Raw genomic sequence first — 144179 nt, forward strand, 5'->3', positions numbered from 1 at the left:
GAATCCCACAAGTACTTTTTGCGAGATCATTTACCCATTTTGTTAGAAGTGCCGTTACTTGTAAGAGGCAACATGTCATTACGCACCCTAATCGCTGGATCGGACGTGTAGGACCTTAAAATTGGCCAGCTCGCAGTCCTGATATGAATCATCTAGACTTCTATGTATGGGGTCATCTGAATGCTCTTGTTTATGAAACTGCTGTACTAGATGTGGATGACTTGAGGAATTGAATAATTGACAATTGCAATGTCAAAGGGAATACTCCACCTATTTTTTATGTAATGACAAATCAAGGACAAATCAATTGCAATCGTGTATTTTATCAGAAGTTGGACATTTTGCTCATTCACTTCAAAGTCGACATTGTGTATTATTTGCTTCTGGTTTTTATATTATATTGTCCATGGATAGTTTTCAAAAGTGTTTTTTTCTTGAAAACGAAGCTTGAAAACGACGAAAAACTTATTTTTATTTGGATAACCTAAACAACTCACAATAACAAGTCAACGACGTACTTTTTTTCCCAATATTGTTGGCTGTGGTACCTGCTGAGACTCCACTGGACCTAATAATTTCAATCTAGTTCGGGGTAAATAAGCATCTCATTACTTCAGATAACTGTAGAGAATTTCAACCAAATCAGTATAAGGATATTTATGATCAGTTAACTAGTTTAGTGATCCTATAATTTTTCAGAAAAAAGGTCGGTTGGGTAACAGGATCAATTTTTTCTTAAAAAAAAAAAATTGTTTCCTTTCCGACGTTTCAAATTCAATTGAATTCTTCTTCAGAGCTCAAAAAGTAGTTTTTCCGTATTGATAATATTACTATTTGTTGTCTGATGGTTTTTAAAATAGTACTATTCGAGCTTTGAAGAAGAATTTAATTAAATTCGAAACGTCGAAACGAAAAAACAATTGTTTTTTAAGAGAAAATTGACCCTGTTACCCAACCAACCTTTTTTCAGATATTAATGAGATTTTATGAATACCATTTTATTTTTTTAACTTCCACGCCCTGTATCTCAGAAACGAAGCAACTCCGGACATATGTTCATGAAAACTTTTTTCTTAAAACGGTCCAACAAATCACTCTATGAAGTTTTGTACCGCAGTTGAGAAATGTCCTGTATATTACTTCTATTTTTATGGAGAATTCATTCGGAACTTGTTAGCGATCGGACGGAAATTTCAGAGTGGATGTGTAAATAAAAACCAGAGCTGAAACACACCAGCGCTGTTTCGACCCGCCATAGGTATCATCAGTGGTGCTAGGCTGCACCACAAATGCATTACTATACTCAACTGTCCTTGAAGAACCAGCCTCAATAAGTAAGGCCGATGTACTTTCCTTATGAAAACGACATCTATGTGGTCTACAGAGAGCTCAATCTATCAAAGATTAACGAGGCTCCCCAAAGTGGGTAATTGAGGATTGAATTCTCTGTCTATCCCATAGATGGAAAGGAAGTTGCCTTCGCCCTTACTGACTGTGTAGTTTCCAAAATTGTTCCAGTACAGATGCAGAAGGCAAGTACATTTTTTCAAGATTAGGATTTTCTTTCTCATCAGTGCATTTATGGATAATTAAAGAAGATAGTTGCCGTTCTTTCTAAGATCTTGACAGAAAGTTCTACAATAAGATTAAAAAAAAATGATCAATATTGTTAAAATTTTGTAGGCGTGTAGCAATTGATAGAAAATGTAATACATTATTTCATCAAGTCCGCAGAAATGGTTTCTTCCTCGTAATCTAATGGAAAACATTCATTAGTTCGCTATTTGCACCGTAGATAGATTATTTACCTAATTGAATTCACCATAGTCGTCAGCGACATAGGGATAGTCCAAAATCAACATTATGCACAAAATCAATATCACCTTATCTGATCGAGAATAGCACGTAGATTGAATCCAGAAGCATCAAAATAGACTTACGTTTTTTGTGATTCCAGTTAGGTTAAAGGGTTTAAAATTAGAAAATGTCGGAACAACCAAATAGCCTGATAAATGGTCCTTCAACTGATTATAGTAAGGATATGGTAAGAAAATATTAAAATTGTAGATTCGGGTAATTTGAGTAGAGATTTGGACAGCACATTAGTATGTATTAACATTTTAGCTTATCACTCATCACATCGATCATACAACTGCTCGCTCTACAGGAGCATTTGTTAAAAAAATTTGTATCAATATTTTTGGTTATATTATTAAGAAGCACCCAAATGTCTCATTACGCAATTTTCATCATTGAATTATTACGTTCATTGAAATATGATCCTGTAGTTGTAACACTATATTTTCATGAATTCATCATCAACATTTGGTTGGCAGAATCGAGCCCTTGACTTCAAATAAAAAGTCTTGATGATGGAGTATGTGACGTAAAACATCGACATGGTCCAGTTATCTTGGTCAGAGTTAGGTTAGTATCTCATATTTTGAGATACCCAGCTATAAACCTGTATTTTGACATCCTAAACGTTGTCTCAAAACCCACATATGCAAGGGTGTCAAAGGTCATAAAAATCGATTTTTTTGCACATTTTTTTCAAATATATTGTTTGCGACGGGTTTTTCGCTATTTGTAACCGTTTCTTAAAATAAAAAAAAATAAGGGACAAACTTCAATCACATTTTAATTATATTTTTAAAAAGGAAAAAAACGTTTTTAAAAACATTTGAGAAACTGCTGAATTTGTATCAAGTTGCAGTAGAATTTGAAAAAGAAAATTGTTCGGTTCAAATATTATTTGAGAATGGAATTCAAATCTTGTTGGCGGTCTATAATGGTCCAAAATCAATAGACAGTATCGATCATCTTTTTTATACACAATAAGTCAGTCTAAGAAACTGAATAAACCTGTGCAGTTATCAAATATTCCACCAACAAGTGCAGCAGCTCACCAACATTCCAATTATGTTCATCATTAAGTTTAAACTTGGTTGGGGAATGATTTGAAGCCCTAGGAATAGGGTTGAAAAATGCCTAACGAATTCCTGGAACCTATCGCGACAATTTTAGCTTCTGCTTGTTTCAATGCTTTACCATATGAGAGCGATGTCAATGAAATTATGAAGACCTAGAGACAAATGTCATTGAAGTCGATAGAGAAGAGGACTTTGAAATACCACACCGGTCGGAAGACGACGATGAAGATAATTAAAATTATAAGTTGTATTTCTTGTAATTATTTTTATTATATTATTTTAAATTTCACAATCATAAATGAATGGAATATTTTTTAATGAAAATATTATTGACAACTTTTTTTATTATTCTTTTAAGAAGTTAATGGTAATAAGTTAATGGTAATAAGAATTACATTCTAATTAAAATATGATTAAGAATTTTCACTTTGATGAAATGAATGGAAACACTTTTGTCTAATTTCCACTAGTTATTTTGTTTTTACGACCGGTTTCGGGTTTTATCCCATTATCAAGTATCACCCGAAGACGATTGTGGATACTAACAATCGAAACGTCGTGAAGTAACTTGCTTTGGAATCTTTCAATTTTCATTTCTTGTTAATAATTCTTTAAGTTTTCAGTTCTTGTTAATAGTTCAATTTTCTTGTTTTTTTTGGTTGTTGCTTGTATGTTATTTCACTGTAAAAACCTTAAAAACTGCCAGTTTTTAAGGTTTTCTCCACAAAGTAATAAGTTGAGATGGTTCCGAATCCAGGTGTAGTTCTAGCTACACCTTCCAAATAATTGACTGTTTGAGGCTTAGGCTACATTATTGCAATTTTAATAAGAACATTTATTATTTTTGAAAATAATATGTAACCTATGTTACTCCCTGATAATGTTGCTTTCTATAGTTTTTGAGTTCATCCAATACAAACAAACAAATCTTTCCTCTGTATATTTTTATTTCAGATAAAGAAACCAGATGAGAGGAAATTATTCACATACAGGGTGTTTCAAATTCAATTCTCACCATTGGGATCTCGGAAATTAAGAGAGATACGAAGAATTGGGGCAAATTCGTGCATTTACCTAACTAACAATATTCCGTTGAGAAAGTTCTGAAATTCCGAGTATATCCGGAGATATCCGAAAAAACCAGAAATTTCGGAAAATGTTTTTTCTGGCTGTATTTTCCTAAGGATTCGAAAATAAATTGCACTTCCACATTGCCACTTTGTCCTTACTACATAATAGTGCTTTCAGATTTGCTATCCGACGTGTCGTCTTCCAACCACCATCATCAACTTTATTTTTTCTTATAGGCGCTACATTGGATTCTGTCTGTTTTGAATAGACCCAGATTTTACCTTTTCTATGATATATCATAAGTTATCATTTTTTTTATCATTCATAATAATTAATTGAAAAAAATTTAATATTATCTTAATAGGTTTTGACTTTGATGTTTCTAAACTTGACTTTCAATTACACTCAATGACATTTTGTTATTGTACAAGTCATTGTTTGGTGAAAAATGGCTTTCACAAATGAAGAAAAAAGAGATATGATCCAAATTTATTACAAATACGATAGACATAGTGTTATGACATCGGAAATGTATTTAAACTTGTATCCCGAAAGACGAAAACTACATCGAACTATGTTCTAGTTATTGGATCAAAATTTCACCAAAATTTCTGTTTTTTCCGAATATCTCCGGATATACTCGGAATTTCAAAACTTTCTCAACGGCTTATTCTTAGTCAGGTAAATGCGGAACTTTGCCCCAATTTAACCATCTACGTATCCCTCATAGTTTCCGAGATCCCAATGGTGAGGATCGAATTTAAAACACCCTGTATGTTTGTATATTAACAACTGAGAACCTTCAGATTTTCCTGAAAATGATAGGCAACCTTATATCACATTTTTAAGAAACTTCCATAAGAGTAGCTATCGAATTGAATAAATGGAAATAACTGAACAGGAATCGGCCAGTTCATAATGTTTTGTTCATTAACTTCAAAATATGTAACAATACATTATTTGGAAATTTGATTCTATTGCGATCTAATATATGAGTATGAGGTAGTATGAGGTTTGAGGTAAAAAAAAATTCCTTAAAATTTCAAGTTAAACCATTTGAAAAATAAATACTAATTCGACTGTCTCTCAGATTTTTATCCTTTTGTATGTTTTTTCACAACTTGCATAAAATTATAAGAACATGAATCAATACTCTTTTTTCGTTCATATAGTTCACGACATTTTTTATGTTAATGCCATCCTATTTGAAGAGAAAGTGGATCGTTTTATCCATTAATTTTGCAATTGGAACTATTCGAGCCAGGCACTGTCACCAAAACAAAATTCCTCCCTTTACTGTTCCCGTTTTTTACGAACATCGTAAGATTCCAGCATGCATTTTTACGTTTATGCGAGAATCGATCGGATTCAATCTGATAAATCTGTAGTGTGGTTGTGCGAGGTACTGACATGATGTACGTGTTCAATAAACCCTGCGATAGAATTCGTCAGACATTTGATGAACATAAAGTATTTTTTCTCAATAAGGTGACTTGAGAATCAGCATTTGAAACAGACTGATCATTTGTATTATTGAAATGTGCATGCCACATCGGTTTTTATATCAAAATCAAAACTTACAAAATGATTAAGGCTTTCGCGGCAAAGGTTTTCATTGTAACTATTATCCGGGTTCAAGGGCCGTAGATTTTTCGAATGTTTTTGAATTTTTTTCCTTGAAAACACGAAACTCGTTACCCCCGACCAGGGATACCATAGCCGACTGGTATGATAGCCAATAGAAATCCACAAACACACAACACATCGTCCAACCTGTCCTTTCCAGGAAGGTGGACAGGTCTCTGGGAGACATCTCCGGCGGCCAAGACTCGCCGAACACACACTCTTTTATTGGCGATAACTCCGGACACTCGCATAGGACATGCCTGACAGTTTCATCTTCCTGTTCACACATCCTGCATAAAGGTGTGTCCACTAGCCCCATATTGTGGAGGTATTTCCTTAGTTGACAGTGGCCAGTCAGAAATCCTACTGTTAAGCGTATATTTTTCCTGGTCATCACCAGATATTTCTTCGGCGCCAGCTTCCCAGGGTCGCCAAGGGTGATCCTTGATTTCATCCCATCTCTTTAGGCATTGAGCATGGGTGTGCGTTTGGCTGGTTCCGCAATTGTCGAAATCATCAGGCCGTAGGTGCCACTGGGTCCTAAAATTCTTAGTCCAGCCGCTTCCTTGGCTAAAAAATCGGCAATGCCATTACTTTTACTCCTGCCATGCCCCACAATCCACCTCAGGATAATGTTATTATCTACCGAGGCTTTGGCTAAATCTTGGTGGCACTCTAGTACTAGCTTTGAGGTAACACGTTGTCTGTTCAAGGCTGATAGGGGTTATCTGTTATCAGTGCAGATTGTTATGTTTTTGCCAGAAATTCCTTTCCTGGTTATTTTTTTATGTGGCAATTGAGTTACCAGTCAGTTCTATTTGAACCACGTTGGTATTTTTCCCGTTCCCCACTCAATCCTTAGGCTTAGTGATGTGGAGTACACTCCACATCCTGAGCCTTCTGAGCATCTGAATCTGTGTTCTGTTTTATTTGTATTTTGTAGGGTTTATTAAACACAAATCTGGGTTCAATTGCATCCCTGGTTGCCTGCAGCAGAGGTTGCGCAGTAAGCGCTTCTCGCCATAGGCTCAGCCTCAATTGACCCATTCCTACTTCGAGGTTTACACCAGCCGTGCGCAATCGTAACATGACCATCAACGCAACCTCCTTAACGTACAAGTCCAGAGGGGCAGACCACAAACACACAGATAATTTCAACAGAAAGGAAGAAGCTGTGATCCTCAATCAAATGTGAAATTTCATTTCAGAAGTTCAAGAAGAGCACAGCATGACGGCAAGTAGAAAAGGGTCAACGAACGTAATTGACAGATACCAGACTACCTGAATCAACATAAACACGCTGTACCTAAGCCAGGTACAAGTATTAGCACGTAAGTCTACCTGAGCAGTCTCCATGAATACGAGTTACGCAGCCGTAATATCCAGTGATCGGAGATATTAACTCAGGATGTATAAACCTCTGAGGAAGTTAGCCACTCGCGCCAGCGAAATGTCAGGAAAAAATCCAAAAATCCACGGCCTTCAAACTCGGAAAGTAGTTAAACTGAAAATCAAAACTGAAAGTATCAATGAACATTTTCAATCCTCAAAATAGAAGCTTGTGTTGCCAGCAACGTCATTCAAAACTGACCAAATATCGGTAAATGATGAACCCAAAGACTATTTTTTAACACAATCAAAGAAAAAGCAACAGAGAAGAAAAAAAACAAAGATAACTTCTTTCAAAGTATGAACAGCCACCTTGTCATTGGGAGTGAAGTTCCAGAAGATAGAGTACTCAATTTGAATCATCCGGACTCTTCGATTTTGGAACTAATTGATGTATTCTGTATTCTGGTAGTAATTCACGAGTGGGGTATAACTGTCTCAAAGATTTCTGACAGAGGCAAATGGTCTTTTTAGTGAACCGTAGTGGAGAATTCAACTGTAAGCCTCAATTTTTTATTGATATTGATAGATGATGGAGTGACGAATCAAATTCTACTAAAGATAGAATTTTCAACCAAAGAAATAGGTATTTTTTGAATTGATTCCAATCGTCATGCGGCAAAAGAAATGGATTTTCCACTAAAATGCTGTATGTTGCCTATAGGGGAATATGGGAATTCGTGGTTTCAGCAGGACGGTGATAACGCTCATGCTACCCACGAAATTTTCAGTAATTTTCACGAAATGGTTGATAAAATCGTTGGTTTGGATGTTTGAGGCCATGGAATCGGCCACCGAGATCACCCGATCTCACGTCGTTTGACTATTTTCGTGGGGTGTTTCAACAGAGTCTACAGTTCTTCAATTCCCTTGAAAGTATAACTGCAACGATGAATAGTACGGTATATTGAAGATTTGGATCCCCATGAAATTCAAAAAGCAACCACGTTTCGCGTACAAAAGCACCGCATTTACTGTGAAAATGTGATATTTTGAAAGTCATCAAATTGTCATAAACTTGATATTTCCACGGGTATCTATAGTCAAATTCTTTCAAAAATATTTTTCTAAAAATGAGGCTTTATTGAGAACACGTCATCTTGCCACTTGCCACTTGCATACATAACTGAAATAATATTAATTTTAGCACGCCCTATCTGATATAGAGGCGATTTTTCCATATAAATTACAAACTTTGAGTTTGCCTGAAGCACAGACAAAATATAATTTTTTTTGTGGACGTAAGTTCAATTAGGGCTATGTTTTGAACGATATTCAATAAAAATTGATTTTTATCTCGAAAAACGATAGAAATAGGTATAGATCATTATTGACAGAAAAAAAATTATAATAAATTGGCGATTCTAAATAGTTGTTAATATATTTTATTTTATATTTCATTACTTTCACCTGATCCTGTGTCAAATCTTGTGAGTTAAATTTGACCAACTTCGCATTGTCCGATTGAGCCTGAATTAGGTTCTCGTAACACTACCTAAATGCCCTCAATATGGCGGGCGTTTCAAAAGTAACTTAACGTAACCACAAAAATTTCTCTGTTCTGAGTATGACGTTGAAGAGCTTGAGCGAAACACAATAAGCAAGATGAAATCATTGTTAATCTAAAATGGTGGTCGCATGAAAATGGAGATTTACAATCTCTATAGTAAATCCTACATTGGTATCAAATGAGAGGATAGGTAAATAAAACATAATGAGTTAAGTAACGTCATCTAAATCCACATGGCGGACATTACAAGATTGCGATTTATCATTTCCACAGTAACCCATGGGGGTATAGTACCAAATTAAAAGGCTTGATAGGCGTGAAATAAAATCATTCTAAAACCAATATGGCGGATCTCCCGAGATGACGGTCTAGTTATTTTTACGCATTTCAATGATAAGGGTATCAAAAGGAAGGATTCACTGAAAATAATACGGAAAATGGAATGTCTCTAAAGATGGTGGAGTATGTTTTTCATGCACCCCAATTATATGGATATCAAATGAAAGGGTTCAAGGGGAAAATTCAGTATGGCGAATAGCAAGTTGATCGTTATACTGAGAATATAAGAGCAAAGGTTAGGGATAGTTTGATGTTGCTCGAACAAATATTGTAGAGATCATACATGCAGCAATGACGCACTAAATGAAACAGACTAAGAAAATTGTCCAGAAATATGAAAGAATAAATTGATATTGAAAAACATTTGTGAAAGCAGGCTTTCACCCATAGGTTCTAACAAATAAACTTTGAATTTTAAACAAACACATCAATGTATTTATTACATTACAGAATGTAAATGATATAAAAACATGTCGCGAAATTTATTTTTGTAATGCAACAAGAATACTATATGTAAGTTTTATTGGCATAAGTATGTTTTATTTATTAAAATATTTAAATTTCGTGACAAGGATTTTTATCATATCATTTTGATATTGATTGTAATTTGAATGTATTGTTTTCTGAATAGGAAAATGACTATATAAAAATGAATACGAGAAAAGCACATTCTTCATTGATCTAGTATAGTTGCTGACTTTTGCATTAACTTTTTACGATGAATATATTTGTCACTAAAATACTGTCAAGCACTAAAGAGAATGTCGATTTGCTCATTTTTTTTTAAATTCCAGTGAATTTTTTTTTATGTCCAGATCATCTGATCAAACAATGTTTTGATGATAGAATAAAAAAACTAACTTGCCATATCAGAATACTTTGATGACATTTCAATGAATCGACCCTTTCTATTTATTTTCGCAAGAAACTGTTTTAAGAATATTGCCTGACATTACCGTAGAGAGGGGCACTATTTTATTGTAGTCACTTCTTTTTACATTGATTTATACCTTGAAATATATCAGTTCATAGTAAATTCGATTGACACGTCTCCTATTGTGTACATACTACGATTGAGATAGAATTTGACAAGTTTAGGCATAATACTCTCCCTGAATATTTGTAGATACTGTTTCCCTTTCAAATTATTATCAATAAAAAGTGGTTCAATTACCATACGATCAATCATTTCCGCCTAACAAATTCATCTCTCCGATAACTGCAGAAAATGAGTGTTACTCTATCGAACAGAAATATATTGTTCGTTTCATACACATGACATATTTTTTTGTTTCATTTCAATCAACCTTCAAACACAACAATAGACTAACTCAAAATTACCTACCATATAATATAAACTATCGATAACGACTTCGGAAAGTCATTCGTACCATCCAATAAAGCGAATAAAATATGTATAGAACTGCACAAATATCGTGCAATTGCTTCGAATTGATTTTCATAGCTAACTCAACCCCTATCTGAAACGTGAAAGTTCAATAAGTGAGTTTGGACAAAAGAAAAAGCACGAAACCGAATCCTCAAATGAATGCAAATCTTCAAATTAGCCGCGATTGTAGTTAATTTTTTCAAGGGTTATATCCCGAGTGCGCCAAGTTTGATCGGTTAAAAGTGTGCAAATCCATCATTTTCGAAATTTCGCGAAACAAACGATTTGAGGGTAAAATAATTTGATAAGATACCGAAGCCATTTGTAGACGAATTTTATCTTAAACTATTATACACGATAGCATTTCTTTGAAAAGTAAGAGTACGGCTCTGCCGAACTCTAAAAACCTGATTTGCCCCCCCCCCCCAGCGAGACAGGCACAAAGTATATGCTCTGCTGTTTCATCATTTTCCAAACAGAGGCGACACACACACTGTCTTCCGACAGTCCGAGTCTCTGCATATGATAATTCAAATGACAGTGACCTGTGAGAAGGCCTGTTAGACATCGTAGTTCATACCTAGTGTAGTCCAACAACTGTTTGGTATCAAGCTTCGAAGGGTGAATGAACGCCTTGGAGTGAGCCAATTCTGGAAGATTCTGCCAGAAGTCCATAAATTTGCTTGCCATCCAGGTGTTCCATGTTTGTTTGGCAAAGCCTGAAGCGATGCCAATGGCAGGATCTGACCCGATGAAGCTGCTTGCAGCACCCTCCTTCGCAAGGGAGTCAGCAGCCTCACTGCCTTCCAGGCCAGTATGGCCAGTATGAGGTTGGATTCTTCCAATCTCTCCGCACACAATTCAATAGCGTAAATTTCCGTTTGAAATACAGTCACATAGGTTTCCTAGGCAGGTAGATATATCTGCCCTGGGTCTGCGACTAAAAACACCTGCACGAAAACTGAAAGGTGTTTTTGACCCATCTGTGAATCAACAACTATCTGCTCCTAATATTTTCTTCTCCCAGAGGATCCAGTCCTCTCTACTCGGAAACAGTACTTTATAAGGCAGTTCGTAGTTGACAGTTGGAGGCATAAAGTCAGAGGTGATTTTTAGAATGCTGTGACTTCCAATGTCAACTAACAGTATGCTCCATAAATTGATTTGTGCTATTGGCAATGTGCACAAGCCTGTACGCAGTCCATCTAGCCTTTCTCTCCAGAAAAATGTGGAGAGGAGGTAGATCTAGAAGGATCTCTATGGCCGCTGACGGTGTGGTACTGATAGCACTACTGATGATCAGACAAACCTGTCTCTGTAAGCCAGAGAGCTTCGCCTGGGTCGTTTTCAGTAAAGTCCTCGACCACCAGACAATTGCACAATAAGTGATCATTAGTCCGACAATCATCACATAAATCCAATGGATTTGTTTGGGACCTAAACCCCAAGATTCACCACAAATCCTTCTATATGTCCATAGGGACAGTCTGGCTTTGTGTAAAACTTTTTCCAAGTGAGCGTTCCAAGTGAGTTTTTTTCAAAGACAATGTTAAGATATTTCGCCTTCGTTTCAATTTTCTCCTCCTGGTGAAGGTCATTATCACAGTTTTGCTGGGATTGACAGACATCTGCTCTCTCAGGCATCAACTGTGAACAACGTCCAACGTGCTTTGGTGGATATTACAAGCTAACCTTCTCGACGTGAACCTTGCCAAGATGAGAAAGTCATCTGTAAAAGCTTGCAGATCTACTTTTCATCTGTCGTGAGCATCAAGCAGACTATCCGTCAGGAGTGACCACAGAAAGGAAGATAGTACACCACCTTGAGGGCAGCCCCTGGTGACCCTGAACCTAATGGCCTCACCTTGAAAAGTCGTAGTTGCAGTTCTGTTTACCAGCATGGCATAGATCCAGCCGGTTATGGTCGATTCTATACCTTTCCTAGCTAGAGACGATCCTATAGATTTAGGTAGTGCATTGTCAAATGCTCCTTCAATATCGAGAAATACAAAAACCACAATCTCCTTGTTGTCAAGGGATTGGGAGATTTTCTCTACAAGGTTGTTTAATGCTAAATCTGTCGATTTGCCGGTTTGATAAGCATACTGGTGCTTATTCAGGGTGGATGCATGCAATGCCACCCTCCCTCCAAATTTTCTGTGAAATATGTGAACACCCAATCAGTTCATTTCAATGGTCGAACTGGTCTAGTGCATTTAATCGAAATGATTATCACAAGATCTCGAAATTTTATTGATAAATTTCCATTTTTCAACAAAACTTCGTTTAGCTAAACCATGAAATGAACCATCATGATAAAAACACGAATCTGTAAGGCGAATGGTTTGTATCTGTTGCTGGTTGGTCAATTGGCATTGCTGAAAATAACTAAGTTGGCGTTTCAATGAATATTTATCTAAAAAAATGTTTAGATCAGGTGGTATTCGTAAAGATTATTTCCAGAGGTATTCTCAGCTGAATGCGTCTTATAAGAACAATATATGATTTTACGGTTTTTTTTTATATATATAACCTTCCACAATCTGAAAAATCAACAAAGCTAAATCAATAAAGAATCTACTGAAGATGTAATAAAAGGCAAGCTGAAAAGTTTACCCCGAAAAGTTACTGCGTAATACAAACCACTGAGTCCAATTCATGAATTTTGTCTAAAAATTGAAAAAAATATTGAATATTCGTACTTAGCTCTCTTTAGTAAACGACGGTACGTCAAAACAAAGAAAGTTATCACAATTTGAGAAGAAAGTGGTATAGTAAACTTCTGGTTCTGAAAACGAAAAAGAGTTTTCCGAAACGTCGACTACTTAAAAAGCTAAGTATGAATGTTAATTTTTTTCAATTGATTTTTTTCCAATTTGTAGGCAAAATTCATAATTACAAGTTACTGACGAATTGGACTTTTCAGTGGTTTGTACTACGCAGTAACTCTTTGGGTTGAACTTTTCAGTTTGCCCTTTATTACACTTCAGTAGATTCTCTATTGATTTTTTATATTGTGGAAGGTTATATACTTAAAAACCGTAAAAAGTACTGAGTCCTACACAAAAAAGTATTTAAAGGAATAATCAAATATCAATTCTGAAATTAAATTTTATTACCTGAATAACGAGAAATTTCTTTGAAAGTTTTGAAACTTTCTTATATATTCCTACTGAAGTCGAGTGGCAACAGGTGTTGTTCATACTTGAATGCATGAGTATATCCATCAATTAATTCAGTATACTTTCCATTGATAAATCATTAATGTGGTGAACCACAGAATGAACCTTGAGTTACATCAAATATTACTATTCCCTTACAAAACATATGAATGCCAAACAATAATAAACACAGCGACAAATAAATACAGTGATCATCTAAAAAATCAATTGGAAAACTTTTTTGCCAAATTTAGTTACATCGCCAATATTGTTTTCAGTGAAATTGCCGTTTTCTTGTTTTTATTAGAGATTATTCAGTCGCCAAAGTTATTACAGCTTGTCAAATGTAGGAATTTCTAAATTTTGATATGATCCCATCCACCAGATTCACGTTCGTTAGAGAATGGTGAGTATAAGGAAGAGAAAGAAATAAAGTTTTTGGCTTTCTTTCCCAAAAACTAATCACTTCTAAAAATATAACCACTTTAATTCAAAGAAAGAAATAATTATCAAGTATCTTCCTAGATATGACAAGATATAGGAACATGTTCCATTGTTTGTCTTATTTTCATTATATTATTCCAAAGAAGACAGTAGTTTGAAAGTTTTTTAAGCACACTCACTTCTTCGAAATGTTTAAGAATTTGATTTTGCAAAAACTGATATAACTAAAAGTGACTGGAAATTGTAAATTATTTTGATCACACTGAAATCTAAATATTTAGTTGCATTCCATTTGACACGCTATGTACATCTAAGAAGAGGTGCAACATGCATTTCAAAAGTTTTAGTACAGCAGCACCAGTACATAGATTCGTCTTCCAACATATCTTTCCTCTGATGATATTTTTTCTTATTAGCAGTTATTGTATCTAATAACCCACTAATATCTACTCCTACGCAGCCAAAACTACAAAACGGAAACGGTCCCCAATCGTTACCTCCACAATACGAAGGCCCTCCTATTAATCCGCAAAGGCCTCTAACCAGAGTTGACAGCAGAAGCAATTTCCAATTCCGTCCTCCTTTTCCCAATCAACCAGGGACTCCAATCAGGCCAGGACCAGGGCAAGTTCGTCAGTCTTTACCACCAGGTTCACAGCAATTTCTACAAAGGAACCCTAACGCAGTGCCTATACAACGACTACAGGGATCAATTCAAGGTCCGCAAGGAATTTCACAAGGGCCAGCTCCTGGTTTTCAAGGCATTTCTCAGGGACCACCTGGTCAACCATTTCCAGCAAACCAACAAAGAGCCGGCTTCAGACCTCAGACTCCTTTCCCAAGACAGGCATTTCCTAATCAAAGACCTCCAGGCATATTTCAACAGAGATCAGTTCCCAGTTTTGGGAATTTGAGACCCCAAATTCAGGAGGAATTAGGTAGAAGTCAAACTCTGGATACTTCAGAGACTGATCATTCTAATATACCTAATGACAACAAAATCAACAGCAATGATTATATTAAAGCACCCTCCATAGCTGCTATGAACAACAGAAGCTTCAGCTTGAGCTCGAACCCTCCTGAACCAACCGGAGAGACTAGAGAGGAAGCTAGACGTAGATCTGTGAGCAGCGTAGATAGTATGGGAGAGGGAAGACCGGGTTCAAGGCCATTGTCTAGACAGAGTTCCGTTTCTGGCTCCAACGAGAATTTGGATAAGAAGCCGGATAATGAAATTCCATCTAGACCAGAGTCAAGGTCGACCTCCAGAATGAATAAGATTATTGAAGATGAGGATCTGTCCACCAATTCGTTAACGGAAATTTCCCAGAAAAGTCCGGATCTGAGCAATATAAGTCCGAGTACAAGCAATTCTCCATCTCAGCCAACCGTTAGCAAGACTCCGGACAGCGCAGGAAATCAACCTGTAGCCAGAGAACCTCTGGAAAATGGCACCAAGGATGGGCCAAGTGGGACCGGAAAATACTTGGATTTGGGAAAACCGCCGAAGCCAAAATCTCCAGCGAGATCAGGTTATTATAGTTCCAGAACCAAAAATACGATGAATGAACTGAAAAGGTCTTAACTTCTTTTCTTTTGTTTCAGAAGGCGATAACGACAGTGGTGTGGATGAATCTACTCAAGGAAACGTGAGTATTATTTTTTTCATTCAAATAGCAAATAATCATGTAGGTTTGAATACTTAAACATTTTTTTTTTAAAGAGGAATCACCCAACAGATGTTCTTTATCACGAAACAAATATATTTGATCCCGTGCAGCTCTTCTTTCTGCTTACTAATATAAAATGCTTCAAATCAAAACATAAACACCCGAGGATAGAACACGAATACAACACCCGAACAAAACAACTTAACTTCAAAATGCCGTTCATGAACAAAGTTGTAGGACAAAAAACCTACAGCTACCTTAGCCTCAAATTTTTTAATTCACTACCCAATCAAATAAAAAGTTCAGAAAACCAAAATGAATTTAAGAAACGATTAAATGACTACATTACCAGTTTGTCCCGTACAGAGATACATAAAATAGTGTATTCCTAATATTTCTCACAGTCACACACAAACTGGAAACAGTTTATGTGACTTCCTCTTTTATTGACTTAACTTTTTTACTATGACTATATTTTATATTGTACCTGAAGTTAATAAATAATAATAATAATAATAATTGTGTGGGCATTTCTGAGATTTTTACGGATAAAGTCATCACAGACAACAGCACAGATCCAATTGGAAATTCGGTTTTGTTCAATTAATTGAGAGAATAGAGTTATCAATTCATGATCAGTGAACTGTGTTTATCACTACCATTCATAACCAGATATATTGACTTTAGGGCCTCTTTTACCACAGTAACAGTTCGACCTCTGCCTGCGTCAATATTATTAGCTGTTTGTTCAATTTATTTTGCAATTTTCATTAACTTGAAGAACTGAATTTGATCAACAAGTTCGTATCTCTCAGAACTAATTCTGTTTCGATACATTCTATGCGTGCAGAATATTCCGTTTGATGTTATATTCAGGCTTGTTTGCAATAAACGAGTTTCGTCTTGTATGAACTCAGTGTCGATTATATCTACAAACCTTACCAAAAATTCGTAGCTAGAATAGTTTTCTAAACTTGGAATGTCTGAAGTGAATTGAATGAATAATGGAATAGTTTTTGTGGATCTTCGGTATCCACTATGGTCATTAGTCTCGTGGCCTTAGAAGGTTATGTTATTAACTCCCCTAGGGAGCTTCTTGGCTTTTCGCATTCCCATTTGATGCACTTTCAACACTATTCATTATTTTTTTAATAACCCCCCCCTTGGCATCAAACCGGAGTTTATTTTGGCACAGAATTTTTGAATCAATCCAGTTACTACGTTTTATATTGATATTTTAGATGTAATTATGAATATTAGAATTATATTGTATATTTTTTCATTGAGTGTAGCTAAAAGGACTGTTATATCGGTTGGAAACGAAACATTCGAGGAAAGTAAATTATTTAAGAAATCCGTCAGTTACAGTTCAAAGTTGAGACATGTGAATATAATGTGATTCATATCCTCTAAAGAAAAATTGTCGCATGAGCATAATGCATTCAAATCAATGTCTATTTTTACCAGATGTGCTGGGAACTTACCATGGTTCATTTTCATTCGTGTGATGGTAGTGGCGTAAAATCTTAAAAAGTTGAAGTTGTCTATGTGGGGGATACTTTTAAGGATAGTGGGGTGGATTCATGAATGATTTTTTGATTTAGAAGAGAATTCTTTCCAGAGTCTCCCCCAATTTAGTCGTATTTCATATCTAAATTCTGAAATTATAATAATAATAATAACAAATCGTCTTTATTCATCTTTGGACACATATGTAAAGAAATAACAATAATAGGTATTCGACAAAGATAAAGTGGCGAAGTGTCACCCGTGTGTGTTTTTAACTTAACCATGGAAATACAATATTAATTTACAATTTTCTTAATTATCTTAGCTATAACATCTACGATGAGTATAATTCTATTACATTGTAGAATAATTTTGCTGTCTGAGATCTATCAAATTAAAAAGTACCTTAAATTCATAAAGTGATTGACTGGTCATTATCCGTTCTGTAGATGCAGAGTACGACATTTGTTAATCATATTGAGCTGATAATAGGGATTTCAACTTTTTTTGAAGTTCATCAGAGTATATGTACTGTAATCATGCGGAAGTTGATTATAGAACTTACAGGCGTTCTACGTGAAAGATCGCTGAAAAATGGAGGTTTTATGTTTGTACATTGTACATTATATCTTGCGGGGAACTATCTCAGTTATCAATTCTAGAGAGGTGGCTTCTTTCGCTACCACATCTACTTTTTTATTTCCGGCAATACCCGAGTGACCTTTGATCCAAATGAAAACAAGGTCAATTTCATTACTGAAAAAGTACTCTAAACTTTTCATAATTTCAAAAATAAGTGAATTTGTATTGATATGTCTTTTGTAGTTAGTAAGGGAGAGGACAGATTTGGAATCCGATAAAATGACTGAACCAGCTTCGCCATTATGTTTAACCCTCAAAAGAGCTTGAAGTATAGCTCTGTAAATCGAAGTATTACTGGGAAGAAGGAATTGAGAAATAATATTTTTGTTTTGTATATAGAATGCACTTCCACTGCCATGATTACTTTTAGACCCACCACTGTATATTGTGTTAGAAGATTCAATTGTTCCCAGTACCGATTTTATTAGAGCTTCATTGAGTTGAGAATTCTCTGAGAAGTTGTGGAATATGACCGTTGGTTTGAACATCAACATAGGAAATTCCAGCTGAAACTGAAACAATATGTTTTGAGAGATAATGTCATTTTTCCTCTCTGATAAAATGTATGGATCAAATGTACGACCTGTAGAACAATAATGAAGTCCTGGGATCTGCCCCCAATCGATTTCTACAAACACATTTGAGAATGTTTATGCCTTTTTCACATTTGGTTTGAACATAGTTGATATGCTTCTGCCATGTTTAAAAAAATCTGTTTAAAATCTGTTTTTCCGTTAACCAGATGTCGCACCCCTACGAACGACAACCCTCAGAGCAAGAGAGAAACCATGTTCGATTAACCAATTTTTGAAGCAATACATTATGTATTTAAGGTCGACTACACATTTGGAATACGTCTCACGAAATGTATAAATACAGATATCATCCGCATATTGAATACATTTTATGGGATGATCGAAGACTTTGTGCAAGTTTGCTGTGTAGATAATAAATAAGATAGAACTCAATACGGCTCCTTGAGGAAGTCCTTGGTTGACAATCCTGGGTTATGATCTTCAATATAAACATTCCTGTTTCTAAATAGTTCAACAATATTGGCTGAAGTGTTCGCATTAAGCCTAAAATTACTGAGTTTTGACTCGAGTATGTTCAAAACAACTGATTCATATGCCCCCTTCAGATCCAAAAACAATCCTGCTAAATAATGATTAACTGAAAAAACACACTGTATGTCTGAAATAATTTGGGTACATGCCTCAATAGTATCTTTGGCCCTGCGAATTCCGTACTGAGATTTAGGAAGTACGGAATTATTTTCAAAGAACTATTCTAATCTCGACTTTACAATTCCTTCATGTTTTCACAAGACACCAAAGAAGCGAAATCGGTCGATACGACGAGGGGTCATCAGGATATTTTTTAGGTTTCAGAATGAATATAACTATCACGTCTTTGAGTGCTTGGGGTAGTTTACCTTGTTGCCACCGTTGATTATATATTTGAATTAGCAGATATTCAGATTTTTCTATTAAGTTCCTAGTCATGTGAAACTGTCTTTATCAGGTGCGGTGTTGCAAGTATTTTCGAGTGCTATATCTAATTCGGATGAAGTTAATTTAGAGGATGTGTAGATTTCTCTTTCTATAGTATGTAAGATATTGTTATTGGGTTCAGGGTTGACAAAAAGAGGGCTGAATAATCAAATAATTTTTCTATCAGGTCAGGGAATAACGGTTTCATTTGAAAATTTATATTCATTGGGAATACTTTTGACAAATTTCCAAATGTGCGATATAGGTGTATTTTCATTAATATTATTCAAAAACTTTCTCCAGCTATGTTTAGCTTTTTCTTTAAAACTTAATTTAATCTTTGCCTCCAACTTTTTATATGCAATAAAATTTTCTAAATTAGAAATTTGTTTGAAATTTCTCTAAGCCACCTCTCTACTTTTAACTGTTTAAAAAAATCTGTTTAAAATCTGTTTTTCCGTTAATCAGCTGTCGCCCCCATACGAACGTCAACTCTCAGAAGTTGAGAAACTTGTGCGAGCTGAGGACTAACGAGGTCTTACCTTTTAACGTCTGATTCCTCTACTTTTAACTAACTCGGAACATTGTGTCCCACCAAATGGGGGAAAACTTTGAAGGTATGAAAGGCTTTTTTCTTGGTATGGAAGTATCCGCAGCGGAAGTGACGCCCTCAATGAATTGTGAAAATGATATTCAGGTGATTATTTGGTATTTATGTTTAATATGTTGTTGGAGATGTTAAAGTGAGGTCGACTGTCGAAATGTGAGAGTTCGGAACGGAGACACGATTAGGAGAGCCATCGTTAAAAACAATTAGATTTTGGTTGTTTATAGCTTCGACTAGGTTTATTCCTTTTCTTTCATTGTCATTGGTTCCCCAAAGAGTGTGATAACAGTTGAAGTCACCGCAAACTAATACCGGAGATTGAAATTGGTCCAAAAGTTTTTCCCAGTCTGATGTAGTTATGCAGTTATGGTATTATTATTGGGTGCTTTATATAAAGAAATAACACATATATTTGATGGGATTAATTGAACTGCACAAACTTCGATTTCTTTTTTTATAATTTTCTGTCATTTGAATATTTTTGTAAGTTATATCATTGGCCACGAAAATGGCAACACCGCCATATCCGTCGACTCTATTTTTTGATATGAGATTATAACATTTAATTAAATTATTTCTGTTATATAGTTATCTCTTAACTATGTGATTATAATCAAGTATTGTAGAATTTATTAATTTTTATCAACTCCACTTGACAGGACATGTATCTAAATTTGACAGGTCACTGAACACGGAACACATATACAGGGATATTCAAATTCGTTTCTGTACATGGGTAAACGATAAGAGATAGAGTGTCGGTTAAATTGTGGCAAAGTTGCGTATTTTAGAGACCTATTCAATGATGTAAAAAAATCGAATATAGCTCTTTTGGTTCTGGAGATATACAGGAAAAACCAAAAAATCCCAAATTATTTTTTTGCCTATATCTTCTTTATTCGCAGACATATTGAAAATCTGTCCACATTTTGCTATTGTCACTTGATGTGAGCTATCAGAATATGTCCATGAATCTTTTATAAAGGGTGTTCCCTGACTTGGGCCAACAACCCCATCTTTGAATTTTTAAATACGGACCTGTATTTTTGTTGTAGTTTTTGTATCGTCGACGTTCACTTCATACTTAGAAATCAAATTCAATTGCATATTTCGGGATGGTTCGGTAATATTTGATTATAATTGTAGGTATTATTCCCTTTTAACTTACGGCCCTGGAAATTGGTTGACTGAGTTGAATAAGAACACAATATCAACTTTCACGTCTCCCTGTGTACAGTAGAGTTTTTCGAGATTTTTTTTTTCATTTTTAGGTACCTATTCATATTTTTTCCATTGCTATGAGCGTTTTCTACAATGAACTTCGCATAAGAAAACCTTTTAAAATTATCTGAAACATATCTACCTCAAAAATATATTATGTGTTTCAATAAGCAGAGAAAGAAATGATAGCAATAATAACATCCGAAATAAACTATAATTGTAATGAAAATTGAAATGAAGTAATTCATATACAGAAAACAATTAATGGCGTAATAAATGTTCGAATTGGAGTCCTTCCATTTCGAAACATTTTTGAACTCGGTTTTTCATATTATTTATTGTCCTCAATACACTTATTTGCTGCATTGTTGCGAAATCATTCAAAATCCTCAATCTCGAGTCTTCAACATTTTCTATCTCTCTGCCAACATAAATCCTATTTTTCAATGTCCCCCATAGAAAATAGTCCAAAATAGTAAGATCTGGTGATCTTGCAGGTCATCCATTGGTCCATTATTTGTCTCTAAATGGAAGGATTCCAATTCGAACATTTATTGTGTCATAAATTTTTTGTGTATATTAATTACTTCATTTCAATTTCCATTACAATTATAGTGTTGGTTTTGGATGTTATTATTGCTATCATCATCTATCATCTGCTCATCAAAACACATAGATATGTTCCAGATAATCATGAAAGGTTTTCTTATTTCCAGTGCCCAGAGCACTGGAAATACGAAAAATATTAATAGGTACCTAAAAAGGAAAAAAAAACTCTCCAAAAATTCTACGATACATAGGGAGACGTTAAAGTTGCTATTGTGTTTTTATTTAACTCAGTCAACCAATTTCCAGGGCCGTAATTTAAAAGGGAATAATTCATCCAATTATAATCAAATATTACCGAAACATCCCGAAATATAAAATGAAATTCAATTTCTCAGTATGATGTGAACGTCTACGATACGAAAACTACAACAAAAAATACAGATCCGTATTTAAAAATTCAAAGATGGGGGTGGCCCAAGTCAGATGACACCTTGTATAAAAGATTCATGGACATATTCTGATAGCCCACATAAAGTGCCAATATGTCGGCGAATAAAGAAGATATATGCAAAAAATAATTTGGGATTTTTTAGTTTTTCCTGTATATCTCCAGAACCAAAAGAGCTATATTCGATTTTTTTACATCATTGAATAGGTCTCTAAAATACGCAACTTTGCCACAATTCAACCGACACTCTATCTCTTATCGTTTACGAGATCCCAATGTACAGAAACGAATTTGAATAGCCCTGTAAATAACCTGCCCCCATTTAAGTGACAACTAAGTTTGAATAAAAATACTTTACAAGTAATTCACAAAAAGTCTTTAAACTTCACTGGCGTTTTTATGACCCGGCCTCTAGAAGTTACTTGTAAAAAATTGCTGATGGCTCAGATTCACTATCTCTCTCTCTTCAATTTACTGAATGCAAACTATCATCCGAATATGAGCTCACGAATTTATCTAGTTAACTGTTTCATCTTAATTTATCTCTTAGGAAATAAAAGGGTGCTATACAAAAGAATGTGTTTTATCGCGTATTTCATTGATGACGTATGTGTATTCTTTCGTTGACCCAACTACTTTAAAATAAGTGTTACACAAGTGGCATGTATTACTGGAGTTTCAACCCAACACCAAACCTCGAGGTGTTGAAAATAACGGTTTGGTGTTATGATGAAACTCCAATAATATTCATTACTACACCAAAGGTTACAGACAGTGCATCACAAGTACAAGTTACATAATTAAATATTTTCTAGGATAAATCAAGCAACAGCGAAAACAGATCACCACGAAAGAGTTCAAAATCCAGAACACCTTCGTCCACACCTGTGGCGAGGTCTTTGTCAAGAGGATCCAAATCGCCTAGTCTAAAAAGCCCAGATTCAAACGTTACTACTCCTGGGTCAGCCACTGAAAAAAAGAGTAAGTTTTCGTATTTGATAATTTTTGAATTTTTATTACAGGATTTTATTTGAATTGAAAGGGTTATATTTTTATGAGTGATCAATTTTTTGGGAAAGAAAGTTTTTGGCTTTCTACTACTCCATCTTGATACAAAAAAATGTGGTAATCTTCCAAAGAAAGGAAGGAAGCAATCAATTTAAAAAATTAACTCTATACAAAGCTCTGTAGATCATGTAAAGAAGTAACTCTCAGGCACAAACTGGAAGGAAAAATCCTTTCTAAACAGCTATTTTCATATAAACATTGAATTACACGAAAGAAAAAATACTTTCGAAACTACTACTGTTATATAAAGAATAAACTATATAAAAAAACTTTTTCCAATTCAATTTGTACACGTAATGGAATCGAGTCAGATATAATTCACAGGATATTCTTGAAGGTGAACAAATTCAAAAGTAATCATGTTACCAACAATTTATTTCAGGTTTCACGTTAATATTTGAACCCTAATATCATCTATTATATCATGAATATCAAGTAAGTCCACTGACTATATATGAAAAGTTTTCTCTCCTTATACGAGGAATTTGGCAAATTAGGGTTGATTGCTTCGTTAACAGGCAGATGGGGCGATGACAAATATATTGTTTGTCGTGTGTTCCAATAATTGAAAATCTATTATGGCAGTTGTAACGTCAACAGCATATGCAGGAATAACTTCAGTGAAGAATCCTGCACTGACACCTGTCGGATATCCAACGCCCTTCGTGGTATTAGCCAGAGGAGTAGTTGTTTTCTGATAGGTGTCAGTCTATCAACCTACAGTGTAGGAAGTTGAGACTGGCCTGAACGAATTGTTCTTTTAGATGATTTGATTAAAGTGGAGTCGAATTTTATCTTTCATTGTTTCAATGAAGTGAATAAAAGAACAATATCAGTGGTGTCAACCAACTTCTGAAGCTATGTCAATTGAAGTTGTTTGTGATAACTGGTACATTGAATCGATTTCATCAGCATCAACATATTCATTACGAATGGGGCATGTACAGTCCTGTCCATCAAATGAAGTAATTGTACCTGAAATGTTATTATAACAAAAATAAATGAAACGTTGATGAAACTTTACCACAAATATTTTATTATTGTATTTTTGGTAAATATTAAAATGGCCGTAACAACATGTTTACTGAGAAGAATTCGTGACTGGCTTTAATATAAATCGATTTATTTTGTGAGGTTGTAGTTGGATTTGTAGGGCTGTTACAAAGAAGACTCTTTGTTTCTGTCAAGCTTTTGGCAAATTTATTACCTTCGTCAGGACAACTGAAACAGATTACAATATATTTTTTCATAAAGATATAAATATGGAACACATTAACGAGAGAATAATAAAGAAACTTTGGAACAAAACGAACAGTGAAAACATCAATAAAAATTGGAATCAGTCAAACTTTAACAGTGTCTGAATACTAAATTATTCCACTCAAATTGTTGAGATCTGTTTTTTTGTCCATACAATATTCTTCGTTATTGATGTGGTGCATTTCTAAAAATGTTCTTTCAGTTAAATTTGTTCACCTATCTGAAATTTATAATAATAATAATAATAATCGTCTTTATTGTTTCCCAGCTGTAGTTACAAAACAAATATATAAATAAATTACATAGCTAGTTGCTGACACAAACAAAAGGCGAAGTTCAACTCAGTTAGCACAGGTGCTACTGAGTTTTTCTTCCACTCAACCTCAAAAAAATTCTACATAAGCTAAAACAAAAAGAAAATAATACATAAAAAAAATTGTGATTGTTCAAATATCAATTAGGATGCTGGAGAAGACGTCCATTACTGAGACTTATTCTGGTATCATAATGAAGAAAAATATATAGAGTTGGGCAGTTTATACTTGAAGTTGGCTTTCGAACAGGAGTTTGAATCTTTTCCGTAAAACAGAAAGTTCCGAATTTCTTATTTCTTTTGGTAACAGGTTGATCACTTGGCATATATTATAGATAAAAGATCGCTTGGAAAATTCAGTTTTAAAACTAGGTGGGGTAAGAGTACCTTTAAATCTGATGTTCAGATTCAGGAAAATCCTTTATCTTTGTGACAGTCCAACTCGTCTTTATTAGGTGTTTGCACTAAACGAATCACATAAGGGTGGAACTTGTTTTTCATTATATTTGTTGGACACTGGTGCGACTCACCCCCGTCATAATGGCTAACTGTCTTGTATTCAACGTAATATCCATCCATTGCCACCTGCCACTTTGAAAATTCAATAATGTCTACTCTTTCGGAAATTGAGTACACCATAGTTGATTAATTTAAGAGTTTCAACAATTTTGAAATACTTTACCCGCAAGTCACAAGACTACCTGGCTATCTAACCTGACCTCTCAAAATGTAAAGCAAAAACTCACAGTTGTGTACTCATTACAAAGAGGGACCCGCAAATCAGCAAAAACAGCGACTTCTTTTGATGGAATTCACTTGACTAATACAGTCTATGAATTAAAATTGAATAGATTTTTCCGTTTTCTGTTGACGGTTTGAAGCTCCTATATTTTCTAAAAGCATGTATCGATGTTTCAAAATAAAACATAGGGGTATAGGAAACGAAAATCTCTCTTTAATGAGGTATCCTCTTTCCATTTGAAAAATATTGCGGGATGACACCCCCATTTAAAAAAAATGCTTCGTTTTTACTTGAAAAGTTGTGCCATTCAGGAAGACCGATAATTCCTTGCGATACGTTTTTGATGGGGCACCCTGTATGACTATTCGAACGGCATGGGCGTTTGAAATCAAAAATTTTTAATTTTTCATTGTTCATTGTTATTCTAAATCTAAATATGTGTGACTAATACCAAATGCATTAATAGAAAATTCATTTTTCAGAAATTTCAATGAACAAAATTCAAGTGGGGTCGGCTCCTTCACCAAATCTGAAGGTAGTGAAATCTAAAATCGGTTCTCTGGAAAACGCTAGTTATAAACCTGGAGGAGGGAAAGTCAAAATCGAAAGTAAGAAGTTGGACTTCAAGTCTGCTGCGCCCAGGATAGAAGCTAAGAATGAAAAATATACCCCGAAAGGTGGAGAAAAGAAGGTGAGATAATATTTCTATTTCTAGTATGCTTCCAATTTCCGTGGGTACAAGGAAAGTTGAAGCAAAGGCACTAGAAAGTCCATCATAAAGTTAGCATCACCAGTGAGTGAAAAGTATTTTTCCATGAGTCATGAAACATTTTTCAGGAATATTTCTGAAGTTCCTAAATTACTGAAGATGAACACAAATCTATAATTTACAATAAGGAACTTTCATTCCGTATACTTGAAAATGAAACATGTTATTTCTCTTGGATATATTTTTGAAATTTGAATCAGATTCGGAATAGAGTTTATCATTGAAAACTGGTGAAGTGATATTTTCTTTTTGGTGGACATTGAACAAGCGCCTTCAACTGCACTTCATATTGATGAGTATCAACTTTCTGCACATAGATAGTACAGCAAAAATTGCAATGGAGCGCAAAATCGAAAATAGGCTCGTTGGAAAACACAACTCATAAACCGAAAGGCGGAGACAAAAAAATCGAAACTGTGAAACTAGATTTCAAGGGGAAAGCGAAGCCAAAAGTAGGGTCCAAAGACAATATCAAACACGTTCCAGGAGGGGGAGATATTAAGGTGAGTTATGATGAAAGGGACCTTTGGAAAAATGGGAACAGTTAGAGAAATATATCATAGGTTATTATTTGTGATTCAAATACTTAAGATAATTGATTTTCCTTGCTGTTCTCATAATATCAGAGGTGTTACTTATATTGCTGACTATCTCATTTTTACAATTCTACAACCGTTAGCCTGAAGATATTGTGGAGGATAAAGATATTGGTAATGAAAAATGCAATACTACTAATATCATTGAAGTGAGTATTGTAATGGAGTGTAATTACACCCCTACCACCAGTATTTATGTTATATTCGGTCACATCACTTTTCACCGAGTATATTTGATAACTGAAACTCACGTAAATGTAGACAATTGCACCAAACACATTTTGAAGATAGTCAATTAAGTTCTACAATATGTTTTGTTCTTCTCAATTCACGTTTTGAAAAATCTTTAGTATTCAGATTCAAAACAGAGCCAATGTTGTACGCTTCATCGTTACACCCCAAAGTGTAACCCAGTAGTGGGGATAATGGACAAAAATCATTGACCACTAATTATTTTCAAATGAACATTTTCATTCATTGATTTCAACTCAAAACAAGTAAACAATAATATAATAATATATACTATACAGCCGTATTGATATTTATTGTAATAATATTTGTAATTGATAATATTAGTAATAACAAAATCATAAATAATAATATAAATTCTAATTCTTATAGAATCAGATCAAATTGACTCAGCATTTGCCCAAAGATTGATTCTGTTTTCTCGGATTTATCCACATATTCCGGAATTTGAAATAAAAACAATTTGTATAATTTGATGGATCTGATATAAAAAATAAAAATCATTGGAATCGGCAAATTTTGGCAAATTTAATTGCCCTCTGTACATTGAGATAAACTTTATGATCTAAAAACATAGGAAGATGTTTTGGGAAGTTTTTTTGCTATATTCCGTCAAAATTTTGAACTTAAAAAAATATCAAAAACCAATGAAAAATAATACAGTTCAAATAATAAGAGAGCACTTACCCATAATCAAATTATATCAGATAAAAAGGAATAGTTTTGAGAAAATTTTTCCTTCGGGTCACTCAATAAAAACACCGTTGTATCTTCAACGAGAGAGTTTTGAACTGATGGTTGATATGATGAAACAGGTTTTGAAGACTTTGCCTTGTTTACAATACTTCTGATGTGTTTGTTGATCAAAATGAAAATAATATTTATTGGTTTTATACGATTCTACTTCCTTAAGTAGTTTCTCAAGGTAACTAGCGGATTTAAAATTAAATACGAGAAAATAAAAATTCAGGTTTTTGTCCATTGGACATTACAGTGTGCACCCGGTAGATTCACTATTGAAAAAAGTTTCAAAGTAAGAATGTATAAAATAAGCCATAAATTGGCGAGACTAGCTAATCGATGTAAAACATGGGTTTTTAGTTACACTGTTTGTTGACATATATGTATAACATTAAATAGTCATCATTCAAAATTTCAAAAACTGATTTAACACTTACCGATCTATTTGCTGTAAGATTTTCATTATAGGGGTGTTGAAAAAACCGTGATCTATCTTTCGCCATGCAAACCATGGCGAAAACCACCATATCCTCAAATATTTGGAAGGCTTTAACATATTGAGCGATCATCAATATGGCTTTCGTAAACAAAGATCAACAGGCAACCTTCTATCGTATGTCAATCATATTTAGAGTAACGCAATCGAGAAACATGGAGACTCAAGAGCTGTAGCGCTTGATATTTCTAAGGTCTGACCGTGTGTGACATGAGGTTTTGCTGGCCAAACTTCGAAGAACGTTCCCTGCAAGTGGCCGTCGAATATTTTTACAGTCAATGCTGCTGTTCTCCAGAGATCCATATTGTCTCCAATCCCCTTTTTATTGTATATCAACGACTTATTGGAAGAAAAAAAACAAGAATCCAATATATTGCTTTGGTGACGACAGCACACTTGTCTCGTCATCGACACCGGCAGCAAGAGGTTGCATATGTTAATGAGGATCTAGAAGTGAATTAGAATTGGGGAGAATGTAACCAGTTTCAATTCAATGCCACGAAAACTCAGGCAACGGTTTTCTCCAAAAAAGATAAATGTTTCCGAACCGGATATAATAATGTCAGGACAGACAATTCCGCCTTCTTCTTCGATAAGTTTGTTGGGGGTGGCATTTATAAAGCTCAGATCAGATCTCCTTTGGAGTATTGTTCTCATGTATGGATCTCCGCCCATAACATAGCTTAGCCTTCTCTTATGTAAAGAAAAGTATTCAATGTCGTATCGTTTTGCCTTTGCATTATAATCTGAAGTAGAATATGAAATATAAACATACCTTCGTCTTGCTTGCCGTTGAGATTTTCTTCGAGAAAATAAACATTTTTCATGTTTGGCAGTACGTTCTCTTTCACTTATTCGACCCATTGCTCTTTCAACAAGTCTCACTTATAATACTATCAAAACAAGAACTCAACAATTCAGTTTCCAAGGGATGCACCAGAATAATTGTTTGTAGGTACGTTAATGGTATTTATTCACAATTCACCTACCTAAATCATGTCTCCCAAGTAACATCAAAACCTAATCTACTAAATACGGAGAATGGAGGGAATTCCCTTACTGGCGTAGGAGGAAAGGATAGCAATAACCAATCGTGTCGTATCTTCACGATGATTGCGGTATGACGATTCTACAATGTAGCAAGTTGTGATCAATAGTTAAAGTACTATGTAGGTGGCAGCGCCAATCAGTCATCAATTTCGCGATCGTAGAATCGGTTTTTTGCAAAAACTAATGATTTCATAGAAGACATATTTTTTGTATGGATTCGGTGGTCCTATTCGGGAACTTCCTGATTTTTCCAATTTATCATGTCATATAACTTTTTCTTCAAAACTCATCATTACAAAAAATCACTGAAGTTTCCGAATTTACAAATATATGTAGAATCATTCAAAAAAAACAAAAAAAATTCAAGAAAAACTGAAGGCTTAAAACCGATTCCAGTTTTATCAAGGTAGTGTTGGCTCTTAAGCATGGCCTGAAGCTGCTGGATTGCATTCAGAAAATAGTCATTCGCCTGATTGGAGATATTTTTATAGATACTTTTACGGGAGGTGTTCAAATGACTTGGCACATTTGATTCCACCAAGAACGGTACATATCAGAAATACGCGACAGACTCTGACTGCTAATCCTTTTGGAAGTTCAACTCAGTACACCTCGAACTCCACTGTTTAGGGACTCTTCCATTTGGAGAACGGTGTTTATGTGAAATAAACTTCCTGAGAATGTTTTTACAAATGAATTTAATCTCCAGCGATTCAAATCCAACATTAATCGCTACTTTCGCACAGGCACCGCTTTTAGAGAGCGTTAAAGATTTTCCTGTAGTGCTTGTGTTTCGTCCTTAAAAAAATTACAATCGTATCAAGTTTACAATTTTTCATTTGCAATAATTGTTTCATTGGGTTGATGAATGCTTATTTGGAAAATTCATTAACGAATTTTGTATTGCTCGCACAAGTTTATCAACTTCAGCGAGTTGTCGTTCGTAACGGAAAAACAGATTTTAAACAGATAATATAGTAGGTTTGTAGTAGGTTTCAGTGCAAAGTAGCACAGGTCATTTTTTGTGTATTTTGTTACCCCTCCATAAACAGTTCAAGTAAAAAATTGTGAAGCAAAAACAAATGAAGATAAAACTTACAAATTAGAACAGCAGCAAAAGCATGATTTGGGGTATGATTAAAAATGTATTGAATAAACAACAACTTTTGGTATCCTAAATTACGTACTGATTTATCGGCCTGCTCGGGGCGATATAATTTCCTTTTCTATTCGCAGGCTTCAATTTATCTCACACCAGCGCAGTAGAATTAGTGACTGTTATCAATTTTCACAGTTTGTGAAAATTGATTTCAGAATAAAGTATTAATATTTCCATTCCCAGAAACTCAAGAATAGCGGCTCAGGTATATATTTTCTCTATTAAGAATTGCAGTTTTCAGAATGTGAAGTTACACTATCACAGTGTGATATTGAGGCGGGCGATACCGTTTTTATTTTGAATTTTGATTTACATAGATGAAGTATCGAGAGATTCATCTGACTATATACCACATGATGTTTAAAAATATATCACAAACGAATCAACTTTCATGAAAAGTGTGAGGTACTTATATATCAATTATTATGTTTTTGGGAAAGAAAGTTTTTGGCTTTCTACTACTTGATACAAAAATATATGGGAATCTTCCAAAGAAAGAAAGGAAGTAATCAATTTTTATGTTTTCGGGAAAGAAAGTTTTTGGCTTTCTACTACTCCATCTTGATACAAAAATATGTGGGAATCTTCCAAAGAAAGGAAGGAAGTAATCAATTTAAAAATAAGTAGAGACATGGATGTGTAGATCATGCAAAGAAGCAACTTTCAGACACAAACTGGAAGAAAGCCCTCCCGAAACAGCTACTTTCATATAAACATTGAATTACATGAAAGAAAAAAAATTCTTTCGAAACAAATACTTTCATATATGAACACTGAATTATACAGAAGATACTTTTCTCTACTCAGTTCACATTCCAAACATTCGTTATGGAATAAAATCAGATATCATTCACAGGAATTCTACTTTAAATGAATGGTAACAAATTGAGCAAAGCAAATTGCACTTACATGGAACAATGTCATCCTCACTGGTAGACATCGATGTTTCGCCGTAAGACACTTGCCTTAGGGCTCTTCAATACCAATCTGGATAACGATTTTCAATGTCAGAGAATAAGTTTGATCTCCTAGAAATATAACCCTTTCAATTCATCAATTATTATGTTATATCTATACATTTTGTATTGATATTTTCAGTTACTCACTTCCCTTTGATTTACTTGTTTTTCCCGTTTTCCCCATGATGTTTTCACATTATTCGATGTAACTCAATTAGGTACATTCTGCTTTCAGATTGAAACAAAGAAGATCGATTTGAAAGTTACGAGCAAAGTCGGTTCTTTAGACAACGTGAAGTATAAACCAGGTGGCGGCGATAAGAAAATTTTTGACGACAAAGAATATTTGAAGCAGATGTCTGCCATCTCTAGCGTAGAGCATTCTTTGTCTGGTTCACAGGTAAGCATCCAAACCGAATATCGATAGTTTATCTGTTGTTATAATTATGATTCTTGTTATTTGTTTCCAGGATGCGGAATACATTTACACTTATTACTGATCTTCATTTAATTCTAATTCTTAGCACAGGCTTCGTCTGATGCGAAAAAATCAACAGTAAGAAAAAATACAACACCGAAATATTGACACCACATGAACATCAAAGTAATCAATTTTGGTGTTGCAGATTTTCAACCATTGCTTTGCTCAATTAATCCTAATTAGTGGAGTTTTGTTCCTTCAATCAACTTCTAACGCCATTAGTGCCTAACAACAATTATAACTTGTTTTCTCTTAGTTTTGCCACCACATCTAATTGCATGTTTTGTAGGTATCATGAAAGCATGTTATTGATTAAACTTATCCTAATGTGCGTTCTGCACGTGAATTTTTGGGTCTTTCTTTAGATATGCTGAAACTTGTAAATTTATTCCAGTAAAATTCACACTTTCGCTAAAACTGATCGATAGTTGGTTGAAACGTAGTAGTAACAAATTCACAAAATGCTCTTTAGATAAATGGAATACTTCACTGGATTAAGGAGATAATAGTAAACTTTTCGAGTAAGTGACAAAAGTCTTCTGTAATATATTTCAGATATAAATTGTTTTCCCTACATATGAACTGTGAATATATTTCCATAACATTACTTGTGCTAGAAAATTATTTGGTTCAATTGAAAAGGTGTAAAAATTGTCCCTACTAGTAGTTATTTCAATAATAAAAAATTGGACAGTTGGGCTCAAACCCCTAAAATTTCATGGACCCTATACCACATTCAGTGTGTAGACTTCCAAACTGAGAAGCTACATTTTTCCTGCTGTTGGTAATCTACAGTTTGTTCTTGGGTTTCCGGATAATCTGCAGGTTGTACATAGCTTCTATAGCGTTTTTTTATATTTTAAAAAATATTTTTTTCGTTAAACAGCTGTCGACTTCTTACGAACAACAATCATACTTGCAATTTCTAACACGGGGTAGGTGATGCCCAGTGTAGGTTGATCGTCAGCTCGAATAATCGTTCCATAGAGCGGTCGATTTAATGCGTACAACGAACTATCCACCATCCCTACCATCTCTTGCTTGTGAGCTTCTACAATGGTTCATAATTTCCACGTTTTGGAATCTTTTAGCCTAATAGCCCATTTCAATACTTCCAAAGAGTAGAGTGAGATCGGAATGTTCTGATCTCTAAGGTTCGAATGTCCCAGGCATTCAGATTGTTATAGTGGACCTTAAGGTAGGGTTACTCTTTTCCCTCAGCGTCCAAGGATACCACACTTGAAGTATATTAATTACCCAAGACGCGTAAAAACCTTATGCATTTGCTACCGGCATGTTCAGCATATGCGGCCTAAATCTATATTCGTCGACATACTGCGGAGATTAAATGCATTCATAAAAACGTTCTCTGGGAGTTTATTCCACATAAACGCAGTACTCCAAATGAAGGATTTCTTAAACAGTGAAGTTCGAAGGGTACTGAGTTGGACCTAACAACGATGAGCAGCCACAGTCCGTCGCGTATTTCTAATATGTACCGCTTTTGATGGAATCGAATGTACCAATGCACTTGAACACTTTCCGTGAAAGTATCTATAGAAGAGAGACAAATCTCCAACCATTCTTTGATGTTCCAGACTGTCAAGGTTGCAAGTGACGTTCTTTCTGGATGGAATTCAGCAGATTCAGGGTATGCTTAGGGGAGGAGCACCATACATGAGAACCATACTCCAAAGAAGGTCTGATCTGAGCTTTATAAAGCATCAAAAGTTGCTGAAGTGTGTACAGTTTTCTGATTCGGAACAGTGTTCCAGCCTTTTGAGAACCAGCCTTAGTAATTCCAGCGACATTATTGTGCCAAGACATATTGGTGATGGAATATCGATTTTTTTAACTCCGCAGACTATATCCAGACCACTCTGTTGAAATGGTTGTTCTGATTATTGTAGTCCTCGATGACATAATGTCCTCTCTACTCTCGAATATGAAAGTAATTCAGAAATGTTGGCAGAACAAATGCAGAAGGTGCCATTCTTGGCTCTGGGTACAGATTCTTGAACACGATGATCACTTACCTTACGGTATAGGAAGTGATTTTTGGTTTAATAGGTAGAATTGGAACGTCTAGTGTGAAATGAATTTATTAAACACTTTTCCCACCCCATAATCATCAAAAGATGGTGTGGAAAACGCGCGTCGGGAGACAGCATTTTATTGCGGTGAGGAAAAAGTGTGTAAATAGTTTGTTTCAGTGATGCCGCCCGCCGAATGTGTCGCGAGCTTCAGGGATAAGGTCCGACCGACATAACCTTTTAAGGAAAAAATAATAGTATCGAATAACAAAGTTTCTGCTACGAATATGCTTGCCGTCCCAATCAACTCAACGTAAAGACCCTAGAAATGATGCATCCGTTCCACGGTTATACTTTTCTCGATATAACTGGATGGAGCCTGTAAAGTCATCAGGAGTAAGGATTTCCTTCTCTGCATGGTCCGCGACCATAAATGAGCGGAAATTGGAGCATTCAGTTATGAGGCAGCTGCCCAAGCAGACGATGAACTTGGGTTAGTTTTCGATACTGAACAAAGTGATCACAACTCTGTCAACGAGTTGAAAGCCATTCAGCGAAAGGCTCACACCAAAGCTGCAAATATAACCTCATTCCCACTGCCACACGAGGATTAAGCCGATGCATGGGATCTTCTTCGACAACACTGAAAACTTCCGCTCATCAAAGCAGCTGACTTTCGCTTTCCTCAGGTTGAGTAGGCTGAAGTCGGAAATCAGACCACTCTCTTGATTTTTCTTGATTATTGAGGGTGCTTGGTGGAATGATGACATCTCTACTATCTAATCTCAAGATCAAAACTACTTGTCGCATCAAGGCAGAAGTCTTGGCCGGACAAATGTAGAAGACCGTCCTTTTGGCTCTTGCGTCTACTCAGGGTACATGAATCTCACACTCAATAATCAGTCATCCCACGGTGTGGGGGGTGGTTATTGATTACACAACACAACAAAAAAATATTTTTTGAATGTTTCCTACACTAAATTAGTCAATTTCTACTAATTTTGGGGTGATAAAAACGAAAATAACAATGAAAAATTTTTATTAGCTCTGGTTTTTGAGATACACAGTACTTAATCTTAAAGAGTAGTTATACTATACGTGAAAAGTGAAAGTACATAAAACAATATTGTTATGTTTCTTTTAGAATATTTTAAGTACAAAATTAATAAAAAAAAACATTATTCTTAGTGTTTTGACAAATAAAAGAAGTTTGTACCAGCAAATTTCAATTAAGTCCATCCGATTCATTGTAAGACCGCTGTCGTTTAGCTTGTCTTTTATAAAACACTTCTGGAGCATCCCTACACACAGACCAGCAGTAGTCTGCAAGCATTGCTTCATTCCAACGGCCCTGATATCTCTGTTCCATTAAGGCAATGTCTTGATGGAATCTTTCTCCATGTTCGTCACTCACAGCTCCACAGTTTTGTGGGAAGAAATTAAGATGAGAGTGAAGAAAATGAATTTTTAAGGACATGTTGCATCCAAGTTGTTGGTAAGCTTGAAGAAGCTCTTTAACCAATGCTGTGAAGTTATCATCTCTTTTGTTACTTAAAAACCCATGTACAACCCCCTTAAAGGCTTCCCAGGCTGTTTTTTCATTTCCTGTTAAAATCATGTCAAAAGCAGGATCATTTACGATTTCACGGATTTGAGGCCCAATAAAGATGCCTTCCTTGACTTTAGCATCACTCAACCTGGGAAACTTTGCTCTCAAGTACTTAAAAGCTTGTCCTTCCTGGTCCATGGCCTTCACAAAGTTTTTCATTAGTCCCAACTTAATATGTAATGGGGGAAGGAGAACATCCTTAGGATCTACAAGAGGCTCGTAAACTACATTTTTCTCATTAGGGTTTAGGTCTCGTGTAGGCCAGTTCATTTTTTTATAGTGAGATTTTCTATCCCGACTGTCCCACAGACACAAAAAACAACAGTACTTGGTGAACCCTAATTGCATTCCTAGGAGTATAGCAATGACTTTCAGATCACCACAGATGTGCCACTTGTGTTGTTCATATTCGTATGATTGGAGAAGTGTTTTCATATTTAAATACGTTTCCTCCATGTGAACTGCATGACCTATAGGAATAGAGGGTAGCTGATTTCCATTATGCAGAAGTACAGCTTTTAAGCTTAGTTTTGAAGAGTCTATAAACAGTCTCCATTCAGATGGAGTGTGATCCAAATTCAAGCAGTCCATCAAACCATTAACATCAGAACAAACTACGAGGTTTTCTTTTTTCTCAAAAAAAGGAAGTAAATCTTTTTGACGCTGTCTGTACTGAGATATTTTCACATCATGTTTTAGAAGATTCCACTGTTGTAGTCTTTACCCTAACAGCTCAGCCTTTTCCTTAGACAAGCGAAGATCTCTTATAAGGTCACTCAACTCTGCTTGACTAATTCTGTGCGGATCACTAGACCTATCGCTTACCTCAAAATCAGGGTCATAGGATGTAGAAGAATGGGTTGCTCCTTCTAAACAGTCTTCATCACCTTCCTCTAAAATTTCATAGTTTTGGGGTGGAGAAGGGACTGGCAAATTGTCTGAGTGTGGTACAGGCCGAAGAGCAGATGGGAGATTAGGGTATTTAACCGTTCCTCTTTTCTTCATAGATAAACCTTGCTTAATGGGAGGAGTTAAGCAGAAATAACAGTCGTCTGTATGATTGGTAGGCTCACGCCAAACCATAGGTACTGCAAAAGCCATTGCCCGGTTTTTATTTTTCAGCCACTCTCGCAATATGACGGAACAAGAATTACAACATATATGAGGAGCCCATGATTTATCTTGGTCCCCAACTTTCACACCAAAATAATGTTCATAGGCTGTCTTAACGATAGGTGTCATTTTACGTTTCTGAGCCTTAAATGTTATTTCACCACATATATAGCAATAGCTATCGACAGAATTCACACACTTTCGAGGCATTTCAGATCAACAATTAAATTAATTTAAAAATCAACTTCACACGATAATTTCAATAGCAACCACGTGCGTACAATTGACAAACTCACATAGGTTATGTTTACTACTTAAGAACAGCTGATGAGAGGGGTGTTATGTAAACAAACATGTGTACCAACTGTTGGTGATGAAATATTTCATTTGTTGAAAACTCAATATACATATATATAATATAATGATACTATATCTTGAAAACAAGAGCTAATATATAATTTTTATGGTCACTTTCGGTTTTAACACGTGGAAATACATTAAAATCATCTAATTTCAACCCCGAAACAAAAACTTTGTTGTGTTGTGTTATTGATGCTGGCCTCCGTAGTATCGGATCTCAGAGATAAGGGCCCGACCTCTATTATAATATGAATAATAATGATAATAATTAAGGTCAAAACAAACTGCAAGGGTTTGGTACAGAATAAGAGATAAATCGCAGAGAAATCTTCGACTGAAGAATACTCCAAAAAAAACCTTCGTGTCACCAACCACTATTAGTCAGATGACTTCACTACTTTCGTTTTCTCAAATTGAAGAAAAATTAAAGACCAAGGTTCAAGATAAATTAAAACAAAAACAAAGGAAAGAGATAGAATACTAAAATTATAGGAAACCAGTATATGAAGCACAAAATATCTGAATATATAGAATACTAAAATTATAAGAAACCAGTATTTGAAGCAAAAATATCTGAATATATAAAATAACTGAAATTATTCCCCTGAATAAGTAATATCAAACAAAAACTATCAAAATTCCTGTTGTTCGGCTATTCGAGCAATAACGATTCATTTTCTCCAATGTTTATTTGCTTCAAAATTAGAATAATTACCCACTCGGTTCGATATTATATTTTATAATCTCTGCCTTACCGTACTTTTGTAACTCTACCAACTTCTGATCATGCCAAGAAATTAAATCACAAATACAATAAAGTAGAAGAATGTGGAAATGAAATATGAACACTCCTGGTATTCAATGAAGGCGTATGCACTTTTCCTCGTTAATAGAATAAATAAATTTTAAATCATGGTTCTCGTAGTGTTCTTGTTTTACCGTGCTGTCTAGTACTTCCCTTCGATATATTCAGTAATCATATATTCCGCTCATCCAATGTGTTATCAAAACGAACCAACAATAAAACGAACCAATAACAGAATACGAAAACAAGACTACTGTTTTCTGACGAACGCCGTTCCGTAACGACCCTTGTAAGTTAAGACGTCTTCGTCGTTAGCGTCGATTTCGTTGAACCTCATAAACCATTGTTGTCCCCCTAGAACCCACGACAAAAAAGCCTTATCCGCGGCCGATTCCATCCCCACAACTACTAGAAAACTAAGGAAAATAGCGGCCAAGGTTGAAATTATCTAAAGGAAAATTAGTGGTATCGAAACCTCCATGTTATCTCTTCATCTCGAACTCCTTTGATTTTATCTTTCATCTCAAATATTTCACTTTGTATTTGTTAGACTCTCTCCGTGTCGTCCTAATTATTTTCACACACTAAAACCGCTTTAATCTTCATTCTTCGCTACCAATATTTATTCTACCGCTATTTACCAATGTTACTTATGCATATGAGTTCTCTGCTTGTATATATAACTCAAAAATCAAAATACAACGTAATACTGCTCTTCTTCAGTACTTAAAAAGTCTGGATATGTTTATTTTAATAATATTGCTATTAGAAAACATTATTGATATCCATCCATTCATTGAATTTCACAAAATATGAAAATTGTGAGTTCTCAATCTTAAGCATAATTGACAGTACCGTAAATATAGTAAAAAGTCGTTGCATATATTTTTATCCATTATCTCATGTTTATTTCTCTTTCATCAGACTTCGCTTCCATCTCAACCGGAGAAAATTCCAACTGCTGATGAAAATTTGAACCAGGAACATTGAAATATTCATTAGTAAGGTTGACTTGTACTCGAAGGACTCGAAGGTTACCAGTTTTGAAAAACCAATCGTTGGAAATTCTTAATTATGTATACCTACGTAACCCTAAGAAAATTTACTAAAACTATCGCATGTCCAGTAAAGTAATAAAAAATGTAGCATGCACTTTGAAGTAACAGATCCTTGAAGTAAATCTGTAAAAGTAATGAGATAAACAGTAAATTCACTAACAACACTGTTGGCTTAGATTTTCATTTTGTTTTTCTTTTTGTTGTATTACAATGGATGTATAGACACATAAGAAAAAAGTAATACAATTTAGTTTTGGTGTTGTGATACCTAGACATATGACCAAAATAATTAAAAATATTTATACAACTATTTTACTTTATAAGTATACATTGACTTCAAGACGTATGATACCATTTGGGTGAAGCACCAAAGTTGTGATTCTTAGATACTCAGAAATGGATTTATTAGTAAATTTATTCTTCATGGGAAATTACCTAATTTTTTCTCTTGGTTGTATTTCTTCAATAAAGACAACCAATTTCACTCTTATCATAAAGTGACTTTTTTATTTTAAATACAAACTTATAATGATGAAATTGTTGAAACTTATGATAAAGGCATTCTTGTATTTGTCTTCAGTCGAATACATTTTGGATAGGAAGCATGCATATATGAAGTTTGCTGCAAGGAAGGCGTTGTTAAAATATATATTTCATTAGAAATATATATATTTCATTAGGATACGAACTGTTTCCATTTCTTAGTATCTCTGAACTCTTTATGTAATCACTTTTTGTGGAAGTTTCTTAAAGGATAAGTTTTCTGTTCACTCAGGCAGTAGTTGCCAGTGAATATTTCTTATTGGGTGATAATAATATCTATATCGTTATCACTATTTCACTTTTCATCACTTGTATTTTTTTAATGATAGAGGAACCTAACAAACTGAGTTCTCAATGGTATCTTTATACTATCTATTGTTTTTCAGATCATATCAGAGTTAATACTAAGTTTGATTATTATAATAAAAATTTGCATTTTATTGTAGTGGCTTTATTCACATTTACCACTCTATGCACTGTTATCACAGTACACCCTGACTCTAATAGTCAAGAGCTTATCACGTAAGTATACCAAACACTGTAAGGCAATATTTTTAGAGTATTTTAGATAGTTACAAACACTGCTGCTGGTTGAGAGAAAGAGGTTCACTAGTTCCAAAATTGTGCTAGTAGAAGTTCGAAGCTGAGTACAAACACACGTCACTTAATTAGGTAAGATATTCTTCAATTCAAGGAATAAATATATTCAGGACCATAGGACGCTACACAACGTAATAAACGAAAGAGTATTGATATGAAACTTCGAAGTGCACAGTTAAGTATGGCAATGTTTCATCTAAGTGAACTTTTACATCAATAGTCTTTCATATATTACGTTTCTTATGAATAATATATATTTCAATTCCATAAAAATGTTTCGAATGTAAAATGAATGGAAAAAAGTGATACCAAATTAAAAAATATTTTTCAATTTTGAAACTGAAAATTGATTGACAGGAATGAAGACTTCGATTTAACATAAATCGATTCAAATTTTTGATATTAAAGAAGATGCCACAATATCAGTCATAGCACAATTAAAAATTATTATAAATAAGGAAGATATATTGCGGAAAATACTTTTCGAAGTTATTTTCTCTTGCTGCAAAATAAGCATAAAATCTTTTAATAAGCTTATATCTGGTAGTTTCTATTGATGTAAAAAAATGAATGTATTGTCTGGATAATTCCTTTGAAAATTTTGTTCAACATCTAGGAGGTTTTGATCAGTGTTTTGTATCAAATATCTAATAATTGTTAGAATTTCTGGGCGATTTCTTTGGGATCAGAAAATTTTATATACCAAAAATTACAGTTTCAATTAATTATACCTATTCAATTCAAATCAACAAAATCATTTTAGAAAGATCCATGCAGACTTCTATACGGGATATCAAGACATAACTTCTAGAATATTAGAGATATCAAAATGATATTTGTTACTGATAAATGGTATGTTGAGGGAAAAGTTTTGCATATTTTTCAATTTCCTGTGACACTCACTTTCACAGTAAATAGCTCCGGTCTAGAGATGAGGAAGGCCTGGCGCCGCGAGGCCTTACTGCCGCTGAAAATTAAGTAAAAAGTTTTGGATGAATGAAAATAATACAATAATGCATGTGCCCGAAATAGTTGTCTGAGTACCTGCGCAGTTTGTTAAATTATTGATTAATTACAAAACCTACGAACGAGATAGGCGTGACTAAAATAATGCAAAACATTGTTTGATAGCGGTGGCGGGATCCCTCCGATTTCCAGTTAAGAATACTAAACAAATAATATGAGCAAGTAATATATTATTATTTTGTAATATGTGCTCATTTATAGTTCTATAATTGGTTGTTCATTATAAAAGCAATAAAAAAAACAAATTTCTTATACGAATTTATTTTCTGTGAGACCTAAATTATTGTGATTTTTCCAATGGTTAATTGATTAAAAAATTAAAGTGGAAGAGTTGAGATGGTCATAAATCATATTTTTTCTCATTTGAATTTTTCACACAGAGTATAAATATTATAAACTAGACTAAACCCTGGGAAATGTATAAAAATCACATAAATAATTTGAGAATAACTGGCGTGTTTTGAGAGATGAAATGACTTCATCAAAAATGCTCAAAACACATTTTGCACGATAATTTAAAAAAATGTTTTGCTCCAGGCCTTGCATTCGCTAAAGACGGCTCTGCTCCTGCATATTTCAACATTTTTTTTATTTCAGATACAATTTTGGATCGGAATGTGACAGTTGTAAAAGTTTTAACGCTTACATTTATTTCAGAATCACTTTTGATATTGCATCTAGGTGACCGTGATAAGTACCTCGGGACATGTTGGCAACATTTTATTCTGGTTTCTAACCGTTTTTCAAATGGCGATCTTTTTTTACAAACACTTTCCGAAATATTAATGTTTAGTCGAAACTAGGTTAGGTTAGGTCCAAAGTCAGTGGGTTTATTCGACCCTCCACCGCAACCCGCAAGGGTTCATTGTGGCTCACACTTATTCACACTCGGCCAAATAAACCCAACTTTTTAACGAAGCCTATAAGTTTGTCGAATCTAACAATAGGTACTAATTCATTTCTGAACTTTTCGGATAATTTATTTACTTATGTCAAGTGTGCTATGAATGACGATGATGCATAATATTTACAGTTATTTTCATTCTGAGCAGTCAGTAAAAGTATTTTAATTTGGGTTAACTTTTTTTTGGAAATAATGTATATTTCAAATGAAAAGTGAATGTTATTAAGTAGAAAGTCAAAAAAATTCAATCAATGCTGCTGAGTTGTATTTTGTTAGTTTTTTCAATTTAGTATGAAAATCCCTAAGGCGCTCTTAGAGCGGTGCCTGTGCGAAAGTAGCGATTCACGTTGGTTTTGAATCGCTGAAGATTAAATTCTTTTGGAAAAACGTTCTCATGGAAGTTCGAGGTGAACTGAGTTGAACCTCAAAACTATGAGCAGCCACAGTCCGTCGCGAATTTCTGATATGTACCGCTCTTTGTGGAATCAAATGTGCCAAGTCACTTGAACACTTCCCGTGAAAGTATCTATAGAAGAGAGACAGATCTCCAACCTTTCTTCGATGTTCCAGACTATCAAGGTTACAAGTGATATTGGCCTCTCAATCAGGCGGATGGCGTTTCTGGATGAATCCAGCAGCTTTAGGGTATGTTTGGGGGCGAAGCAGAAAGCGGAATTGTCTGACCTGACATTCGGTTCAGAGACATTTATCTTTTTGAAGAAAACCGATGCCTGTGTTTTTGTGGCATTGAATTAAACATGGTTATTTTCACCCCATTTTGAAATTACTTCTAGTTCCTCAATAAGATAAACAACCTCATGCTGCCAGTAAGATGTGCATCCTGGAATCCAAATGTAATGACGAGACAAGTGTGGTGTCGTCAGCAAAGCAATATATTGGATTCTTGGTTTTTTCCAATAAGTCGTTGATATACAATAAAAAGAGGGTTGAAGATAATATGGATCCCTGGAGAACACCAGCGTTGATGGTGAAATAATTCTAAATATATCCATCAACGGCCACTTGCAGGGAACGTACTTTCAGGATGCTGGAAAGTCATGCACAAAAATGATCAGACAAGCCATAGCATCGAAGTTTGCTCAGCCAATCCTCATGCCACACATGGTCAAAGGCCTTAGAAATATCAAGCGCAACAGCTCTTGAATCTCCATGTTTCTGGATTGTGTTATTCCAAATATGGGTGACATACGACAGAAGGTCGCCTGTTGATTATCGTTTCCGAAAGCCATATTGATGATCACTCAAAATGTTGGAGCCTTCCATATATTTGAGGATATGGTGGTTAACGACTTCCTCCATGATTTTTGATATCACTGATAGAAAATCGACTAGTCTATAGTTCTTTGAAAGATTTTTCTTGCCTTTTTTGGGAATAGGCTGAACGTGAGCAATCTTCCAACAATAAAGAAAAATCATTTTCTTATAAGACAGGTTGAAAAGTTTACAAAATACTGGTGCGAGTACATTTGCGCACTTTTCAAGTACGATGACGGACATTTCATCAGGACCAGACTCCTTGTTAATATTGAGCTGTTTCAAAATTCGCCTGACTAGACTCTGTCGAAAAGTAATTCCGTCATTGTGGATTCTAGTGTGGGAATAGTGGGTGGTGCCTTAACCAGAAAATCGTCTGTGGAGTGGGACGCAAATTGTTCAGCTAGTAGATTTGCTTTTTTCTATGGCTGTTATTGCAATTGAACCATCCGCTAGTGTTAGTGGTGGAATCATGGATTTTGTAAAGTTCTGATCAACAGCTTTAGCTACCGACCAGAAGTATCTTAACCCGTTGGGATTGGGAGTTTATCCCTAATTCTCTGATTGTAAAGTTCACTGCTTATTCCCAACATTTATCGGTAATCCACTCAACACTGACATGCGTTTGTGGTTAGAAGATACAAATGGTATAGATCCAGAAGACTAGCATATTTTCCATCACGGTCAAGAATCCTGGTTGGCTCATATTTATAATCTGAGTAAGTACACTGCTGATTGCAAAAGCCTCAGCTCCGTGACCTTGTTCATTGTTCATATTTGAAAATTTGAGCCATTCTATATTTTAGACATTGAAGTCACCGAATATGGAAATTTCGACACTGGAATGATTGATTTTCAGAAAGTTACTGCAAGTGTGTGCAAGTGAAAAGAATAGTTGCCTATATTATATATCGCCAATTGGTCGATAAACGCAACATATTAATTTGGTGATCTTCTGTGATATTATTTTAAACCACATAACATCAAAGTTTTGGTGTTTCAGCATTTCCTCTGGATGACATGACAGATCGCTTCTGATAAAAAGATATATTTCACAGTTATGTCTGAATCGGGAGTGGAAATTATAGCCGTGATATAGAAAATTGACAGGATTTGTTGAAGCACTAACTTTGTGACTCTAAAAAAAACTAAATAAGCGTCACATTCTGATCCAAAATTGTCTGGAAAATCCAAAAATGGAAAAATATATAGGGTTTTACTTTCAAAAATTGGAAACCGTAGTCCGGTGAATACGGAAGCATCTTGCAGTTTTCCAAAGAAAAATACATTTTCTATTCTGCTAAAAAATCCTAATGTTTCAATATATAATTTCATTTGTTTCTATCAATGAAATCAATAAACTTCAGAGTGTGTAGAAATCCCAACTATGCTAGTTAATATAAATTTGAAACGAAATATTTTTTCAGAGAAAAAAGGTCCAAATAAAGGAAGAAATTATTGAGACACCAGCGGCGACCTCGAATACTCCCAGAATATTGAACACTGTACAAGAAGAAGAAGTAACTTTTACTTCCGGCACATTTTCTCGAAGTGGGTCCCTGAGAAGAAAAAAAGCTGTTGAAAGTCCTCGACCAATGTGGAGATACTAATTCACCATTACATCAAATCAAAAATGATAACGTGAAAATGAAATGGAAAACAGTAAAGTTTTCACTTTCAATCTCAATCTCCGTTCGTCATCGAATGGTGTCAGAAAAAAATTACTCACGACTCTCCCACACAGATCTTTCCAAGAGAAGATTTTAGACGAATCATGTTTCCAGTAATTTTATTCAACACGTTGTTGATTAGAAATTATTTCAAAATACACTTGAAAAATGTAACACTGTTCAATTTATGTTTTTAAATTCTTTTTCATTTCCATGCCTCAATGCAGCTAATTCTGAGATATTGCATTTTTTCAACATTTAAAAACTCAGTTATTTTGATTAACCCCTTTTACTTTCCTCATTTTTCATGATATTTGGAATAGTACAATATTCTGGAGATTTTTGAAATATAACTTCAGTGAAAATCTCCCATATTTTGATATCTCCCTAATATAAGAAGGGGAGTAAGAAATTTGAATAGAATTTTTTTTTGATTGATGCAACTTATTTTCCTTTATTTTGAGTATTTCAATATTAAATTCTACAAAAAGGATTTGAAGCTTTATATCTTTTATTAATTATCTGCGAGCGCTTTCGACACTTGGTAGTACTGTCATCATCTGGCACTCCTCCAGAGGAGACAGATGATGACAGATGATGAATAGCCTGTCACTCAAACTCGACAGCTGGTCGTGCTATCATCATCTAGATAATGAATGTTACATTTAAACAATTGAAACATGTCAAATTGTAACATTCTTTTCGACACGGCCAACCTCACCAACAGTAAGTTGTGACCTTTCATATTAATTTTTATATTTCACTAGTTCGGACTTCCATTGTCTACTATATAAAATGATTTGAAATCCCTGAAACAAGTAAAAAAGAATAATTAAAAAAGAATAGTTGAAAATAACAATTATATTAAGCAACAATAAACCTGAAATGAAATGATGGTGAAATAACCTACCAGTAGAAATATAATAATTGAATAAATAAAAATTAAAGAAATGAAAAAAGAAAATAATAAAATAAAAAAGTGTAGAGATTCCAAGTCACGTTAGTTCACGACGTTTCGATTGTTGGTATCTACAATCGTCTTCGGGTGATGACTGGACTGATTCCTCCGAGAGATGACTATTTTATAGGTCGTTGAAATACTTTCACTTTCTCTACTTTCCATTTCAACGACCTATAAAATAGTCATCTCTCGGAGGAATCAGTCCAGTCATCACCCGAAGACGATTGTAGATACCAACAATCGAAACGTCGTGAACTAACGTGACTTGGAATCTCTATACTTTTTAATTTTATTATTTTCTTTTTTCATTTCTTTAATTTTTATTTATTCAATTATTATATTTCTACTGGTAGGTTATTTCACTATCACTTCATTTCAGGTTTATTGTTGCTTAATATAATTGTTATTTTCAACTATTCTTTTTTAATTATTCTTTTTTACTTGTTTCAGGGATTTCAAATCATTTTATATAGTAGACAATGGAAGTCCGAACTAGTGAAATTCATCACGAAACATTGTCAATCACCTTCAAACAAATTTTTTTATTGTATCACCATCATACAAATTTTGTAGCTTTTCCTTGAAGATGATAATAAATGGTATCGAAATATTGGAATAACTTGTGTTATAAGAGTACACTTCCGTTCTGCTGATCATCCAAAGATATTTTACAAGTTTTGTTCTTAACTAGTCAGCAAAGACTGTCAGGGATATTTCAGGCAGGGGGTTATATTTTGAAATGTGTTTTGGGGCTGGTTGTCTCAACTTGACGAGGGCTGGTAGTCACATGTGACAACCAAAACCATATATGTGTGCTGCTTTTTTTGTTGGCTGTTTGAGCTTCTGCTACGTACAATTTTGTTTGTTTTAGAAAAATTCAGAAATGTCATGGCATCGTATGAGAAAGTCTGATCGACTAGTATTACAAACAGTGATACTACGTACTGTAAAAAAAGTGATTTTGGTATTAATTATTCCCGCACTCTGACAAGGTTTTGTCAAAAATTCACTGTCGAAGAAGTGTCGGCATATAGAAGAAAGAATAAGAAAGATACATATACTTATTGCTTCAAGTATTTACTTCGATTCGTCTCCTACGGGTATTCGAAAAAAAAACGTTACATTTACCAGATTACATTTGCCATACCAGGCTACCAGGTTACATTTACCATAATTGTGATTTCGAATATTCACTGAATTTTAGACTGACTAAATATAATTTCGCTAGGATGAGTATTTTCAGTTTACAAGCATTGCGGCCTGATGGATATTTTTGGTATTTTAGTTACCAAAAGGAAGTTATTTATTTGGAGCAAAAATGTTTTTTTTTCCTACAAATGAGACACTGTTTTCTCTTTTTGGATATAATTAATTAGTTAAATTATTCCATTTTCAAAGAAAATATTCATTTGAATGTTTTTTATACCCCTTAATTACCTATGTGACTACCTGCCCCAGACACTGTGACAACCATCCCCGGCCCGTGGTTGAAAGTCACACTTTTTTTCCATAAGAATTGTTATATTTCCTCTATGGATGATGTTGGAGAAAAAAAATATTTTTTTCAAATTAGTATAAAAACACTAGATGAAAAATATCATTTATAATTTATAAAACAGGATACTAAAAATGCAAAAGACAAAAAATGCTACTTTCAACCCCGGTCTCCTCTACACGCAATATGATTTTTTAGTATTTAGAAACGGAATTAAAAAAAAAAACTTCAATTTGAAAATGAGTGGGATGGAATAAATAAGCTTACTGAAAAAATTCCAAATATCATGAAGGAAGTTGATTCCTCATTGAAATATATTCCCTAACCCCCATTCATACACTACTGACTTCTTATTGATAACTATGCTCATAAAATTGACTTTATATTACCGATATCTACAGAAATGTTGATTTTCATTTCGACTTCCGTCAGTCACTCTGTTATCTCTGAAACTGAGGAGTTCTGCACATCGTCTTCATAAAATGTCACAAGGAATCACTTCCAGGCACGTTATTATTAGATGGTGCCTGGATCAACAATGAAGGATTGAATATTAAAATTCATATCCAGCAAAATTTTCAAAACCTTTATATTCTCTGCACAGGAATATTCTGAAGAATTTGAACTAATTATCAGTTGAGAACTCTACCACATGTGAATTATTCGCACATTCAGTGAAATTCGAGAATAAGCATACATATTATAATATAATTTTTGGTATCAATTTTGAAACATCTACGTTGGTTTCTCTTGTTTTTACAAAATATTAGACCCCATGTAGAGGTTTAAAGGTTAGGTGGAAGACCAACTAGAACTTGGTAACACTTGGACAACATAAGTTAAATTTCACATTTTGTTTTTTATGAAATAGGAAGAAAAATATACAATGTATGCAAGATTAGGAGGACCAGCATGCAAAATTCGGAAACCTCAAGTCAGGTAAAATGGGAAAAGGTTGATCATTTTGAGATTATTTCAATGTTGCAGAATTAACTAATCAAACGATTATAGTGATATATCAGTGATGTTGTCGCCAAGAAGGCAAACTTATACTGAGTGATTTTTTTACTGGTTTATATAAAAAATAAAATTGGTTATGATTTCTTGGCGACGAAACGTCAAATTAAATATCTATGAACGTCAACCTGTACATATTGAAAAGTGGCAATGAGAAAGTGTCCATTGGTTTCTAATATTATCTTAAATAAAGTCAAAATTTCCTAAATTCATTCAGAAAAGCTCTATATTAGGACAATTTTCCTTATTCAATTGACTTTGTATCTTTCACGGTTTCCTGATTTTCTTATACTGGTCCTCCTCCACTTTTGTCAAGGTGGTTGAGTTATTACTGAACAACTCTAAACACAAAATAGAGAGTTCTCAAGCCTGAAATTTTTGTCAACTGTACTTTGAGAGGTAGAATGGGAACCTTTGACGTAAAATGCACACACCAGAACAACGCGCGTTTCGCTAAGTGATTCAGCATCATCAGAAAGTATAGACTAAGTATTTGTATCTCTGTAGATCGAGAGACCTGATGTGGAAAAAGTGTTCTCTTCAGATTAACTATACTTCTTTTCTTACTTTCCCTTCTGTCATAAAATCTGAATAATATCAATTAATCCTTTGATTTGTGAACTTGTCAAAATCTAAGACCAAAAGTTTCCTATCCTTACATTCATCGACAAGTCAAAAACAATACAGTGGTAATCATCATCAACTTATCCCTATGGGATACAATATTCACCAATACATATTTTATAAAAACACTATATATATGCTGCTACACCTATTAAGTCACCTACTGAATCATTCAAATAACTGAAGGCATCAATAGAGAAATTCTAACATGTTGTAGTGAAAAAATATTTACAATACTTAGTATAAAAAATATATACAATGTATTTTGCACTATATTTCGTTAATTAAATATAAAATATTGTATTTGTTTCATTCAAAACAGATAGCTTCTGATGTAGCCAAAACAATAATATTATTCTCAATGTGTATTTCAAGAAAAACTCCTATTACCTTTTATTATTATACGTTTAGTAGATTCACAGCAACAGACTAACTTTAGCACTGACCCCACTCAAAAACTTTTAAATAATTTTCTGACGTGTAATCATCTTTCAAATGTGCCATTTCAGCTGACATGCCTCTTGTCATCCGTTTGAAATCAAAGAATGTCACTAACAGGAAAGAAGCATTCCAAATATTGTTTGAATCTTATTTGAGGAGATCCGCGAGTTATTCCTGGCATTTATGGGTGTTCACTTCCCCGGAATCAAAAAATGTTTCAAAGTCAATTAAATAAGAAGAGACAATTACTAAATTTGCCCAGAAATGTTACTGCGTTTGAATAAAAATATCGTCCGGTTTTATCCAACTTATCGGTAATACTTATTATAAAATTTGCCTTTATACAATGTTTTATGTATACTTACAAAATATATAATAAAAACTGTTAACAAAAAGTTGGATACATTCTCACGTGAATTTTTATTCCAACGCATGTATGTGTAAATTTAGTAATTTTTCTTTTCGTCTGATCAATTTCAAAAAGTTTTTTTATCCCAAAGGAGTGAAAAAACAGAAATGCTAGGAATAAGAAGCATCTCAATCTAGTTGGACCAATTGTGATACCATTGGAATGAAAATCCAGAGCATCCCAGCTGATGTTGAACAGCTTTTATAATTACCTGTGGAAGTGAAACAGGACTCCACTTCAATAACATGGGTAGGTCAGTAGAGAGCTGTCATCACGAAGCTAACTCAAATGAAGAATACTTACTCTGCAAGTAACAGGTAATGGCTGAAAATGTCCTAATTTTCCTTGAAGTAGCACCAATACTCTCAACTACTTTTCTAAGGTGAAATAAAAAAAAAATGCATTTCTTTTTATGGGTTTATGAAAGAGACTGACAAATTCATGTTAAGAAATCAATTAGTAACGAAGTAAACTAAACATTTGGAAAAATACATACACCAACGTTTAATGAGTTCTGTGATTAATTGAAGTGAACCACTGTCGTACAGAGAGTCTCCTTGTTCAATGTTCCTCACAATTAAGAACTCGCAAAATATAGCAGTTAGAAAATATGAAATGAAATATTTGGCAAAAGCTAATCTACAATCTCAGTCAAAAAAATTTTAAATGTAGCAAATCATTTTTATTCATTCAAACTTCTGAACTACCTTCAGCAGTCTCCAAAGATAATTCGAGCAAGTACTAATAATATGGAAGAATACCGGAATTCAGTATTAAATTTAATTCACTAAAGGCTTTCACAAATTCTTTAATATTTTCATTATATAACAGGCATATAGATATAGAATTCATGTTTCCATTACTTTCAGAAGTAGGATCTTTTTCACTTTGTTTCCACTAAACGTTTGATGAATTTTTTTAAGAAATGTAAAACAAACCTTATTTGATCTTCATATTGAAATTTTTCTTTGACAACTTTATGAAATATTCTGGATAACTCCAAAATTCTTTCCGCTACGGCATGCAAGAACCAAATGGCAAGAATAGAAAAAATGATCACCCTCTATATTGACTTACAAAATATTCCATTTCAGTAATACATTTTCTCAACTTATAAGAAGATAAAGAAAAACAAATGTATTGAAGTTATGTGAATTATGTATAAAGAATACTGTCTCTGAACAAACCTTCTTTTCTCTTCAATTTATTTTCAAATATTACTATAAAAAACCATAAACAACAATGGTATCACTCATTTAATGCACCATTGAGAGTAGGATCAAGAACTGAAAGAGCTGCTCCAATCAAATGAATAGATCCTGTTACTAAAATATCACAGTCATTATAACTAATTTCTAGAAATTCTACAGCTTTTGAGAAGCTAGGCTTAACACAGACAGTTTCCGATCTTTTTTCAAACAATTCCTCCAGGGTCAGCCACTTCAATCGATAAGCTTCGCAACGTTGCAATTGCTTGTCTTCTGGTAGCTTGAAGTCGGCTGTATCTTGAATAAATTAGTATCAAATATAAAAAAATAAAAGAGGGCGCCCATGCAGTTAGCTTAAATTAAATTTTGTTTTCGAATGATTAGTCGAGATGAACCTGCAATTATCATTATTAGTGATAGATATTGTAATGCTGCAGTTGTTGCGTATTCATGCCACTGGACGCAGCACTCTGAAGTGTTAGGCGAACTTAAATGAATAAACCAGAGGTTTGAATCACTGACGAAGTTACTGGAATGTTTATTCTGACTATAAATATGGGCACATCGAGTGAGATAAGTTCGTAGATTAGTACCAAGAGCCGTTCAAAACAAGCGATTAGTAAAAAAGTGAAATAAGTGCAACAATTGTAAAGTGAAGTTCATTAAATGAGATGGTTTAATTTGATTTAGCATACCACCCATTATCAAGAGCCCCCATAGACGTAACATAGGTCACAGTGCTGAAATAAGTAGAAGTACTGAAGAAGGGAAAGTGAAGGGGGTACAGTAAACACACCAGCAAATAATTACGAAATGACGGTGAAAGGTGTTATAATAGAGTTTTTGGCAAACATTCAGGTACGACCAAGCACCAAAAACTACAAGAACAGGTGAAAAAATTACCAAAAAAAAAGGGGGAACAGTCGACCAGGAAATTTTACAGAAAAGCAACAAGGCATCAAAAGAATAAAAGAACAAGAGACTATGTTAAAACAATTAGAACAAGAAAGCTCGCTATCCGGAAAGGCCCAGGCCCGTACCAAATCTCAAAACAGACACTGAAAGCTCTCCCAAGAATGGAATAGCGACGATGATGAACATTAACAACGCCATCGACTGCAACACTTCCCATATTCCCACCCCGACAATAATCAGACAATAAAACTTGACCCCTTCGATAAGCAAAGTAGTGGAACTTATCATCCTGAAACGATTTGGAACCCAGAACAGAAGTAAGCATCCTACTGGACTAGCAGTTTGGATTCAAGTTGAAAGTCCTGTCCTGAGGGTGGTCGACTATGCAATTAAAGGTTTCAACCTGGGTTTCACTGTAGAGATATTCATCAACATTTCCAAGGTGTTCAACAGGGTCTGGCACGACAGACTCGTGGCCAAAATGGCAGATGAGACTAATCAATTCTTTTCTGGCTGAATGTAGAGTAAGACCAAGAACTCTCCGCCAGGCGACTTCTTATACCTCTTCTCTGGGTACACGTCAGACGTGCCAAAGCCAAAAAACAACCTCAATAAGTTGTTTCTCTACACAGACGACACAGCTATCCTGACCAAATCTACCAGCCATGCGATACTCACAGGGTGTCTGCAAAAACAGGCGGACAGAATAGAGGAGTCGGCCAATCTCTGGAAGACTTACATAAACCTCGACAAGATTCAGCCAATACTAATCACCTGTAGGATGGCGCAAACTGAAGAACACGTCGAGTTCAATGGAAAGGACATTCTGTGGACAACAAACGAAGCAAGATATCTCCTACATATATGACGTCCAACTGATACATGACCCGCCCAAAAGATGCATCTGCCAAGATCTGGATCTTTACACCCAGTACGTGGAGGTCCTCCTGAAAAATCACGACGAGAACATCTTAGCAAATTTGAACTCACCCTAACCCTGAGTGATCTCCACGATGCATTGAACAGGGACGATCGCAGAATGTGGAATATGGACCTCCGATGAACTGTGAACAAGTCAGAAGAAAGATGGTGATCTGAAGCTGGTTGAGAGCTGGCTTGTTGTACGGTATAGCTGTCAGAGAATTCTAGGCTTGGTGAGATGGCCTTCGTGATAACCTATCAAATCACAAGTGGAAAATCCCTGATGAGGCAAAATTGTATCTATTGATTGTATCAGATCACACTTTGACGTCAATAGGACTCGAAAACGAGTACGAGAGGTACACTACCGGGTGAAGCCTATGAGTTTGTTGAAGAAACTATAAAACGAGGAGAAAGTTCATGATCTCATGAGGAAATGTCTACAGATTACCGCGGCGACTGAATGGAGAAGTTAGTAAAGCCACAGAAAGTAGAAGCTCAATAACTCCGCGAAGCCAACTACTAGTCTGCTACAATGGTAATGATTTTACAGCTGATTTTGACAGCATAAGACAGGCTACTTACTTGAGACGATGTTATATGAAGAAAATACAATGTTACAACAATATATTGTAGCGTCACATCATTATAATAAAAAAAGTAGTTGAATTTGGTTAAGCATACCCACAGAGACGTAATAATATTTTTGAAAACTGAGTTACCTGATCTATCATTTTCGCCTCCTACATTTGGTATGAAAATAACAGCATCAAATTCACATTTGCCCAACTCCTTGAAAAACATTTCCGGGTCACGTTCCCCAGTAATATTGAATATAAGACATTTCTTCACATTACGTATACTGGTGTGAGAATCAAACCAATCTCTACAAACACAAATACTGTCGAAAGTATGAGCGCCGTCCAGGTAAAATCTAAAATTATGAATTGGATGGTAGATTTTATATTGAAACATTATCGATTCTCGAGATAGATAGACTAGACATACCTAAAGCCTTTGAAATGTTTGATTTCATATCTCCCAGGCCATCGAGTTTCTTCTATGGATTGTTTTGCTAGTTCCAGTGAAAATTTTTTCTTCTTACTTTTCTCTGAAAAATTTCACAATTTATAGTACAAAACTAGTTCTGAGAAAAGCACTCATATTTTTAGGTGATTGTAATGTTACACTTATAAAACAAAACATGAAAAATCAACAAAAAATCAAAATTGACCAACCTCTACTCATAAAAGCTTCAGTTAACGCTAGAGCTAAGCTGGCATTTGTTCTCCGAACATGTGGGGGCATATATGAGTTATTCTCCAAATAACTGTTTTCTTCCACAATTTTAAAAGAGCACTAAAAATATATAGATTTTCAATTATCTGTTTTAATAAAAAAATATCAGTTTATTACTTTTCGTTCTAAACTTCGATCCTGAAATACTTGTAACACGTTTGGCGGCTGTTTAGTGGAGAAAGCCAGACATCCTTCTTTCATTATACCACTTTTATTCCATGCAATAGATTCCAAAGAATTTCCCAACAATGAAGTATGATCCATATCTAAAGGGGTGATACCCACAACAGCAGTATTTCTTTGACAAATGAAATATTTCTCAGTTTTTAAAAACCAAATAGTCAAGTCAAGTCAAATATGCTTTATTGTCCAAAGTATAAACTTGTTAACAAAGCGAATCATGTATAAATGAGTTTCATTATATTATAGTTAAACTATAATTGAAGGGCAAGATAAAATATGAAATATACTGTTTCAGAATTGGGATACATGGTGTCAGAATATATGGATTAACGGGGTCTCTCAGTCAAAAAATCAAAACTCTGCTCTACTTTGCCAAGGTTTCACTTCTAATGGGAAACTTCTTCAGGACCCATAATTTATTGAGTTGTGGATTTTTTTGCCATTGAATAACATTACAAATCATACTTACAGGAAAAATGAGTGAAAAAAAAATTAATTGAACATATAAATTGAAGAAAGAAAGGTAATATAAGATTTTTTTGATTTGACAAATGTCATACCTTCATATAAATGTAATTTTTCAATGGGCATGATGATTTGATAAACTTTGACTCTAAAGAGAGAATTGATTGATACAATTTTCATTATTATCATTATGTTTTTTGGTGTAGTTTCAGTAAGTTACTGTATATACTGCTGAGATTATCGATGTCAGTTTTCTTATTCATACAATCAGAAGACTCATTAATTTCAACCATTTCAAGAAAAAGGAAATTTTGAGATCTTGTGTTATTACTATTGATAAATTTTAAGAGCATTTTTGAATTTTTTATCATACATTCTGACCTAATATTCTTCATTTGATAGTTATCTTTGTACTCATGTTATGTATTTGGTTTTCAATTATTCGTCATGACAACTAGTGATATATTATATTATCCACTTTTCAAAAACTACATCTCACGATTTGATCTCCACAAACTTTGGTTTGTGGATATCAAATCGTTTGTAGAGATCAAATCGTGAGGTGTAGTTTTTGAAATTACTATGGATCTTCGTCAAGTAACGGCCGAATCAATCAGAAAATTATTCAATTTGCCTTTGAGATGTAAATTTTCTTCATGGCAATAAAGTATATATGATGATAACAAATATCACACATTTTCATCTTAAATAACAAGTTCACATATCACTGAATATCTGTCCAAAGGCAATTAAGTATGCAATACTACCAGGATTGAAAATTGTTAATTTATTTTTTCTAAAAAATCATGTATAATATATAGGAAGTCAATTCGAATGGCATAAAAACTAAATAGTTACAGTACGTCGGCAGCTTCTTTGTATGGCATGAGCGGCGTGGTATAATTACGAGGTCTAATCATGATTTTTATGTGGGGGGTTTTATATGGTATTAACTAGTAAATTTATCAGTCTTCCATTTAGCTGTTCGGATTGACTTCGTATAGATTGCTCGTATAACTATTATTTTAAATATTTAAATATATTGCTTGATTTATATATAAAAATTTAAATCGATCTTTGGTGTTAATTGATTGATAATAATGATCCAAAAGTTTTTGAACAGTTAATTAACCAATATGCATGTAAACACTACTAGTGTACCTACACATTTTCCAATATAAAATCGCATTAATTGTGCAAACAGTACCTGCTTTGCTCAGCACTGTTGAGAGGGTGTTTTTAGCAGTGAAGTATATCTTCAGCGACTTAGTTCCCAGTTGACAACTGAGCCATTGAAAAACTATTTTGAAAGTAAACTATTCAAGTTCCATGTAGTGAGTCAGATTTTGTTTTTATATATTATTTTGCAAGTCATAATTTCTAATGCATTTCAGAAATTGAAATGGCTGTTAGTAGTAGCTGATAACAATATTTTTCACTCACCACTACAGATTCAAAATACATAACTGAGATATTTGAGCAAATTTTCATTTCTGATTTAGAAAGTATTATTCAAAATTACTATTATTGTTAATCATATAAATTTCATTCAAAAATAATGATCAGAGTATAATCTTTTTCACTCATAAAAAAATGTTTGATAAAAATTTAATAATTTTCAGATGGAAATTTTGATTAGATTTGATTTCGTTTTTTAAATTTCAAATGACTTCAAACTCTGCTTTAGATGATACTAGTTATTTTCAAATATAATTTACCTTATGATATTTGTGCAATCATATTCCCCTCCGATACCAACTTCGATTATTGCAACGTCAACTTCATGTTCTAAAAATACATGGAATGCAAGAACAGCCAAAAATCGAAAATACAAGGGCATATCTGAAGAATCCACCTACAATTTGAGAAATTATAAAAAACTATAAAAAATATCAGTGTTAATACCACCCAGTACATAAAAATCCCAGATAATTAAAAGAAAATTCAAGACTGAACTTATTTTAATAAAGAATTAAATTTTGCAAACATACTTATGTATTATATTTTAGAAAATGTTCATGAAAAGATATATATATATATATATATATATATATATATATATATATATATATATATATATATATATATATATAGATATATATAATATTATAATTATTTTGAATTTCATCACAGGAGAAGTAAATTCAATAAATGTTTCTTTCATGAATTTTCTTCATTTGAGTTCTTACGTAAATTTGAAGAATTTTAAACTGAATCTATTGAAGTTATCTTTTCCACATAGTAGAACTGTGAAAATGATTTTCCCAACGAACATTTCATCCATCAATTTGGTCCAATTTGGTACATTTGGTACAAAACTCAAGAAAAACAAGTTTTGAAATTTCTACAAACTATTACACCTGTTATTTTAACAGAAATTCAAAATATCTGTGACGAAAGTATTATTGGAGAAAATAAGTTATTTGGAAGATATTACTAGAATACTATTTTTGTGAGGTTGAAGACTTGACTTCCTGCCTATGAAGTTCTTCATTGAAATGTTCTCACAAAAAAAGGTATAACTCTGGTACCTCCACCGATTGTGTGTGCAACTATGAAGCACTTTGATACAAGCTATCGTCACATTAGGCTTTCACTAATCAGTTAATAACTCTTTCATCAGTCTTTTCAACTTCTTAGCTATACTTTCTAAAATAAATACACAGAATTTTATAAACTCATCTTTGACAAAGTGTTCCCTGCAACCACACATAAATTTACTGATTGGTTTACCAATTCTGACTATAATTTTCCATCAATTTACTAATTTTGAATCTCGATGATACATTTTATAATACATAATTATCACTCTGGCTTCTGAAGAATAACTTGAGATGGAATATTTGAATGAAAGTGTTTCATAATTTATGCCTTTAGGCATAATATTTCTGTTGTTTCACATAATTGTTTTCGTTAAAGTGGGTGAACCTCCATGAAATGTTTATTCTCTTGGTTTAATAAAAGTACTTCTCTCTCTCTCTCTCTTTCTGAATATATGTGATGGAATCGACCGATACATGATGAAAATCCATAACGTATTCAAGAAACACTATATTATGAGAATTTCACTAAACGTGTTTCGCTATACAATAACTTCTTCAGGCTTATCTATACATCTATATATGTATAGCTATAGGAGAATATGTATTGACGTAATCCAGGCAAGGCCCTTGTTTAAATCCTCTTGCAACTAGTATCGCTTTTTTTTCCTTATAGTTCGCCGTTTGCCTTATATTTTTCTATTAAAACCATCCTTGTGTCTATAACTTTCCAAGTTTCATTTTTCAAGAGTGCTTTTATTTCAGTTTCTATTACATCCTTCCATTCCTTTGGCTTTTTTCCTTGTATTTCTTCATCAACAGTTGAGAGAAATTCATAATCATCACCCATGTAAATAATCATTGGTTCATGAAGGGGGTCTTTTAGATCTTAAAGGATGATTTGAAAATTGTTCACTGTTTGACATTCAGCGTTGAAGGTAAATTCACTTTTCTTCTATGGCGTATTACATCCATGATAGCGAAATTCAAATCTTGAATTATTTCCTTCCTTGATTTTTGTTTTTTGTTGTAACTTCCATTTTGTTTTGATGATCAACGGAATCTTGAATTTGAATAAAAAGCTCCTTCAGGATCCATTTTCATGTTTGAATGAGAATTTGATATGCTTCTAGTTTAGTTCTCCTCAATGATTTATACTCTGAGGTTTTCAGGTTTCGGTAGATTATCACAAGTTTCAATTGCTATTCTAAATGTCTCAAAACTTCGTGGAAGACTATATAACATCATGACGGTTTCTAAGTTCATTTAGTTTGTTACCGGTATCCATATAGATATTTGGATCTTGAACATTTCTGTTTTCCTTCAATTTAGATTATACTAATCATTTGAGAAAGGAAGCTCTACAGGCAGGACAGTAACTACTATAAATCCTTTCAAGTGTATCCCAAATGTCTTTGTAAGAATTACAATTTTTCACTTGATGAGGTTCACTAGGAGAGATGATTAATATCACTTTCTTCAATAAATCAACAAACACTGGTATGAAAATTCTGATATGAGATTTATTTTTCACAGCAAGAATCCATATCAAATGCATTATTATTCCATTTATACCACTAGGCTGATAATGTTTTAGACTATCAACTTTGTTAGAGTCGAGTAGAGTAGAGTACAATAATTTATTTGACCACTTTATATATGAATGGTAATAAAAATGTAGATGTCACTGTAGATATCAAACATAGAAATTAACTGAATTTATTCAAATTACAATATATACATCTTTTACAAATGAGAAAGTAAATATAAATAACAATTTTTTTTTCTACAACTACAACTTTGATGATGTGTATAAGTTAATACAGGGTTTAAATTGAAAGGGTATATTTTTAGGAGAGATAAATTTTTTGGGAAAGGTTTCTCTTTCTACTTCTCTATCTTGATTACTTCCTTCCTTTCTTTTGGAGATTCCCACATTTTTTGTATCAAGATGGAGTGGTAGAAAGCCAAAACCTTTCTTTCCACAAAAAAATTAATACAGGGTATTTCCAATATTTTTTCAATAGTGTCAATAAAAGTATATGTGGCACTGGCAATAATTTTTTCAAAACTGACATACTCATTTCAAATTTTATCGAATACTATGGCTCAGGGCATTGCTTGAAGAGTAAAACAGGTGTACGTCAACGCTACACCGAAAAATGTTACAGTAACCATTGGGATTAGAAGATCTTAAGATCAGTATATAGGCAAAAATAAATAAACAAATGCATTACTTATGCTTGTAAGCATGCATTTATACAAATTTATTTCAAGTTTTTTGTACCTAAATCAAATACAATAGTTCAATATTTCTTGACTGTACATTATAAAATACTTCAATTTGAATATTCACATAAAAAACACATAGTTGAAATTTTTTTTCATTTTTTTAAGACAAACTGTTTTTAATTTTATTTTACAGTGAATAAGTAATAAAATTCGAAATAGTCTAATATACTTTGGTAAGGTAATATGTGTTTGTATCTTTATCATTAGATCAAAAAAATGTATGAGCTCATTACCCCTTTCTATTGTTATGGTGCAAGCTCATTACCTTTTGCTTATCCAGTAAAGGATAGATTTTCCAAAAGTACTTGGCAAACATAGATTTTGAAATTGGTTTTCCATCAATTCTAATTCTTTCACGAACATCCAAAAGGTGTGGAGATGAAAAAAATCCTGTTTTATAGCCATGATTGCGAAGAATACTTTCACAGTAGGCACAAGTAGTTCCTTTGCCATTGGTTCCTGTAACATGGATGACTGACAGTTTATCTAGCTGCTCCAATGACACACCAGACCTACAAAAAAAGTGAGAAAGGCAAATGAAAATTTTCTAACAACTCTAAGTAGTATATTTGAAGAAAATAGTATCCCAAGCATAATTTAAAATTTTCAAGTGTTTTTTTTATTTAACCAAATTTTTTTTTTCAATCTGACTATGTAATTTTAAGGAATATTTTTTCTTCTATATAAATATCTGAAAGTGAGAGTGGTTAGTGATATAGAGCATGGAACATTTAACTTCACTGATAAAAGAAGATAGATAGAGCCATCCACCATATTATTTAGCAATTTTAGATGAAAACAATTCACCATAACTAGAATCTCTCGAGGACTAACGAGATCTTACCTTTTAACGTGTGATTCCTATCAACACTCAGTATATGAGATTTCACACAATACTTGCCCACTCCAATTGTCAATGAATATAAGAAACATAGAGCAACTTCATTGATTTCAGATTGTTGAAATTTTTACAATACCTATCTATAAATCCTGAGAGAAATTCAGACAACTTATCCTGAGAACCTCAAATAACTCAATTCAGTGAAATGTGGTCTACAAAGATCAGTTTACTATCGAATACTACACCAAAGCACCGTAATGCTCTAAAGTAACTCCTTAGTCTGTGTCTCATTACTTCACAATTCTTTATATTCAAATTTGATTCATTAGTGGCAGTAAGTTTTACTGTGACTGAAGTTCTGTACAGTTTGCATGTTATTTTTTCTTACATATAGTAAACATTCACACTCTGAATTTTCACACCAATCATAAGCATTTAACAATATAATACAAAGTGAATATTTCATTTCACTGAAAATGCTTTAACAATTTTCCTAAAGGTGAATTCAGTGTCAAATTGCAAGCCATAACTTTTTAGGTTGTAAGAATTCATATAAGAGAAGTATACATTGATGTATAAATATAAAAATAAACTACTAACCAGAATTGATTTTTTCTCTAGCTGAACTTCAATGTCTTAACTTGATATGGGAAAAAAATTCTGAGTAAAATTTGAATATATGCGTGATTTTTTCAGTTCTACAAATGAAACTCCATGAAATATTGAACTGATTTAATTGACAACTGTAAGAAGTTTCTTTGGAAAGTGAATTAGTCCTGGGACTGCTCAAACATTTTTCAGGACTTTTCAACCTGAAAAAACTTGTCTTCACTGACTTTCTCCAACCCAATATTTGAAAATTTAATAGTGGAAATGCTAGATTATGAGTCAGATTGTCTTGTATATGTGTGACAATAATTGAAATCAAATTGATTATTTTTTCAAATTACTCACCTTTTCAAAAATTTTGCAACTTCTTGGACTTTGGAAGCAATATTCGGTTTATTGGCCGCATTTTTAATATATTGAGCGTTTGTCTGCAAGCCATTCAGGGCTTTGATAGCACTCTACAAAAATATTGCAATTACTGAGCATTTAACAACATTCAAGTATGTACCTGATAATTTTCAGTATGTTCGACTTGCATACTTTCTATTGACTTTATTGTGTATGACAAAGCTCTTCTAATTACTGCAAAACGTGGTAACCTCATATCTATTATAACCTCGGATTTCAGAATTCTTAGAATTGTTATCTTATCCTATAATTAGGAAGCTGGATAGACTATTAAGACTTATACTTGTAATTGTTTATCTCTACATTTCCAAGGTCTTTCAAATTATTCATTTTCTTTAAACCGTTGAAAAAATATTGAAACCTTTTTATTGAGCAATTATTATTTGTACGACTATGACTTCTTGTTTTCTGACTGACTTTCTGCGAACAGAACATACCTTTCTGCGATTCCGCGGATCTTTGCGACTGTCATCTGCAATTTGCCAATATAACAACAATATACTAAATATAAGTTTCATTACCACAAAATAAAGCAATAAAAAATTCACCTAAACCAACAAAAATTCAAATTCGATAAAAAATCAATGAAGAAATTCCGTAACCGCAGCAAAATCTTTTCCCCAGGAAAACTTTATTTTGATAGAATCGTATCAATCTGCCTGTAGAACAGCAAATAAGGAACTCGCGTTCCCTGTCAAAAAGTACATGGTGTAGTCTTTGTCACAACCTATGTAATATACTGTGGCCTCAGGCCACTGGCCTGGGAAAGCAGCCCCCCATACCCCCTCCCGGGTTGAGTGCCCTGAAGTAGAAGCTTCCCCCCCAGTTAGTTAGCGAGGAGAACCTACTATCCCACTCCATCCAGCCCCACTCTCCGAGCGATCCTCAACTTACTGATGGGCACTTCAACAAGATTGACATCTGACCTCCTTTGGTCGAAAATTAGCCTTTCGGTGCTATTCCTAACTGAATTTTTGCATAGGGCCCCCAAAAACTAACCGGCGGCTATTGTTATTAATGTCGGGCGTTCCTCAGTGAATCTAAGGATAATTGAATCGCGATCGAGTTGCTCTGCAGTGAACTTGCTGAAAGAAAGTCTGATTAGTATGCTTACCGGAGTCGCCTGACGGCGACTCGTGGGGGGCGGTCGTAGATTCTGCTTTGTCGGCCTTGAGTGTTTGTTGCTTTCTCGGAATCTGGGGTCATCCATGTTCAACGCATCGTGTTGATTGCGTAGCGCTGGGTTGTTGTGCGATCTGATTGTATCGAACACGCTTTCTGCGTGTTCTCTCATATACACGTCCACATATTGCGTGTCCAGGTCTAAGTCTCTGTATATGTATCTATTGGGGATATAGTACGGTGCGTTTACGGTGGCCCTTACGCTCGCGTTCATAAACGACTGTATCTTCTTCCTGTATGTCTGCGCGCACTGACCCCAGGCAGTGCAGGCATACAGTATTATGGGCATAAGGGCGGTTTTGATCATTAACAACTTCACTTCCAACCCCATGTTGCTTCTGCGTCCAATTATCTGCCGTACATGAGACTGAAATGTTAATCTCCTGTCTAAGATGACCCCCAAGTATGTCGCTTTGTTGGTCCACGGAATATCTTGTCCGTTGAAGTTGACGTTGCCTTCCGGTTGTACAAACCTGCGAGTGAACAGTATCGCCTGACTTTTGTCAGGGTTTATACTGATCTTCCACAGGTTGGCCCACTCCTCTGATTATGTCTGCCTGTTGCTGCAAATATCTTGTAACATGCGCTTGGCTCGTGGATCTCGCCAGCAGGGCCGTGTCGTCTGCATAGAGCGCCAACTTGTTAAAGTTGTTCTCCGGCTTGGGCACGTCCGCTGTGTATACGGAGTAGAGGTGCGGCGAAAGGACTGCTCCTTGCAGGACCCCTGCTTCCAATAGTCGAATTATTGATAGTTCGTCTCCTACTCTGCATCGGCATCGCCTGTCAGCTAGAAAAGACTGAATTAATCTTACCATTGGTTTTGAATATCCGAAATCGCTCATTTTGGCCAGTAATCCTTGATGCCAAACTCTGTCGAACGCCTTGGAGACGTCTAAGAAGATTGCTCCGGTGTTGTGTCCTTTGCCGAGGTTGAAGCCTTCGGTCGCAAAGTCTACTACCCTCAGGACTTGCAGCTCTGTCGAGTGTTCTGATCCAAAACCGAATTGTTAATCCGAGAGGATTCCTAGCACTCTAGTTTGATCTTCGAGTCTCTTCAAGATGGCACGTTCCGCCACTTTGTTTGTGGAAGGTAGTAAGCTTATTGGCCTGTGATTGTCTGGGAACAGGTGGTTCTTCTTGGGCTTCGGGATGTGGATAACCGTTGCCTCTTTGAACTGGTACGGGAAAAGCTGCAATCTTAGTATAGCGTTTATTATGTTAGTTATGGCTGCTATACCCTTCCGCGGTAGTACTTTCAGCGCCCGGTTTGTTATGTTGTGCAGGCCTGGTGCTTTCCGAGTGTTAAGACGTCTTAGGATGTCTTTCACTTCCTCGGGAGATGGCGAGGCCAGGGGTTACGCGTTGTCCATGGGTCGTTTTAGTCTTCGTACCGTTCTTTCCACCTGTCTCTCTATTTCGTCTACTTCGTCCGTGAACGGGACGTCGTTTTCTCTGCACTGCCTTTCGAAGTTGTTCGCGAATGCTTCCGCCTTCTCCTGATCAGTGTAGACGATTCCTTGCTCGCCGTGTATTGGCGGGCATGACTGTCGAAGTCCTTTCCTGAGTACTTTCTGCATTCTCCATGCAGACTGGTCTTCAGTGTTTAGTTCTTCCAGACGAGTAGTCCATTGTCTTTCTCGGATTTCTTTCAATTCTTCTTTCAGTATCCTGTTGGCTCTTTGCATGCACCTTTTGTCCATAGGCGCGCGAGTCCTTTGGTACCGTCTTTTCAGGCGTCTTCTTATCCTGACCAGTTCCATCGTTTCTGGTGGGACCTGTTCTTGGAAGTTGAAGCGTGGGGCTAGGACTTCCCGTGCGCTTCTTTCCATTGTGTGGATGATCACCTGCTGCAGCTGTTCTGTGGCGTTCTCCAGATCCGTTGTTGTTTCGATGCGTGGTATCTCACCCATCGCATCGTGTATGGCGCGCTGGAATCTTATCCAATCGATGACTCGCTTTGTTGAGTTGTCTGTTTCCACTTCACCTCTTCCTATTGTGAATAGAATGGGGTTGAGGTTTGACGAACCTTCGTCTAGTACTTCCATCTCCGTAGTTTCGATGTTCTGCACCAGTGCGATGTCGAGAATGTCCGGGACTTGATCTTCTCGCGCGTAATATGTTGGGGTATTCGGTGCTACTACCGCGATATCCTCCAATTCTTCTTGGATTCTGCCTAGTTCTCTGCCTTTCTTATTTCCATACCTACAGTTCCAGTCTCGCGACTTTGCGTTGAAGTCGCCAATGGCAACTGTTGGGTGGTGGTCTGGGAACATTTCTGCCATGTCGGTTCTTTCTAGTCTTAAACCTTGCGGAGGCAGGTATACCGACGATATTCTCAGCTGCTCGTAGCTTCTCAGTTTGACTCCGACTGCTACTGCTTCTCCGTGTTGGACTTCTGGTTTTCTATATCGTTTTGTGTTAGATCTGTTTTTACTAGTAGCGCCGCCACCTCTGCGGCACGGCGCCCCCCTGGCCTCTCTGTCTTATATACGTTATATCCTGGGATTCGGTAGCTCTTTTTGCTCCTCAACCTTGTCTCCTGAAGTGCCATGACGTCTATGTCTAGACGCGATAGCAGCTCCAGTAGCTCGTTCCGCTTGTCTATGAAACTGTTTATGTTCCATGATCCTACTAATAGTCTTTCCGGGACTCGTGCTGGCATTACTGTTGTCCGGGAGCCTAAGACCGCTTGCGCGATCTTTTGCTGCTGTCGTGAGTTTGCTCAGCACTTTGAATAGCTCATTGCGCTGTCCGTTTCCTTTTTTGGCGGTGTCTTTTTATTGGCAGATGGCTGCTGTTGTTTGGGCCTCTGTCTGCTTCTCTGGGCCTGTTCCAGGCTGTTGTCCTCGGTTTCGGGAACATTTTACATCCCCTGTAGCTTGCTGGATGCGCTTCTAAGCAGTTAGCGCATTTTGCTGGTACCTCTTTTGGTTTTTTACATTTTCTACTCTCGTGGTTTTCAGCACATTTTACACAGCGTGCCGTTGAATGGCAGCATCTCTGTGCATGTCCAAATAATTGGCATTTGTGACATTGTTGTATCAGCCCCCTGATGTTTATCCTTTGGGGTTTTGCCCTCACTATGAGGTTCACTATGAGGTTCACGCAGTGCGTAGATCCGTTCTTCGCTTTTCGGTACTTTTACCAGGAAAAGCGTCGTCCTGGTGCGCCTGGATGTCATCCTGTAACATTCGATCACAGTGTATCCCTGTGCTTTTAGGTCGCTTGTGACGTCCTCCGCCGTCACGTTCTCGGGATCCCGCGAATCACTGCGTGTAGCGGGATCTCTTTTTTTATGGATATGTATGGAAGTCTAACTTCCTTTCTTCCATGTGACGAGTGACTTTACGCCACTCCTCCTCATTGTTCGCGTGGATGTAAATTCCATCTCTGGTCAACCTTGCCTTTTACTGTCGTGAACGACTATCGGTGGCGGCTTTGTCGGATCTTTCTCCGGGTTTGTCGCAACTTCTCTCTCTCTCTCTTGGGGTTGGTCCCACTTCTTTAGTGGCTTTCCCCTCTGAGTTGTTTGTCTATGTTACGTTGTCAGTTTCCATGTCCTCGCTAATCTGTTTTTCCGCCTCTTGTCTTGCCAATTTCTGGGCTTTCTCTTGGGCTTGTCTCTTCCTGGTTTTTTTGTTGGGTCTGGCTTTTTCTACCAGTAAGAACCCGTCTTCTTCTGAGTCGGAGTTCGATGCGCTATCGGGGCCACGTGGCCTCTTGGATTGTCGCGTTTCCTCCTTGTCTTGGTTTGTCCAGTTTTTTCTCGATCTTTGCGCCTGTTTGCGCCGTGGATGGTCCTGAATTCGTCCTTGTTCTCTGGACGAGTATTCCTTCTACATGATTTAACCTGTCATTCAGTTGCTTGACCAGGCTTGTTGGTTCGTCTTTTTGTTGACGAAGTCTGTGGTTCTCCTTTTCCAAATATTCCAGTTTTTTCTCATATTCCTCCATTATGGGGCCCTAAATGAAAAACCTAAAAGAGAGAATTTCACGAATTCTTTATTATGTGTGCTTTCGCACACAAAATAAAGCAGGCCACAGCATATTACCTGTATATACTGTGGCAGGGCCTCTGGCAGAAATTCCCACCAACTGGACCAACCTGCTGTTGGTTCGCCACCGCTCCCCACTCCTCCACTTGTATAAGGAGAGTGATTATAGAATAGCATAAGGCCCACGATTGGAGCCCAACAGAGCCTCGTGGAAGCAACCAATTACTTCCTTTGGTTAACTTGACGGAAATCATCAGAGCAACAAACCACTTGTGCAAGCTGATGGCGGGCCCTGAATCCCCCTGAAAAAGTGGAATGCGTTTGCTACGTTCGCGGGAGGTATCCATGAATATTTCTTCTAATTGGGATTCATCATAGTCGGCCCTGTATTCACGGACCGAATATCTTATTAGGCTCCACAAAACGGTCATCCTCCTGCCCCCCCTTATACCTGCCCCCTTTCTTTCCTAACCCTGCTCCCGTATGTGGGATAATCTGTTTAAAAAAAATCTGTTTTTCCGTTAATCAAAATGCTTTTGTATCAGTGATGCCAACTTGGGGGGTTTCCCCCTAAATTTAGGGGATATAATTTGAAAAAGGTGATTTTTTGGGGGGAAAGTTTTTTAGGGTATTTTTTAGGAAGAAAATGAATAACTGATATCGACACAAATAAAAAACAGGAAGCTGATGAGTTTTTCGAAATTATTAATGAATTGGGAATTAATTTGGTATAAGTATTCATTCTCATATATGTGTGTTCATTTGAAAAATTTTTTTTATTTATTAGTTGATGTTGTGTTTATGTACTCACATAAAAGCAATAAAAAAAATTACCATGTTTTAAAAATCTTATGTAACATTTTTCAATAACCTTTCTATTTGAAACTTCGTTATGATAAGAATATGAAGGTAAGTTAATCTATTAACTTATTAACTATTGCATGTTATAGCAACTTTGAATATTTCGCCTCGTTACCTCGTTCGCAGGCAGATGGGGCGACTTCAAACCTGTTGTTTGTTGTATGCTTCAGCTTACAGAGTATGATACTCTGACGGAATTCGATTTTCAATTATGGGAAATCATCGACTTTATGTTGATGATATACACTACCTTGCACTGACGAGTGGCCAAACAGCCCGAAACCGGTCTGCAAGTGTGTTCCAATAATTGAAAATCTATTGCAGCAGTTGTATCGCCAACAGCATATGCAGGAATAACTTCTGTGAAGAATCCTGCACTGACACCTGTCGGATATAATCCAACACTCTTCGTGGTATTAGCCAGGGGAGTAGTTGTTTTCTGATAGGTGTCAGTCCATTAACCTACTGTTTAGGGAGTTGAGACTGGTCTGAACGAATTGTTCTTAGATAATTTGGTTTGAATATTTAATTAGATTTTTCATTTACTAAAAAAATTTGGGGTATCTTGGTTTGAATTTAGGGGGTTTTAGAGGAAAAGATTTTTAGCAGTTGGCATCACTGTTTTGTATTGTAGAAATTGTAATAAATTTTTTGTTAATGTTATAATGAAAATAGACAGATAAAGACTTTTATTTCTGACCGGGATATTATAAGCTTATATCGTCATAGTTACGCTATCAATAAAGAGGGTCATAACTCCCTTGGGACATTATAGATTTTATAATTCCCTCTACCTTTCACAAGTAAAAATAAATAGAAATGAAAACTGAACCATATTTTATTTATTCACGTCATTACAAATAATAAATGTACAATTTTGAAATGTTCCCTGAAAATTACTTCCGCCACTGTAACTTCCACTTACATCTTTAGGAGATAAAACAGCAGACTTTTTCGGCTTATAACTCTTACTCTTCCGTTTCAAAAAAGCCTGTAGTTCATTGAATTTGGTGATATCTCGTTTCTCATGTATAGTCACCATCGATTTTAGCATTGACCATTTAGTCCATAAAGAATTCGGACTATACGTTTCTGACTGAAACGAATAAACACAATTACCACCAAATCTACCGAAAAACATAGAAAATTCCTTACCAGTTCTTGAAAATATGCCAGAAATACAGTTTCAGTGACATCTTTTGGCATAACATTTTTCCGTGTCAGCCAGTCCAGATATATCTTGTATTCTTTTTGGTATACGGCTTCACTTTTCGATGGAATTAATGATTCTCTTGCTTGTTCAGCTTTTTTCAAAATATCCTCCATTATATTTGGGGTACAAAACACGTTTTCACCGCAAACACAGCTTGATAACAAAGTTCTGTTTATAAACAAGTAACATAGCAACAACCTAGCAACAAGAAAACTCTACTATAATCAACGGTACCTGATTCAAATAATATACCGGGAAGGTAATGAATTGGTACACTTTTCCGTTTCAAAAATGAACAAAATTTTATTGAAATCGGTCAGAAATAAAATTATCTATGTACCACGGGAATTAATGAGCCTTAATAACCTCAGGCAATTGCTGTCCCTCGGGCCAGAGGCCCTCGGGACGCAAACTTTGCCATCGGTAATTAAGGCCCTCCTAATTCCCTTGATACATAAATAACTATTGTTTTCGATTTTTTGGTAAATTATGAAGTTGTAATAGATTCTGTTTCGGCGTAATAACGTAATAAACATATTATCTAATAGTGGATAGTAGAAATGGAAACTGCACATGCGCGAAAGTTCTGTGAGAAATGTTAAGGCGCGTACACATCTGGCGAACACATGTGGCCGAAGCCTTTCGACCGAATTCATTCGATAATTTCGGCGTTCGACGGAAAATTTGCTCTGCCGTCCACATTACGGCGAACGAATTCGTTTGCAGTCATTCGTTCAGTTTCGCAGGTATTGTTGGCGATTCGTGGCGCGAAAGTTATTTGTTTGATGTAAGTTATAAGAATGGCGTCTGATGAGGATATCATTATAGCCAGTGCGATGTATATTATTATTAGTGAGGCGGAGGCCGAAGCAGCGGAAGAACCCCCCAAAAAACGACGAAAACGGCGCTGGTGGACAACATCATTGTTCAAGAGCAGAAGTCGGTACAGAGGAATAGACTTAATTAATGATCTAAAAGCTGAAATGGAATACGGAATGTTTCAAAATTTTTGTAGAATGAATTTAACTGATTTTGAATGGTGATTACATGAAATCGGTCCAAAAATCTCGAAAGAAGATACAAAGTTCAGAGAAGCGATACCGCTGGCAGAAAGGTTAATGGTAACCATGCGATATTTAGCTACTGGTGACTCATATACAAGTTTGATGTATACCTTTAAAATTTCAAAGCAACTCATTTCAAGAATAATACCAGAAGTTTGCTCTGCTATAATTGAGGCTCTTAAAGAATATATAAAGGTAAGTGAAATAGTTATCTAAAATGCTTCAAGTATTTATTGGAAACGTCTCGAGTTTACATAAAAAACATCAAAAAGTGCCCTAAGTACTATCTGTAAATGAATGTATAAAGCGTGTAATGGACGTCTGCGAATTATCTGTTTGCTGCAGCGTCAGGTTTGATGGGCTCGCCAGAAAAACGGACTCATTTTCAGGAGAAAATGGGCCAATTGATGCTGAAGGTGATGCGAAAGGAGTACTGGTGCTTTGAGTGTCTGAAGAATATTGATTATATGGATTGGGTGTTGTGCTAGGCGTGATACTCGTATAAATTTGTTGATTGGGTTGAAGGAAATAATATTGTTTATGACCAATGGAACTGATTGGGGACACGTGATGCTCATAAAGACCTTTATCCGCCTTATACAGAATATCTCCAATTAGATGTTCCACCTCGCTTTGTGTATGAACGCTGTATTTTCTATGCTTCGCCGCCACATGCTCTCCAAAAATTGTGCTATCGTCTCTCGGTTTTCTACTTGCAATAGTTTCTTGTAATATTTGATATGCTTCCTGCCCTCTAGAGGTAGCTGTCCCACTGCTTGTCCCACGTTCCCCAGAAGACACAGGTAGTACTCGTTTGACTTTCTTGGGAGATTTAAAATCTGATTTTTTTTTGAGCGTTGTTCGTTCTGGTACTTCTGTTACTCTGGTACTCTTCCGTCTCTTCCTTCTCCTCCTCTTCTACTGGATGTTGACTCCTTGGTCGAACCATCTACTGGAAAGTTTTTGGTTTTAGAATTTTTTACACTATTGTTTTTGTTTTTATTTTTAGATGCCTACAACTGAAGAAGAATGACGATATATTGCGGAAAATTATGAAGCTCAATGGAATTTTCCTCACTGCCTTGGTGCCATAGATGGTAGACACTGCATACTACAGTGACTATTTTAATTATAAATCAAATTTTAGTATAGTTTTGTTGGGAGTTGCTGATCCAAACTATTGCTTTTTGTTTGCTGATGTTGGCTGCCAAGGCAGGATTTCTGATGGAGGTGTACTAAAAAACTCCATGTTCTGGAAAAAACTTCAAAACTATGAGCTTCATCTACCACCTGATGACATTCTACCTAATGGAAATGTGAAAGTTCCTTATGTATTTGTAGGAGATGATGCTTTTAGCCTTAGTGAGCATTTAATGTAAGGGTATCCAGTAGAACAGAAAAAAGGTTCTAAGAAACGTATTTTTAACTATAGACTCAGTAGAGCAAGGCGTATTGTTGAAAATGTTTTCGGCATCATGTCAGCTGTTTTTAGAGTTTTGAGAAAAGTGATGCTACTATCACCTGAAAAAGCAACTTTGGTAGTTTTAGCTTGCGTCTATTTACACAACTTCTTACGAAAGAGTAAACATTCCCGCAAGAATTACACACCACCAGGGACATTTGATGAGGAAAAAGATGGAAAGATCATTCCTGGACTCTGGAGGCAGGGAAACGAAAATAGAAATGCAGAGTCCTTTCTTCCAATACCTAAGATAGGACGAAAAAGTTCGGTAAATTGTGAAGCAATTAGAAATAAATTTGCTTCATATTTTATGTGCGAAGGTAGCGTGAGTTGGCAAAATACACATGCATAAATATTATTCGACGAATAATAATAAACTTCCATCTTATTACTGCCTAGACACTGCGGTCTTAAAAATGCCCTCCCTATTTTTTTTCCAATAATACCTAAGTATGGAGTTGAATTCTCATTTTTTCAAGTTTATATCTCATTTATGTTCAAACGAAGAAAAGGGAGATTTTTTTCGGTCGTACTGTATACAATACGTCATAATATTTGCATATGTAGGAATATTTCATTTCATAAAAGAATAAATATTTTGACTTACCTCAGTGTTTTTAGTTTCTTTTGGTATAAAATTACCCATCAAGAAAAGCATATCTTTGAAAGCGAACCAGCTAGATTTAAAAATTGTGTCGGTTCCTGAGCCAAACAAGAGTTGTCTTGTTTTTGTCTCTCACGTCGAAATGACGTTAATAATGATTCCATTTTCTTTTTAACCTCCCCTGTATCGCCTTTCATAATTTTGCTGATGTCGTTCCAGGCATCAAGTTTCTTTATTTTATTTTTGTAATCATTATGCACTGGATTCCATAAAACTTCCCGCTCTCGATATAAATAATCAATTTTAAACAAGCAGAATTAGTCCACTCCATTATCGCAAAATAGAAATGAAAGCAAAATCGCGACGACGTTCGACACTTGTATGAGAAGCGTACACACTAAACCCAGACGAAAGAATTCGTTCTTTAATTTTCTTTTGATGTACCGCCCGACGAGCGAACTCTCGCGAAGGCAAACGCATGCGTTGATTAGCGTTTGTTGGGGCGTACACACTTACCGAAGGCGTTCGGTCGAAAGGCTTCGGCCACATGTGTTCGCCAGATGTGTACGCGCCTTTAGATTAGGTTAGAATTATTGACCGATTGAGTATTGTCACAGTATGGGAAGTAATGATAAGTGTTTTTATAGGAACTATTTTTCCTCTATTTTGGGTTTGGCCACAATTAAAAATTCCTAAATAACAACACTGGTTAGAATGCTTCTTCGACTCCTTATATACAAAACATCAAAATAATAAATAGCAAATCTGAATTTTCTTTTTGTTTACAATGGAGGTGGAACCCCCTATAAAGCGATACCGAAAAGAGGAAGAGAACAGTGATTCAGACGATGAAAACTACGTTCCGTACGTGTCTGTAAAAGAAAGAAAAAGGCAACAATTGCTCAAACTAGGCAGACTCGGGCAGCTGAAAGAAGCTGAACTAGTAAAACCGAAATCATCCAGTGAAAACGAAACCAACGAAGATGACGAGGAAGACGAAATGTGGGGACGAAAAAACAATATCCCTCTTCTGGACCAACACACCGAACTGAGAAAGTTAGCTGAGGCAAAAAAAGTAAGCGCGGTAGAAAGGCAACTCAAGAAGGAGGAGGAAATCCTGGAAATAGTTGCTGAAAAAAAAGCTCTAATGGGGGTTTCTGAACTCGCGAAGGGCATTCAATATAGTGAACCCATCAAGACCAGCTGGCATCCCCCGCGATATATTCTCCAAATGCCTCTGAGCAGACATGAAAAGCTAAGAAGCGAGTTACGGATCCTCGTAGAAGGGGAAGACATCCCTCCTCCGATAAAAACATTCAAGGGGATGAAACTGCACGAAGGGTTGATTGCCGGTTTGAAGGAAAAACACATAAAAAACCCTACGCCTATACAGATTCAAGGAATTCCCACAGTGCTATCGGGACGTGACATGATAGGCATTGCCTTTACTGGATCAGGGAAGACGCTAGTGTTCGTCTTGCCCCTAATAATGTTCTGCCTAGAACAAGAGATAAAAATGCCTTTCATAAGAAATGAAGGCCCTTACGGACTCATAATTTGCCCTTCGAGAGAGTTAGCCAAGCAGACTTTCGATATCATACAGCACTTTTGCTTGAGCTTGCGTAAACACGGCATGTCAGAGATTAGGAGTTGTCTCGCGATTGGAGGGGTACCCGTAACGGAGTCCCTTGAAATAATCCAAAAGGGTATTCACATCATGGTAGCCACTCCCGGTAGGTTGATGGATATGCTGGAGAAAAAGATTGTGAAATTAACTGTCTGCAGATATTTGTGTATGGATGAAGCGGACCGAATGATTGATTTGGGTTTTGAGGAGGACGTTAGGACTATTTTTTCATACTTCAATGGCCAGAGACAAACTCTACTGTTCTCTGCGACTATGCCTAAAAAAATTCAAAATTTTGCTAGGTCAGCATTGGTGAAGCCAATAACTATCAACGTTGGGAGAGCCGGAGCTGCTTCTATGAACGTCATCCAGGAGGTGGAGTATGTTAAGCAGGAAGCCAAAATAGTGTACTTACTGGAATGTCTACAAAAAACTCCCCCACCTGTCCTGATTTTTGCTGAGAAAAAGCAGGATGTCGATGCTATACATGAATACCTGCTCCTCAAAGGTAGGTTTTTTACTGCTTTCGAGCCGTTCGAATTGTCCAACTCTGTTCAACTGAAATTTTGATATTTTTTCAAACTTCATAACTTTTAACACCATATTAATCCGATTGCATTTTTTTTCATTATATAGAATAATTTGATGACATGACTTAGAATATATTTTATTCTATTCACAAAACATGTAAATTTTACCAGCATTCAAATGGTATAAATTATTTTTTCATCAACCAGTTGGGTAAACTTCTTTTCAGTGTTTTTGAATTATGTTTCTATCAATTGGTCCAAAAGGTATAGATCATTTCTGGAAGCTGTAGCTTGAATTAACACTCATTACAAAAATAAAAGTTATCTTCCAGCATATTAGGTCTCAACAGATTGTTCTACAAAATCTTGCTGTTCATGGTGAATGAAACAAAATTCCTCAGAAAACAATTTCAAACTCTTATATGAGGCATGCCAAGAATTGAGTTTTCATGCCGAGTAAGGAGGAAAACAATACAAGATGTTAATCGCATTCGCAATGATATTTTCTATTAAAAATATCAATATAATCAGACTCTTGCATTAAAAGCTATATGAAGCTTTAATCAGAAGCAAAATTGTGGTTGTTCTAGTTTTTTACCCTCAGTGTATTCACATTCAGTTAATAAAAATGTACTTACCAGTTCACCAGTTTAAAAAATGCAATTAGGTATTCAAACTTTACCTACCCTGAAATTTCAAAATTTTCAACTACGGATAGCCTGTTCAAATATTCAAGAAACACTTAATTATGAGATTCACACTAAACAGTTTTACAAAAATGCAACACTTGTTTCACTATACAGTAGCCTTTTCGGGATAGTAAAGATACACCTGAAGAAGCTGTTTAGTGAAAATCTCACAATAAAATGTTTTTTGGATACTTTATGGATTTTCATCAAGTATCGGCTGATTCCATCACATAGTCTGTTTATTATAAGATCTTTAAATAACACCAACCTGGTAATACATTGTTTAAATTCACTTTACAGAATTCTCACCATAATTTGTGGAATGAAAGCCTAACTTGAACAAATAATTCTGCCCGAGATTTTTTGTGGTACATAGAAATTTATATACTCTAGTAAATCTGGGCAAGATATTTGTCCATTTATTAGTTTATGGAGAAAGCACAAGGCGGAATATAGACATCTTGTTTGCAATTTAAAGTTCAATTCCTGTAGGATATACCAGAAATCATAATTATACCACTGACACAAAATGTCCCAATGAACCTTTTTCCTGAGAATAGTACAGCGAACGTGTCACGAGAGGCAGCCTTTGTAGTAGGGACATACATAAACTATTCACATGTAAAACAGTGTTATTTACGTAATATTAATTTATTATTTAAAAATATAAATCTGATATAAAAAATTATTTTGTGCTAGTATAATGCCAACATAGCATTGCTGTTTTGCGTATTGTACGTCGGATAATCGATATCAGGAAGAAAACGTGTTTTTTATACCATTTATAAAACCTCATATTAATAAGGTTACATGTAAGAAATGGATACATACTTCGAGGAGAGTAGATTTAACAGTGCAAAAAATAAATAAACATCAATATGTATGCTCTTAACATGAAATGAATAGTAAATTTTTCATAGTTAATTATTTATCATTGATTAGAATGAGATATAACCTCAATCGTTTATTAAATCATATTCATTTATTATATTTAATTAAATTTATTTCATTACCATCTATATTTGATTCATATTTCACTCGGAAATAAATCTGAAATTCATAATTATTTTTAATTTCATTTATTACAGTTTGAATCTACCGCTACTATTTTACTAGAGTCTGTATACTAACCTGTCTATTAATTCACTTTTTTTTCAGTTACTTTTAAATTATGGCATGCAAGCCAACGTTTTAATGGTACAACATTGTTATCCTTTACAGTTGCAAATTTTAGTTTTGCTCCAGGAACATCTTGTCCTGTTAAAAACATTCTTTTTTATTTGTAATTTACCATATGTTTATATGAGAATTAGGCAGTGTTTGTCCCTACCGAACTACTAGCACTGCTAGTGAGTGATTTTTCGTATTTCAGGAAAAAGGTTCATTACGTCGAACCTTACGAAGCACTGTAAATGATATCATGATTATGTTATTTATGTTTTCTACAAATCTCAACTGCTCATCCAAATTAACTCCAAACCCTTTTATAGTTATCCATGATAATAATTATAGAATTTCCAAAATTGATTTTCTTTAAAATGTGTTTCGTTACACAATTACTGGTTTTACAGCTGTTGTGTATTTCACAGGATCATCATTTACATGACATGAGATGTTTATTGGTTCATGTCGGACAAAATTGTATGAAAAAAAAAAGAATTTTTTGTATTTTTTTATATAAAAAAACCGAATGGTGTGACATGACTCACCTCAAAAAGGGGGCTATCAACTTTTTTTTTCCAAATAGAAAGGGAGCTCTTGTACCCTCACTCGAAATGTATTTCAACTCTATACAATGACCTTCAATGTTTGCGAAGTTATTGGTGTATGAATTAGAGACTAAGAAAAATGATAACTTGTAACTTTGCAACCAAGAGAGCTTTAAAACAGCTCTGAAGTTAGTTTTCACAGGTTACACAAAGTTTGTAAAGTGTTTTTAGAATAAAATTGAACCAAAGTATTTGAGTATTTGACAAATAAGCTGCATATGGAATTTTGTGAATATGTCATCTATGCTTTATAGCCTACAGATAATTTTCTCACCATGGTCAACAGTTCTAGTTTTTTTGACAGTTAAGCATAATTTATTATTATAGGTGTGGAAGCCGTAGCTATCCACGGGGGAAAGGACCAGGAGGAGCGGTCACGATCCGTAGAAGCATTCCGAAGGCAAGAAAAGGATGTCCTCGTTGCAACAGATGTGGCCTCCAAAGGATTGGATTTTCCTGATATCCAGCATGTAATTAATTATGATATGCCTGACGATGTGGAAAATTATGTCCATCGAATAGGTCGTACTGGTAGGTCTGGCAATAAAGGATTGGCAACGACCTTTATAAACAAATCGAATGATGAATCTGTTCTACTGGATCTGAAGCACCTGCTGATGGAAGCCAAGCAGAAAGTGCCCGCATTTCTTGGAGAGCTTTGTTCGGAAAGCGAAAAGTATCTTGCGCTGGGAGGGGAACATGGTTGTAGTTATTGTGGTGGATTGGGACACAGGATTACGGATTGTCCTAAGTTGGAGGCGCTGCAGAATAAACAGGCATCAAATATTGGTAGAAGAGATTATTTGGCCAACACTGCGGCTGATTATTAGTTTTTTATTTAATAATGTATTTATTTCAATAAAATTGTACATAGTAAACGCTTTATTGATTTTTTAGTGTTGAAATTTAATTTCATTTAATTTAATTGATAGACAAAAATACAGAAAATAAGAATTAAAAATACTAACGAAGGGCCAGATATAAAGCCCATAATCTCCATCGCAACCCGCAAGGGTTTATTGTGGCTCACACCTATTCACACTCGGCCAAATGAACCCAGCTACTTAACGAAGCTGATTAGTTTGTATGGTGAGTGGTCTTTCAGGTCAGATGGTGAGAGTACGGCTCTGCCGTACTCTAAAGTCCTGATTCGGTTCCCAACGGGGCAGGCACAAAATATATGCTGTGTTAATGAGGTAGTCGTATAGTCAAGTTGCAAGATACCCACGACAACCTTCCCATATGAGGGTTTTTGCACGTCAGTTACACCTGACGATGCCTTAGATTCAGCCGTGCGGGGCTTTTTCGCCTCTGGGTTTTGGTGAATCATTATGAGCGAAAACGTTCGCTAACTTGCTCATGGGAGGGTTTGTTCCCCCACCTGAGACAGATTCTGCGTACGCCGCTCAAGAAATTGGTGCTCTTGAGGAGACGACTCAGTCGTTTCCTGGCTGCACCACCAAACCTTTTTTTTAAGGTTCAGTTGTTAGATCAGGAGTTGGAGAGATGAGAAGCTCGCTCCAGAACTGAATTTAGAGGAAGGTCAGTTGGAGTCGTAAACTCGACATCCATCTCCTCTGTAGACTCGCTCCTGAACTAAATTTACAGGGAGGTCAGTTGGAGTAGTAAACTCGACATCCATCTCCTCTATAGACTCGCTCCTTAACTAAATTTACAGGGAGGTCCATTGGAGTCGTAAACTCGACATCCATCTCCTCTATAGACTCAGTGTCAGAAAGAATTTTTAAGTTTACTCTGTCCATAAAAGTCCCACGAGTAGTTAGGGAAAGAAGGTCAATCACGGCAGAGACCCGCAATACCGTGACAAGGCGATGCTACGACGAGAGGGCGCCCGGTATCTCAAAGGTTCCGTAGAGACAGCTGATAGGCTCAGTGTCATTCTCTCGGCACGGATACTCACATCTTAGGATTAAGCCATCGTTGTGATGCCATTCAGTTAGGGAATAACAGAACCATCCGGGGGCTTGAGTAAACCATCCGATGGCTGGTTTACTCAACCCCCACATCCCAAGCCGATGCACTCACCGAAAACAGCATGCACAGTGTTTCAGGCAGCGAAAGATGAACAAGGACAGCCAACCCGCTAGCACAGTATACTTATATAATACATATATTATATATAAGTATACTGTGCCGCTAGTACATAAAGTAATCTTTGATTGACAAAACTAACTTGAAAATGGTGTAATGGCCTAAACTAGTAAACAAATATAAAACTATCGTGGAAAATTAACAAAAGTGTGTTTTTATATTGTATCCTCAGTGAACATAAAGTAAAGATTGTGTATAAAAGTAGCATTTAAGTGACTTAACACTTGTGTTACAAATTAATACTAATTAATATAAAATTACAGTTGTGTACAGAGAGTAAGGAAACAATTTAGTGGCAGTGTATCTATTGATGTTTTAGTAATATAAACTGTAGAAACATAATTATATGAAATATTTTATTTTTGATTGCATACATACACAAACTATGAAAGTATAATGTTCGAATATTTCTAAGATCTTCCTTAATATATAAGATCAGTGTGATATGATTTTTTTTCCTTCAAGATTATTTTCAGAATATTGTTCTGTATTATGTTCACTTTTTGCAAAGAACTCTTATACACTGCTTCCCACACCAGAATATCATAACGAAAAAGTGATTCAACTAGAGATTTGTAAATTAATATGAGTATATTTTTCGATAGAAACTTTCGTAGCTGATAAAATTTATATATTAGCTTCCTCACTTTTTTGTCAGATAATTAACATGATTGTTCCACTTTGAAAGTATTATCAATAATTATGCCGAAATACTTGATTTCCATGTTTCTAGAAACATGTGGATTCGTTTTCCGATGGCATTTCAGGTTAGCTTCCCAAATTTCTGCTACCGCAGTTGTCGGTTGATTGGTCAAACCACCAACACTGACATAAAAACTTGGCAAGTTGACTTGGGTGTCACACCAATAGGTGGTTCCATTTATGTTTCGCTTGCGTTTACGCAGCTATTTTTATCAAGTACTTTCTTGGTTTTTTCTCATTTTGTCTTCAATCGAGGACCGCCTGCCCGGTACTGACGATGCCCAATAGGCTGAAACAGCTGTATACCGGTGGCTCTTAAATTGAAATCAATATGGGAATGATCAAAGGGTACTTATCTATTTATTTTTTGATTTTCATGGAATTATTTTCCAGCAGCTTGACTGCATTAACCTTTCTAGATTTCATATATATATATATATATATATATATATATATATATATATATATATATATATATATATATATATATATATATATGACAGTACTACCAACTGTCGAAAGCGCTCGCAGATAATTAATAGAAGATATAAAGCTTCAAATCCTTTTTGTAAAATTTAATATTGAAATATATATTTGAATCCAAATTTGTACACATGCTGATAGATGTAACAAGAATCGTTGCCAAATGTAAACATCACCGCCTTTGTGAATGGAATGCCGAAGAGCTAACCGATTACATTTTTTTGTCGCTCTTGGAAATACCGAAACCACTGCAGATGTAAGTGAGATGACAGATCCGCATTATCGAACGCTTGCCGAGCGAGCGAAACGCGCCAAGTAAAGCTCAGATTTGTATTAAACGAACACACCTGCTCTTGACATTCGTAGATCGTAGCAAACTCGTAGGAGTTATTTACTTTTACTGGCGTGTTTATGTGTGAAACTGTCTTTGACAAATGAGAAATTGAATTGTGCTAGAAAACAAATTATATTTCAGGAATATAAAATAAAAATAGTAAATATTGCTTGGCAATTTTCAGCAATTGATGCGTTTGCGGAAAAAAACCTAAAGAAAATTTCATTGAACTGGTGGTCTTTAAAAAATGGCGATGTTTGAATCAATTTTTACCAGAAACAATTACAGAATATGAATATTTTCTCAATGAAGAAATGCGCCATGTGCTGTTCATGAAGTACCTTTATCCGAAAACCAGTGTCTAACATGGCTTTTGTCAACTATAATTCAACTACAGTAGACCCTAAAATTTCAGTGCACACTTGAAAATGTCCCGAGGTTATGGGAAATATCGCCGAGGTGGTGGATCTCACCCTAGTTTCCATTTTGATAGTTTATTCAAGGAAAATAGCAACAGACCTTCAGCTGCTCGATCTGCAGCAACTGTAGGGAAATGGGGAATAACCTCATTTACGTCCATTCGTACTTTGAACGGTTAGTGGATTTTACAGTGAAGTATATGTGTTCTGAACATTCCATTTCAGGTTTGTCCCGTTCTGAAAATGATTCTTCAGCTCCTGTGACTGATGCAGCTCCAAAACCAAAAAAATTTTTCAAAAGCCGAAACACTGACCCACCTGATTTGAGTCCATCATATTCCAGGTCTCCCCCAAGTTATACACCTCCTAAAAAATCCAAGATAACTTATGAGCCCAGTGATAGGACTACAAGAGCCTCTTCACCTCGTAAGTTTTTCTCGTCCAAAAGCACCACTTCAGAGAAGACTGTTCTAAGTTCAAATGTAAATAAGAGTAAGAATAATGAACCTCCAAAACCACCAATAGTATTAAGAATATGTAGAGGAAAATCACAGTTGTTAAATGATTCTGATGAATCTGAAAGTACACCTACACCTTCTAGCACACCTTCGACCTCAAATACAACCTCCCCCAGAGCTTTAAGAGATACTTCTAGGCCGTCAAATTGTAGAATCACGAGATCAGCCAGGCGTAGTATGCAGCAGGATCCAAGTAGCTCACCAGCTACTGCAGATACGCCTGCAGAATTTTCATTATTTACTAGCCCAAGAGAAGAAAGTAATTTATCGCCACAATATATTCCTGCTGAGAAATATGAGTTAGAGCGGAAGGCAATGTACGATAACTTATTGAGGCCGAGTTCTCCCAAAGATGAGAATATTGTGGAACCAAATTTAGAAATTAGTGAAAATATCATTTCCAAGGAACAATCTAGTGAGGAAATACCAAAAGAAGAGGTGAAAGAGGAAATGAAGATTGAAAGTAAACAGGAGGAAAGTGAAGAGAAGGAAGTGGACATGGAGATTGAGCCGATTCCAGCACCATCTGAAACCATTCCAGAAGATCCAGTTCCTGAAGAGGAAGAGGGAATAGAAGAGCAGGCAGATGAGGAAAATGAAGTAGAAGAGCCTAGCATGCCCAGTCCGCAAGTGGAACCTGAAAGAGAAACAGAACTTCCTCGAAACCCCACAATAGATGAAGAGTGGTCCACAGACACTGATTCCAATAGCACAACTCTCGAGTTAGAAGTGAAACAGATACTTCCCGATCCAAGTTACACTGTAAACCAAATATCGGAACATAAAGATGAAATTATGGATAAAATATTAGAAAAGCCTCCTGAGCAAGCCCCTCCTGTAAAACTGGTCATCTCTAAGAAAAAGGGAAGCATTTTCAAAAGTCGAACACTAGTTGATGACAGTGGAAGTAAGAAACGTAGAGCTTTATACAAGCATAAATGGACTGATGATAATAAGGATGATGCCAAGGAACCGAGTAAAGCTAATGAGGAGGGTGATACCTCGATAAATAAATCCCCAAATACGAATGATGACGGATTTGTTTTCAAAGATGATCCTTTAGAAAGAGTAACAAATGAAGTTGATGAGCAAGAAATAACAAGTGTTAAATGTAGCAAGTCTGATAAAGGGGTAAGCACTTTGGATTTATTAGTTTATAGTAGGATCAATTACAAGAAAGGCTATTGCAATATTCAGAAAAAAATAAATTTCTTATATATTTCTTTGTGATGACTTTCCGAGGTCTAGTATAGTAATACTGTGTATCAATCAATCAAAATATAGTTTACTGTCTTTAGATAATTTTCTTGACAAAATCTCAAAGTTACTAAAATGCAGGCTTTTATCACTAAAGCTTCTTATGTTATAAATCATAACATATCAATTGAAAAATTTAAATAAATTGGTATTTGGAATTCATTTTTTACATATTTGCACATTATTTACCTAGAAGATAATTTCAATTCATATTTGCCAACTCCTTTTTTTCAATTGAATAAATTCTATTTCAAATTTGAATATAAATGATTTGTTGATATTATTTGTGGATGACGCAATTACTGTTCTATTGATATTTGAATTGAACAATAAAATTAAAATTGTTCTGGTAACTTGCCAGAGTCCTTTTTATGTTTATAAATTTATGGAGAAATTCATACAATTCATTCCAGTTAAAATAAGCTACCTTAAATAAGTCAGGATGATTTTGAGACTATAAAAAATGTGTGAAACCCATCAACTTTGGTTTTCAGGGAGAATCATTTCCCTACGTAGAATTCAATTCTTTGTCAGCTCTTTGCTAACAATCATCATGTCAAAAATTTCAAATGGAAATAATAGTCCAGTGACATCCTAATTTAAAGGTTTTTCAATTATGTATGTAACATGTTTGACAATACAATGATAAACAATACAAACAAAAAATCTTCTAAGTTTTTACTCAATTCCAAACTTCTCAAGATTCATATAAGGAAATCTATATTAGACTTAATGCACACACATTTTATAATTATGACGGAACCCTACAGATATGATATTACGGGAATCAATAAATTATATTTTTATAATAGATTAAAACTTAAAATGGAGTAACCATATTGACTATCTAACAAATAAAGTGAGGAAGCTTATATATAAATTTTATCAACTACGAGATATCCTCTCTAAAAATCTCCTTTTATTAATTTACAAATCACTGGCCGAATCACTCTTTCGTTATGGTATTCTAGTATGGGGAGGAATGTACAAAAATGCTCTACAAAAACTAAATGTCATCCAAAATTATATATTAAAAATAATATATAGGAAAACAAAACGTTATCAGACAACACTACTTAATAATGAAGACGTTGGTGACATAAGATCTCTATATTTTCATAGCCTATGTATATATGCCTACAAATACAAGCAATATCAGAACCATCCTTCACATAACTATACAACCAGAAGTACTACAAACCATCACTTAAGAATTCCCAACTGCAACAAAAATATTGTTCATAGATGTTTAATATATACTTTACCTAAAGCATTCAACCTTCTTCCATCCAGTATAAAAGAAAAAAAAAATTTCAAGAAATTCAGTGTTCTATCAAAAAAATATATTTTTCATAATTATTACACCTTTCTAAAAATACTGAATAAATAAATTAATGCAACATTTACACTTATTTGCTGACATACGCTTATGAAGTTTTCATTATGTTTTAATATTATTCCTAAGCCATTTTGTTACAAGACTTATTTGAAATCCGCTATATAATAGAGTTGCACAATACAAGTGTTCAATCACTTAGGTGCCAAACTCAGTAATGTAATCAGAAATTAGTATAGCTAACCAAATCCTCGATTAACTTGCTGAACTATAAAATGTATAGTATATTTCCTAGTAAAAATGTATGGTATATATATATGTATGTATATATGTGTGTGTATATATATATATATATATATATATATATATATATATATATATATATATATATATATGTATATGTGTGTGTGTATATATATCATATCATATTTATCATATTTGTTGTATTGTTATCATTTTCAATTGTATAAATTGTATAAAAATTGTATATTGATTTTGAGAATCCTATTGTTACAGTGCTTTTGTATAATATGATTATATTAAATATTAAATATATTAAATATTAAATATACCAAGGCAACCTACAGCTGAAAAAAACTGCATTAGACCAATAATCATAGCTCTTGTATCTTTGAATGCAATTTTACTATCTGAGGAAATCAAATTAACTCAGAATTTGTTCCACTTTATCAAAAAAAGGAAAATCGTTTCTGTGTAGAGCCATCTGAAACTTCATAAAAAACTCGGTAAAAGTTGTTTCACAGCAAGAAATGGGAATCGCCTATGAGAATTTAAAAATCCAACCTAAACCTTTAGCATGTGAGCTACAAGAAATCAATTACATTACTTGTAGGGAAAAAGAAAGCAACTGTTTTTTATACCCACTACTATCATAAGAAACCCCAATGATGGGCCCTTAGAAACAACTTATAAAGCATCAAAGCCCAATTCAAATAGAATGACTATGAACATAAATTCGAAAGAAGTTTATAAAATGTTCTATATTAACATTCAGGGCTTTAGTAATAAGTTCGGTGAGTTAGAGCATTTCTTGTCAGAAACTGATATCGATCTTATCCTGATCACTGAGACGTGGGTTGATGAAACATATTTAAAAAGTGTTATAATTCCAAATTTTAGCCTCACATCATTTCATTTTTGAGGACACAGAGAGATGACTTGAATCTGAAATTGAAAAGTATAGACTTGTCTCATTTTTGCACAGAACAAACTGCTGAGTTTGCTGGATTTGAAATATTATCGCAAAAAACATTTATAATCAGCACATACAGATCACGCTTAGGGTAGGGAGTAAATACTTGTCTAAATGGACATGTGTCGGGATTAAAACTCAGATTACATTTAATCAAAGTGACAACAAAGTCAAGTTTGTAAAAATGTTATGTTAACCTATAATTTGACCGACAGGGTGGTTGAAGACACCAGGGTTACTCCCAACAGTATCAGAAGAATTGATATTTTCACCAATATTGATGAAGAATTCTCAGTTGAAGTAATCTAACCTCATCTGTTTGATTACTGAAGCATACTTTTTCTGTCAGATTTTCTGTTAATATCAATAAACATTATGCTTCCAAAAGAAGAAAATAAGAAACAAAACAAAGAAAAAAAAATCGAATTTTAAATTTAATGAAAAACTCACTATCAAAAATTCTAGTTATATCAAACAGAACTAAGAATGAAGTGGATATTGTACCAATTGTATTTGTACTTGTAGTTTCGTCCTACAAAGACGTCCTACAACTGATACAAGTTTATTGTATTAGTTAGTAAATGTCCTTGTAGGACGAAACTGCAGTAACCTTAGTTATAAATAAAAGTGGTATAAAAACATAGAAAGATTTGTTTCTCATTTTTCATGATGATGTCCTACAACGTAATGTAGGCTACATCTATCAATTTATTAAAATACATCTATATTATTGCATCTACATTACGTTATATAAATAAAACCTTTTGACTCTAAAAGGAACATATAAAATATTTCAAACCATTTTTTGGATTATAGAACACGTCCATAATATGAGTAAAAATTATTTTTTAATAAAAAGTCCTTATTTCATATTTGAACACATGGAGTAATAGCTGATTCTCTGGATACAGCCAGAAAGTGCGTTAAACAGGGTAATGAAATTGTAATGAGTACATTTTTTTGTGTTGATGTTTTAAATTTTGGAATTTCTAGCCTATTAACTCTTGTTTCATATTCATGTTGGTAAACTGTTAACTTTTCCATATGAACTTTTACAAAATTTCGTATTTCAGAATATATGAACCTCTGGCCTTTAATAAGTGTTTTCCTTCGAAAATATTATAACTTTCATCATAGTTAATGTTGAACAGATAGGACATGATTGTATGCCAAAGCAAAGTTTACGTTTACTAACTTTTTTTCATACAGACATGACTTTATTCGAAGAATTTTGAGCAAATATATTCAAGATGGGTGTCAACATTTAAGTTATTACAAAAAGAGAAATCTACGGGTATGGTTTTTCTCAAATTGAAGTTGATAAAAACAGGTTTTTCTTTATTGAGAATTAATCCATCTCATTGATAACTTCTTTGATTGACGACTTGTTTATTTTGTGGAAATTCATGTTCACTGAGTATACACTACAAAAAGCACACTTTTGTCTATTTTCCATGATATTTCTTTATTGTTGACTAGTCGGCTATTACATATAGCTATTACAATAGCTGAAACTAGTCAACAATAAAGAAATATCGTGGAAAATAGACAAAAGTTTATTTTTTGTAGTGTATCCTCATTGATAACTGTTGCAACTTCTTTTCAGAGTTCCCCAAGCAAATAATTCTTGCAGTACAACTTTTATGAAATACTGCGTTACATGTTACAATACTTTTTTCACTCCTTTTTTTTACAATATTTACAGAATATGTTTACCGTTATGTTGCTGCAAAATCGACCTTGGAATATTTAGATCATTATGAAATAAAACAATGAAATATATTTACAAATTGTCATTCATAGAACAAACAAATTATACAAACCCAAAAATTGACAGGACCATGATTCATTGTTTGAAACAAAAATACGTATTGTTATCCATTTGACAAATTATAAATATAAACATTCAGATATTTGTGAACACCATAACAGTTTCACAAGAAAATCAAACCCTTTAGAAATGTTTCAAATCAAAAGTAAAGTTGGTTAAAATTCATTATACCTACTGGATTTAAATATTTTACTGAAAGATTCTTTAAATAATTATTTTATTAAATCAATTGTAATCCTCTTTTATTTTCCCGATAATGTTTTATATTCCTAGGAAGCGTGTTGAAGGCTTACAGTGAATATTTTTATATTTAATCTGTTGAATCTTGTCAGTAAATCAACTACTAAAACTGTTTTCTGAAGATTAACATTGAATAAACTAACAACGTTAAGAGAATGTTGAACTTTGTTAGTATTCTAGTGCAGATTGTGTGAGGAAGGGTTTTGCAGACGAATTGAAATCATAAAAGAATCAACCGTATCAGAAATTTTGTAAATCCCTAAATTTTTGAATATTACATTTCCATCTCCAAATAAAGATATATATTGGAATGCTGAATACTAGTAACAAATACAATGTTTCTATTGCATATGCATGTGACATATTATTGTGAATCTGACCCTGACAATCAAGCAAGTACTAAACTTTTCACTCTGTATCACTTCCATAATTTATACAAGAAGAGATTGCTCAAAATTTAATGACTTTCAGAATGATAATAGTTCAGAAGAGTTTACAGTACTCTGTGAGGAATCGTACTGTTCAGTTCTATTATAAGAATTTTTGATACACCTAAATTATTTCTTTGCTCTTATTCACACCAACACTATCAAAAGTGATAAAGGATTCACATATCCACAATGCTATTAACTCTGTGTAACTTGATTTGACAAAACCAAACTTGATTTGACAAAACCATTTTGATGATTGATAAAAAGATTTTTGAAGTTTCATAACATATTTGTACCCCAGATGATCAAAGAATTTTTATCTTTTATTACTAAATTCTCGGGGTTGCCATGTTACTCAGAATATTAATTTAGCTTGATTGACTTTTTTAATTCAATTTCTTTTCTTTTTTTGGAAATACCAACATATTAGGACATCCTATATAGAATATCATATCTGATTATTGTGACATTGTTGTAGTCAAATATCATTATACAAGTCGTATAGATTTGAATATACCATTAGAAGAAAACACCTGGTATCAGAATAAGATGTACCAGGCGAAATGTAATCTCATATTATTTCTTGTATTTTTTAGTATTATACTGTTGTGAGGAATGTCAAAAAAGCACATCAAATTCAAGAAATTGGAGAATTTCAAGAATTTAATGACGATGTTGAATATATTCTTGATGCTTTGCAAAGTAGTAATCCTATCAGCACCAGGTGTTTATCTGCAATAACACTGGCTTCCAAGTGTATGGTTCCAGCATTCAGAATGCACGTGAGGGCACATGGTACCGTTGCCAAATTTTTTAAAGCATTACATGATGCCACCAAAGATCAGGTATGTGTAATTATGATAAGACAGTTTCATCCCTATATTGATTTCTATGCTTAATCGAATGTGGTTGACAATGTTTCTTGTTGAATGTTAAAACGCCCATTGCTTAAAACATATTTGAAATGAAGAGAAGGTAAATTAATGTCATTAAAAATTACTAAGATCAGGCTCGGCAACTAAAATGTTGCTAATTTCAAAATTGGTTTCAGTAGATATTTGAGCCCTATTTTATGATGAGTCACTTGTCATGATCTTCAACCTGCCACGTCCATGCCCCAGAAATGATAAAGGAGGTCGACATTGTTAATTAACAGAAGAGATAAAGGAGATCAACATCGTTAATTTACTAGCTTGTGACTATATTCTATACAGAAATTTATGCATCATCAAGAGATGATGAGTATGTGTAATTATGATGACTTAAAACTAGTCATCTCATGATGACACTAACTTGGTTAGCAAAACACGCATCAAGAGACAGCATTTTTGTTCTGGTGAGGGGAAAGTGTTCTCAATAGGGTCTGTATTGAACAAATATAAAAATATAAACAATAAGTATAAAATGTAAATGTATAAGAACGTCAATTTGAAAAGTGTAATCTGAAATATAATTGAATTAATACTATGTGCTTCAAAACTGGTATTTGAAATAGTATAATGTCAGTTATAACAAAAACTTTATAAAAATAATCAAAAAGGGAAAAAAAATTTAAAAATTCAAACCGAGCTATTTAACAAAGTTGTCTTGGGGTGAAATCCGGCCTATTCCCATGAGACCATTGTCAATTTTACTACCGCAGTCATTTAACTTCTCTTAGGTTTCAAATCTGTTGGTCTATTGCAAAGACAAACTTCAACAGATTAGAACAACATTGACTGCCTTTGCACTGGACTGGAAAATAAAATTTGGGTTTAACCATCAAATTTTATCATTTGAAAAGATAATATTTTCTAATATGTGTGATTGATGACTTGTTTACTTTATGTTAATTCATGATCACTTAAATGAAATGCATAAAAAACACTTTTGTCTAAATACCACTGTTAGATTTTATTTATAGGACCGGTTTCGGGTTTGACTCCATTATCAAGTATAAAACTGAAATCTTAAGTTTGAAATATCGTTTATATTAGACTTTCCAGGTATGCTGCAGAACAGTCTAATATAAACGATATTTCAGATTTCAGTTTTATACTTGATAACGGGGCCAAACCCGAAATCGGTCCTATAAATAAAATCTAACAGTGGTATTTAGACAAAAGTGTTTTTTATTCATTTAATTTCGGTGATAATAATTTCCCTCATTTTCAGAGTTTGGGCTTATGCACGGCTACAGTTATGTTTGTGCTAAGTCAGGATAGGCTAAATATGGATCTCGATAGGGACTGCTTGGAGTTAATGTTGAACCTTCTTGAATCTGATGTCAGTTACCAGCAGGCATTAGATGTATGTGGTTTGAGTTCAGCACAACTCGAGAAAAACAAACAGAAAGTTCGAGAGTTATGTGCGGAAATACAAAGTCAAGGACATGCTCTACACCTCAACCTGGAATCCATAACTGTGAGTTTAGAATTGATCATTTTTTTATAAAGTCAATTGAATACCAGTAATTTAACAATGAACTTTTTTTAGGTTGGTCAACTTGCCATGGAAACGTTACTAAGTTTAACTTCCAAAAGGGCTGGTGAATGGTTTAAGGAGGAACTGAGAGAACTTGGTGGGTTAGAACATATCATGAAAACAATCCACGAGTGTTGCCGACAAGTTTCTGATTACGTAGTTACTTGGACAGACACTCTTCTTGATAAACTGAGAAAAGTTGACAGGTGTTTGAGAGTCTTGGAAAATGTAATTTTGGGTATATGATTCTTGTTGCACATTCGTAATTGATATTTTTAATTTTCAGGTAACTCACAACAATGAAGAAAACCAAAACTATATTTTGAAATATAATGAGGGGGTCACATTGGACACCTTGGTAAATCTCTATAAACTTTGTGATGGTGAAATTCCACTGTATCCCATAACAGATATCACAGATAAAACCTCCACAGGTACTATAATAAGAGAAGCACTCTTGGTCACTTTGAAGGTTCTTATCAACCTTACACATCACTTCAATAAGCAATGTAAGTATTTTTTTCAACTTCTGTCTCAATCTTGAATAGATTTGTTGGCAGTTGAATCCTTTTTTAACATTCAATTTGAGTAAAGGACAGAGTAGACTCGGACAAACTGACAAATCAGCTGACATGCTCTCAACAAAGAAGGCACTCACATTATCTCATTCGAAAATACTTGATAAAACTCAAAATTAATATCCAAGAGTATATAGAGAGGCAATAGAAATTCAAAACCACAGGGATGATTTCATTAGAAAAGAAGAGGCAATGAACATTAATAAAATCTGGCTACCTGTCCTCAATGATACACAAACAAGGTTTAAAAAAATCTGTTTAAATTCTGTTTTTCCGTTAACCAGCTGTCGCACCCCTACGAACGACAACCCTCAAGTCGAAACTTGTGCGAGCTAAAGATTAACGAGGTCTTACCTTTTAACGTGTGATTCCTAACACGGGTTGGACGATAGCAAGTGAAAATTGATCGTTCAGACTAGGGTTTGAACCACTGACCAACACGGCAGTCAATTCGAGTGAGTGAATAAAGCACCCATGTCGAACCGCCTGGCTACCGGCCGACCGGTCAGCTAATTCAATTAAGAGAAACCAAGCCACGCCCTCCAATAGTAATATAAAACCAGATTCAAATACCTGCGTTTCTGCGTTGATCACTTCGACCATTACCACATCGTCTTTGATATTGTCTACCGCAGTAGTAGACGAAACATCAGGTATGTTTTAGATAACAAGTGTAACACTAATATAATGAATAACAAGGTTCTCAAAAGTATCTTCTCGGTACTAGGTCACGTACTTCTTGATTTTGTCAATACTTGTTAAATGGGCACTTTCGAGATCAACTCCCTGTGCCTAAAGTTAACAAAGCAAATGAATCCTTCAACTTTCGTCCCATAAACACTCTGCCTCCTTTAGAAAAGGTGTCAGAGTTAGCCACTTATAACCAAATTTGCACATATATTGAAGACAACAACCTTTTGATGGGGTATCAATCAGGTTTTAGATCGCAACACTCATGTGAAACTGCTCTTCAACTCACCTTGTATAAATGGAAACTGTCGATTGATGTAATAATAATAATAGATCCCACTCTGAATTTTGATTGCCATGTTAACCACATAGCAAAAAAAGTAGGAAAAAACATTTATTTGTTAAAAAATCTCAGACCAGTTGTGAAATAGAGTATCTGTTTAATGGCATTCCATGCTCTTATACAGTCTGTATGTACTTATGTCATATTAGTATGGGGACATTCTCCTCATGCTTCCAGAGTATTTGGCCTTCAGCGGAGAGCAGTGCGTGTTCTTACTAATTTAGAGTATTGTGCTGAAGTTAGAGATAAATTCATAGAATTGAAAATACTTACCATTCCATCGAGATATATATATATATATATATATATATATATATATATATATATATATATATATATATATATATATATATATATATATATATATATATATATATGAATGTATATTATATGTCCAAGACAATCTCAATTGGTATAAATCTCAGAGCAGCATACATAACCATAATACAAGAAAAAAATAAGACATAAGAATGAGTCTGAGGCTACAAAAATCTAGAAATGCTACATTATACTATGCTCCAGAATTTTATAATAAATTACCAGTACATATTAAAAATCTAGAGAGGAATAAACTAAAAATAGTTTTAAAAAATTACTTTAAGTACAGTAAGGCTTTTTATAATTTTGACGAGTATCTCAACACTACCATCATTATTGATATGGACTGACACTTGTACTTGTATTTTAGATAACAAAAGATTTTAACGTGTAAATTATATAAGTGTGTTTTATACATTGTAATTTTAATTTATTTAATTTATATTCATTTTGACTTGTGTAAAACTTTATGTTAAACAGCACCAATAAACTATTGTATTCTATTCTATTCTAAACAACGTCCTATCAAGCCAAAAAGCAATTGATATCGGGTCCCCCAAGGGAGTGTACTTGGCCCTGTATTATTCATACTCTATTTGAATGACATAAATGTTGTTAGTGACTGTCAATTCATCAACCTCTTTGCAGATAATACTCTCATTGCAACAAGCGACTCTGATATTCATAATGCTGTCGCAAAATTAATTTGACTCTTGAAAATGTGGAAAAGTTTTTGAACATAAACAAACCCAAACTGAATACCACTAAAACGAAAGCTATGATATTGACAACACAATATAAATATAACTAAATTGATATCAACTCCATTAATATTGAGATCTACGGCGAAACTATTGAAATTGTGGAAGAATTCAAATACCTGGGCTTCATTTTTGATAACACTTTGAACTTGAAAAACACTTCCAGTATATGTGTAATAAAATTTCTAAAAAAAGTTTTTCTTTACTAGGATTAGTAGATAACTAACATTTATCTATCTAATTTGACTGTTTGTAAAACAATAATCCTGCCACAGTTTGATTAGTGTGCTACTCTTATATCATTACTAGACGGTAATTCTATCTCTACTCTACAAAAATTACAAAACAGAGGAATGCGCTTGTTATTAAAATGCCATAAATATGCTCCTATATTATCTATGATTAATATTCTGAATTTGATGACGGTAAAAGATAGGTTACAATATTTTTCTATGATATTCATATTTAAAATACTCACTGGAAAAGCACCACATTACTTCAATGAATTCATTACATATAACCATCATATTCACAAATACGATACAAGAGGAAGAGATGACTTGGTTGTCCCACGAACTAACCTTGCAAGAACAATGAATTCTATATTTCACAGAGGACTCTTGGGCTATAACAAGCTTCCTAATGAAATTAAACAAAGTAACACCCTCCAACTCTTCAAACGCTCCTTATCTCAATATCTATGAGCACGATATTATTCCAATTGAGTTGTTCATCATTCTTCTCTCTATTAATCTCTTCATCATTTACTACTGCTATGTTTTACACACTATATTCTACTATATAGGTCTTATATATTTTAGTTTTTTTGTATTTTGTTTAATAACTGATATATTTGTATAATATTTATTTATATTAGGATATCTATTTCTAATAAATCTATTTCTATAAATCCTGCAGATCACGACCAAAAAACACGAAAGATAACTTTCACATAGAAACGTAGTATTTATTTTTTTGTAGTGTTACTTTTTCATTGATATTACTGTCAATAAAGTAAGGTGGGCAAATGCGTGGCATGCATTGCAAAGTTCAATTTCAACAGAACTAAAAATCAGTCGTTGATACTAGGATAATATTTATTTTTGCTCTGGATAGCGCTCTGAATTCTCTGTTTTCAGTTGTAAGGCTGTCATTTCTTAACCTCAAAGATTACAAGTCTGATTTACGAACTTGCCCCGTGTAACAAAATTGCTTTGAAAATACATGGCTTACTTTACAATAATAATATAATATAATAATAATAATATTCCTTTATTTTATCATTTGAATGCACAAAGCTTACATAAATGATTAAAAACGTCAATATTTTAGTTGCATCATTACATTGGGCAAGGACATGTCAACAATACAAATTTACATATACATGTATATATAAAAAAAAATCAATTATATAGTTTAAAAATAAAAAATTATTACCATAAAAAGAAATCGTCTATGGAATAACAACACTTACTAAGTAGGATCTTTTTCAGTCTTGATTTAAAAATATTACACTATTACATTACGTATATAATATATGAAATATAAAAAAAAAACAATTTCATTGATAAATCTGTGTTAGTTTTTCTAACAGTGTTTCTGTTGGGTGTTGATGTCGTCATCTTGCATGGGGTTTTTTGTCACAGCATACTTTATGCTCTAATGATTTCTACATTGTTGTTTTTTTCAGCAAACTTCTGAGTAAGTAACTGCAGTCTTACCTAAGAAACATTTTCAACCAATTCAAACAAATATTTAAGAAATTATTAATTTTTACAGCTATCGGCAGTCATTCAATTTGTTCTTCCATAGATATCAAATCTTTTAACACCTCTTTTAGATAATGGAAGTCCGAACTTGTAACATTAATCAAGAAACATTTTCAACCAATTCAAACAAATATTTAAGAAATTATTCATTTTTACAGCTATCGGCAGTCAGTTAATTGGTTCGAGGCCAGGAATAATAGAAACAAGTCTTCATTTGTTACTCCAAGTACCAAACTACATACCCGAACAGAAAAAGTTTGAATTGGGAGTACTGGTGAGTATGTTGATTTTCCAAAGAAAAATTATTTCAAAAAGTATGCATACATGAATAGTAATATTCTGTGAAAAATTATTAATTTGAAGGAAGAAAAATACAAATACCAATGTAAATTGTGTCGGAGATGTGTATATCATCCGATCTTTCTATCAAATGAATTATTATTAAATTCATCAATGTATTCGAAATAGATATTCATGGGAAACTCTACTCAATCTAATTGCACCTTATAACATGCCAGGAATTGCATGTTGAAAAATAACACCTTTAACAAACTAGGCAAAGTGTGCAGACTTGTTTTTGAATAACAAGAAATTGATAGCCGTACCAATAGCAATATCAGATATGCTGATGTTTGACTGCGTTGAGGTTTCACCATCTGAAGAGAAAGAAAAAGCTCTCATCGTTTTTCCAATTTCTCAGTTGTTTTTGCCGCTCTTTTGAACTCTAGAGGAAAGCGAACTGTATGCTAGATCTGTTTGAAAGGGTGAGAAAATGTTTTGAGGTTCGAGTATATTCGAAGTAGATAGTGGAGATAGCAAGTGGTTTCAATTGACTATCTGGTCGTGGCTGAACAGAAAGTATGTATAATCCACAACAAAGGGTTGGGAACTGATAATTTAACCATAAATTTGAGATTACTATTGAATGGGCTTAAATTTGAGCTATGTTGAATAATTCAAGATAAAAAAAACAATTTTATAAATAGTTATGAAAGCAGAGTGAAGTGAAAGTAGAATGAACAGTATACTTTCCTGAATCTACCGCATTTATATCTTGTAATAACTGGAGAACGTTAATAACTGGAAAGATTTACTGAGCTACAAGGAACAGACAAAATAGAAACTTTGGAATAGGTGGAGCATCAAACATATTCATGTACAGTCACGTGAGCAGGAATATACTATGAAATTTACATTACACCTACCTAAATGGTCACCTTCGTCTTCCAAGTTAATAATTGGACCATGAACCAACTATAGGGGGCAGGATCAGGAAATAGGTCAATGAGAAATGTAAAGATTTGAAAATAAATATGGGAACACATATGGAAGAACCTCAACATTCTTGCTTGAGGAAGCTATTGTATAGTGAGCAGTTATCTCAGGAAAATTATAGGCAACTCGCTGGACACAGTTCAGTTAGAGGACCCCTGAACAAAATAGGATTGTATAACGGAGACATTATCTGTGGTGAGACACTAGATCACATATTAGTGATTAATGGGCAATCCAAGTTATGTCTGAAGAAGATGACAAACATGCAACAAAGAAATTATACATAATAGAACATGAAAGAAGATTTTTGGAATGGGTGTCATAAAATTATGAAAAATGCAATATGCCTATAAAATTGTAGTATTTTTCGAAGACTTGAAAGAAGTGGATAGTTTGGCGGTTCCTAGATACTAAATAGTATAATATAATTTGAATATATTCGTTGATAATAACTAACGAGTTTTCTGTTTTTATTTGTAATGTCCCATTTTTAGGTACTGATGTTGCTGATAAATCTCATTCAAGATCAAGAAGCCAATAAAAAACTCTTAACAGAAGCTAAAGCACCCTCTAAACTTGAAAGCATATATTCTCGTAAGTTTTCAAAAGAGAAAATATTACTCTTATCAACATATTCTGTGATAATTTGTGTATTTTTTCGATGATTTTAGGAGAAGAGAGTGCTGTGGAGGCCTTAATTGCACAATTCTATCATTGGGAGGGATGTGCTAAGGTAGCCGAGAGTAAAACAAATGCTATCCTAGATGGTGAGAAGGATGGCGAAGATACTCCGACTCCTAAATCGAATGAAGAATTTATTGAAGAGACTGTTGCAAAGTGTAAGTATGTATTGAAATATGGATTACAAGTTGCCAAATGTACTCCAAAAATGTATGTTTTCATACATGAAATTGTTAAAGTTATGTACAGTGTCTGTTCAAAAAATAAGGTGCATTTTCATTTTTCTCAAAAAATATTCATTTATTCATCAATTTCTATTTTGTCCCCCTCAGATATAACAGACCTGTGCCAGCGTTTTTCCAATCCTCGAAGCAGTTCTGATATGTACTTTTTTATATGTCCTTGAGCTCTCAGCAATTTGGTTATCTCCACAATCGTCGCAAAACGCCGTCCTTTCATGGGTATCTTCAATTTTGGGAACCGGAAAAAGTCTTAGGGTGCCAAATCTGGTGATAACAGTGTCTGAGACATGATTACAGTGTTGTGTTTGGCCAAAAAATTATGAATAACTTTTTTCGAGATCATTTGCCCTAACACCAAACTGATATTTTTGCACTCGACGCGCGTTTCATCAACAAAGTTAGCATCCTCAGGAGAAGAAAATTGATACCTAGTCTAGTCTGGTTAGTCCTTATATACTAAAATTTATTACCTGAGGTTGTATACCTGAAGTGCAATATGGAATTTCTCGGTAATTAACTATCGGCAAGTTCTTAGAAATTATTCTCTTCGTAACAGAAGATTAAAAAGCGGGCTAAACGGGGTATACAACCTCAGGTAATAAATTTTAGTATATAAGGGCTGACTAGACTAGGTATCAATTTTCTTCTACTGAGGATGGTAACTTTGTTGGCGAAACGCGCGTCGAGTGCAAAAATATCAGTTTGGTGTTAGGGCAATTGATCTCGAAAAAAGTTATTCAACTTTCACACCAAAGGTTCCAATCTCATCGTTATTCAAAAAATTATGAACAAGCAATGAAGAGTGAGCAGGTGCATTATCGTGATGCAAATTTCGACACTTCTTGAGGGTGTTTTTCACAAACCATCTTAGGCAATCAGTTCCTTGGTAATTTATTATAGCTCTTGATTAAATTATCAATTCTCTCATAGTAATCCAAGTTGTCCAATATCACAACCTCATTGCCTCTCAAATTATCTGAAAGAGCAATTCGTTCAGACAAGTCTCTAATTAAATCTAAAGAAATGAACTTTAAACGTTCAAGCCAGTCTCGAATATAACTACACAGTAGGTTGAATGGACTGACGCCTATCAGAAAACAACTACTCCCCTGGCTAATACCACGAAGGGGATTGGATTATATCCGACAGGCGTCAGTGCAGGAATCTTCACAGAAAATTTCCTACATGTACAATTGGCAATACAACTGAAAGAGTTGACCTTCAATTTTGGAACGGCCACACTTGCAGACCGGTTTCGGGCTCATTAGCCACTCATCAGTGCAAGATAGTGGCTATCATCGACCTAAAGTCAACTATATTCTATAATTGAAAATCGGAATTCTTTCAGAGTATTTCATTCCTCTTCCTAAGTTGGAGCGAAACAACAAAATGTCACTCCATCTAGTGGACGAGGTACTAACCAACCGCATATCCGTAATTTGCCCGATTCCTCTGAATAAGGAGGAAAAACTTTCTTATTAGTCAGTGGGCTATGCTTGAAGACTGGCAGTAAACAAATCTAAAGAAATGAACTTTAAACTTTCAAGCCAGTCTCGAATATACCTACACAGTAGGTTGAATGGATTGACGCCTATCAGAAAACAACTACTCCCCTGGCTAATACCACGAAGTGTGTTGGATTATATCCGACAGGCGTTAGTGCAGGAAATTTTCTGTGAAGAAGTGAGAATTGAAAACAAAAAATATAACTATAAGCTGGGTGGAATATGTTGATAACTGAGTTAATCTTATTTGTAAACTTTCAACACCTTGTAGAGAAAAAATTGTACATTTTTCAAGGTTGGACACTTTTGATCAGCTTGATTTGAACTTCATCATACCAAAAATTCAGCAAATCGATTAAAGGATGAATTATAAAAAACAATCCTTTTCGCAATTTTTGTCATCATCTAGTGTTTGTCTCATACTGTAAATAAATTTTGTTCAAGAAGTATGTTTAATGGTTCGTGGTTAAGTTTCCCTAAAGCTCGAAGTAGAAGAAAAATATACAAAATGTCACCAGAAAAACTTTTAAATATGGGATGGATATAATTTTATTATCAAATAAAGTCTTACTGACGTATTTGAATTCTATTTATTTGACAACTGTAATCAACATCTTCTTTCTACTAACAAACTTGATTTAACTAAAAATATTATCAGACATCACATAAAATAAATAAAAAATCTATATACAAAGGGAATGATAAAAACATACATTTTAAATCCAACATTCTCCCCCATTTTGAAATTAAAATAAAAAACAAAAGAGAAATTTCAAAATTACATTATAAATTTCACTCGAAACCATAACGATGCGGAGCTCTGACTTTTCGCCCCCTTCTTGTGACTATCTCTTTAGTTTTCTCTTTGATGCCTTGCTCTTCTGTTATGTAGTCCTCATCAGTTTCACCTTTGACTGCATTCATTTTCTTTTCAATTTGAAGAAAATTGTTAATGTCCTCTTCCGTCGTCACTTCTAAAGGATGTAAATGCTGAAACGGTCGAATAAGTTCCCACTGTTCACTTTTATTTTCGCTACCCTGGGTACGTCATCTTTTCCACGATAAATTTCCAATACTTTTCCTATAGGCCAGTTTATTCGCTTTACATTGTCGCTGCTGACAAGAACAACATCTCCAATTTTTAAACTACCTATTTTCCTTTTACCAGTTTGTACGAGTTCCGCTAGATACTCCTTTCTGAATCGGCTTCGGAGTCCATCTCTTATCTTTTGCAGGTATCTATGACGTTTCACTAAATGATGTCTGTCTATGATATCAAAATCTGGAGTTTCACTGGTAGATATATCCGAAATAAACATAGAAGGGCTGAGCGGTTTTAAATTATCTTCTTCCGAAATATAAGTTAAAGGCCTTGCATTAATTATGGCTTCACAATCGCATAAAGTCGTCATCAATTCTTCATAAGTTAAAGTTGCTTTCCCTAAGTTTCTACGAAGTAATTCCTTAATTACTCTGACCATACGTTCCCACCAACCGCCCCACCAAGCGGCTGTTGGAGGATTCTGACGCCATTTGATTTTTCTAACTGTAGAGTAGTCCATAACTTCATTCCAGTCTATCTTCTTCAAGTAGTTTTTTGCTCCAATAAAATTTGTTCCGTTGTCAGAATATATAACTGAAACTCTTCCTCTTCTCGCTATAAATCGCCTCAGTGATGATAAAAATGCGTCTGTTGATAAAGATTTCACCAGTTCCAGATGCACTGCTCGATATACTGCACAGGTAAACAGTACGATCCAGGACTTCTCTCCCCCTTTCAAGTACAATGGTCCAGCTAAATCTACTCCCGTTATCTCAAAAGCGAACACATTGTTTATCCTATCTTTCAGTAGTGGCGCAAAAGGCGTATTTATGCATTTACTTCTGAATCGTTTGCACTGAACATTTTTCTATCACTTCTTTAACAAATTTTCTTCCTTTCAGTATCCAAAATCTTTCACGAAGTATTCCAAGAAGTGTTTGAGTCCCTGAGTGAAGATGTATTTTATGTTGTTCCTCGATCAATTTTCTAACAATATCATGTTTATATGGTAAAACAACAGGATACTTGAAATCATTACTATCATCACCCAGTATAAGTTTAGTTTGTACACGTATAATATTGTTTTTGTCTATCATCAAATGAAGATTTCCAATCGACTTTTTATCCAAACCAAAACTTTCTCTCTGTATAAGTTTTAAAATACGAAGTTCTGCCATTTCCTTTTCATCGAAAGTTAATTCACAGGTTCTTAGTTGATTTTTCTTTGAACAGTTATTATAAAATCTCAAAATATAACCCATCATTCTCACAATTTTCGTATATTTGGAGAAGTATCCGAAATATCTGGAAAAATCTTCATTTTGTGCGAAGTTAACAGAATTCGTTTTTCTCTGTTCAATATTCATATCCTCCGTTGAACAAATTATTTCTGTATGGGGCCAATTTTCTGGACTCTGTTTTTTAACCACTGAGGACCTTCCCACCACTTTAATTTAATCAGTATATTCGCAGTGCATCCTCGTGATGCAATATCTGCCGGATTTAGGTCCCCTGGTACATGATACCAATCATCAATACTACTGCACGAATTTATTTCTTTCACGCGATTCCCCACAAATGTATTCCAGGACCCTTTGGTTTTTATCCATGTTAGGGCTCCCATGGAATCACTCCAATAAAATGTTTTCAAGTGTTTCATCTCTTCCACTCTCTTAATGTATTGACATAATCTTGCTCCAATGACTGTACTTAATAACTCAAGTCTTGGTATTGTGGTGTTTTTTGGTGCTATTCTAGATTTAGCCTGAATGAGTTGTAGAACGACTTCCTTATCTAATCATCTAAAAGAACAATTCGTTCAGGCCAGCCTCAACACCCTACACAGTAGGTTAATGGATTGACACCTATCAGCAAACAACTACTCCCCTGGCTAATACCACGAAGGGCGTTGGATTATATCCGACAGGTGTCAGTGCAGGATTCTTCACTGTCGGATATAATCCAACGCCCTTCGTGGTATTAGCCAGGGGAGTAGTTGTTTTCTGATAGGTGTCAGTCCATTAACCTACTGTGTAGGGTGTTGAGGCTGGCCTGAACGAATTGTTCTTTTAGATGATTTGATTTATAGCCAGTCTTCAAGTATGCCCACTGACTATACGTGAAAGACTTCCTTATCTGTTTCTGTTCTTAAAAATACACAAGATGCATATGCCACTTTGCTGGCATCGCAAAATACATGAATAGAAACATTTTCCTGAATGAAATGATTTAAATTATTAAGCGATCTAGGGATTTTACATACATTAAGGAAATGTAATTGTTTCATCCACTCTTCAAATTTATCGATTATGTCACTAGATAATTCTTCATCCCAACCAATTTTTAGTGTCCATGTTAACTGTAATAACAGTTTCGGAATCAACGTTACTGGACATGTGAAACCAATGGGATCAAAGATCTTTTGAGCTATTGACAATAAACCTCGTTTCGTTTTAGGTGTAATATTCAAATTAATGAGACTGGATAAATCACAATGTAGAATACCTCTTTTGGAATCCCATGAAATACCTAAAACAGACACGTTTCTTTCATTGGAAAAGTCGCCAGCAAAATTATCCGATGAATTATATACCCATTGTGTGAGGTTGAATTTTCCAATCGACATTAACTCTTCTGATTGACTAATAAAAGTGTCCAATTCTTCAATATTATTGACACTGGTGGCACAGTTGTCAACGTAAAACGATGTTTTCAATTTATCAGCAGTGTTTTTCAAATGAATTGGTGCCCTATCTAAATGATGACTGATAGTTGCACCTAACAAGAAAGGGCTAGGCCACAAACCAAAAACCACTCGACAGTGCCTAAAGATTTTCTTTTCGGTTTTTGATTCATCTACCCACCAAAGAAACCTCAAATTGTCCCTTTCATTGGGATTGACGGCAATTTGCAAAAATGCTTTTTCTATATCAGATGTAACTCCTATTAGTTCTATTCTGAATTTTATCAACAATGAAGGGATCAATTCTAACAGATTAGGACCTTTTTCTAAGCATGTATTTAGTGAATTTACATTATTATCCTTTGTTGATGCGTCGAATATTGGCCTAATTTTAGTAGTAATACTATTTTCTTTAATAACGGCACGATGAGGTAAATAGTGACTTGGCATATTAATTGAATCTCCCTTAACTTCTTCTATAATACCTAATGATTCCCATTCTGCAAAAACCTTACTATAATCTTCAAATTTTCCTAAACTGATTAACTTTTTTGTTGAAGACAATGATCTTGCTTCAGCTATTTTTTTATTGTTAGAAAGTTTTGGATGACCTTCTTTCCAAGGAAGATTTACTTGATATCTACCATCATCTGTCTGCAAAACCGTTTCTTTAAAATACTTTTCCGTTTTAAAATCAATAATTTCTTTTGGTGTGGTATTTGCAGGCTCTTTTATACCCAAAACATCTAATTCCCACAAGTCAGCAATAGAAAAATCAGTAAAACCGGAAAAAATAAGATTGTTACTTGTGTTATGGACTTGTTGTACCATTATAGTCCATCCAAGATACGTTTCTATGGCAACAAGTCCATTATTCAAAGTTTCAATATGCCCTGTTATTAAATTTCCAAAAATATCTGCCCCTAGCAACAATTCAATTTCTTGTGGAGGATTATTTATACCAATATCACTTAAAATAATGTTTTTATTCTTCAAATAGTCTATAACAGCTAAATCTCGAAATCTAGGTATATAATTACATATCTTTTTCTGTTCCAATACTGATAATTTGCAAGAGAACTCATTTTTAATGTAACTTATTGCAATATCGTATATATTATGGAGATTAGGAGATGATTGAAAACCACCAAAAACACCTTGTATAATATTTTCCTTTCCTGATGGCTTAAAATTCAAATCTTTTGCAAATTTCGATGAAACATATGATCTTTGAGAACCGGAATCCAGCAAAGCCCTGACAAGTTTATGTTTATGATTATTTGTCACTTTGACAATGACAGTTTGTAAGAGTGTGTCAGTTGAAAAATTACTTGTCAAAACATTTTCCAATTTTTGTTTGGAATTTTCATCTGGTTGAACCTTCTTTGAATCTAAATCACAACACATTATTGGAAAATGTTTCCGTGTGCACATTAAAAATCTTACAAACGCTTTGCAATTTTTGCTGATATGATTGGTTCTCAAACAAGAAAAGTAACCTTTCTTTTCCACAACTTTTGCTTTTCTCTCTTCCAAAGAAAGTTTTTGTGCAGCAAAACAATCTTGACTTGCATGGGTACTATTATTACAAAATATACAGTTAGGTTTTTTACCTTTGAAGGAATCTTTTGTATTAACTGTATACAATGCTGCAGCAGAATAGAGTTCAGGCTCACCTTGCAGTAAACGTACTATTATGTTTCGGCTGCTCCTTTTCAATTCCAAAACTTGTTTTTGCCAAATTTATTCTTTCTTCTGATTCCACCTCGGTTCTTTAGAAATCTAACAACATTGTGAGATAATTATCAGAAACAAAAGTATCTATTTCATTTTTACTATGTATTTTCACCTTCAAACTACGATGTCTTTCCCAAATCTTGAGTAACTCACTCGGAAGTGCGGATTCAACCAATGGGAAAAGCATTGCAGCATACTTTTCAGTTGTCACACCTAATGACTCCAACACTCGTAATTGAGTCTCCAATCTATCGTATAAAGATGATAATGACATACCTGACTTATTTTTGTTTACCTGGTGAAGAACTAGGTTCAGCAACTCTCTCACATAAACCTCAGTCAGAAATTCGTCTCTAGCGAACCGTACTTTCAACTGACCAAGTGCTTTTTTGTAGTTTGCGCCGGATGGAGGAAAACTTTCCACAAGTTCCCGTGCTGGTGATCCTTGTTCCATTGCCTGCACCAAATACTGAAACTTGTCTTCTAAATCGATGTCTTCATCCTGGTCTATATTTTTAAACTGTCCTCAGAACCCGATCCAGCTTTTCACATTTCCGTCGAATTTGGTCAGTTCTAACTTTGGCAATCTGAATTTTCGATTGATTTTTTCACCGTAAGAAATTTGTGAACTGGTTCCACAATCTGCTCGCATTTGGTTATCTGCCAATCGGATTTCGCATTCAGATTTATATTTGATTACTTCAGCTCTGTAAAACTCCATATCGTCGAACTCTTGTTGAACTTCGGCATCGTTGAACTTTCCGGAAAATAACTTCTCCTTGAAGTTCTCATCAATAGTGAATATTCGATCACTCTTGTCTTCCAATTGTCTTAAGAGTGATAGTATTTGTGCCTTACTAATTTGCTTCGTACTCAAGGCTACATCTAGGTCGCTGCTAGTATTGCGAAAATGTCTTCGCAGCTGCTCTCTTTCTTTCTGCATAATATCCATCGTCAATAATTCAGTCATGTCACGGTCGCCACTATTTTAAATATGGGATGGATATAATTTTATTATCAAATAAAATCTTACTGACGTATTTGAATTCTATTTATTTGACAACTGTAATCAACATCTTCTTTCTACTAACAAACTTGATTTAACTAAAAATATTATTAGACATCACATAAAATAAATAAAAAATCTATATACAAAGGGAATGATAAAAACATACATGTTAAATCCAACAAAAACTATTACTTCTTGATTCGCCCTGTACAAAATCTTGAATTAATCAATTTTGAGATATTTAAACAATAAGCATATCAAACAGTGCGTTACTTGTTTTGGTCACATCTTCATTTCATAGGGTTGATTGAGGTTTTCATTTTGAATAATGCTGCACTCGCTCTGTATAAAACAATATTTTTTATGAAAAATCAGCCTAAAAGTATTGCTTCATGTGCAAGCAGTATTTGTGGCGCAAAATATTTTTATTTAGGATGTTTTCCTGAAAGCAATATTACTCTAAAGAAATGGCCACTTGCCAACTTTGACACACTGTATCTCGAAAACTTGCCATAGGATTGAGTTGGGACCAGGAACACTTTTGATCAGCTTGATCCATTTTCCATAAAAATGGTGGGGGGTTCTTTATACCCGAAACATAAACACGTACATGATTTAACAAAGTTATAAAATTTTAATTTCAATCTCGAAATATAATTAAAATCCGACTTCAATCCGGAAATTTAATTAAATTCGACAGGAAACTCGAAATTCAGTGAATCTTATTTTCAGGAAAGTTTCTGACTACTCTACACCTTCGTAGTATCTACATATCTGTTTGTGAAAATTGTTTTTTACCATCGATACTAATAAATGGCAATTTATTTTCATTTATATTTTTAGTGTTGCAAAAAGCTGGTACCCATATGGAATTTACTTTCCTGGCTTCGTACATAGTTATGTTAATAGGCTTTCTCATAATGGAAAATCCAGAAAGGCAAGTTTTTGTGAGGCAATTTCTGAAGGGCGGCAACTTCAGTGATATGGTCGAGCTGCTCAAGAAATTCTTCAATTTTATGAACTTAACTGCATCGGTGAGTTGTCAGTTGTTACAAAATTTTGTTTGCTATTCTAAATCAATATTTTTGTGTAGACTGAGGCCTCTAGTGTTTGTGCTATTAAAGCCACAGAAAAAGTTATCAAATTCTTGGAAGAATGTGATAAACCTCCCCAAGCTGTGTCTCCGGAGAAACCTGTTGCCTTTTATGAAAATATGGGAATGGATTTAAGCTATAGGTTGACACCATAAAAGATTTTATATCATATTTCATCTGGAATGAAATATTTCAAGAAAACCATAGTCAAAAAGGTAGGTCTTCTACATCCAGTAGATTATACAAGAGAGACTATATATACCTAAATTTTATTTTTTATGTTTATATCACTAAGATATTTTGTTTGAGAAATTCTCTGAAATATTATCAGTGAACATCATCTCAATATATTATTTTCCTACAAATATCTTGGAGACAAATCTCTAAATTGTTTATGTTTTCATGTACATGTAAAAAGAATTTTGCACAATTTGTGTTCGAATCTGTTTTCAGCAACATTACAGTAAATTGTATTATGATATGAAAAATAGGTATTTTAAAAAAATGATCTATCCAGAGAACTTTTCTGAAAATCATTACTAAATTTGTGAGAGACTGATCCCCTATAACCGTTCCAATTTCAACATTCGAGCAATATTTTTTAAATTTGTAAATTTCCACATTTGAGCAATTTTTTCCAAATTTTGTAAAAGTTAATAAAGCCCCTTTGAAATATTGAAGTAACTTGAATGTTATATGTTACTGATTTTCATCAAGTATCGGCCAATTTCATCACATATCTCTATAAAATAGTCTCCTAAATATGCCACCTTGTAATCTTTTTAATTAATTGGCACATGATAATTTCATTTTGTTTTTGGAATATTTATGGCAAATAATTGATTGAGATACCCACTACATATTATTTGGTATGGCGTTTAAATATATTGTGACACAGGTGTTTTATTATTTATGTTTTCATGTCGTTAATTTCTGTAAATAATTTTATATTTAGTTTTATTGTAATGTTTCTTATTTATTATAAATAAACTTACAGATTTGTTCCAAGGATTGTTTAAAGATGTAAATATATATAATTACGATTTTTAATCATCAGTAGTTTTATTTCATGAAATTTTCAATTAACCTACTAATAATAAAACGAGGGGAAAATATTCAATCCTGATAGTACTTTTATGAATGGTCAAGAACAATCCTATCATCAAACGGATCATCACTTGTTTGACTGGTAGTAATTACTCAAGAGCATCATTGTGATTTATGTTAGATGGTAAAGATACTGAATTTGTGAGCAAACCTAAAAAATGATAGATTAGTTGTATATATAACATTGGAATTGGTAATATCTTATAAATTGAATCTGGCAATGAAGTTAAATTCGTTTTTATGCAGTTCGAATATTTAAGGACCACACACAAGCCTTATGGAAAATGGCATTTAGTGAATTCTGCTGATTTTTTGGTGTGATTTACTTTTCAATGTCCTGATCAAAAGTTTCCACGGGCACAACGAAAAATAATAGTACAGTTTTTGAGAAAACAATCACTCAAATTCAGCAAAGTGGGGAATTTGGTAGTTAAACGGGAGAAATAGTCTGTGTTATTTTGCAACTTCATGTCTCAGAAATTTAGCATGCACTTTAACAATTCTTTCATGGGTCTTGTGTCTTCACACCACCGTTTGCCAATAATTGCACATCATAACGAAAAATAATGGTACAGTTTTTGAGAAAACAATTGCTCAAATTCAGCAAAGTGGGGAATTTGGTAGTTAAACGGGAGAAATAGTCTGTGTTATTTTGCAACTTCATGCCTCTCGGAAATTTAGCATGCACTTTAGCAATTCTTTCATGGGTCTTGTGTCTTCACACCACCGTTGTTTGTCAATAATTGCACACCATACAGGGTGAAATAAAAAGCCATAATCCGAGGAATAAAAAAATAATTTTTGTAACATGAAAACAATATATTGTGAGAAATTAAGTCAGTGTATATGGATATATAGAAGATGATTCAATTGATATACCGTGTGACACATATTCATGGTACAGCCCCTTTTCTCCTTTGTTTCTCTAGCTATATTTCTGGAAACATTGAATATGCTCACTAGACGGTACTTTTTGACATATTTGTAAAACAAATTCAACTTCCGGTTTTTCCAAAAATGACATCAATTTTTTATTTTCAAACGATACACCCTGTATATTAATACAAGATCGGTTAGGGATGATCATGAGGAATCCAACGATATCAGGTTTTATGGTCTTATCTCTAATGATTAAGGAGATAATATCGCCATTTATTTCATCCATAAGCTCATTGAGTGGGAGAGAGAGTTGGATGTGCCTGAATTATTCAAACTTCGAGCGAATCGTGCGTAGTATGTAAAGCTAGACCTGCTAGACTCTCGTAATCGGGTAATTATGTCTATACTAGTAGGAGGTGGAGACAGATATATTTATAAAAAAAATCTTCTGGCTTTTTTGTGCAAACTTTAACAAGGGTTCTCCGACGATTTTTTGAAAGTCATTTTCAAATATCCTTCACGGCAATGCACAAGTATGGCAATTTCAAGTGTGAGAAGATCACTTGCACAAAGATTCGTCCCAGAAAATAGTGGTTTCGGTTCAATCACTCGGGAAAAATACATGCAACGCCATGTTGATCGGTTCACAAATATAGTATATAATCCAAATCCTGAACAGCGTAAAGTCATTACATACATAGATGGGACCTATTGTGAAGTGGAGAAAAGCAAGAATTTAAAAGTACTCCTTCAGTCTTACTGCAGACACAAAAATTACTATTTATTGTTTTTCCCAACGGTTATATTTTATCAATTCAAGGACCTTACTTCTCCGACCCCAGAAATAACGATATGCCATCGTTGCCAAATGATTTTTCATCGAGACATTAATGGGATAAAAAACTGGTTTGTTGAGGATGTCATTTTTGTTGTCGATCGTGGTTATAGAGACGCCATTCCTCTTCTGGAAGAATTACGTATTGTACATAAAATGCCCTACAGTGTGCAGAATGGACAACAACCTACTATTGAAGAGGCTAATGCCCTTCGCCTCGTGACTAAAACCCGGTGGATAATTGAAGCGCGCAATGGACACATGAAATCAATCTTTAAGTTTTTTTCGAACACAATATCAACCCATCACCTCTATTATTTGAGGGACCTTCTTCTTATTGGTGCAATTATTAACAAATACAACCCAGTGATAAAAATGAGAGGAACAGATGCAGAATTAGCCCAACTGATTCTGAAAAGATCTCGCCAGATAAATAGGGTACAGAACATAATAGAAGAAAATCTCAGGAGGAGTCGGAGAAGATGGATACCATTATTGGGCCATCATCATTTTTCTTATTTTCTTAGGCTGATGACTCTGGACTATTTACGAGATTTGACTGTTGGTACATATCAATTGAGACTTGCTCCATCTTATGTACAAAATGTGGATACAGTACACAAATGAGAATGATAACAGGTTATTAATTATTGTACTTCTAAGGCAGGTGCCAAAACACTGGGCACATATCAAGTATTCTTTGGTTCATTGGATACGACAGACATGAACCAAATGTTAAATTGGGCTTCATTATCGATGCGGGAAATCAAAATGGAAATGAGATGGAACCTCATATCATTGACTGAATGCGCTTCAGTTTGTGCAACAAAGTTAATGGTGTTTTGTTGATTAATTATTCGACCCATTTGTTCATTGAATAGAACATAAAAACATGACCACGAAAATGTATTTGAATCACACATTCATTCACGTATTTAGCTATGAAAAGATGAATCAAGTTTTGGGCAGGAAAATTGATTCAATTCATAAAAATCACAACGAGAAGTTAGTGATACAAAAAAGTTAATTTTTATATGGGCAAGAGTGACCTGTGACAAAAGTTGAAGTGTGTTATGGTTGGTTTCCGGGTTTTGCCGTGGTCTTCTTTGGTTACAATCTCCAAACGTTTCAACTGCAACTGCGGCAGCAGTCATCTTCAGTGGCGTGGTCGAAATACTCTTCTTGACATATCAACTGAAGTTTCAGTCGATACGGTACTTTTCACCACACATTGAATAATTTTTTCATAAATCGTTAATATCATTTCTTATTTAATACAACTTTTTATATCATGGTTTCGACGTGGATGCTTTGTTCACTCACTCAAATTGTCCGCCGTGTTGGTTGGTGGTTCAAGCCCCAGGCTGAACGATCGGTTTTCACTTGCTATCGTCCAATCACACGTTAAAAGGCAAGACCACGTTAATCCTCAGCTCGCAAAAGTTTCGACTTCTGAGGGTTGTCGTTCGTAGGGGTGCGACAGCTGGTTAACGGAAAAACAGAATTTTCTTCAAACTAGCTAAAGAGAAAAATACTCTGTTTAATAGTGCTGATATCACAAATAATTTTCTTGACGAAAGCATTACAAGTAACTAAACATATAATGAAAGCATATATTTCAGAGGTTTTTGCTGCATTGTAGTAGTTTTGCTATTAATTGCCTTTCTGATCAACAATTTTTTTAACCCAATTTCAAACCCTTTTTTTGACTAGGATGTAAACGTTATTTAACTTCAAAATTGATATCTGTTAGACAAAAAATCATGAATAGCAAGAAGAGATTCTTGTTGAAAGTTCAAAATTTACCGCCAAATTTTATCTATCATAGTGTAGTTAATTAGACATCAACTTTGGCGTATCAGGATTTGTCCCCACCAGGTATAAATGCTGTGACAATCATATTATTTACTCTCCAATTTGTAAAACTTCATGGTTCCGATTTTTTTTCTCAAAAATCAAAGGTAACCGAAGTACTTTGGGTGCGTTCGGTTTCAAAAATTTGATGACAAGCGAGTATAAAATGCATATAAGATGTATATTTGATACCACGTGATCACTGAGTTAGCGAAATGTACGGTGGCGAAGCGAATTATATTTAACGCACGCTCGTTTCTTTCAAAATGACAAGTTGATATTTGTGGTATTATTCGTCATCATAAACGTCTAACATATTATCGATAAACTCTTTTTTCTACAACAGTACTATATTTTTTAATGCAAACATTTTTTATAACTATTTGAAAATTACTAGCGTCATTGTGTCAATGAGAATATGTCATGAACTCTTTTCTCAAGTTAGAGTAAAACATTTCACTGAAAGTTGATTTTTCAAAAAATATCCTAAACTCCACCAATTTTTTAAAATATGACAAATGACAACTGAGAAATTTGTCTCATCCTATGGTGATCTCGCAGCTGAACGATCTCATTTTTTCATGGCTACTGATACTCAGAGATGGTTCTCCTTACCTCTAACCTCTATAACTGAGAGTGTGGTCAGAGGTCAACGAAAAAAAATCTGATTGTCAGTGTCAATTGTCAGAATGTTATAAATTACAACAATTAAAATAGGTTTGGTCTACATTCGAAATATTAGCGGTTTGAATTGCTTCTTTCTTAGAATATCTGCATACTTTCAGAAATAAGAAATGATGAATAGGAAAACTAGCAGCATAGAACTTCTGGAGATGGATAATAACACATTTAACAAAAATTTAACTTTAGATGGGTTCAGAACTGATTCCAAATCCAATTTGTTGAATAAACAAGAAACGGTAAGTGATCTCTAAGTTTGGTGAAAAAATAAATTCACATTAGTATTTTCAGACCAGTTGGGGTAAAACCTCTCCAAGTAAAAGCTATTGTTCTTCAAGTTCTACTTCTACAGAAAATGTAGTATCCACCCTGGAACGTAAAAAAGTTGTTTGGATGTTTATATTTTCGACTTCAGTTTTTCCTCACTAACCTTATTTCCAGGTACCCAATGAGTCAGGAGTTTCCAGTCGTCCAGATGACCCGCCTGTACTACCTGGTGAAAAAGTTACAGGTCAAGCAAGAGATGTAACTTATTTATGTCCTTATCATGGTCCAGCTAGAGGAGTTTTAACAGTCACTAATTACAAGTTATATTTCAGATCAGGAGATAAAGATACGCCTAATGTTGTTGAAGTTCCTTTGGGAGTGGTAAAAATTTGAATACACAAATTAAATACACACTTCCACATTTATATTAGGTTTCCAGAATTGAAAAAGTTGGTGGAGCCTCATCAAGGGGAGAAAATGCATATGGTATTGAGGTATTTTGTAAAGATATGAGAAATTTAAGATTTGCCCATAAACAGGAAAACCATTCGAGGAGAAATGTGTTTGAGAAACTGCAAATGTATGCTTTTCCATTATCACACAAAATGAATTTATTCGCATTTGAATATTCAGAAGCATTTCCAGAAAATGGATGGGCTGTCTATGAACCAATTGCTGAATTGAAGAGAATGGTAAGATCTTATTATATCTTGTAATTGCATCTAATATTGCATTATCATAAGTATTTCATTATAGAATAGAAAAAAAAATCTTATATTCATATTAGGTGGATTATAATTATAGTTGAAGATGGATGTATGCAGCATCAACTTCCATCTTCACTTTTATTTTCATTTCAACTTCAATATGATGTAAATAGATATTTTGTGCAGCAATTATTGTTTCATAAACAATGCATGCACTATCATTTCCATCATATGAAATCATAAACAAAGTAAGCCTTGTTTGGAAATACTCATTACTGTAACACAGGTTGAGTTTTACGAATTGTGATTTAGATATGAAATAGATATCCGGTAACTATCCAGCGGCCTAAATACTCTCCGGCCAAATACTGGATAAAAAAAAACCATTTTTGGTATTTGATTGTTTTATTCAGTTAGTTTCACTTGAGAACTACAATCAGTAATTACACAATAATCTACAACTCAGAAAATGAATTAGTACTTGTACTACCCATTCATCCAAGAAAAAATTGGTGAACAACAGAGCTGGATTATGGTTGAGACATTCCGATAGGGTGCTACAAAACTCAACTCTTCTGTTGAATTCATCTTTGTTCAGTTAATGTATCATGTTTATTTCATAATGATGGGATTTTCTAATTTTGACCTTTTGTAAGCTACATAAAGTGATTAGAGCAGTTATATTTGAAAAAGATTTACATTTTTTAGCTACCTTCTCCTACCATGCTATCTTCAGGATCGAAAAAATTCAAAGAGAAATTTTTCAACCACTTTTATAGAAATTTCACATTAAATTTATGAAAATTGTATAATTTTTGATGGATAATAAATTTCATCGAGTGACTGACCAGTGTATGCATATTTTTCTCCTAGGTTTGCATTGAACATACAAATTTCAAAAAGATGACATTATGCCATTCAAAACACATAATGCTGTTTCTCAATTTTTTCAATAGTGCAAGATTTTAAGTTTTTCATATTTGCAACTGCATTTTCATTTGTAAAATAATCTATACTCAATTTTTCAGGGTGTAAACAATGACATGTGGAAAATTTCAAAAATTAATGAACTTTATGAAATATGTGATAGTTATCCTGCTGTTTGGGCAGTACCTGCACAAGTGACAGATGATGACATCAAATCGGTAGCTAATTTTCGGAGTAGAGGAAGAATACCTGTTCTGAGTTGGATCCATCCAGAATCTCAAGGAACAATCACAAGATGTTCACAACCACTTGTTGGGGTATTCAAAATTATTTTAGCTTACCAATTTCAATCATGTAAATAGCTTAATCTCAGAAATGACAGAATAAAGTTAGTGCGATAAAAAAGGTAAATTTCATATGAACGTGATAGATGAAAATCTTTAAAATTTTATCTATCTTACATATTTCTGATCCTTCTTTGCTGATAATGAGTACATTTCATTATGTTTAATTTAGCATGACTCATTTTTATTAAAGAATTCTTCAGAATTCAGACAGTGATTTCTCCAAATATAATCATTGACTACCATTTTATAGCTTGTGAACTGTATTGACATTCTGGTAATGTCTATTTCATGATTGATTGCTATAGTAATATGTAGCTTTTTGGCTATCTACTTTGCCATCTTTGTACAAAATGATGTGGGAAACTTCTGAAGTGAAAAAGAAAGCAATTAAGTTCAAAATAAACTATTCAAAAAACACTTTCTTGTGAGATTTTCACTAAACAGTTTTACAAAAACACTTCTTTGGGCGTGTCTTTCCTGCGTGAAACAACTAATTTCACATGAACATTGCATTAAACGAAAGAAAATTCCTCTCGAAACAACTACTTCCACATTAATATTAAATTACTCAAACCAAAAAATCCTTTCAAAACAATTTCTTTCATATGAACAATTAATTATATGGAAATAATTCATTCTATACATTCTTCAAACATTTGTTATGGAATTGAAATAGATGTCGTTTACAAGAAAATTACACAATATGATGAATGAAAGAATCAGAAAAGACAACTTTCACGTGAAAGCAGTTGTTTGGAGAGGGCTTTTTTATAATTTGTAAATGAAATAAACTTCTGTGATTGGTCTACATATCTTTGTTTAAGAGCTTGTTTTTTTTTCTCCCTTCAGATGTTTTAACTATATTTTTTTGTCTAATTCCTTTTTCAACATTCTCTTCTTTCAATCAGTATCGGTATTTCATGTTCAACGAGATTGAGAAATATAAATTTTAGGTAGGTGGAAAAAGAAGCAAAGAAGATGAAAGATATATTCAGTTGATAATGGATGCCAATGCTCAATCACATAAGTTATTTATAATGGATGCCAGACCAAGTGCAAATGCGATAGCAAACAAAGCTAAAGGAGGAGGGTAAGCGCGTTAAATAGCTATGATTGGATATTAACAATTGAGTGTTAAGTCATTGAGTATCTCAAGTATTATTTATTGAACTATTGCAAAAATGTTTAGAGTACTAAAAACTCGTTGAGGTAAATAAATTATGTACTGCACAATTGTTCATATTTGCATTTGACCCAAAATTGAAATTAGATTATCCTGTTTCTCTTCAGGATTTCCCTCACTATTATATTGTTACGTTTTCTACCCGTGGGTTGACCAAGAATTGACTACACTGAATAATAAAACTTGATTTTATTTCACTTTAATACAACAAACACTTCAACTATCATTTGAATGTCTATCGCCTTACAAGATCACTTCACGTACCGCACTGTAACTTCCACTTGACTGTCTCGATATCCTCGTGGCTAGCCTTTAAATATCGTAATCAAATGCCGTAGAAATTTCGCCGAAGTTCCGTTGAAATCGGTGCTTCTAGAGTGGCGGGGAATCACCGTATATTCGCGCGCTCATAGTTACGTCACGTTTGGTTTATGGTTACCAGTGGCGGCCGGCGTTACTTTCTTTCGGGCATGATTTACAACAATACTGAAATTACTTTTTAGTAGAACTCATTTAGTTGTTCAATTTTAGTGCTATGATTTTACAAAAATATTTATGAAAAATATTCACAATTTTTTAGCTAAGGAATTTCAGTATCAATTTGTTGAACAGGTATATTGCACTTAATAGCTGCAAAACCCTGTAAAAGCGGTTTACCTGTCAACCTGTTACATAGTGATCCCAAAGCTTAACAAATTGATCACATTTTTTTTTGTTTTTTTTTTTTGTAACATTCTGCCATACTAGACCCAATAAACTGATAAAATTCAGTGATTTCAACACTAAAGTGCATATCGTATGGATTTTTTTTTCAATAAATTCAATTAAAATTTGACTTTGCACGATATGAAGTTTTCTTCATCTCCTAAAGACGCCAAATTGGTTGGTGAAACACGCATCGAGAAGAGTATTTCAATTCTGATGTTTAAAAAAGTGCTTGTCTTCAATTTATTCTGCGCCAGATGTTCCAGTTTCACCTTTTATTAAGTAAATGGATAACTAATTGAATGTTTATGTATTTTCATTTGGATAAATCAATATTTATTGAGATATGTATTGGTTACTGTAATTTTCAGCCAAACTTCAGTTTTCAGATAACTTTATTGAATATGAAACTACTCTTTTCGAACGATATTTGCTTCACTTGGACAAATATCATCTTACTTTGATGGTCAAGGAGGATTACATCGAGTGTATCAGTTTGTGTCTGCCTGATGGTGGGGAAAGAATAGTTCCAATAAATTCGGCACCTCTCATTTTCCACAACTAAATCAATGACTCCCAGAATATAAGGGAGCATCGGTATCTCCTAAATAACGTAGGAGTGCCGATGGTGGTAATAAAGCACTCTTAGAGCCACGTTATGTCGGTGGAGATGGTGTTGAAGACACCATCCTGGCAGGCCATGATGAATAATACTGTTTCTGACTTCAGCCCATTTCACTGTGCATTGCCTTATCCTTTAATGATTTTAAATTTCAATTTGCCATATTTTTCAACTGTATTCGGTAGTTCATTGCATAATTTCATTTCAATTCAATTATATAAACTAGTTTTAATCAAACTTGCTACCTAGTGTTTTATCAGAAATGTAAAATTGACAAGTATGATTTCCGTTCTGAATGGGATTTGATCGGAGGCAGGTAATCGTTAGTAAACGTAAACATATCTTTCAGAATTAAAACAGTTCACAAGTGTATTTGAAATATGTTTGTTACTGATACATGATTCACTTGTTTCGATTTATCAATCACTGTTTGAATTAGACTCATTCATTTTTCTTGCAATGAATTACCAAAGCAATCAATCCATAAATTTTATTTTTTCAAAGGTATGAGTCTGAAGATGCTTACCAAAATGCAGAGTTGGTTTTCTTAGATATCCACAACATACACGTAATGAGGGAATCTCTAAGAAAGCTGAAGGAACTCTGCTACCCAAATATAGACGAGATAAAATGGCTTTCTGGTGTGGAGTCTACTTATTGGTTGAAACATATTAAATGCATTTTAGCTGGAGCTGTTCGAATAGTTGACAAAGTATGTGATATGAATATTTTGTAAAATAACAAAACCTTTTCAAATTTAGTGAATGCTACATTTTAGTTTGGTATTATTTTTTCAGGTGGAGAGTCATAAAACTTCAGTTTTAGTTCACTGTTCGGATGGTTGGGACCGAACAGCTCAATTGACAGCCCTCTCAATGTTGATGCTCGATCCTTACTACCGGACTATCAAAGGATTTGAGGTACTCATTGAGAAAGAATGGATATCATTTGGACATAAATTTCAACAGGTATTATTTTATTTATAATAATAATAACAACATAATGTGACCTTACGAGACACTCTTATGATTTTGATAAGACACCGATGTTGTCTTATGCTCTGGGAGATATTGACCAGGGAGAATGAAAACAGTTAAATACACTGAAAGTATTTATTCCCCTCCCTGAGATTTTAAATAAAAAAGTCTATACATATATATAGTATATATTTAAACATTAACATACCCAGTCCTCAAGTCAAAATCAACTACATCACTCAAAAGTCACCTCAAAAAGTACCTATTTTCTTTGTTGGTAACCAACTAATGTTATCTGTTCTTGCTCAACTGGACTCAAACATGAATATAAGCCACTTTTAACATATATCAATCGTTCAGATCAATAGCTCCTCCAGGCGCATATAGTTCATTTTCATTTGAAGAATGCTGTAATTCAATTTTGAAGCTATAAATATTATTATTATTTAGTCCTCCTTGATCATCAATGACGATATCAAAGCGAATATCTTCTGAAAATAGGAAAAAGAGAAATCTGCAAACTCTACAAAGACTATTCGGTTAAAATGGTTGTTCTGACTATTAGAGTCTTTGGTGGAATGATGCCCTTCCTACTTTGGAACCTCATGATTATACAGATATGCCACATTGAAGTAGAAAAGTTTGGACAAATATAGGAGGCTGTCATTCTTAGCTCATTGTGTCTCGGGCCCAATGATCAGTTACCAAACAATGTGGGAATTGGTTATTGATTCAGGCACTCCTTACTGTCAGAGCTTCAAAAAAGGGTCAGACCCAACCTTTTCACTAAAAAGAATAGTATTGATAATAGTGGTGAAATTATTCGAACTATTTATTTTTTACCCATAGACAAGACAATTTATTTTCCACTGAATGTTACAATAGAAGTACCATACATTATGGGAATCATCACTAATAAGTAGGTTATAATAATATTACAATTTCACTTTTTGGTCATAAAATAAAATAAATTAATATAAATAAATAGGTACATGTACACACTTTAAAAATTAATAAATGAAATATAAGTTTATCAATACTAATTAGAATTATTTATTAAAAATTTGAATCAAAAGACTACTGTTTCATGTGGTCCGAGTCAAAATTTTCATTCAGAAACTCCTGAACTGAATAATAGTATTTCTGTACTAAAAACTTTTTTAGATAATTTTTAAATAAACTTGTGCTGAGTTCTCTAAATTTCTTAATTTCACATATTTTATTGTAGCATTTGATTCCTATATAATTGGGATTCTCCTGTCCAATTGATAATCTAGAGAAACATAAATTGATGGTGTCCTTCTGCCGCGTATTATGATTGTGAACATCCTTTCTTGTTTTGAGAGAGTTATGTTTATTTATGATGTGAACAATAATTGAGTAAATGTACAAGCTTGGTAATGACATAATACCCAGCTCAACAAAGTGGTTTTTACAAGATGTTTTGCTAGATAAATTCAGCATGCACCTTATAATTTTTTTTTGAGTGATAAATAATTGACCACTATTATGGGCTTTTCCCCAGAAAATCAGACCATATGACAGGCATGACTGATAAGGCCAAAATATAGTAGTTTCAGTACTTCCATTGACACTGTGTTACGCAAGTTTCTAATAATGAAGCAATATGAGCTGTTTTGAGGATGTATGTTCAACATGATCGTTCCATGTGAGTTTTTGATCCAAGTGGACCCCTAAAAATTTTGTACAGGTCGAGTTTTCTAATGATGTTTCTTCAGTTTTAAGTAGTATGCTCTGGTTCACAGTGGCATTTTTTGTATTAAAGTAAACAGCTATTGACTTGTCTATATTCAGAAAAATGTTACTATTACCACACCATTGGGTTATGTTTTTGATAGATTCGTCAGCTTTGTCCTATATTTTCCCCCTGGAGTGTCCAGTGATGATTAAATTAGTGTCATCTGCATAAATAATTGGATAGCTTGTTTTATTTACCTCCATGGGTAGATCAGTTATAAATATATTAAATAAGGTTGGTGACATAGGCTGATATAATCTCTATATAGAACCCCATGTCCATCAAATTAAGACCAATATTGTCTGAAAACGGGAGAAAAATTAATGAAATATAAACATTCTTTCCTTCAAATTCTACAAAGACTGCTCTGTTGTTCTGATTATCAGAGGTCTCGGTGGACTATGGTGTATTATTCTAACCTCAAAATTATGGGACTGCTATGACAGAAATCTTGACGAACAAATGCAGGTTTCCCACTCCTCAATTGGTGGGTGGTCATTTTGATGCTTGTAAATAGTAAAGTGTAATATATCAAAATATCCAATTTTAGTACAATATAATTTGAATAATACGTGTAATATGAGTTAATAAAACATATATTTTTCAAAAACATCAAGGAAAATCATCAAATTATAATTATTTGAATGTTTTTCTCATTATTAAAAGTTTTTATTAATTTTCACTTGAAAATTTTAATTAACTTCCTTGTACCAGCATAATTTCTTTCTAGAAATTTTGTACCAAATAAACGAATAAATAAATTATTGTAAAGATGAGTAAGAGAATAGCTGATACAGAAAACAAAAAAAAAATGATAAGAAATGGATCATTGTTCGTATCAAAATCAGTTCAAATAGTATTGGAAAAATCAACAGAGCAATTCAAAAATAGTTCACAAAGACAGAAATAAATCAGTTCACTGGTATACCAATTTTTTGACTCCAGTGTATAAGTAACCCTATTATACGAACATATATCAGCCGTTGTTAGAAGAATTGAGGTTCTAACATTCACTCACTGGAAACATAAGTTAACTACCTGAACTTGTATTAAACCCGTCCCTAACCTCCATCGTTACCAACATAAAATTTGACTAACCGTTCTTGAATGTGTCATATGTGCTATTAGAAAGGAATCTTTTGTGATCGTAGGAATACTTTCTTCTTGGTACCCTGTTATTACGACATACGTATTAGTCGCCCCTGAAATTCCTATATATCAAATTTTGATATTTCAAATCATGGTCCCATCTAATTTTATCCATCTTTTATCTTTTTTGCATTAAATCAAGGTGGCAGCAAGTTCTTATGGCATTCAATCAGGTATCATTTTAAAATAAAATTTACTGCCTCACACATAAGGGCTTTTACATGTCACTAAATGATTACACCGCTTGAAGTAGGTGTTTACACAATTGAATAAATAAAGACTCGGCGTTATTAAACTGTTTCGATAACGTTTGTTTACACAGGTATTTGGTTGTTACAAATCCTTTGAAGTGCCATGTAAATGTGGTCTGAACTTCAGGTATAGTATTTCTGTTAAGGGCAATCATAGGTTTTTTTATATTCTGTTTAAATGACAATATCACAGACATTTTTTTTTCAGAGAATTGGTCACGGAGATGATCACCATTCAGATGCAGACAGATCTCCTATTTTCTTGCAATTTATCGATTGTGTGTGGCAGATAACGCAACAGTTCCCCAATGCTTTCGAATTCAATGACTATTTCCTAATAACAATATTAGATCATCTGTATTCTTGCCGATTTGGAACATTTTTATGTAACAGTGAGAGGGAGCGTGTTCAAGAAAGTATGTAACTGACTCTAATTATTTGTTAGAGACGGTAAATTTGACTTGATTTGTTGTAGAGCTGAAGGATCAAACAGTATCTCTATGGTCATATACCAACAGTAATTTGGATCTTTACAGGAATCCCTTATATTGGGCTAATACCTTGCAGCAGAGAGTTTTAGTACCTATTGCCAGCATCCGCCATATAAAGTTATGGAAAGCCTATTATTGTAGGTGGAACCCAAGCATGAGAACACAGGTGAATTTTTGGAAATCTGATATATTTTTTTTGTCAACTTCTTTTGCAGGATCCTGTATACCAACGGATTAGAGAGCTGTTGAAGCTGAAAGAACAGTTGCAACATACTGCAGAAGAATGCAGAAAGGAGCAGCAACAAAGGATGCAGAGGAGTAATGTGTCACCAACATGATCAGTAGTTGTTGAAACTTATGTATAATATTCCCCTTTGTTAAAAGAATTGTATAGCTTTATTTTACAGTGAGAAGACACCCTTATATTTATATATTTTTTTTAATTCGTAAGGACATTGAAACAGAAGTTTGCTGGATTGAATCCATTAATTTTAGGTCATTGGAGGACTGTAACAATAGCTTCAGTTCTGGAAGTAATATAGGCCAAATATATTTTTTAAATTATTATGAGACCAATAGAATATTTAATCAATATGCATTGTACTGACTGTATGTCAGAGACCAAATTTCATTTTTCAAGGGTAATGAAGAGCCTCAACACATGGAATCAAATAATGCTTCAGTCTCTTTCTATGCTCACTTGAAGATTCATCCATACCTGAAAATATGAACAAAGTGTACAAAATTATTTCCTCCTAAATCAGTTTCACCAGATCTGAATTTAATGCTTCATAAATGTAAGATGACAACTTGTTTTTTTTTTCAAATAAAAGTGTATTGTAGTGCTAGGTTAATTTTTTTACAAGTTTCAATTCCTAAAACGTTTACGTTAACCCAATCTTGTGGAAATATGAATAATGAATAAATTATTTATCACAATTCCTTCAATATTTTATATTGTCATTGTGGAAGAAATAGGATTTATTTTGACATGGTCAATTAATTTGTGAGAAAAAAAAGGAAACTTTGAAACTTGAAGTTAACAAAAAGGGCGAAATGAATAGAACATAGGATAATGAGAATCATAATTTCAGATATGTTACCTTAGGAGTTGGTAACAAAGACACAGTTGTTCTCCATTGAATGATGAACCTTGCACAACACAAAAATTCAGGTTCTAATTTGTTAGTTCCCTGTCTGATACATATAAATGTTAATACCGTTTATGAGTTTTATTTATATGTGACACTGCAAAATATAACCTCTTAAGTCTTCAAACGTTTGGTCTTCTAGGCTCCATTCAATCACGTCTCGCCAGCCTGATTTTTGTTGTCTTATACATATCTCCGACTGTGTTTAGTATCAGATAGATCAGTTTATAAATTGTCGTGTGGATCATGTCCGATATTTTACATAGGTCAAACTAACAAAAAATTTCAAACACAAAAAAAGAATACGGCAACAACTTGAAAGGGGTCTACTTTTAAGGAGATATTAGTTTTTGGTAAAGAAGTTATATGCTTTCTAGTTCACGGGCTTTGCGTAAAAAATGTGGGAAACGTTCTTTCTTTCTTGGGAAGTAGAAAGCCAAAAATTTTTTTCCAAAAAGTTTCCAGAGTGGAAAAATTAATTCAACCTATGCTACAAACCTCCCTACAGAAGGACATGAGTTCAATCACGAATTCAAAAAATGTCATTTCTAGTGAAAGGTTTGAAGCTCAATCTGGAAAGTATGAAATTACATTCAAAATTTTCCAATATCTAATGAACAATATAATTGGATCAAATAACTCGCGTGTGCTAAATTTATTTACCTTTATTATGCAATAATCATTAATTTATAAACATGTAGTCGAATCTAGTCTAGAATATTTCATCTGATTGAATGTGTAAGTAAGCATAAATTTTTAAGAGTATAAAATGGTCGTAAATTAGGAGTAACACTTTAGTGAAAAACATGTGGCAGTTTTGTAAACCCCTTATAGATGAAAATCTTTCAGTAGGGTTTATTGAATTTTTTCAAAAAAATTGTGACTATGTTACGCCTTTGCACTATTATTTTTGTTGGGTGATGTCGAGATTGAAGTTAGGAATTTGAATATAAAGTGATTGTGTGAATTCAACTTCAGACATATAAACTTTTCTGAAATAAATTATTGAAACACAATTGTCTTACTTTAATACTTTATTGGTTATTATGACAGTTCTTAATATGGGTTACAAGACCACCATTCTGAGAAAAATGCTTTCCGCAAAACTGACATGAATAGGGTTTTTGTCCTGTATGGGTCAACATATGACTTTTCAGTGTTTTAGAGTCAAGAAATTTCTTTGGACATATCATACATTCGAATTTTCTATTATTGTTGTGAGATTTCATGTGATCCTGAAATATTTACATACTAAATAATACATTTTTGGAAAAAAATTCACACTTACTCTCAAATGGCTGGCAGCCACATATTTCTTGGAGCATATATCACAAGAGTAAGGTCTTTCTCCAGTATGGTATCTTACGTGGGTATCCCTAGTTTCCTTTCTACGAAAAGACCTTCCACACTGCCAACAGGGATAAGGTTTTTCACCGGTATGAATTAACTGATGTTTTTTCATCTGCGTACTTGCTAAAAGATGGGTCATGAATATAAACTCATACTGATCATAAAGTTGAAACCAGATCCAAATTGTTTCGACCCACCCTAGATCTCATCAGTGATGCTAGAGTAAGTAAATTTAATGACATCTTCTATAACGGAGACGTTATCTATCAACAGAAGACTCAGTTCTAGAACATCAACAAGTCTCTTCAAGGTGATCCGTTGCAAAGCCAAGCTTTGACATCGACAACTAAACGAAATTTATCTTCAGTCTTTCATTGCAAAGCAACCTATGGCGGGTCGAAAAAGCGCCGTCACATTGAAACACAAATAATTTTTTTTTCGCTCTGGTTTCATGACAGGACGAATCTCTTGAGCAATCGATGTCGAGGCTTTGCTTTACAACAGACTCCCTTGGGAACCTTTAGCCTTGATATTCATGTATTGAGTCTTCTGTCTAGATCTTAAATTCCAAAATGCTCAAAGTCATTTTTGTAACATGTGGACTTATAATTTTAAACCTTGTAAATACTTCTCTTCAAACTTCTAAAATTCCAAATCTTTTGAAAGTTAGTACTATAGTTCCCATTCAAAAGGTAAACAATACAATCAAGGCCAGTGAATATAGACCTATAAATACATTACCACCAAGAGAAAAAATTCTTGAACTAGCTGTTTATAAGCAGGTACGATCATGTTGAAAAAATGATTATGAATGGAGCTGCACCTATATTGCAATTTATTTTTAATAGCATATGTCGTTATTTTTGAAACAAAAAATTTTTATTTTTTTATATAATTATTTTCAATTTCTATGTTAGTAATATGTTTTATATAATATTGTGTATTAAGATTACCTATTTCAATAAATATATTCTTCTTCTGTCTAGCCACAGATGGCATTTTCGTAAGGAGTGATATCACCTCTTCTTGATCATCAAGTCTATAGAGAGAAGAGTAAACTTTTGCATAGTTGCTTATTTTTTGAAGGTACTATTTAATTGTTCACGAGATACGAGAGAAAAACTCACAATTTCGAAATTCTGTTTCTTCCTCATTTACAGAGTTATAGCAAATTTGTTTAGAAACATATTGCCATAGAAACTTCGAGTGGACCATGGCAATATGATCAAATAATTTTTTTACATATTTAAGAAACGCTATTGTGAGATTTTCACAGAACAGTTTTACAAAAACGCAACGCATGTTTTGCTATACAATAGCTTTTTCAGGCGTGTTTCTACTGGAAAGCTTCTTCAATCGTGTAACGCAACACGTGTTTCGCTATTTATTATCTTCTTCAGGAGTGTTTTTTACTGTAAAGCTTCTTAAAGCAGGTCTGTAAAGACACGCCTGAAGAAGCTATTTTATAGCGAAACACGTGTTGAGTTTTTGTAAAACTGGTGACAATCTCACAAAGTGTTTCTTGAATAAATTATGGATTTTCATCAAGTATCAGCCGACTCCATCACAAATTTTAATACAAAGTGTAGTCTAACTTGGGGAAATCCTCAACTCTGAAATTACAAATTAATACCTGAATTTTCGTAGCAAAGCTTTGATTGGGAATACTTATATAATATTCAGTTCTTTCATATTCCCAATAAAGAGATAATTTTATTCATTTTTTTTATCATAGTTTACAATGACATGACTCAAGTCTCAAAACGGGATGATCTAACGTAGATGTTCAGTTCTTAAAAAAATATAGTTTAAATATAATAGTAATCACAGTCTAATATGTAGTCATAATGAGATATCAGGTATTACTAGATATCAGGGTTACTGTGGTGTTCAATTATACTATAGGATATCAATAAAAAATACATACCTCTAGACGGCAGAAAATATAAAAAAATATCAATTAGTATTCAAAAAGAATGTCCAGATGTTGATTTAATCTTTCATAGTTAAAATGTCAGAGTTTAAGATGCCCTAAGTCGTATGACACCCTATAAACGAATTCCTTGATCACATTCTGATAGTCCGTTCACATTTCCTATGGCAAAATATAAACAGATCTGACATATCTCCGGAACCAAAATAACTAGAGTCGATTTTTGATATCATTCAATAGTTCCTGAGAATAGACAACTTTGCCACAATTCAACCTATTCTCTATCTCTCACCATTGTATACTTTTGAATTTGAATAGCCCTGTATACTCAATTGTTTTGAAAAAAATTAAGAATTACTAAATTTTAATGCATTTTTCTTTTTATAGTATGAGTGGCAATTCATGAACTTACTAGTAAAAGACATCTGACAAAAACTGCAGCTGTAAGGTTTCACACCAGTATGAATTCGCATATGAACGTATAGACTTGCGTTTGTTGTGAAACTTTTTCCACAAACACTGCATATATACGACTTTTGACCTGAAATGAGAAATTGTTATATTTTTAGTAATAGAATACATATCATTTTCAATAGTATATTGTTGGAGGATTTCCCACATCCTACAAACACCCTCATTTCAAGAAAATCTTGAACTTCTATGCTATTATTTAGGCTTCCATAGACATAAGATATTTGATATTCTTGAAAATAATCATTAAAATATAGTAACATAAGTAATATATATATATATATATATATATATATATATATATATATATATATATATATATATATATATATATATATATATATATATGCTGAACTGGTTTTTCCGGGTATTTGATCCGTGTATGTGATATTATCTCTAATTAATTATCTCTAATTGAAATTAGAGATAATATCACATACACGGATCAAATACCCGGAAAAACCAGTTCAGCATATTCCTATCCGTGAAAACTTCAGATTTCATATATATATATATATATATATATATATATATATATATATATATATATATATATATATATATATATATATATATATATATATATATATGTATATATATATATATATATATATATGTATATATATATATATATATATATATATATATATGTATATATATATATATGTATATATATATATATATATATATATATATATATATATATATATATATATATATATATGACGCCTGGGTCTCAATCTGCCTACTCCCAAGCAATATATGTATAATCATAACCAACATGGATATAAGTCCCATCATTACATCTAACGATTCCCATTATAAAATCGGTTTGAACAAAATTATTTAACCTACCTGTATGGGTTCTAAGATGTTCGTTCAAATTGGAAGACTGGTTAAATTTTCTATTGCAAATATTGCACTCATACTTTTTTTCTGCAATATGGATATTTCTATGTTTATGGAGAGAAGATGGCAAAGCAAAATTTCTCCCACAAATTTCACAATTCAGGGGTCTCTCTCCAGTATGGCTTCTCATATGCATTACAAGAAGTTTATTCTGTCTATACCTGCAATAATCATATAACTATATATTTCTCAAATTAGGATTATATTCATTCCTGCAGTCTACTTCCAAAAAGTATAATTTGTGAAGATAGATGGTGCCTTCTCAAACAAATCTATGCCAAATGAAAACAATCTACTTAATTATTTTTTTTTTCATCAAGAAGAGTTACATGGTTTCTGGATCTTTATGAAAGAAGATTGTTGGATGCAGGAAGAAAGAGAAATGTATTCTTTCCATTTGCCAACGTTTTTGTTTATATTTATATACTTCCTCATAACGAAAGTACTATCCACCAACACTTTTCCTACTTCGGATTGTTGTTTGGGAAGACATGATCTGCTTGTGAATTGTTATTCAAATTTATATTCGATCAAGTCAAATTAAAATATGCTTGAGTTTGCAGATCGATAAATCATTAATATCATTGTCTTCAAAACTTATCAAGTAAAGTATATCCTATATGTAGAATTTTGAATCTAGATAAAAAATCAAAACAAAATAAATTCTGTAATGAATGTTTCATCAGTATTGTAACTTTTGAAAAGTCATATCAAACAGATTATACATATATGTACAGAAATGTGATGAAAGTAGCAATAAATGATTCTCGAAGCGGTACTTGGAATAACAAAATGTAACAAAAAATTTGAAGAAGGAAAAGATGAATTAAAAATGATAAGGAGAAGAAAGATACGATACAACAAAAATTTTGGTATCTATTACAAGGGTACCTGGTAATACAATAGAATACAATAGATCATATAAAAATGTACATACATAGATAAACAATCTCGATAGAGTTAGATGAAAAAAGCACTGATTGAACCACAAAATAAAAAACCTTACATGATTGATGTGGAACCAATCTTAAATAGCAAGTTAATGAAACTAACTCTTGACCAAAAAAATATACTGTATGATCGTTTTAACATCTGTGAAATTCTTAGCTCTTCTTGGTTTAAGGAAATCCTGAAATATGATAAGTTACTGATAAATAGCACATTTTCCTATGTGGAAAATACATTTAATTTACACAGTAACTTATTGAAATGAATGTTTGCTCTTTCTCCACCTGTATGATAAAGTTCTCCATTACAATTTTCATTTTTTTCAAATTGTGATGAGAATTCAATCAATCAATCAAACATTTATTGAATCAGTTTTCCTTCATAATCACATTAGACAAGAAAAAACATAACATCATCATAAAATACTGGCTGATTCAACAGGTCAAACAAATTTAAAAAAGATAAAAAAGTCAATATAAAACATACATAAAAAAAGTTAATAAGCTACAATCAAATTAAGATTCAAGGAGAAACTCATCCACAGAGTAGTATGCTTTTTGCAATAGAAAAATCTCGAGTCGCCTTTAAAAAATATTTATATTTGAGGATTTAATGTCCTAACTAAGCTTATTATATAGCTTAACCCCAATGCACGTGGGGTGATTTTTTGATACTGTCAATCTACTATAAGGTTGATGTAGTTGAGAGTTATTTCTGGTGAAATGTTCATGGATTTGCTCATTTCTAGGAATAATTGAAATATTGTTCTTTATATACAGTGTGTAACAACGAAAACTTAACAGAGCCGTTTTTGAATATAAAAAGTAAGATTTTTAAAAAAAGCTCGGACACGTCGATTTCTAATTAGAGGGGGACACCTTTCAGACTAATCAGATTTTTTGTAGTACGCACCCCCTCGGAGGGGTGCGTCCGACGACCCTTATTTAGATAGGGAAAGTAGGTCGGGTGGCACCTTGTTTTAAAGATCTTTCAAATACCTTTACAACTCTGTTAAAAGAAAATTTTTGTAACGTTTAGTTTTCGAGATAATTTGAAGTTAAAATTGCCATGTTAATAATACATCACATAGACCACTCGGTAACTTGTATGCCTAAATAAAAAAAAATCGAGCAGTTCTTCTTATCAGTTTTTTGTTAAATAAAATCCCTTTTATAAAATCAATACCCACTCTCCTCTTCTTCCAGTTTTCATTAGTACATCGTTCGATTGTTTTGTTTAAACGGGTCGTGTATTGTTATTTGTTTAAAAATGCCTTACACTACTGCTGAAAGGGTTTCAGTTATTGCTTTATTTTTTGGCAACGACCAAAATGCTAATAGAACATCAATTTCATTTAACGAGCAGAACCCTGGTAAACACCTAAGCAGAAATCACTTTCTGGATTTGGTCACAAAACTCAGGGAGACAGGTTCGGTTTTAAATAAGAAATGTTCATAGAAGGGTAGTGAATGACGATAATGCGATTGGAGTGATTGGTCAAGTCATCGCCAATCCCAGGTTAAGTACCAGAGGTTTCTCAGCAATGGCCGGAATGAGCCATATGAGCACATGGAGAATCCTTAAAAACCACAAATTCCATTCTTACAAAATTAAACTTGTTCATGAACTCAATGAGGATGATTTTGACCGAAGACAGGAGTTTTGTGAGGGCATGAGTGAGAGATTAATGCAAAATCCCGAGCTGCCTTATAACATCTGTTTTTCGGACGAAAGCTCATTTTATTTAAATGGTTGCGTGAACCGTCACAATTGCCGTTATTGGTCGGATGAAAACCCAAGAGAATACACAGAAATACTTACCCAACATCCCAAAAGTTGAATGTCTGGGCCGGAATAGTAGGCAATCATATTATAGGTCCATTTTTCATTGATGGAAATTTAACCGGTGATTCTTATTTACAACTTCTTGAAGAGGCAATACAACCTCGTATAGTTGAAATAATTGAACAGGATCCAAGATGTCAAGTTGAATTTATAAATTTTCAACAAGACGGTGCACCACCCCATTATGCCCAGCAGGTTCGAAATTTTTTGAATAATCATTTTGAAGGACAATGGATTGGCAGAAGAGGTCCAATTAAATGGCCAGCACGATCACCAGATTCAACACCACTGGACTACTTTTTGTGGGGATATTTAAACTCTAAAGGTTATGCTACACAGCCAGCCAATTTGGATGAATTACGTCGTAGAATTATTGATGAATGCCGAGCTATAACTCCTGAGATGTTGAATAATGTAAGAGCAAAATTCGAACAAAATCTTTATTGTTGCATGGAGCAAAATGGCGCACATTTTGAACATTTACTCTAAAGTTCATATGTGAGTTACCCTTATTAGTTGTTACTTTTTTTGTGTGTGCTTTAAAAACAATTATTGGGATTTATTAACCCTAAAACAGTTTTTTAAACTTTTCTGTGTCACCAGCATTCAAGGAAACCAGCAGGTTGTATTCGTTGTGTAGGTAAGTTTTTAGTATGATTCACTTTTTTTATCAGAAGCATAAAATATCCACGTCAAAAGGCAACCTTCATAAGGAGGCGCCACTCAATTCACCTAAAATGTAAGGGTGGTAACCAACCCCATCCCCCGAAAAAATCTCCTCGTAATAAACAAATAATTCTTACTTTTTTACGAAATCAAATGGACACGTATTAGCAGGTTGTCATAAAAAGCAAAAATTTTTTTTTATGAAAGTTCTGAACGTAAATTGTACCTTAAAAACAATTTGATTTATTTTAAAAAGAGTTGAACTCAATAAAAATACCTTTAAATCTTCAAATTATCTCGAAAACTAATCGTTACAAAAATTTTCTTTTAACAGAGATGTAAAGGTATTCGAAAGACCTTCCCTATCTAAATAAGGGTCGTCGGACGCACCCCTGCCAGGGGGTGCGTACTACAAAAAATCTGAATAGTCTGAAAGGTGTCCCCCTTTAATTAGAAATCGACGTGTCCGAGCTTTTTTTAAAAATCTTACTTTTTATATTGAAAAACGGCTCTGTTAAGTTTTCGTTGTTACACACTGTATATCAGTGTTTGGTAGATATACAAACTAGACATTGTTAATAAACTATAACGAATGAATAATGGCCTGCATTGTTTACTTGAAGTTGCATCAGCCAGAATTCTATTACCTTTTTCTGAATAACAAAAACTTCATCAGCTTTAGCTGATAAGCCACTTTTCAAGAACATAGTATAAAAGCTTGAGAACATCAAGAAAGACTGTTTGTTTTAACCGACGAAATAAATATATATGTTTACTGAGCTTCAGTTTGACACTATCAAAATGGAACTTCCAGGTAAGTTTATTATCAATATCAACACCTAAGAATTTAGTAAAATTAACTTGATGTGTTTCATTATTTAATCTAACCAAATAGCTTTTATCAATTGTTGTATTTTTAGTAACAAAGTTGAGCAGAAATTTGATCAGTTACTTCGTTAGCTTTGACAATTACTTCGGATATAGTTCCCGCAGATATTAAGATGTTAGTATCGTCCATGAAAATAACAGTAATGGAAGGTTTCGAAAAAAATTTTGGAAGATCATTTATAAAAACCAAAAATAGAAGGGGTCCCAAAACAAAGCCTTGAGGTACCCCTCTTTATATACATTTTCTTTCAGAATTCATTCCATTCACATAGACCAGCTGACTACGATCAGTCAGGTAAGTTCCAACCCAATTCAATGCAGAGCCACATATACCATAAAACTGCAATTTGTGTAACAGTATGTCATGGTCAACGAGGTCAAAGGCTTTGCTCAAATCAAAAAATAATCCTAAAGTCTGCTGTTTGTTTTCCAAGATTTCCAGCGTATGTTTAATGAGTTGATCAATTGCACCAACTGTAGATTTATTTCTTCTATAAGCATTCTGACTAGAATGATTCAAAGTAATCATATAATCTTTGATAGAAACAGTATTCAATAATCTTAGAAAACTGACTAAGTAGCTATATAGGCCTGTAAGGTGCACAGTCAGATCGAAAGCCCTTATTTTTGTATATTGGCAAATCCTTTGACATTTTCAGTATATCAGGAAACCTCCCCTCAACGAGATACAAGTGAGATACAAAAAAAACTATTTTCTGTACAGAAAATTACTTTTGTTCAATATGATTGTTATATAATATTGTTCTCTTTTTGTGAATTGAAGATTATTATTACTTAGTGTATAAAATTTGTTAGTAATTTGAAGACATACCTTTTCCCACACAGATTACAGCCAAACTTTTTGTCAGAGTCTAAAATTGAACCTGTATCAAGAAAATGAAGTTCCTTAAGGTGCCTCTTCAAATATTTAGAGTTACTGAAATTTCCATCACACAACTGCAACACCAAATCTTACACTGACAAATTAAGAATGAATTAATCAATTACATCACATGTGAAGTCCTGTTTGCGTTCGACAGCCAACTCATTTTTGTTATTCACAAATGTGTGGTCAATGAGATGCTTGTCCAATTCATTAGAAGTATCACAAATCTTCCTGCATATGTTGCAAAAATATTTGGGTTGTCCACTGTGGTTTTTCATATGTTCTCCTAAAGACCACTCATCTGAAAGTATAAAAGAAATTTTAAATTGTACAGATAAATATTTCCAATAGTATGTAAGCAGTAGACTTGTAGGTTTCATTCAGAAAATGACAAAATATACCACAATTTCACATTATACTGTTTTATCAAAAATAACAATTATTGAATTAACTGTTACAGAAATCTTCATTTAGATTATGCTCATAATGATCAGAGAACAGAGAATTGTGTTACACGTTACACTTGCTATCTCCTCCGATTATGCCCGATTAGGAAGCAATGGACAATAACATTACAAATCTAAAGAAATTAACTTTCAAGCCTGTCTCGGATATACCTACACAGTAGGTTGAATGGACTGACGCCTATCAGAAAACAACTACTCCCCTGGCTAATACCACGAAGGGCATTGGATTATATCCGACAGGCGTCAGTGCAGGAATCTTCACAGAAAATTTCCTGCATATGCAATTGGCAATACAACTGAAAGAGTCGACTTTCAGTTTTGGAACGGGCACACCGGTTTCGGGCTCATTAGCCACTCGTCAGTACAAGATAGTGGCCATCATCGACCTAAAATCAATGATATTCCATAATTGAAAATCGAAATTCTTTCAGAGTATTTCATTTCTCTTCCTAAGTTGGAGCGAACAACAAAATGTCACTCCATCTAGTGGACGAGGTACTAACCAACTGCATATCCGAAATTTGCCCGATTCCTCTGAATAAGAAAGAAAAACTTTCTTATTAGTCAGTGGGCTATGCTTGAAGACTTTAAACGTTCAAGCCAGTCTCGGATATACCTACACAGTAGGTTGAATGGACTGACGCCTATCAGAAAACAACTACTCCCCTTGCTAATACCACGATTATACGGATATACGATTATACAGATTATATCCGACGCCTATCGTGGTATTAGCCAGGGGAGTAGTTGTTTTCTGATAGACGTCAGTCCATTCAACCTACTGTTTAGGTATATGCGAGACTGGTTTGAACATTTAAAGATAATTTCTTTAGATTTGTTTACTGCCATTCTTCAAGCATAGCCTACTGATTAATAGGCAAATAACATTACAGTTGTGATTTGAAACATTTAATGATCCGGCTCATTTCAGTGATGTGCAACTTTGTTTACCTCCACATATAAAAACAATTAATTGAACAAGAATTAATAAAATTTACATTTTATATGCGCAGATTTTGATATGTCAAGTCTGAGTGTGGTATTAATAAGATGAGAAATTCCACTTTCTTTTTATAATTCAAATCTGCACATTGCGTTCAATCCGGAAATAGATGGGACTTGTCGATTCAGCACTCTTTTAAATTATAGATGGTAGATTTTGAATAAAAAAATGAAGGTGGCATTTCTTATCTTTTCAATACCCATATAAATTTGACAACAGAGCAATCATTTCCTTGATTAATTTTGTAACAATGACAATAAAACCAATGAAAAATATTCCTTGTAAAAGTATCATTTACTTTCATAAACAATTATGATGTAATTTTGTTGAAAGATGTAGTTTTAAAGAAATTAAAGTTTTGAATGGAAAAAATGGTAGTGGCGAGTGAATACAGGTCTGCAGTGTTCAATAGCAAAAAGAAGGTGTCATTTCATGAGTTTTTATTATCAGAAGTGAGTTTCTGAATGAGAAAATTTTTGACTTTTGAATGGCTCTATTTCTCAAAGTAGATCAAAGCATCATGTTTTGTCTTCAGATTCATGATGAACGGACACACACCTATATAAGTAAAAAAAAATTGAAAAAAGGGGGAACCGTGTATCCAAATGATTACCTTTCTTTCCATTTGAAGTGATGTGTAGATTTCAATGCTTTAGACTTCAGACTAATCAACTCGAAAAAGATCTGAAGTACTTACCTTTAAAAATATTTTCACAGAATTCACATTTATATATAGGGCCTAAGAAATTATCACTAGTTTCATCTGAGTTACAAGGAACAATGTTACCATCACTTTCCCATGATTCAGGTAAACACTGTTCGGCTATTGTTTGCAAACTTTGCATCGTTTCTGCCAAATCTGAAACAACTGAAAATTAAAACTATCTATACTATAATTCCAGAATAGTAGGCACTAAATTCTCAAAATTACTGACTTTTTACATTAATATGTCTCATGCAGTTGGGTACGGAAATTATGCTCAACACATGAGGAAAAATGATTATAAAATATATAGAATCACAACCTTGACAATGTTTTCATTTTAATGCAATAATATTTCTGAGAATTTAGTGCCTGCCTACTATCATGGAACTGTACTATAGTACTTGTAGTTGTAGATGATACCTAATTCATTACTATTGGAAACCTAACCTGTGCTAGCATTTTGATTGGTGAAAGTTTCAACTAAAGAATGAGTTGTAGCATCGTTAAAAATATCTTGAAATAGGGAACTTTGCTGAAGTACTTCGCTGGTGCTAAATAAATCAGATTTCACTTCATTTATTATGTTATCTGCTGGTAGGGAAATAGGCTGCAAGTTGATACTCAAATAGTTTCTTATGGTCATATCAGACTTTTCACATAGTTGTTTGAATGTGTATGCTTTATTAATACTTTGGAGGCATTGGGTACATACTTGATGTGGTAGACCATCACCTTGTATTACCTGTAAGTTTTTGAAATTTATTTGAATACAGCATTTTCTAAAGCCGAAATTAGTCTGCTTGTAGCAGTTACAGACAGTTACCTGCACTGAGGCACAGGTCATTAACATATTTGCTATACAATCTTCGAACAATGGTCTCAAATTAGCCTTTTCCAATAGACATGTACGACAAATTTTATCCAATTTCATTATAACTATCAAAAAAATCAATTGATTTTTTTAATAATCAACCAAGTAATTGTCAACTATAAACGTAAACAATTTTCTAACCTTCTTTTACCCAGATTTTTTTCAGTGACGTTATAATATGGACTGGCCGTTGAAGAGAAAACATCAACTTCAACAACTAAAAAAAGATGAAGAGATTCATGTCTTGGCATTTACGTCATTCATAGATTTTTTTAACGTCTACTATGTCACGATGTTTTACGTGTTGCATATGTCCACTGTTAAAATTTTGGGATTTGATTTCACATGATCACAGCATAGGTAACAATCATCAATGTCACTTCGCTTGGCGGGAGAAGTTCGCGCATATCCGTCGCGTTGATGAGTCCGCCATTTTGGGAAGTGACAGACTTTCTCATTCTGCTTTTGGCTTTGCTCTTGTTAGGACTTATATGTTACCTGTGTTCTGTGCGTATCGTGAATTTTAACTTTTAACATAATGGAAAAACTAATAGGTGGTGGACACGTTTGTGCTGTAAATAGTTGTAAAAGTAACAGTTCAAAATCCAAAATAAGTTTTTTCATGTTTCCGAAGGACCACTTGATAAATAAATTACTGAAAATTTATAGTTGTGACATTTGTGTTGGCTATTCCAAAACAAATTGTGAATTAAATAATGAATCTCTATACTGTTATTTCAGAGCATTTCAAAATGGAACTCTTGACACATTCGGTAACTTAAGAATGCCCAAAAATGAATTTGTTTATTTCATTTCCTCCTTGGAAGTAAACTTCCAAAGCAATTTTAAGAATCTTATTGTAGGAACAAATGTAATTGCAGGATTTGTATCATTGTTTGAACAATTCAATTATAATCATATGTGAAAATTTCCCAATATCTCACCTTTTGAAGTTATATAGTAGAGAAAGATTATTTTATACATTAAAATATATAAATAGAAATTTCAAATCTCAGAAAAATATTGCCAAAAAAAGAAGGAAGAATAAAATAATAATTTGGAGACACGAATAAACGTTTTGAAGTGAACAATTTGTATTTCTAGTATTTTCCTTATACAATAATCAGCAGCTACCCTGTGAACGTATTACTAAAAAAGAATAAAAAGATTGGAGTAACAAAAGTAAGTTGATGTTTGGATAGAACTTACCTATGTATATATAAAAAAATACATGTTGAAAAAGAGTTCATTCTAAAATGCAAGGAGAACATCAATTCTTATAATATAGAACAAGCAACTCAAATGAAAGGTTAATTAGTAATATACATTTATTTCAAGAGAGGTAGATCATAAAGTTTATACCAAAAAGTTGATTGCTGGACAATTTCTCCTTTATATTCCAGTTGATTGAACCACTGTATTCCAACTGGTGATTTTAGAAATAATTCAGCTGTTTTGACATTTTTTGAAAAAATCATGTAACCAGATAGAATGTCTGCACAAGAATTAGTATATCAATTGAATTTGGGTCCATTCCATAATGTATATCAAAATTATATGAACATTTTGGATATAAAAAAGTTTGAGTGCGAACCTGTCCAAAACCATTTCGCGAGTCCTGCCCTCTTATCGTCACTTCCCAAAATGGCGTCTAGATACTTTTCCACATCAAAGGCGGCATGGCCAAGTGTCCATGCTGATTGTTACCTATGCTGTGACATGATGCTTGACGCAGTGGCCAAGATGTTGTGTGATCTGCAGGTGTAATATATGTAAAAGTGACGTCACATGCAGTCCATATTATTATGTCTATGGATTTTTCTTGATCTTTCACTTCTCTTGGCTTTTGCTGTCAGCCTTTTACCACATACTGTGTGTGCCTTTATTTTATGATCAAATTTCTTGGTTAGTAGTTTCCATTTTCTCGTCGTGGTGACTGGACGTATATTGGCTGTTCTAATCTCCGAGGGAACGGAAACTCACACCGCCATACCACGTCCAAGTAAAAAATAATTAATTGTGTAGTGATAGTTCAATCGGTTGTGTATGTATATCCGTCGTCGGAAGACATGCAAGCAATATATAAAATTAGGAAGCATCAATAAGGAGTGCAGTATTGTCCAAAGCACTCCCGACAAAGATAGCTAAGGACCATAAGATAAAAATAACTGCTTTACAATCTGAACGTTTTAATGAATTGCTTGTCATTAAGCATTTATTGGTGGATTTTTGGCAAACAAAAATGCCAGAAACTACATGAAAGCTATATTTGGTTGATGATTATTCAAATTCTCAAAAAAAAATTTACAAAACCAAGGACAAAGATAATACCAGATCGTTTTTTTATGGGAAAGCAAGCTCAGGTCCTATGGAAGTAATGTCGAAAATCGAGTCCAAGGGCTATTACGTGACATCGATGATGAATACGTGTTGATTTCTTCCAAAAGTAGAGGCTGCCATTAAAATTTGAAAAAAGAAAATTCAATTTTCATTTATAAAAGAGGGTACATTGTTCATCTGTATGATACACACCTTATAGTGGTTTCTATTCAAATTAATAAGCACTTCTGAGTTTCTTTCCATTCCTCTTTTGAATAAAATATTACAATCGTTTCTTTTGTTCAAAGAAAGTTCTGTCACATCTATCTTTCAGTTATATTTTCACGTCATAAATATTTAGAACATTAATAAAAATTTCTGAAAAAAGCTATATGGCTTTTACTTCTCCATGTTTATATAAAAAAATGTTTTGAACATTTTGATCGAAATTCAAAAGGTAACAAAATTTAAGGTTTTTTGTTGAAAAAAAAAAATCAATTATTAATGCCGGTGTTCCATGTATATGCATACAACTATGAAAAGTCTCTTGAAATTTGTTATATCAAATCATGCAACTGCAAATTTTTAAAATGAATACATTTTTTAACCCACTTGATAATGACGGCAAAGGAACAGAGACTCAAAACTGATTTATTGCTCTGCTGCTTGAAGAACTAGATTATAGATTATTTGTTATTGTTTTTCATTTGTCATCAGTTATTCTGAAAAGGGAAAAAATAGGTAGTTGTTTTGTACAGGTTGCAAATATTTTTCGGTTGTTCTGAATAACTTATATAAACCTCGTGGAAAATGAGGAGGATTTTTGAAAAGGAAAAAACTTATAACCCCTTCAATTCGAAAATTTATGATTTCATTCCATTCAATTACGGAAAGTTCAGTATCCCATTCCGGTAGCAAACAATACCTGGCATTACTCTTTGGTTTTTAAATTTTTTCACGCATTCGATTCTTCATTCTATTCTCATTTAATTAAAACCATTTCAGTTCAAAATTTGTTTTTTTCGCAGAAGGCGTTGAACTGGATTTATGGAATTCATACCCACATTTTTTATTTTTTGTCATTCTTCCATATTATTCCTTATGTAACTCATTCCAATATATGGTTCTGGTTTTTAAATATTTTCAATATTTCATTCGTTTTGATAGTCAGAACATCGATCAGTCAGAGGATCGATCTTGGTTTTAGACCAAAAATATCGTGGTGGATTTTTGGAAAGATTATTTTAAATTTTTCTATTTTGTAGCTCGTTAAATTAATTACCATCATCGAATATTGTTCAAGCATAAACATTTCACAAGCTGAATAAAAGCTATATTTTGATTATGATGAACATGTAAAAGGGATTCGAATTCTCAATGAAATTTTCACAAAACCAAAGATAAATAGAAAAAACAACATGGACTATATATTCTGTGGCAGTGATGTCCACAATAATATGCGTTCTATGGTAAAAGCCTGTAGAATATTTTAAATTACATAGATATAGGCAAGTATATATTTCTCACACAGATTCCAGTAAACTTTCCCTCAACTTAGAGAATACCAAATCGTTTTTACGACGAGAAAACAAGCTTAGGTTCTATGGGAGTAATATAGAGTCCCATATGTGCTTACTTGAACTTTTCATTATCACCCATTTAATTAGTGTCATTTCAGAAAAACAATTTATTAATTAACAATTAGTGGCAATGGCCAAAGCGCCAACCAGAGAGGTCGTGTTCGCATACCTCAAGAAGATTAAGAACAACAATCCATGATCCACGAATTATTTCAATTTTTAGGTTAGGTGACGGTTTGTTGTGTTATGAAATTGGGTTTTTGCTTTGAAAAATGGTAAGAGCAATATATCATCAACAAACTGTAAATAAATTTGTCTTCTTTTAGCCTAAAATCAAGCAGATTGAAAAATGTAAACACCCTAACAGCAGAAAAACTAAAGCTTTGGCAAAACAAATGAAAAAGTAAGGTTATATTTACTTTATACATTTTCTTCAAATTAAATTAGGGACTTGATATTATCAATTTCTATTATTACCAAAGTATTCTGCAACTATATACGGAATACTGTGACATTACTAAACGTGATTAGGCGACAATATTGCAAGAAAACTTCAGTTAGAAATCTGTTTTCAACTTTTTATAACTATTACGGCTATTGGACTAATTTGATTAACATTTTTCGGAAATCAATAACTATTCTGGATTGAATATTTTATCCCTTCATGTTCCTTTAAAATTCGACAAATTTCATAAATTTCCCTTAGCAAATTACATCATAATCACTTATGAAAATAGTCATTTTTTTTTCAAAAAAAGCCACGAAAGACTGAATTTCTTTTATGAGTATTATGATATTGTTCAAAGGTATATAATTCTGTACCCGCTTCAAAAAGTTTCTGATTTCCTACGGTAATTAAAATAAAAATCATCAAAATCAAAGTTTTTTAAAAAAACTTTTGACAAGTGCCTTTTTTACATATTTCTTGATGTGACTATTTTTGGTAAACTTTTTGGCATCCCAATTTCCATTAAAAAAATTAGTAGTTGATACTCCTGCTCGGAGGATTGAAAGTTTTGCAATAGATTTGCAAATTTGACTTGTTTCCGAATTTTTGCAAAAAGTTCATTCTCTCAAAGTTATGCCTTACTGAAAATTTTTAATGGGTCATCCTGTATTTGCTAAGTCATTTAATATTTTAGTACTGATTTATATTAACATAAAATTTTTAATGAAAGGCAAAGGATCGAATAGGATTTTAAACTATGTCAGAAGTAAAAACTCTACTTATAGAATTAAATTTTCCATTACATTTTATGAAAGAATGTATCTAATTTTTGACCATTTATTCATTTTATCGAGTCACTTGTAAGATTGTATATTGAGTATAATTTTAAGTCCTTTCAAATCTCTTCAGTCCCAATCTCAATTTTTGATTTCTTCAAGTTTTTTATAAATTTCATTTAGATGTTTCCTCCTTGGTCCAATTATATCAATGGAAAGAATCTATGATTAAATTTTAAAATTACCAAATGAATTTGTAATATTTCCAGATGGAATTCTGAATATTAAAATGTCTGTGCAGATACCCTACCCCTATTTATTGTTTTGAATTTCATTGTAATCAAGTGTGTTTCCGGATCTTTGGAAATACCCTTTTATGAATCAGTTGAAGAACACAACAGATACAATTTACAAATTATTTCTGAGGCATGATGAAAAAATAAGAATAATTTGGATTTTCATGCCAATTGCTAGAATGGATTCAGAACTTCTTCATAGGATGCATACAAAGTTGAAACTGAAGTGTTGAAGTTGTCCAAAATTGTGTCACATTAGGGTCTCTTTAAGATACCACCGTGCTACTACCCTTTTCAATATTGGAGCGAGTACAATCAAGTTTTTACGATACTGTCTTTTCATAATGAATATAAAAAATGAAGATCATCAAGTGCTTATTAATATTGGCCGGAAATTCTCGAGCTTGTTCACTTTATTGTTCCCATTAAGTCACTAAGAAATCAAAATTTCTTTTATATTGAATGTCACTCTACAAACTATGGTCAACACACTCCAGTTGAAAGGAACATGAGAATCTTGAACGATTTGAATATTGACCAGTATGTACAAATATCTTGCAATGAGAATAGCGGTCAAAACACAATTCACCACTCTCATCTTGCACCTGTGGAAGTTGGAGTTCCTCAGGGGAGTGTTCTTGCTCCAGCTCTATTTTCAATCTATATAGCAAACTTTGTAAAATACCTCTCACATTTTAAATTAATGTTATACGTTGTTGATCTCTCCATATTAGTATCACAAAAATCTCACGATCTCAATCAACAAGCTTGCAATGACCTCATGGAAAAAATGATTCTATGGTTCTCCATTATTAGTCTTTATATCAATGCTAGCAAGACACAGTTTATTATTTACCACACAAAACAGAGAACAGCTGAAAATATAGAGATTAATTTAGGGGAAACGACTCTAGAGAAGTGCCACACCATTAAATTTCTAAGTGTAACTATGAGTGATACACTTGATTGGGAATCTCACATAAGTGAAACAATAAAAAAAATTGAACAGTAAGCTTTACCAGATCAGATGTCTTCAGAGAGTAATTAATATAAATGTTCGTAGAAATTATCATTTTGCGGAAATATAATCCCGACTATCATATGGAATTTTGTTATGGGGCATGTCGTCTTCAGCACAAAAACTATTCCTAGTACAAAAAAAAATGCATACGTGCAATGTTAAATAAAAATCAGAGAGAATCATGCAAACCTCTTTTTAAAAAATTGAATATACTCCCACTTTTCTGCATATATATATATATTGGAAGTTTCCTGTTATATACATAAAAACAGAAACAAGATTATCTGTCATAATGACATCCACAATTACGCAACAAGATTCAGTCATCATCTTTACACACCCCAAAATCAGTTAAATATATGCCTGTATGGCCCTATTTCCAATGGAATTATGGTTTACAACCACCTATTGACAAAAATCGATCAGGAGGTATCTTACTTCAGATTCAGAAAAATGGTGAAAACATACTTACTGGATAACTCGAATTATTCAATGGACGAGTTCTTATCTTCGTAGTGAACTCTCTTTGCTCCTTATAGCATTTTAAACTACATGTATTGTTTGCCTAATCTATGTTCAAATTTCTTTTGACTTGTTTTATGCCTTTTAGGTCTTTGAAACCAATAAAGATTATTATTATTATTATTGCGTCAAAAGTGTAGCTACTATTGTATGTATTAGGTATATTGTTTGAACATTTTCTTAAATTCATAAGTAGATGTATGTTATATGTTGTGTTAAGTGTATGGGTAAAATATAATATAAATTGCATACAAAGTAAATAACTTGGAATCAAAATAATGGCTTCTTGTTCGGTTTTCAGGCAACATGGTAGAGAAAAGAGTAAACTCTCGAACAACATTAAACTGAATTTGTTAGGAGAAAAGATTTTGTGGTTCAAAGATAACTTGAATCCTCAATGTAGTACTTGTACTCCAAAAGACATTCGTGAATTGATTGTAAAATACATATCAAGGTTTGATGAAGAATTGGAACAAATTCACATCAAGCATTCAATTGGTAACAGAAAAAATAGACAACACGCTAACAGAGAAGATGTTATTAATCTAACAATTAAAAAGGAACAAGAAGAATATGACTCTTGTGGAATAGGTAGGTAATTTTTTGATTACATGTAAATATTTTCTTTGAGAATTTAAAAATAGTAAATACCCAACAGTCAATTTATTGTAATTTTTATTCTCTACTATTTTATGAATAAGAATACTTTGATGATTGTTCAACTTTCCAGAGATTCCCAATTTGCTGGACCCGGGACAGTTTGATTTGCTCAAAACATGGAAAGGTGAACTTAGATATTTACAAAACTTCAAATTAAGAAGGTTTAGTAAAAGGAGTTTAGAAGAAGAAGAAAGAAAACTTGCAAAATCTGGGAGACCAAAAGCTGTTTTAATGGAAGATACTTGTGAACATGAAACTGTCAATAGGAATACAAATTTATTAGAGAAAAGTGAAGATATTTTGGCAACACAACAAACTATGGATATTGGAAGTTAGAAAAATATACTATCTTCAAAACCTGTCTTTCCATTACAAACATTTCATCCACTATAAATACTACCATCAAATATTCAGACCAGGGAATTCAGCTCATTCATATATGTACATATAATAATTAACTATAATAATAGTAAATAATAGACTTCCGACTTGTATATTCCATGTTTTTCTGATTTGTTCATTTAATGTTTTTTGACTTGTCTGTTCCATGTTTTCATGACATACCTTCCAACACTCTCTTGCCCTTTACTAATTTGTAGGATTGTTATATTCTTCTGAACTTTGTTTTCGTTATTCTCAAGTGATTTGCCTCTTGCGATTATGTGCCTCAAATTCACATTAGGCATGATCTACCTATGTTCTTTCAATGTCTGCAGCCACGGATTATGTTTCACAGCCCTAAATAAGGCTTTGAACAAATATTGTCTAGTGATTAGCCACATAACTATTCTGAGCCACTCTCCACTCTGCTCAAGAAGTTCATTTCTCAGGTGGTCCCATCAAAAAGGGTTCTAATTGTGTGTTCACAGGTATATGTTCCCAGTACTCTTATTTCTTATTGACCCATTTCCTGAACTGATCCTGTACCAAGGATTTCGGTGACCCCCACAACAGGTTCGGGGCGTATGTTACGGAGTTAATGATAAATGACTAGCTAGCACACTCATCAGCCCTTTTGTTGCCTGTCTGTTCCAAATTAATATCATATGCACCACGAAGGAATGCATACACTTCCACATCTACCTGGTAGGATGTGTATTGGCTGACCGACTAGCTGCAATGCAAATTTTGTTCGATCAGTCCGGTCAACCTTCTAATTGGGCAGATTTCAGGAAAAAATTTATCACGTTCTTCCACCAACTAAATTATTATTCAACATGTTCATTCACTAAATCTAAAGACACATTTTAATCCCTAAATTACCTCTTTGGTTGATGGTTCCTTGTATCAATTTTCCTATACCTTTAATTTATACAGAGTGATACAAATTACATGAAAATTTCAAGTTCATCCCACACAATAAGACAAGACCTAGCATAATTGATGCTTAAGCAATCCATATGTTTTTAAGGTTGATTTCATTTGTTTCATAGCGAAATGGGCTTTATTCAAATTTGAACACACTTTTAATGGGTCTATTCCAATAAATGAATGCTTAAAAATTTTGTGGAGATTTGGATGGTGTCAATTGTTACAAAAAGACCCATCAAGTAAACTTTGGTAAAAAAAATGACGAATGCCGATTTGAACGTGTTTACAATTAACTCATTTCTTTAACACTAAAAAGAAAGTTATTATTAATAAAATAACTTTGGCACAAAAATCGCAGAAAAATGTTTGCACATTATACAGTTAGAAAGATACAAAAATGATTGAATTTGGGGTCTATTTACCCTTTCAATATGTTCAATGAGAAAACAAATTTCTTTTTGGTCTACTTTTTTTATGTGCTGAAGACTCTTATAAAACATTAGAGTTGTACAGTACAGACAATCTCAAGAATTATTCAAATGAAAGATACATTTCTGAAAAAGTTTTTTCCAGCCTTTTCTTTGTTACTCTATTTGTGGTACTGAATTCTCATCTCAATACAAATACTCATTACCAACAAATTCTATTTTTAAGATATTTGCAAAATATTCCTGTTTTGAATCTTTCTCGATCGAGGTACATATTTCTTCTAGAGATATGCTGTGAGATAAAATCAAATTTTGAAATATGGAACTATAGTCCAGTCATTTAAGGTTTTATCTGCGGAAAAATTCCTACTGAGCTGAATTTTGGTATACACTTTCATTATAGCGTTTTAAT

The 144179-nt window shown here is 33.8% G+C and overlaps 8 protein-coding genes across 14 annotated transcripts; 5 read left to right on the plus strand and 3 right to left on the minus strand.

Annotated features, from left to right (window-relative positions):
- The first annotated feature begins 1969 nt into the window (after positions 1–1969).
- On the plus strand, positions 1970–39846 carry tau (microtubule-associated protein tau). 2 transcript variants are annotated; one of them, XM_074177912.1, is made up of 8 exons: positions 1970–2044; positions 14324–15395; positions 15469–15512; positions 22818–22983; positions 25868–26076; positions 26472–26657; positions 31640–31804; positions 38730–39846. In XM_074177912.1, exons 1-8 carry the CDS (start codon positions 1985–1987, stop codon positions 38793–38795), a joined length of 1968 nt encoding a protein of 655 aa, XP_074034013.1. In that variant the 5' UTR covers positions 1970–1984; the 3' UTR covers positions 38796–39846. The 2 variants fall into 2 exon arrangements, with proteins under 2 accessions (XP_074034013.1, XP_074034014.1); XM_074177913.1 differs by lacking the exon at positions 38730–39846 and adding an exon at positions 31875–38509.
- Fpgs1 (Folylpolyglutamate synthase 1) lies at positions 24090–61931 on the minus strand. Of its 4 annotated transcripts, none has more exons than XM_074177916.1 (9): positions 61610–61931; positions 61447–61559; positions 59917–60163; positions 56538–56674; positions 54289–54469; positions 54111–54231; positions 53881–53983; positions 53595–53806; positions 24090–24291 (listed from the first exon to the last, which is right to left on the minus strand). In XM_074177916.1, exons 1-9 carry the CDS (start codon positions 61703–61705, stop codon positions 24254–24256), a joined length of 1248 nt encoding a protein of 415 aa, XP_074034017.1. In that variant the 5' UTR covers positions 61706–61931; the 3' UTR covers positions 24090–24253. The 4 variants fall into 4 exon arrangements, with proteins under 4 accessions (XP_074034017.1, XP_074034019.1, XP_074034016.1 ...); XM_074177918.1 differs by lacking the exon at positions 24090–24291 and adding an exon at positions 50183–50205 and having other exon boundaries at positions 61610–61930; XM_074177915.1 differs by lacking the exon at positions 24090–24291 and adding an exon at positions 50232–51327.
- A 6436-nt stretch (positions 61932–68367) lies between these two features.
- On the minus strand, positions 68368–69355 carry LOC141483361 (uncharacterized). The gene is made up of 2 exons (XM_074177919.1): positions 68703–69355; positions 68368–68643 (listed from the first exon to the last, which is right to left on the minus strand). The coding sequence occupies exons 1-2, from the start codon at positions 68871–68873 to the stop codon at positions 68386–68388; spliced, it is 429 nt and encodes a 142-aa protein (XP_074034020.1). The 5' UTR covers positions 68874–69355; the 3' UTR covers positions 68368–68385.
- A 3095-nt stretch (positions 69356–72450) lies between these two features.
- abs (ATP-dependent RNA helicase abstrakt) lies at positions 72451–77383 on the plus strand. Its single transcript, XM_023174300.2, has 2 exons — positions 72451–74025; positions 76833–77383. The coding sequence occupies exons 1-2, from the start codon at positions 72678–72680 to the stop codon at positions 77333–77335; spliced, it is 1851 nt and encodes a 616-aa protein (XP_023030068.2). The 5' UTR covers positions 72451–72677; the 3' UTR covers positions 77336–77383.
- A 2793-nt stretch (positions 77384–80176) lies between these two features.
- Positions 80177–106622, plus strand: wapl (cohesin release factor wings apart-like). The gene is made up of 11 exons (XM_023174302.2): positions 80177–80730; positions 80781–82204; positions 87978–88226; positions 89536–89784; positions 89857–90072; positions 90131–90353; positions 94462–94577; positions 96073–96172; positions 96250–96417; positions 105321–105511; positions 105571–106622. Exons 1-11 carry the CDS (start codon positions 80565–80567, stop codon positions 105724–105726), a joined length of 3258 nt encoding a protein of 1085 aa, XP_023030070.2. The 5' UTR covers positions 80177–80564; the 3' UTR covers positions 105727–106622.
- Positions 106623–110857: 4235 nt separating this feature from the next.
- mtm (phosphatidylinositol-3-phosphate phosphatase) lies at positions 110858–121534 on the plus strand. Its single transcript, XM_023174303.2, has 11 exons — positions 110858–111166; positions 111219–111311; positions 111369–111575; positions 111626–111886; positions 112930–113145; positions 114129–114265; positions 116190–116397; positions 116483–116653; positions 120030–120237; positions 120297–120478; positions 120528–121534. Exons 1-11 carry the CDS (start codon positions 111041–111043, stop codon positions 120648–120650), a joined length of 1932 nt encoding a protein of 643 aa, XP_023030071.1. The 5' UTR covers positions 110858–111040; the 3' UTR covers positions 120651–121534.
- A 945-nt stretch (positions 121535–122479) lies between these two features.
- LOC111518005 (uncharacterized) lies at positions 122480–134562 on the minus strand. 3 transcript variants are annotated; one of them, XM_074177921.1, is made up of 10 exons: positions 134359–134562; positions 133983–134277; positions 133527–133688; positions 131482–131660; positions 131306–131430; positions 127133–127255; positions 126073–126287; positions 125159–125287; positions 122752–122936; positions 122480–122698 (listed from the first exon to the last, which is right to left on the minus strand). In XM_074177921.1, exons 1-10 carry the CDS (start codon positions 134464–134466, stop codon positions 122498–122500), a joined length of 1722 nt encoding a protein of 573 aa, XP_074034022.1. In that variant the 5' UTR covers positions 134467–134562; the 3' UTR covers positions 122480–122497. The 3 variants fall into 3 exon arrangements, with proteins under 3 accessions (XP_074034022.1, XP_074034021.1, XP_074034023.1); XM_074177920.1 differs by having other exon boundaries at positions 133527–133697; XM_074177922.1 differs by lacking the exon at positions 127133–127255 and having other exon boundaries at positions 133527–133697; positions 134359–134560.
- A 3811-nt stretch (positions 134563–138373) lies between these two features.
- On the plus strand, positions 138374–142385 carry LOC111517998 (translation machinery-associated protein 16 homolog). Its single transcript, XM_023174304.2, has 4 exons — positions 138374–138580; positions 138632–138708; positions 141670–141959; positions 142099–142385. The coding sequence occupies exons 1-4, from the start codon at positions 138578–138580 to the stop codon at positions 142362–142364; spliced, it is 636 nt and encodes a 211-aa protein (XP_023030072.2). The 5' UTR covers positions 138374–138577; the 3' UTR covers positions 142365–142385.
- Positions 142386–144179: the final 1794 nt, after the last annotated feature.

The sequence above is a fragment of the Leptinotarsa decemlineata genome, unplaced genomic scaffold (genome assembly GCF_025532065.1).
Source record: "Leptinotarsa decemlineata unplaced genomic scaffold, Ldec_3_MD MMD2_tig00003335_RagTag_RagTag, whole genome shotgun sequence".
Classification (NCBI taxonomy): domain Eukaryota; kingdom Metazoa; phylum Arthropoda; class Insecta; order Coleoptera; family Chrysomelidae; genus Leptinotarsa; species Leptinotarsa decemlineata.

What these genes read in the sequence shown, in the direction of transcription:
- tau (XM_074177912.1), top strand. Translation starts at nt 1,985, where the DNA reads ATGTCGGAACAACCAAATAGCCTGATAAATGGTCCTTCAACTGATTAT. An exon ending in ATGAATCTACTCAAGGAAAC is followed by an intron (nt 15,513 to 22,817) that starts GTGAGTATTATT and finishes AATATTTTCTAG; the next exon opens with GATAAATCAAGCAACAGCGA. An exon ending in GTCAGCCACTGAAAAAAAGA is followed by an intron (nt 22,984 to 25,867) that starts GTAAGTTTTCGT and finishes TTCATTTTTCAG; the next exon opens with AAATTTCAATGAACAAAATT.
- Fpgs1 (XM_074177914.1), bottom strand. Translation starts at nt 61,705, where the DNA reads ATGAGGTTACCACGTTTTGCAGTAATTAGAAGAGCTTTGTCATACACA. An exon ending in AACATACTGAAAATTATCAG is followed by an intron (nt 61,560 to 61,609) that starts GTACATACTTGA and finishes ATATTTTTGTAG; the next exon opens with AGTGCTATCAAAGCCCTGAA. An exon ending in CTTTACTGGATAAGCAAAAG is followed by an intron (nt 56,675 to 59,916) that starts GTAATGAGCTTG and finishes CTCAAATTGTAG; the next exon opens with GTGGATTCTTCAGATATGCC.
- LOC141483361 (XM_074177919.1), bottom strand. Translation starts at nt 68,873, where the DNA reads ATGGAGGATATTTTGAAAAAAGCTGAACAAGCAAGAGAATCATTAATT. An exon ending in TGGCATATTTTCAAGAACTG is followed by an intron (nt 68,644 to 68,702) that starts GTAAGGAATTTT and finishes TATTCGTTTCAG; the next exon opens with TCAGAAACGTATAGTCCGAA.
- abs (XM_023174300.2), top strand. Translation starts at nt 72,678, where the DNA reads ATGGAGGTGGAACCCCCTATAAAGCGATACCGAAAAGAGGAAGAGAAC. An exon ending in TGAATACCTGCTCCTCAAAG is followed by an intron (nt 74,026 to 76,832) that starts GTAGGTTTTTTA and finishes TTATTATTATAG; the next exon opens with GTGTGGAAGCCGTAGCTATC.
- wapl (XM_023174302.2), top strand. Translation starts at nt 80,565, where the DNA reads ATGTCCCGAGGTTATGGGAAATATCGCCGAGGTGGTGGATCTCACCCT. An exon ending in GTCCATTCGTACTTTGAACG is followed by an intron (nt 80,731 to 80,780) that starts GTTAGTGGATTT and finishes ATTCCATTTCAG; the next exon opens with GTTTGTCCCGTTCTGAAAAT. An exon ending in TGAAGAGACTGTTGCAAAGT is followed by an intron (nt 96,418 to 105,320) that starts GTAAGTATGTAT and finishes TTATATTTTTAG; the next exon opens with TGTTGCAAAAAGCTGGTACC.
- mtm (XM_023174303.2), top strand. Translation starts at nt 111,041, where the DNA reads ATGATGAATAGGAAAACTAGCAGCATAGAACTTCTGGAGATGGATAAT. An exon ending in TGTTGAATAAACAAGAAACG is followed by an intron (nt 111,167 to 111,218) that starts GTAAGTGATCTC and finishes TAGTATTTTCAG; the next exon opens with ACCAGTTGGGGTAAAACCTC. An exon ending in TTGGACATAAATTTCAACAG is followed by an intron (nt 116,654 to 120,029) that starts GTATTATTTTAT and finishes TTTTTTTTTCAG; the next exon opens with AGAATTGGTCACGGAGATGA.
- LOC111518005 (XM_074177920.1), bottom strand. Translation starts at nt 134,466, where the DNA reads ATGAAATTGGATAAAATTTGTCGTACATGTCTATTGGAAAAGGCTAAT. An exon ending in AACAGGACTTCACATGTGAT is followed by an intron (nt 131,431 to 131,481) that starts GTAATTGATTAA and finishes TTGGTGTTGCAG; the next exon opens with TTGTGTGATGGAAATTTCAG. An exon ending in TGTAATCTGTGTGGGAAAAG is followed by an intron (nt 127,256 to 131,305) that starts GTATGTCTTCAA and finishes ATCATATTTCAG; the next exon opens with GATTTCCTTAAACCAAGAAG.
- LOC111517998 (XM_023174304.2), top strand. An exon ending in TTGGCAAAACAAATGAAAAA is followed by an intron (nt 138,709 to 141,669) that starts GTAAGGTTATAT and finishes TTCGGTTTTCAG; the next exon opens with GCAACATGGTAGAGAAAAGA. An exon ending in ATATGACTCTTGTGGAATAG is followed by an intron (nt 141,960 to 142,098) that starts GTAGGTAATTTT and finishes TCAACTTTCCAG; the next exon opens with AGATTCCCAATTTGCTGGAC.